The following is a 121,896-nucleotide window of genomic DNA, read 5'->3' as shown; positions in this document are numbered from 1 at the left end:
AAAATGACCCAACAAAGCACAAAAACTGGCTTGAGTTGTTCTGGTCTGAAGACAAGACAGAGATTCACAACAGAAAGGATGATCAGGGCAACATGGTAGTCTAGATTTTACCCTGCTGAGGAAAACTTGGGAACTTCAGAATTTCAACCTTGTCCTTGTCTGACCTCTGTAGAAAGATTTGTCAATAAACCAGCCTGTGGTCTGACTAAAGGATTGGTATTTGTCTGCATGACTCATCACCTGGGCTGTCAGCTGCCCATGGCTGGGCTTCTCATATGACCCATCTATTGGGTGTCCAGCTATCTACTAAAGAGGTGAACCCTTAATTGGAGAAGTTATTGTCACTCCCTGAAATTCTCTTATCTCTGCACAACCTGAAACAGCTCCAAGAAACTGCTTTTAAGCCATGGGCAGCCCTACACCAGCTGACTTGCTCGTGCCCAGCTCTGATGCAGACAACCCAGTTGCCTAATGAGTCGGGAAGCAGTCATCAGCGTACTCAGGCAAGCTGAAGAATAAGACAGACACAATTCTGAGGTATTTTTGTAACATTTCCCATCATTTTATGCATTTGAAATACTTTAACCTTTTGTTTTTATTGAAGAAAAAATGTGTTGATTTTTTTATTTTGATGGGAGAGAGGATAGGATGGGAGTTACTGGAAAAATAAATTCCACCTTCAAGGCAGACCTATCAAGTGACTTTAGAAGAACAGCCTGCCCACCTGTTGTGAGTGTTTTTCCAAATTTTATTTGGCATGCTCTGCTGTGCAATTTCTTTTTCTTTTATTTCTGAAAATCTTCTTTTAGTTTAATTTATTAGGAATAATACATGATAGGTCAGCATTATATAGCTTAGAACCTCAGATTCAGTATAGACTGCTTTATACATCAAGATCATTTGATCAGACATGCTATAACCTATTTAATAAGTCTTTGTGCTGTCTGAGCCATGATTATAACTGTGTTATTGCCAGAAGAGTCTCTGATGTTTCTGAATTAGGAGCAGATGAGTATCAACAAACATCCAAATAGATGAATATCCAGAATTCTGAAACAGCTCATGATATGAGATGCACACATAAGATAATAGCACATGCTACCACTTTACTCCATGTGCACAAGCAGGAATTGTTGTTTCAAGCAAGACTAATCAAAACACTGTTTCGTTTTTTTTTTTTTTATCATAGAGAACAGTCGGAGAATTTTAAAGATTATTCCCATGTATGTGAACTTCAACAAAAAGACAGTTGTCATAAGTTAACACTGAACATATTTTTAAAGATATATTCTAGTACCAGCAGCAGAGGTACTTGATAAAAATCACTGTGTAATATTTTAAAGCTCAAGAATCATTTAGCCTTAAATCAACTATTTTTCTTTATCATGAGGAACAGGGAATAATTTCTCTTTCCTGGGAAAACCACATAGTTTCTACTTCTATCTAGCATGCAAATCCCTAGTCCTTGAGGGAGATATTATTTTCTGTGTATTACTCCCTTAAATAAACTACAATGAGTTATAACTGCTGAGTACAATTAATGTGTTTGAATAAAATAAAAAGAGTAAAAAGCTTAGACACCAAAGGGGTGAAATACTTTTGGAAAGGTGGAAATTCACTTTTTCTTTTCTTCGAATGGATGAGTTACCTGGGCCTCTGGCAGGCAAAAAGCCTCTTATGCTAGTAAGCATGTTAGGAGATGGACACTGTCCCCTCCCCACCACCCAAAGGGATTCTACAACTACTGTCCCCTACCACTTCAGAGTGAGTGCTCACTTCTGGTCCAGGTGCCTCTGTGCTTGCCCTCTGCAGGTTTATTCCCCTTCCTTGCCTTTAAGCCAGTGCATCAATACTGCAAATTCAGGTCTGAGGGCAAAGAAACAGCCTTTCTTCTGCTGCCCTGAGTCACAAGCTGGCAGCCTCCTCCACCCAGGGCATCTCCATTCACCACTTACCCACAAATAGCCTCTCACTTCCCTTTGCTTGTTGCATGCTGCAGCTGATGCTTATACTGCTCCAAGGGCTCTGTAAAGACGCTGCCCATCACCTGCCTGTTATCCTTGAAATGCCACACTTCCTCTTACAGCCGCACAAATCCTCTCGCTACTCCCTTAACCCAGTGCCAAGTATCTCTGCCAAAGCACACCTCCCACCGTGAAACCAGCCCACAGAGAAGGACCAAGTGCTCCGCAACTCCCAAACCTGCATAAGGGCATCCTTCATTGCTCCAATTCTTTTGATACATTCCAGGTAATTTATCTGTAACATGTTCAGAACCAAACCTTACAATACTGTGCAATCCTACCTGGAGATGCTCTTAACATCTCAGCTGGCTCTTTAGTTGCCAAAATAATTACTAGCTGAAGTCTTACTGACCTAAATACATTCTTTTCTAATCAGCAGCTAGATAAAAACAGGCCTTTCTTAAAACGAACAGCATTCCTTTCAGAAGGTAACTGGATGAAGCTGTAGCTCCAGAAGGCCCTGGAAGATTACAGAAACAACTAAATGCTGAAATTTGAACTGAAGAAAAATTAAAACTAGAACAAAGTCTAATTAATAAATACAACAAAATACGCAAATAACTGTTAGAAGGAAAAAAAAAGAGATAGGACAAAAAAATACTTAAAGGAAAGCAAGCAAGTGAAAATTCATAGAAATCCTCAAGTTTCTGGACTGTATAAAATCTAGAGCAGTAATCTAGTTGGAAGTCCCAGCACGAGGTAGCATATGATGAGGTAACTAAAGACTACTGTAATCCATAAGAGCTGGACATGTCTGTTAAACTTGAAGATAAATGTTTTCAGTGTTTGAGTGCATTTCATTTTGCATGCCTGAAGTTCATTTCATGCTGCACACCTTTTAATACAGTATGAAAAGCAAGAATAACTCTAAAAAGTTATTTGATAAAACAAATAACTGAAATTAGTATGATCAATCAAATTACAAGTAATATATATGTAATCTTTTACCAAAGCAAGAGCTTTTCTTTCTATTTTTCTGCCCTCTTTTTTATATGATGAAAGTGAAAAACAATATGAAATTTCATTTATGCATGCACATTACTTTGAGGGAAAAAAAGACTATCCACTGCAAAATTCACTTAAGTGCCTACTTTTTCCTCCTTCTTTCTAGTTCCCCACATATTCATGAATGTTTCTAATCTCTTTTTATGTTCAGGGAACGAAATAGGCTTCAAATTTGTATGTCATAAGTATGGAATGTATTCCTTGATATTAAGTTGTGGGGAATCCTTCCAGTGTTACAGAGTAACTTACAAAGCAGCTGTGATCAAGATGTCTGTGAGGTTTTCTTTGCTGTGCTGTTTACCTGTTCTGAAACACTTACTGTTTTAATATCTGAGCCAAAGCCCAATCAGAATAGTAAGATTTGTGTGTGTAGTGTTTTGGGGAATGCTTAGGGGTTTGTGGTTCTTTTGTGGCAATTTTTCAAGATAATGGAAGACAAAATAGTGGAAAATAAGAAAAAGATTTGCAAGAATCCAGATGCAACTCTCAAGGTCAGTTTTGTCTACTTAGAGTAGGTTTGCAATGAATCAACTCCATAATTTTGACATGAACCATCTCTAGCTTTTAAGAGACAGATGAGCTACCTGGGGAATTTATGTTCATTGTTAAAAGACTATGAAATCTTTCACAACCTAAATATTCAAACTGAATCAATCAATTTTTAAAATACATTGTCTTGCATTTTTCAATTTTAAAAAATTTACATTGATCTCACAGATCTCTATAGTTACTTGTAAATTGTTGAAGATTTTAGACCATGGCTCTCAGTCAGTAAAATTGCTGTTGACATATTTAAACCATTTTTGCAACATTATTAGTCCTTTTCTTTGAACCATGGACAGGTATATCTTTGAATTTGGAATGCAGCGAGCAGAAGCAATAGGATTGGAAGTAGGGAAACCAAGAATTAACACCTCTATCAACTCTTCAGAATTCAGAAAAGAAAAATAATATTCACATCAGAATCATTTTGAAAGTTCCATTGAATATCTTTGGAGCCCAGGTGTTGTCAGAAAGCTAAAGGAATTTGAAACACATAGATCTATATCACCGATTTAGTCCCCAGTACTTTTTTTGCTTTTGTAATTTTTCAGCTTTTTTAAATCTAATGTAATGAGCAAAGAAAACTGTCTATATAAATGCTTCATAAAGAAATAAATCCTTTTTTTTCTGTGTGGTTTGTTTTCATTTTTTTCTCTGCTAGACCCTAGATGTATTGGTTACACACAGATCTGTATTTGCTCTAGCATAATAGTATAGCTGACACTGGGATTTGCAGTGAGACATTTAGTGTGTAACTGGGAACTGCCAGGTATATAGTGTGTAAACTACCAGGAAAATAGTGTGTAAAATGTTGATATCCATCACATCCAGTCATGCTGCTTCCAGTGAAGCTCATTCGTACATCAGCTTCCTCCACAGGCATCTTGTTGTACTGACACTCTCATATTAATAATGTCTTTGACCTTATGCCAACTGGCATTTCAGAAGCTGAGAGCTTTCATTTTATTTTTTTCAAATGAGAAGGGCAATGATCTCAACAGTATTTTTCTTGGCTATTTTGGGCAACTGAAATTCTCTCTATTGCTCACATAAGTACTTAATCTAATTTTTTTTTTCTGAATCACACCTATGCAGGATACCTTAGCCTCTGCAGTAGTGTGGAGATAGAGCAAAATTTTACCAATTTCTTATTTGAAACAAAATTAAATGTGCAAGTAGCATCATATCAATCTATTGAACATCGTATCAATCTATTGTAAATATTTTGTCAAGGGTCTGCTTAAGGCTGGAGAGAAAGTTAGATTACTTTCACCACTGATAACATTTTATATATATGTGTTCTCTACAAGTTTCAATTTTGCCTTGTAAATGTTTTATTCGTTGATGATTTTGTTACAATCAGGTTCACTTTGTAACTTGATTTGGGGTGAAAATTAATTGCAAATAAAAATTTTCCAGACAACAAGAATTACATTTTAAAAAAATTTCCCAGATTGAGTTCTTTATGAACACAGATATATTGTAAATATCATAAATAGAATCTATATAGAGTTCAAATCAATTAAATAAAATTCAGAGGTCTGGTTTCACTTAGTCTCAGATACATCAGTAAGTCTTCCCTGGATTTTGCATCTTACAAACACACACAAGAAAAATCTCTAATGTCCTTAAAAATAATATCTCTTTATTGCCTTGAGCATCACAGCATCACTTGTAGAACGCAGTTTCATTTTATGCCAGGCCAGGTTCAGACACACTTGTACTTGAATTGGAGATCAGTGTGGGAACTGAGCTGACAATTTTTTTTTCTATAAATTGTCATTCTTCTTTGCATTTTAGAAATACCATGCCCAGTCATGATTTTATTGATGATAGTCTGAGGAATTTGCCATTAGTCAGCTGATACGTGAGACATATCTGCCAATCCATAGTTACTAAAAATCACAAATTGTATTTTTAATAAAAATTTACTGCAATAATATTTGGCTTCCTCAATTCATGTGTTAAAAAAAGTAAAAGTAACAAAGATTCACACATTGTTTTCTTTCCAGATAGGAGAAATTAAAAAACACAGGAGTGAAACCAAGTGTCCCAGACAAAATCTAGTTTGTGTAATTGCAGTAAACAAAGCAGTTCTACTTAAGTAAACTGCAGTTGTGATTAGATGTATCATTATTCATGTTCACTTCTTCTGTTGCCATGCTCTGAATTGTTATACAGCTGTGAAATTTCATCTCAGAAAGACAGCTGCACAGCAGTGATAGGCAAAAATAGGGATAGTAGGTGCTTATGGTTTGCTTAAAGTTGCATATAACTTTCAGCACGATTCTTTACAAGCCAATTTAAATATCAGGATAATTTTTTCTGACAAAATTTCTAAGAAACCCCTATCTTCCTTGGTCCTCAGAGTCTTATCAGACTCATCTAAGTTGACACCATAAGCGTTCAGTGAAGAAGCCTTTTTTAAACCATTGTGATTTTATGCTATTTTGAGGCAGTGGAAGGTGTTTGCACATATTTGCAAATGTGTTAGAAGATTATAGTCTCCTGATAGAATGAAAATTAAGTTTCTGTACTGAACTGTCAAATGTTCTATTCAAAAAGTCATTTAAAATGCCATTGTAGGATGGACTTGATCACAAACTGATAGGCTTCGTCTTCATTTAATCCATAATGTGAGCAGGCATGGGAGAGGTTTTAGCCATTAGAGCAATACAAAAACAACTATGGTGCAGATTTCAGTTTTGTTTTCATTTTTTTCTAATCACAATGTGTTTATCCAAGCCTCTATTCTGCAAATTAATGAAATACCCACTCTACAAAGTAAATACTGGGATTTTGGTAGATATTCAACCTGGGCCAAAAAGGGGTTTAGGGTTTTGTGGTTTTGTTGTGTAATGAAGTTGCAATGGTGTATTTCATAAATGTATTCATACAAAGTCTGCTTTTAATTTCACAAGAGCCTAACTCCAGCTTCATCAGGCTTATCTTTGTGCCATTGCTGGATCTTTAATTCTTCTTTTGTTAGTCTCTAAAGAGTCCGTATAACTTTTAACAGGAATCTGGCTGAGCCAAAAAGGAAATCATCTCAATAATGCTGCATGCCAGTGCTTTGTGTACATCTCATTATCACAATATGCTAAGGCCGTTAGAGGCTACACATGATATTGAAAACACAAGAGGAAGTCCTTGTGAAAATAAAACTGTTCTTCGCAGTAGAAGACTGGTAGTTCAAAATCATCCAGATGTTTCAGGGTTGGTCAAAAATATTACAGCACTAGATAGTCAGTTACTTGCAGGACTGCTCTTTATCTCAACATCATATCAATCTATTGTAAATATTTTGTCAAGGGTCTGCTTCAGGCTGGAGAGAAATTTGGATTACTTTCACCACTGGTAAAGCAAACAATGAAAAGTCTTACTCTCAAAAGGAGTAAATGTGCCTGTGCTTTCCTCATCCTCATTTTTTTGAACCACTAACAATGTCAGTCATTCTCAAGACCAAGATTACAAAGACTAAAAGATTGTTTATGCAAAAAACCTCCTGGAAACAGCGTAGGAAATAGGAAGCCTTGCATTTATACTGGTAATCCCTCACCTCCTAACAACACTCATCTGTTAGGGAGAGAGAAGTGTTGTAACATCTGGCTCAGCGTGGTGAGTTTTCATCTTCTGTTGGGAGGGCTGATGTCATGTGAGGAACAGAGCAGCACTAACTGCTGTGAACGAGAGGCAGCAGCAGTGCTTGTCCTGGGAGCTGGGGCTCATGGATCAGCTGAATGGCTGCCTGCAGCCCTCATGTGTTGATTCTGGCCCATTAAACATCCTATTAATCTTCAAAAAGCTTTCAGGCATGAGTGGTTTGGAGAGTGAATATAGGTGAGAATTTGCAGGTGTCATTCACACAAAACAGCCATCTTCCACACTCTTTTCAACAAACACCTTTCCTGGTCTTTCAGAGCACAGAAGGAAATTCTTTCCACTACCTTTTACCCTGTCTGAAATTTCTGAGAGCACCAGGATCCTTAACATTTTGCAAGATGGCAGTGCAAACGTAAAGGAATGGAAAGTCAGTTTGTAAGAATCAGAAGGATATTTATTTTGGTAATTTTATACACTGTATTCAACCCACATCCTTTAACTTTCAGTTTTTGAGTGTCACCTCAATATATACTGCTGCATGAGTCATCTCAATCCTGTATCAACCAACATTTCAATTCTCTCTAATATTCTGTTCTATTCTTTTGGGAAAGAACAGCATAGAAGAACAGGGCAGTTTTAGTCAATTTGACATTTATGCCATGCTTGACACCTGACTTCACTTTAGTAACACCTGCCTGAAGAATAATTAGCAGGCCACTTTTAAAGAAAGAACTTCCATACACCACAGATGGCATTTTTCATACCAGACAGGCAACGATGTATGTTGGAAGTGAGCCAAACTGTCTGCAAAAACTGTGAGAAATTCAAGACAGGCATCTGAGTGGAAGGAAAGTTTTACCTTCCTTGACACCCCTACCCCCGCTGCAACATTCAGGAACATCTGTTCAAACCTACCTCTACATAATGCACTTTATTTTTCTTATCTACTAGTACCACAAATTGCAGAAAGAAAGCAGCATAGCAAGTTTCTTTTATATTGCTTACAAAACCTATTATTTAATAACATAATGTGATGATTTGCCAGCTATACAGATCCTATATTATAAGACTCCTGTTAGAACCAAGAAAACTTTCATAACATCATAATAGGGGGTTCTCAACTCACATTTCCATAAAGTGGTCATAATTTTCACTGCTTACTCAAAATTTTGTTGAAATCAGGATACCATGTGTCATAACAGAGGCACAAAGGCAACAGTCACTTTGGAAATTATTGGCTAATGTCTTAATCTTGGACTGTTCACTGATTTGTATGAACTTTTGTGTGTACTTTGGGCTAAATCCAAATCCTAGTGAAATCAATCATAATCTTTCCGTTGCTGTCTATAGGCTTCAGATGAGGTCCTTTGCTGCCTTAGAAGAATCTTTACTTCTTCCTTGCAAAAATCCAGAGATCTCTTCATAACATTGTCACCAGAATCAAATGTTTTACACAAGTATGCTAAAATTAGAGAAGTGACAGCTCTATGTTGTACTTAGTATCGCTTATGAAAGAAAAACTTGTGTATTTTATTTCCACAGTTCCAATTAATAGGTATATACATGAGAATTATAGAAATGTGTATACGAAATTATTTACAATGTGTTGTAATTCCAAAGTTTGGGGCTTTTATCCTCCTCTGGTAGTTTTTACTCTTCAAAAATGCATTTTTGTGGTAATTTCATAGAATTTTTCTAAGCACGCTTTTCAAGATACATTTTTAATTTGGGCAAATGTCCATTTCAGTATTTTCTCAGCTGTGCATGTGACTTTCATGGCAAATAATGTGGTAAGCATTCATAACAGGCATATTTCTAAAAACCCTAAAGTCCATAAGCAAACAAAAATTACATATATGCTGTCTATGTGTTCATGGTGACACTAAGGATGAGAATCTGTCTCCACTTTTATAGCTCTTTGCCATGTTCATTGCTTCATTTGGTTTTGGAGCATACTTTTGCAATACAAATCTCATATTATCGTGTGGTTATAAGACAAGAAAGTTCCTGCAGAAATCAATTATTGTGATGTTCACTTAAAAGACTAGTGAATCTGAAACTTGTTTGTCACAAATAAAAGATAACATTTTACAAGTTTTCTCGTAATGGATGTTAAATTTTCAAAATTTACAAAAAATTCCAAATGTTAGCAGAAAAGTACTTAGTCCAAATTTTGTCTCTCTCTCTCTCAGTCATTCTGTGAACTTGTAACCTTACTTTGTTAGACATCAGAATTGAATATTTAAAAAACGTAATACATAAAAATTTCTACACTTTTTGGTTCACAAATTGCAAACAAAAATACAAAATCATTTATGGAAAGGAGTGTGGCAATACACTTTGTTCCAGTCAACTAGTTCTATGAACAGAACTAGTGGCATTTAATTGTTATTTAATGTCCTGGATCACATTCTTAAAACTTATTTTGGAAAAAATTCTAAAAATTATATTTTTCAATTCTTCTTTGAAGAATCACGTATTTGCTCTTTTTTTGTAAATCCCAGTAGGAGAAGGAGGCAGGGTCATGAAGGTTGGAAGAAGTTGTTATATAAGACATTCAAGGGACAAATGATATAAAAAAAAGAACAGAACCAGGTTGTCACAGCACATTTAGTAGTGAACTAATCCCTAATAGCGAATCTAATCCCAAAAGGCTTACTCAGCCAATGATACAAGGTGGCCAGTACAAATTTATTTCATGCCCTATTTCAAAACTTTCCTTTCTTTTAAAATCTTCAGAGTTGGTCTACAGAAGAGCACTGCAAGAAAAGGGAGCTGTGATTATTTCCTACTACAGCTACTACTTGACAAACTCTTCATCTACAACACTCTTTGAGGTCTTCTCTGTTTATTGAACCTAACCAAGTCTACTGTCCAGGTGATAGTCTTCAACTGAATGAAAGCAAACTTTCACCAAACTCTGCAGATAGGAGTCATTACAGTTCAGGTGCCAGAAAAGGGAGAGTGGCTAGCAGAAAGGTCTGAGAAACTGCTGATATACTTGCAGTTTATACAGATGACTGTGATAACCTCTTATTATGCCATATGGAGGTTCTGACTAACAGCCAGGGGCCTTAAATTACATTGAAATTGATTCCTACATGGCAGCTTTCAGCTGTAAATTATGCCAAAAGCCTACGGGCTTAAAATTAAAATGGAAAGAAATATATAAAAGCAAATGAGCTCCATGGAGTCGTTATGAATCTGAGGTAACTGTGTCCATCACCACTGAAGCCCTGTGCCAGTTACTGCCAGTTATCTGCTACACTGCCTTTTTAAAACGAATATAGACATCAGGTTGTGTACAGAATTTTCCCTTTCAATCCATACATGTTACATAATAGTATTAAATTACAGTACATAATTGGTTAAAGATTACTCTCTAAAATTTCTTGAATCTTGTAGCTGATCTTAAATACTGCATGTACTCTATTAAATACAAGCTCACCCAAGAGACATCAACTGACTGAAACCAGGAAATTCTAAACGAAGGCTCAAGCTGACATTTTGTCCCTTACTTATATAACTATGTTTCCTCATAGCTACTAAGAGTGCATGTCCTAATAGTGCTTTTTTCTTTATTTGTACAAATAATATTATTGCAGCAGTCAGAGCCTTCACTTAAGAAAGCAGGATACATAAACTACCTTGAAATTTGGCCTGTGGTGGAAAGATAGAGGTATAGAGTCTCTTCTTGTGCTCCTTTTTATGACTACTTTTGGACCCAATGAAAAGTCAAGAGAAGATAAGCAGTTAATTAAATTCCCAAACTACTTCCAGTGTGTGGTTTAATAAATTCACTCAGCTAGCAATGGTATTATTTTAACCATACCTCTTGTATGTTATATGGTTACTGCTATTGTCAAAATAAATCTGAAAACAATATCTGAATCCATAGTAAACCAAAACATAAAAACCCAACAGTCACAAAAAATAAAGAAAGAAACCCTGAAATAATCTATGGCCTCGTACCCGAGACAGCAGAAAAAAGATTTCTTATCATCCATCGTGTTGAAAATCACACTCCTAAACATCACTCTTTTTACAGTCAATTATATTTTCTGTGTAGATTTCCTGAGTACATTTATGTGTCTGTCTCAGCGACCCACCAGCAACAGAATATCAGAGAGATTGACTCTGGACAGATACAATGTCAGAATTATGGTGGCTCAAAAAATACATTATTACTCATCAGAAGCAGGATTCATTGACAAGCCATGAAAAGTGATCACCCACTATTTCATAACAGGAATTAATAAAGAGAAATAAACTTTACTAGGTTTCATCACATTTCACTCTACCACCAAGTGCCTGCACAAGTTTGGGCAAATCATAATCTTAGGACTTGATTTTGTCTATCTGTTAAATGTCACAGCCCTAGCTATACCATATGATTTGATTGGTAGGAGACTTAGTCTGCAGATAAACAAAAGAAGATAAAACACAACCCCAAGTTGTAGTTCAAAAGCCTTTATCCATACCTGTTTTCAGCAACAAAATTGTGCTAAAACTCTGATGCAAAGCCATAATATCTTACCGCATGTGATTGATCCCAGGAGCTTCCATAAGACAGTTTTTGGATAATTGGGGTATTCAGAACAAGATGAGACATCATCTCTCTTTACGAGTCCTGAGCAGACCCGCTAACCCACAAAGTGGTGTTAAAGTGTGGGGCATTTGTTGCTGCTGTATGTGGCTTGAATATAAGCTAGCTGAAATCTGGAAGAAGCATGTCTGTATTTCTGCGAGGCTGTGCTTGCAAGGAAATTCAACATGGTAGGAGGTCCACTGTGCCTAGACTTCATAGCTTCAACTGCTGCCACTTTGAGTTCTCTGCACCATCTTGCACACGCCGATGGTGTACCCACAAACAGTTCTTCAAATCCACCAAAGGTCTTTAAGTAATCTGAAAAGTTATTACATAGAGTTAGCACCTTACAGCCAGTTTTAAAGTCTGAACTGCTTTTAAAACAAGGGAGATGATCAATTTTGTTAACCATCTTTTTTTTCCTTTTCTTTCTGTAATATAAAGTCACATAATTTGGTTCTTTGAAGGTTCATGCAATTATCTAAACAAAAAATCTCCTACCACTGTAAATTCTTTTTGCATGTTTCTCTTTCTTCAACCTGGTGCTTGAAGTCTCAGCAGATTCAGTTAAAACTAGGAAAATGGAAAATATTATCTTTCTCAATAGAATAAAGATCTTTTCGGTAATGAGATTATTATGGCTCACAAATTGCCATCATCACACACACTGGCTGCTTCCCCACTGTAAGTACCTCAGTCCAATCCCAGTTCTGCTAACAGAATAATACATCTTCCAAAATACCGTGGGCTAGAAACACATTGCTGGTACATTTCAGGTAATGTAAACTAAGCATTTCAATTTTTTTTTTTTAAATGTCAGCTCAAACTTAGTTGATTTTCAGATTCAGTCCTAATTTTTTATGAAAGACAGCAATAAACAATTCTGTAAACCTGAAAAGGGATTTTTGGCAGAGTACTTGAAGAAAATAATCTTCTCTCTCCTCATTACTAGAAAAACAAGTCACATCATATTTGACTAAATCTCTCTGTGGTTAAAAAGTGTTATTTGAAAATTAAAGGTAATTATTTTCAAATTTCCATTCTAATTGTTTATTTTGAAATGGAGTTATATTTCATTTAAGAGGGAGGAAAAAACAGCCAAGAATAAGCTTTAGTCTGAACCACTGTATTTTTTATTGTTTTGATAATCCCTAACAACACCCAAAAAACCTTTCCCATCCAGACATGAAATCAAAAATATCAAGTATTCACAAGTATTTGGCTTACTTCTCTATCCTATTCCCATTCTCAGCACTTTTGTATGACAAAGGTATTTGAAAAAGAACTGAGAAAAAGATCCAAAGCCCTTTAACTGCTGGAAGCAATTAATGCTCTGAAGTCTTTTAAGAAATTAATTACCCATTGCTTGATATTTTAAACTAAAACGGTCATGAAAACAATTAATATGCAAGAAAGATCAAACTTACGTTGGAAAGGATTTGGAAAATAGACACAGAGTTCTTGATCACATTTAACTTTTATGGTGTCCTACTGCTCCACATAGCAGAGCTTCAGTGAATGCTCACAAGTATTTACTAGGATATGCACATTTCTCGCTCCCTCTTTCATTCATCTCCTTCTATCGCACTACCCAGCCCAAATAATCTCTGATTTATTTTTTTTTTAGATACTTTGGGTTTTTTTCTTCTTCTGAACAGCTTTATTGAACAAAGGAATGATAATACAAGCATGCATCCCTTCCTGATATCTGTCCCTTTCATCCATTTCAACAAGCTTCAATGACATAGCCATTTGCTCTAAATCTGGAAAAAGGGTTGAACAGACTCTTGTTGGTTTTGGCTGAAGACATCATTAGCTGCCAGTTAAATTTTTCCTGCTAAAGGAAAAAGTTTCCCAAGTGTATCAAGGTAGCAGGTTTATCCAAGATTAAAAGCCTAAATTTGAAAACAGCTTTGTGTTGTCCCCAGACAGACTAAGTTCTGAAAGACCCAAAAAAGACAGAGCTGCTTAGTCAAAAATCACCTTTACAATCCTATGAAATCACCGCAGAAAGACCAGAATTATTTAAAAATGATTATTTATTAAACATATTTCTTTACAAAGTACAATCAATGTTTTGCATTAAATTTTGGGGTTTGGTATTCGCCTGTATGTACACAAAAGCTTATAACAGAAAATGTGTCTTGATTTTACACATGGGACACAATATAATTACCTTCATATTTTGATTTCTACCAACATAAGCAGTTGATAATAACTTTCAGTTTATCTGCTGGTTTTTTAAACTGAATATGAAGCAACAACATTTTACAAAATGTCAGTATTTATCAATGTACTCAATTATGAAAAAGTAGAAATTAATAATCCTTTGGAAAGTTTCCACTGAGCATGAGTGGAACATGACATTTTTGGCAGGTTACTGGACTATCCTTATGATCCTAAAAATCAGTTTTTGCAGTTATAAGATAGGAAGAATTGAAGAGCTAGGTAAGTTTAATAATACCCTATTAGCAGCAGTTGATAGTAAATGCAACATAAGGTTTGTTTTGTCTGTCATACAAGGATGTGTCATAGCAGACACTGTTGTATTGTTCTTTACTTGAACAAAAGTATCTGCATGTATTGTATGTCTTTGGAAAAACAAAACAAAGATTAAGAGACAAAAAGCCATTTATTGTCATGAGTGACTATTGCCATCAGCTAATATGAATGCATTGCTAAAAATTAGTGAAGACAGGAAAATGCTGTAAGGTAAATATATACAGAGTTAAAATACATTTCTTATCCACTAGATAGTGATTTTGTGGCACTGTGGTTTTCAGAATATAACATCTGTCGAGAGCAATGTAATTTTCAGTGCAAGCTAAAGCAAAAATACCTGCCCGCTGTCATAAACACGACAAACAAATCTGGAATGTTCAAAGTAAGTTTGTCTTCCACTTCTCCACTCTTGAGGCACCTTTAAGACATGGCACTTACTGTAAACCATCTAAAAATCGAGAAAAGCAGACACAATAAGCCTGAATTTTCCATAACAACTTTAAAAATCATCGCCAGAGTCACTTGCATAAGTAAACGATGCCTGTGTAAGGCTTGCCAGCAAAGCATCTTTCCTGAGAATGGAGCTGGGGCACTCTCTGTGTATCATAAGTGTGCGTGCTCAGAGCTGTGGTCGCTGTCGTGGCTGTCGTCGTTCGCTAGTGAGTCCCCTGTGTGCTGGAGACCAGCTGCGCCGATGCCAGAGAGCTCGGAGGGGAGCAGCGTGCCCTTTTTCACATTCACCAGTTCCTTCTCCCGGGCCGCTGCCCCTTGCTGACCCCCTTTTACCCGCTTCCACTTCATCCGTCTGTTCTGGAACCAAACTTTTACCTTCACAGAAAAAGGACACAACAGGAGAAAAAGAGAGATGGGGTCATTGAAGGTAATAATTAACTTTATAGCACAGTCTAGCACAGGACTTGGGGAATTTTTTTTGTTTTTTTAACATGCATTTCTGGCTGTGTGGTAAAAAGCTTAGCAAGCCTTCCTTGAAGATCAGGCAATCCAGTGTTGGATAGGACGTGAACACTGCGGATGTGACGATAATGACGGCAAAGGAGGAAAAGGGGTTACTGTAGGAACACAGTTGGGCTATCTGCTGCAGACAGCTCCATAGGAAGATCTCAGAGCCCTTTGCAAAACATCTGAAAGTTCACATAACTCTTGAAAAACATAAAAATGCCATTTCTCAGGGAGAGAAGCAAAGACAAAATGTTTCCCATCAAAGGATTGCACAAAAGTATGTGCATTTTAAGTAACAGCGTACTCTTCATAGGAGGGTAGTTACTTTGGAAAGAACTTGCACTGAAAAGTTAGCATTGTTTTCTGCTTTGTTTCTGTAAACTGGTGGTGAGTTTCAGGTGCAGCTGTTTAAAAGCACTTCTGAAAAAAAAAAAACAAACTTGCTGAAGTATCTGAAAGAGCATTTCTTAGGGTTGAAACTTAAGACTTCCCTGTCTATTTCACAGATGTGTTTGAATGATTCTAATCAACTCATCCTTGATTTTGAGGCATTTAACCACAGGCCCTGGTCAAATTTTTCAGAAAACAAATATCCTCAAAATCAGAGGGTACAACATTTATAAATTTGAATCAAAATTAGCTAATAATTTCAGATAAGAAAGGAAAAGACATTCATAGCATGGGAGATTAAAAATGTGTCTGTGTTTAAGTCACATTAAACCCCAAGATTTTACTCCAGCTGAAACTCATTTCCCCTCTTCCCCTTCTCTGTATGGAAATATATGAGGGAGAAATAAACCTAAATTATTTGCACTGCAAACCACAAGGACTTTTTTTTTTTTCAATAGTCAGAAGAAAAGTAAAGAAACAAAAGATGTGCATAGCATCTGTCAAGTATATTAGACTGGATTAAAGAATGATTTCAGATCAACTTTAAGTATTGTCACTGAAAACAGTATGAATAGAATACTATTCTGTTTGATTCATTTAGAGTTAATACTGCTGAAAAATCTCGTGCGTGTGTCTGTGCAGCTCTTCAGATGAAGGTTCCACAGAAAAATAAACAATGTCTGCAACATTTCACTTGGAAAGAAGGCAAGAAAGCTTGCAGTGTTGGTATATCCTCTGCTGCGTTTAGCAGAATGTGTTTCAGAGTTCTAAAAGAAACAGCAAGGAACAGGCACAGCAGGACATATTGTACAACATGAGTAATAGAGCCACAAAAATGCTGTTTTGCTGAATCTGTCTTACACATCCAGGAAACATCACAGTGTTTAACCTTTACTATCACTTTGAATTTTACATTAAAATTTTACTACAATTGAACTGATAGATTACGTCACTATCTTTGTGTATGTATGTGGGAAGGAAGGAAGAAAGGTATATTTATTTTTTTAATACTCTATATTCCTGCTAAAATCAAAGTAAGCTGTGAAAGCAAATCACTTGGGAACAGAGCAAAATGATTCCAGGTTAGTTAAGAGCCTTAAAGCACAGCACATCTTTTCCTCTAGTCAACTCATCACAGCCAAAGAATCTGCCTTGTAAAACGAAATGAGTGTAAATATTACTGGCTGCTGTGATGTTGGAAATTATCACACTCAGGACTGCTTTCAGAAGTGTCCACGAAAACAGTGTTTTCAAAAGGGTATAGCTTTGGCAGCCTTCTGGGGGAAGTTATGATGTTATTTTCTTTAGTTTTTGGTTGGGCTTTTTTGGACTTTGTTTGTTTGTTTGTTTATTTTACAGTGAAGTTTCCCTTGCAAAAGGCACTACTCTACTGGTGCGAGATAGTGCACTAGATGCAACTTCAGGCATAATCTAAACATCAAAAAACCCCACAACATTTTGGATTGAATCCGGTACCATGGGATATTATCACATTTCTTATGAAATAAGGGCCAAAAGAGTTTTATTTGTTAAGAAATTACAAGATTGGAGTAATTGTTAAAAGATGTAATAAATTCTCTGGATATTTTTATGTCCTTGAACATTCACAGAATAATTGACAGCAGTGAAATCCTAAAACAAAATAATAATGTATAGATGAGGATACATTTGAAGCAAAAATTTCAGTGCACAGCCTGATGCAACCTACTTTAACTTATTGGATCAAGAGACATCCAAGCAAACAGCCTTCCAGATGCAACCAGTTCATTTTTGGATATTTGAGAAATTGAAGCTAGTACTCCTGTAACCATTGTCAGAAACTGTCCTGGATGGAATAGGGATGAGCAGGATAATTACTGCCCGGTTTCTGATGCAGGTGCTCATTATTTTTCTCTCATAGACAGAGCTAAACTCTCACATCTGCTGAGCTGACCTTTTTTGACCATTTTCTATTCCAGTTTAATAAATAAATGTTGATGATGTTTTCTGGTTTTTATTACAATATATTTTGCTTCCACTTTTTATAATTCCAGTCACTTCACAATAGCAGAGCTGAGAGGAGTCTGTCCCCTTGAGCATTACACCCAAGAGAACTGATTGACACCAGCTTCCAGGTAATGAGTAGCCGAGGCCAGGGAGTACTACTTCACTCAGATCACCTGCCCTCAGATTAGTTCATAGGTTCATGCCTCGAAGTGCCTCCACCAGGGATGACATTGAGGTCAGTGTCTGCATATTAGTTGATATAAATGAATTAAAGGATGATGACTTCCCTTTTCAAGCATAAGATACATTTATATATTCCTTGGAGTATCCAGCATGCAATGCTATGTCTGCACATGACCCACGGTCTGGGAAACATGGCATTTGAGAAAAGTCAGGCTAAAAGGACTCCAGCTACCTTTGCATGCATTCTCTTGAGTGTAGAAGAAAAGCAGGAACACTGACAATCCCATAAGATAAAATGTACTACTGACTGGCATATAGCCTTCCCATAAAGAGAAAATGGTAAGAGTGTGAAAAAGAAAAAAAAGTTAAAAGAGGGTTTTTTTGTTAATGACTGTAAATAAACTGTATCTTGTTTATTTAGAGAATATAAAAAATGTCTTTATTTGGTACATCAAAGATTATTTTCAAAAGCTAGAGTTATAGCGATGTCTATTATTGAAAATATTATGAATTTATTTTTATATAATTTGCTGCATTAGTGTACAGCAGGACTCTTATATGAGGGAATGCGTTAGATATTTTTATATATATTTCTTTATGTTCTCCATTATAAAGTACTAAAGTCCAATTTTTACCTGATCCAAAGTGCATGAATGTCAATGTGAGTTTTTCCATACAGCTCAGTAGACTCTAGATGAAGACTGTAATGCTCATGTGCTAATAATATGAGACAGGTACTTCACTTGTTATTTCCTCTAGAGATTAAATTTAGATATTGGAATTCTGAACTTCCTTTGGAGCTGAAGAGTCAATTATGGAGGGTATAGTTGTTACTGATATGTGATCCATCTATATTTTAGTAATAGGAAGTGAAGCAAACTTTGTGTGAAGTACTTCAGAGCACCGATTTATCTGGATTCACGGAAAACCATGCTTTTTAAACACAGAACTCATTTAAAATTTACACCTTTTGTGTTGCACAAACAAAGAAAGAGGAGAGGGAATAAAAGAAATTAGAATACAATAGAATAGAATACAATAGAATAGAAAGATCAAGAGACAAAAAGGAGAACGACTGAGTGAAAGTAAAACAAAGAAATATTAAAATAAAAATAAAGGAGAGTGAAGTAAAACCCTGCTCAAGTGAACTTGAAAAACTCTTGAACTTTCTCCCAGTAAAATAACTAGCTGGTGCCATTTACAACTTCTGCAAAAAAATTATATCCTTTTAAAGTAGTTTAAAGATCTAGTCTGGTAAAAGCAATACTATAGGATTTATGAACGTTTATATGCTATTTTTCAAGTCTGTTAGCTCGGGATCTGAGAGTGGTCATCACCTGCCAGAATCAGGTCCTAATTGCTTACTATTTATTAAAATAACCTTCTTCTCCACCCTCTGACTAGCACAACTTGACTGTATAGAGCAAGCATATGTATGTACAGAAAACAAAGGAAGTGGAGGGAAATGAACTATATTAAAGATGATGGTAGCATTAACAGCTGTTTCTAAATCAGCACTTACAAGCCGGTCTATTGAGCACATCTGCTTACTGGCACGAAAGCCCTGTTTCTTTTCCCTTAGTCAACAAGTTGTTTAGCATCTGCATCTCCACATCTGATGATTAGACTGTTACTTAAGATACGAGTAAATTATTTATTAGATTTTTCCTGATGTACAAGATAAATGGTTTTGCTGTGTCAAATTTATTTTAGGACCTACTCTGTAGTAATCACAGGAGGAGAGTCAAAACAAGAAGGCTGACATTGTTAGTGTCTACATTGCCAAAATAATTATTATACACTTATGATAAAAGGTCCTTGGTAGTCTTTAGGGCCACCCGATGTGCTGTCTTGCATTTGTATCTTTAATACAACTTTCTGATGTGGGCATCAACATATCATTTTGGTTCAAAATGAGCGTGCTTCCTAAATTTCGATTTAATGCTTCTCCTTCAGCAGAGCTCTTCAGTCACATTAACTTAAAGAAAAACTGACTTAAAAATTAAAGCATGACTGAATTGAAACCTAGTTGTGCTGTCTGCTGTCCTTCTTCTTTTCAGAAAAAAAGAATTCTCTTTAAAAACCTCTTCTCAGAAATGAAAGAGTCTTTCCTAAAATTAGGTTTTCTAATCCAGGTTTTAGTGGCAGGAGTTCCAAACAAGATTAAAATTTGAGGCCTGATACCGTGAAACCCTTAAAAATTAGAAAGCAGAGTGTGTGCTAGTTGAAACTTATTTTGCTCTGAGAAATGCATATTTCTAAGAGTCTTTGAAGTCAGTATCCTAAATACCATGTTTTATTATAACTAAATAATATGTCATGAAGATCAAACCATCAAGCCTTTTAAGAGTTCTGCCTTGGTTATCCATTGTCCATTTTCTTTTTTTTTTTAATCATTATTTTTAAATCTGTCCATTTGGTTTCCTCTAATACAGACCAACATATGAATAGCAAAAAATAACCCCAAGTTTTCAAACTTTAAAAAAATCAGGGTTACTTCTAACCTGCTTTGGCTTTGAAAACATCTCTATTATTTTTAGATAATACACTTATGCTGCCAAGTTGTAAGGAAAATCAAACTCCTGAACTTTACAGAAATCACTGGTGTTTACAGCTGAAGCTTACCTTTTTTTGCATATATAGAGATAGTATTTTCATGGTAGTTTATTCAGCAAAGTTATAAAAGCAAACAGAAATGTACAACCAGAAGTTTCTTTTCCTAAGAATAAGTATTGGAAGAATTAAATCTCTTGATTTAAAATGTTTACAGAAATGGTAGGCATAATTATCAGTTAAATAAATAAAGATAACATGAAATTTTAAATAGTTTCTGTATTTCAGTCATACTGGATGCATGGGAGAAGTAAGTTAAGGTAGTTTTATTAAATTAAACTAAATTTTCTTCCCTATGTAATTTAAAAGAATTCCAGTTTCTATTCCAAAAAAAACTCTCTTAAAAATCTTAAATATATTTTTGATAATAAAACCATTTTAAATAAACCTGAGTATTAAATGTCTTCTTAGTTATTATAAAATATTATCAAAATCCATCGCTTCTCTTTGGAAATTAATGAGTGGTACCAGAACGTTCTGATTAAAATTACTTATGTCACCTGCTCACTGATTTAAAGAGATCTGCTCCGTGTTAAATTACAGGACTTTGCACTGAGTGTGTACAAGTACTTTGCAGCAGCTGTTGAGAAAAAGGGGAGGTTTTGGCAGGTGCACAAAGGACAGCTGGAGCTTTTGGCACCCAGGAAGGTGTAGGAGTGAGTTCTGGTTTATTATTACATAGAAGTCAGTTGAGGTTTGGGTACTGCTTAGGTGACACATTCTCCTTTCTACCTCCCACATTTAGACAGGGATGGAATAGACATTATATTTCAGAGGACAGCAGTGATGGGAGTACTTCATTCCAGTTTCAGAAGTCTTTGGGAGCACTCAGTTTACTCCTTCTACTCCATCCAAATAACTGCTACCTTCTCCACCAACGATCTTCAAAACTGATTTTGTGATCAAACAGCTAACCCTTCCTATTCAAAACCTCTCCAAAGTAGGTTTTACAGTTAACATATCTTAAGCAGAAAGGGGTATACCATTTCATGTTCCTTCCTCCTACTGACTTGTTTTACATAGTCTAAGGAAATATTTTTATAATAATTAGTCTTTCTCTTTTTGGTCAAAGGCAAAGAAAGGCAATCTGTGGGGCTGCTTCTAGAACTCCCTCTACCTTATTCTCCTGAAATATATCTTTTTAGAGTCTGCTTTCATCCAATTTTTTTACACATGTATAGTTCCTAAAGGGGGCTTACAAGAAGGATGGAGGGGGACTTTTGATAAGGGCATATAGTGATAGGACAAGGGGGAATGGTCTTAAGCTGAAGGAGGGTAAGTTTAGATTAGCTATTAGGGAGAAATTCTTTACTGTGAGGGTGCTGAGACACTGGAACAGGTTGCCCAGAGAGGTTGTGAACTCCCCAACCCTGGAGGTGTTCAAGGCCAGAATGGATGGAGATCTGAGCAACCTGGTCTAGTGAAAGTTTCCCTGCCCACGAAAGGGGGGTTGGAACTAGATGATTTTTAAGGTCCTTTCCAACCCAAAAAATTCCATGATTCTATGATTCTGTGATCCTAAATCTACAAAAGAAACAAATGGTGGAAAACTAATTCTTGGGGAAGATCATCTTTAGCTAAACTTTCCTCTTCTTTTTGTAGGCATTCACCTCCCTGAATTGCTCACATGTATTTTATTTCATGATTAGAAAAAAATTCTAATGTGCATCACTGTGGATCCATTTTGCACAGGTCAACTGACTGTGAAAGTCAAAAAATGACAGGTAATCAAGGCTGGCTTTTAGATGAGTATGCTGATGCTTCTTTCTGTTACTGCTTTAGTACAAAGAAAGGTAAATGACTTGAGGAGTAGAAACCAATGAAACTAGAAAGAGAATTTAAATTTTTCAATGGCTTACATGAAAAATATCTTCTTAATTCTACACGTTCATTATTAACCTCCAGTTGTTCCCAACAGATTTCTTCTATTTCCTAAAGTGATCACAAATGACAAACCTTAAAAGCTCCTCTCTCCTTAAACAGGTGACAGAAGAAGCTGCATCTTTCTCAACTTGAGTCTAAGAAAGGGCAGGGACCGGTAATGTCAGAGACTCACACACTTTGTAAAAGCAGCCATATGAGCTGCTTATATTTCTGTCTATATTATATTGGCTGCTTGGCACATACAGAGATTTCTCCCCATCCAGAACCTCACATGGTTTCTCTGCAGGTGTAGGGTACATTCACAACTAACAGCTTGACGCACTTGGATCTTTGCATATGGAAAGCTTGCTTGAATTTATCAGTACTGCAAAAGTAAATATGTTGACCGAAGTTTCACCATATACTTTTTAAAAAAGAATTATTGTACAAATCAAAATAATGCACAAGTTATAATTAAATTTTCTAGGTGAATTCTTTTCTAAGAAAGAACAGAGTTAGCACAGCAACTCTTTCTGCTGGTATTTATATTGCTCAGAACAAATACCAAAGTTTTATTTTATTAAGAGTTTCATGGTAAATAAACAAAAAATACAAAGGATTTCAAGCCACACAGGCTCATTATTATAGTGTATGTATAGAGAGTGATTAATACATAGAAGCATGGAATGAGCACTTGCCTTTCAGAGAAGATGTGACAAATCAGACAGATATAGTCAAACCTGTCCTGTCAATCCAGTCGTATTTTATTTGAAAGTATACAGGGGAATAATTTCACCACCTAACTTCAGAGAACTATCTTCCTAAAGTAGGAAACTAGTCATGCTGTGTGATGCATGAAGAGACATTTATACTTCCAGAGGCAGTGCAGAACAAACACATGATTGCAGAATATTGAACTCCCTGGTGTCTCACCTGGGTGACTAAAGGATGGTACTCTTACCTTACCAGTCAAATCTAAAAAATGCAGTGATTAGCTTCCCTGAAGCTCTGCAATGCTGAAAAGGATTTGAATGAAGTCACTTGTGATGAAACATTCAGATAACTGGGTTTGAAGAAAACTTCTCTAATGGTAAACTTCATTTAGTATTTGTATGGTCATAAAAATGCAGTGCTACAGTGTGGGTTATGGTACTATACAAAAGTATAGTTTAAATAGTAGTGCTGCTTGCTTCCATTTCTGGTAGAAAAAGGCATCACAAGGCTTCTTCCTTTGTCACTCATCCCAGGTTGGTACCACAGGCATGGAAGCCAAACACAAATGCAAAAGTACTCTTGATTTTGACAAAATTTTGTCCTTTGTCTATGTAAAATCAGTGGCTTTAGGCCTTTTATAAATGATTAGTGGCTTCTGGACAGATATCGAAAATTAAAGTTGAGAAGAAATAAACCTTCTCATTACCATCAGCAGAATTTAATCTGACTAGGTGGGATTTTCCATTTATGTTGGCAAACAGAGGCATATTTGGATTATTTATTCCGGTAACCTTAGCTAGCCTGCAGCACTGCAACATTACTCTTTTGATTAGCTCCATGCAAAAAGATCGTGCGAGGTGGAAAGATCTCCTACTCTTTCTATATTTGGCAGGATCAACTCCATAAAAATGTCCATTTTGCCACGCCTCTGATACCCCACTGCAGCTGCTTCCTCTCCTCATCCCAGAGTGAGATATTAAAAAGTCTGCCTGGAACTTTCTCCAAGTTTATCTGGAGGTACAAAAAAGCCAAGAATGCGCTTGTCAAGGTTACAAATATCTAGGGAGCTAAGATAGTTTTTAGTCTAACTAGCTCTTCAAAATATAGTAGAGGCCTGCCAGCTGAAAATTATTAACTGCTGGCTGAGCTGGGATTGTGAGTGCACTCTATAGGAGATGGAGCAGGAATTATATGTACCTATATTTATGGAATGCTTACAGTAACATAATAGAGCCATCCTACCACCAGATGTGCTTATAATGCTCTCAAAGTGCACTCTTAATATCTAGGCAATTGAGGCACTTATTTCATTTCATCCTCCTGTCTTGTAACTCGGGTTTCCTTTCAAGGGAGTGATAGGATTACTTCCTTCTCCTGATCCATATGTTGTGAGGGTTTTTTTTCATTACTATTTTGTGAAATGGCCTTCCATGAGCCATTTATGTTTGAACTGATCTTGTAAGTTATTTCAAAAGTCAAATGGAGCCTTACTTTGATGACTGTAGAAAACTTTAAAACCCTTATACAGCTTTTTAAATATGGTCAGATGTGGTTTTTTTCTACAGCTTGTTTAAATGCCAGAAAGGTAATTATGAAGTGTTAGTTGGTCAGTGGCTCTTTTAAGCTGCGATGTATGGTTGAAATTATCACTATAGTCAGGAGGAAGATAGAGCTTTCTTAAGATAATAGGCACTGAGATTTATGTCACATCTTGGGAAATAACTGAAAGTTGTAACTTTGGGATGACCCAACAGTATTTCTCCCAGATTATTTTTTGGTTTTCTGTCTCTGAATAATATGCTTGTAATTTTCTAATATCCTAGTGAAAACAATAATGCTAAACAAATAATTCCATCAGGGGTCAGGTCTGCTCTCAAACCTATTTTCTGAGCAGATACGTTAGATCACCCAATACCCACTGCTAGTTTTTTATCATTGTATTATCTGAAGCAAGTTTCAATTCTCTGTGTGCAAATTCAGTGTTCCATGAGAGATCAAGAAAGCTTCCAACACAAAGAGGTCTATAGCCTGTGATGAGATCAAGGCTTTCACTTGTGTGTTCATTTATTTCAAAGAAAAGAACTACTACTACTTTCAAAAAAAAGAACTATCAAGTACCATTTTCTGCAATGCAGCTTTGGGCGGAAAATAGTAAACAAAAACTGTTCCACAAATAGCAATTTCTAAAAATGCTACCTCACTGGAAAATCTGGGAGGGTGGGGAGGTGGGTGTGCAAGGCTTTAATTCTATCAACATATTTTAGTTCATTTTGTTGCACCTGTTTAAGGTGAGTATCAAATATGGTCAGTTGGGACAGCTAGTTAAAGTCGCAACAGTAGTAAGTATGTAAACAAGTGTTATCTCAATAATAATAATTCATTCTGCTAAAGATGGAAAGATGATTCCTGAATCTGAGTTCACTCTCTTAATTGGAAAGAAAAAAATATTAGCGTCACACCACACTAACCCTGAAGTACTTTTTAAGTCACTGAAGGAATACTGATGTAAAACAAGCATGCAAGAAGAGTCAATTATTTTGATTTATGGCATTCAGCTTCTGAAGTCTGCCATATACCATGGAAACCTACACCCAGATCCATGCCTATTTACACCATTTTTCCATCAAAGCAATATAATTGATTTAAAAGAGACACTTCTAGTTTACAATACTACTTGGCTTAGTATAAATCAGAAACTGAAAAATATGTCCAGAATTTCTTTTCCATTTTCTTTTTGCCTTTTTTTAGTTCTCCTTCTCTCAGACCATTTTACTGTGGCAAGATACAGAACTGGATTCTATCAAACTAAAAATCTTAATGCTTTCCTTTTCTTAAGCAAAGGTTGTGTTAAGCAGGAAGGCAGGCAGGAAGGCAGGAAAACAGGAAGGAAGGGAGTTATCTCTAGCAGCTCAGTTGTCACTGTGTGATAATCTGGGGAAGCTGAGAAGAATTAGATTACATAATTAGATAGACTAATGACAATTCTATAGAAATTATCCCAATTATCATCAGAATGCTTAAAACTGACATTTTGTGACAGCTAGAAAATAGCTAGTACTCTCATGAGTTAAATCAATTCTCTGCACTTATGTAGCCGGGCTTTCTTTTCTCCTCCACAGACAATATACAATATTTAATTTTTCCTTTTCGGTATGTTAAATCCTTTTAGAGTAACTATTCCTTTAGTTAGATCTCCTGATCTTTGAAGAAAAGATTATAGAATTTATTAGGCAGAACAGTTAAATTCCAGGCCAAATTCATCATTATAAAATATGGCAATATATTTTCTGAATTCAGCTCACTGGTTCCCATCAGTGGCCAGCAAATATTTTTTAAAATTTATTTCTTATTTTTCAGTTTCACACTGACTCTACCTTTGTTACTAGGACAAGAATTCACTCCTCCTCCCTTTAGCTGTCAAAACCAGGTGTGAAAATTAATCCATTTTTCTCAGATTACCTTAGGCAGTGCAATAAAAAATGCAAAATTTTATCCATTATTTAATACAAAATGGTGTGCTTCACAAACATAACAACCATATTTAAGGAACTGAAAATTACCCCAGTGGAACCTAGGAACACGGTCAAGTCTCCTTGACAAGACTGAAAGGACAGCCACTCCCTAGAAGCTTTTAAAGAAAAAAACTGTGGCATTTGCTTGTGTGAGTAAACATGTTTTCATGGCTGGATTTTTGCTGATATGTCTACTTATAGCAGGTGTTAATGAAACTCAAGAAAAAGGCAAAACTTCTTACATGTAGAGTTCACAAATCATCATGCTATTTTGATATACCTTCCTTTGAATATATCATCATCTTACTGATTGCATCTAAAGCAGTCCCTCAATCTAATATTGATTTCTGAAGAAAGAATGACTGTCCATCAGAGGGAAAAAAGCTTTCCATTTTAATAATAAAGCTGTAGGTAGTATTTCATCAGATTTGGTGTACTTGAAGCCAGTGTTCTAAACTTCTTTACTAAAACACATTTGTAAAATGTGTATGTTGATGTAATTATTATTTGAAATGTGACTTCACTACCTATTCAGTGTCTAGAGATCAGATCCTGAAACACTTCAGTACATGCGTAATGTGGATATTTCCATTAGAAATCAATGTGACAACATGCATGATGAAATGTAAGCACATGCAGAAGTGTTTCCTGGACCAGGGTTTGGTGAGCAGGAAACCAACAAGTGTGATAAGAAATTCCATCATCTCCTTTGCTTTTACAGAACAGTGTAAGATAAAGTGGTTTAAAATGCCTTTATTCCAGTTTTGCTGGTGTTCCCATTCTCGCTGTCATCTGGAAACAGGATGTTCAGAAACTCTGGCTAAATGGCAACTGCATCTATCTAATAGACTGAACCAAGATGCTCAAATTTGTTGCATGCAGGCAAATCAACTGTTTTTGTATGCAGTACTGTGGACCTGCCACCTCCTCAGCAACACCAGTGTGGACAGATTAGAAAAGATGTGCCCCAGTCTAACAGATATATTACTCATGCTTTTTCCTTCTATCTCTGCCTAATAGATGAGAATGATCTTGTCAGTGGTGCATATAAAAATAAAAATTACTCGCACAGCAGAGAGATAATAAATGTATATAATTTTCTGAAAACATTCAATCTGATATGTCAACATAACTATTAGTATTATAAACAAGAGCTCTGCTGTGAGGAGCTCCTAATGACTGGTACATACTGAGTGAGCATTTACAGTTCATTATTTTGCATCAATACCTGTCTTTCAGTGAGGTCAAGGTTTACTGCTATCTCATATCGTCTCAGCCTGGTCAAATAGTTATGATGAGCAAATTCTGCTTCTAGCTCTCTGATTTGCTCCTTGGTGAAAGCTGTCCTTTCCTTCCTGGGTTTACTGTTGACCTCTGTCTTGTAGTTTCCTTCTTGGGAATCTGAAAAAAAAAAGTGCAAAAATGGTTGTAATGACAAGTGTACAGCTAAATAGGAAACAAGCCTGAAGATAACAACAAGCTGAAGTTACATTCTTCAAACTTTCTTCTCTCAGAAACACACCCTTGCTTTCATTCCTGTGGATTCTTCACTGTAAATCAGGAAAGCAGCAGTAATTCTGGCAGACATGAGCTGCTGCTTCCATTCACGCATGTCAAACTTTAGCTTAAAACCTTGCAGTGTTTAATTTTCTAACAATTCTCTGTAGAATTTCTGCAAAGTTTCAATTCCTTCCCACTTCTGGCAACTCTCAGTGCATCCAACCAGTACAGGATGTGTATCATTTGATTAGTGTTTTAATGAGTAATACTTCAAGAATCTCTCTCCTATCATTTTGCTAATACCTTAAGCCAAAACTCTGTTTTAAAGCATACACTTTAGGGTTTAGTCCACTTAAACTTTCAGGGAAAGCTAACAGAAAAAGCATAGGAAATTGAACACACATCAAAAAGAAATTGGTGAGCATGTCCGTGGGATCTTCTCCTGCTCATGCTATGGTACAGACTAAGAACTTTTTGCCACTGCTCGTATCAGTATAGGAAATTTCTTACCGCTTAAGCTACCTAATCTGAGGAGCTGTGCTGAAAGTTTCATTATCACCCTCATGATTTCTTTTACTCTTGGAAACAGGTACATTTGGTCCTGGCCCAAAGTACTGAACTCACTAACTCAGTGACAGTCATTCTGTTGCTGTCAGTGAAGCCTGTTTAAATACATGAAAAGAGTTCAAACAGGGAGAAAAAAAAAAAAAAGAGAGAGAGTGAATGGAAGTAGAAAAAAAAAAGAAAGAAAAAATAAAAGGACTAGACATTTGTTAGTTTGGGTATGATACAATACCTATAAATCCAAAATTAGCAGGAGAGCAGTAGGAGTATCATTAGTCAAATTCTGGCCTCAGAAACCATCTTAAAAATGTCACAGATTAATTCACACTTCAGCTGCTGATTTAAATAGAAACGTGCATCAACATCCAAATGACCTGGCCTGCAAGAAATCCCTCCCTGGGACTCTGTGTCAGATGAATCATCGGCATGCCTGAGACTGTCCAACTGGCCAGTGAGCCTGGCTTCAAATCTCCATTTTATAAAGGTGTAAAAATGTTTTCACTTTTTGTCAGTCACTCCATTACTTGGAAGGAAACTTTGGTGTTGATTTTTTTTTTTTCAATGAGAACTATTGATGCTTGACTCAATGCTATAGTCCTTAATTTAAAATGTTTTAAAGCTAATGGCTTCAGGTTACCAAATCTTTTTACTTTTGGTGACATGGAACACAGAACTTTGCTTCAAATGTGCAGTGTACTGCTGGTTGTATGACTGAGGGTTTCCACCAAATTGTTGAGTGGATCTGGGAGCTGTTTGGCCCCAACTGGTGTAGGGGTTTCCTAGGATGGGACCCCATTAGATGGCAGACCCTCCAGTGTGGGGCCAAGGTCTACTATCCAAACTCTACTCAGAAAATTTGACAGATCAAACCCATCTTAAACCTAGAAAGTCACATTTATTCCTTTAAACTAGATGGCAGACTAGAATCACTGTAACTTCTCTCCACATTTTCCTGTTACGGGAACATGCACATTGCTTTTATTCCTTCAAATTTCCTTGTCTTGCAACCTCATTATAAGATCCAAACACTGTGTAGGTCACTTGAACTTAAACTCATATATCAGCATTCCAGTGAATCAGTGAAGAGAGATACCTAAATCATTATTCTTAGCATCTGGGGTTACCATTCTTATACCATCAGATGTGGTTTGTATATGTTTGAAAGCAGGTGGTGTGCATAGTCCTTATCTGCAGCATAACACAGAAGTGTATTTTATGCAAGCCATTGTTAAAGTCCTCTTATATAACTGTCTTGGTCACCCCATGCCTGTGTGAGGCCATGAGCCAAAAAGCCTTCCCATGTCAGTACTTGCTGTAAGAAAGATCCATGGCTCACTGGTTTCCAAACTAAAGGTTGTGATCTTAAATAAAAATGATGTACCTATAGATGACCCTGATACCGTATTGAAAATTAAATACTAGAAATGAAGACATAAGGCTGGATACAATACAGAAAGCGGGGTCAAGGGTGTAAAACCTTAGTAGCTACTGCTATTGTGGATATTCAAAGGGAAAACCTTCAGGAGTATCTATCCAAACATCTCCCAGGAGGCTATTGACCTCTGTAAATGACTGAGACTTGTAACATGAGCAATTTTTCTGCAAGAATGCTCCATGAGGAGAACAGATTTGCTGCACAGTCAGCAAAACCTTATGTTTTTTCATAACATTCAGAGCAAATGATTCCCAATTTACAAATATGATTATCATTTAAATTACAGGTTCTTGGGATACTGGAAAGGGAAGGAATACTAGGATAAGGAAAGGAAAATATAACTGCATGAGTAGTATATGTCCTTCATCTTTGCCAACATAGAGGATTCAGAACTGCTATCAATTAGCCCACACAGACCATGTGCAAATATAAGCATTCTTGGACAATTGGTTATTTAGCTATTTCTGCCATTGTTCAATACTACCTTCAAGTCAATGCTGAATTCTAAGTACCTGACAGCCACAGCCTTGTTAGCAGTAAGGTTCCAGACTGACACAGTGGCAAAGTTGCAGGTTTTTATTTATTTTTTGAGAATATAATTAAATAAATTTGTAATAGTTGAGATATTCTGAAAAAGCCCCCACAAGGTATATTAAAACAATGCTAAAAGCAGAAGTTAGAGAGGTAGGCAGAAACCTGGGACAGGTACACAGAAAGCTGACTCCCTCTCAATACTGAAGGTAATGCAACAGAGCAACTGGAATCCTAGGAAATCTGTTTCAAAGATATGGCCAGAAAGACAATGGTGGTGCGTTCAATGCATTTGAGATATTGAAAATATATCTAAAAGGAGATTTAGATGGAGACTAGTTGGGTGAACATGAGTTATGAACTCTTGTTGTCATCTGACTTTCTCTCTAGTGTGGCTATAGTTCACATACAGGTTGCCTTTTAATATCGTGTTGATGTCGTACTGCTTGGAAGAGTAATTTTAGAATTTTTGGTCATTTTAATTTCCAAAGCGATTAATCCAGGTTTACTGATTGTTTCTTTTTAACAGTCTGTATAGAACCAAGATTGGGAACTCCCATCTCTTTCTGACCTTCGGGACTCTGTTCGTATCACTGGACTAGCTTCTCTTTGGTGGAAAATGGGTGGGAGACTTGGAAGAGATCCTTGGCAGAACTCATGTCAGCCTACATCTGTTTTGCAGCTGTTGCAACTAAGACAAGGAAAAGGTCCCAAGAACCTTAGTTTTCTTCTACTGGCTACATCTTATGCCAAGTGGTAGGTGTAGAGGCAGAGAACAAAGCCTAGCGGGATCTAAGTTAGACTACTTTCCTCTCAAAAAGCACACATAAAATATACACAGATGGTACAAACCACTTGATGAAAAATACAGTAATCTATATTGTCTGTCTTCCGCCTTCTCCCAGACAAATTCTGGCACACGTTCAGAACATGTAGCCTACATGCAGGTATTTGTACCTTATCAGTCTCTCTTTTGGAAACCTTTGTTCTTTGGATGTCAATTAATGTAGGCAGTTAAGCACTGGTTTGAGGGATGCAGATCATAGCGCTTTCTTAGAACTCTTTTTATCACTTTTCAAAAAGTCAAGGGAGCATCTTTAACATCCCCTATTAAATGCTTGTTGGTAACTGATGTAGAGGGTACCATTTGGGAAGACATTCAAAGTTATAATTGGCTGTTCTACAAATATTTGAAGACTCAGATTTTCCTTGAGTTTAGTAATAGCTCAAAATTTATTACAAAAAAATAAATCACTACTAATCACACTATTCTGCAACCTCAAAAGTTTCCGCCGCTTTACTCTAAGGAAAAGATTGTTTTTAATCCCAACATTTGTATTGTCCCACCAGAGTTCCTATTTCCTTCTCTCTACATCAACGGATGAAGCCTGCCAAGCAAACACAGGATCTAACTCCTATGTGCAGAATATGAAAAGTGATAATTTTGGTATTTTTCCTTGTCATGTATGCCTAGGAAAAAAAAAAGACAGGTCACTAAACATGGAAAAGAGACTGGTTGGGATATCCATAGTATAAATAACTGATACTAACCAGGTATGGTCAGAATCAAAGGCAAAATGTGCAAGAAGCGCTTTCTATTTTTTCTTGGATCAGTTCAACATCTGACAAACCTTTATTTCTGAGACAGAAAATGAACATTCAGTTAATACCTGCAATCTAAAATCCCAGAAAAAAATTTTCATAAGTAAGGCAGAATGCTAGTGTTCAGTTGGCAGTTACAGATGGTTTTCAGATCCTGACATCCATATTGGGAGTGAGTAGTGACAGTAACCACTAATGATTTAGTGACAAAAAGGCCATCATAATTTCACCCCTAGAATTGTTGTTCAATATTAGGTTTTACACTTTCAGTAACAACTTCCAATGCTTATTCTCAAAAAGCCCCTACCATGAGCAAACTATTTCTAAACTTCTTTCCCTGTAAATTTATAGTAAAGTTAGATAAATTGAATGTTCTTAATTGCATACCTTCCTATAAATGGTGTTCAATTGTTTGCAGAGAACTACTACACAGGTATTATTGTATGTACTTCAAAATGAAACAATCTGTACATAGTAATCAATGCAAAAATCTTGTTACTTCTGAGTAGTTTGTGTGAAAGAATATTTCTTTCAAACTTAAATCCTCTACATTTGTTTGACTCACTAAAATGTAAACAAAAGCTTCTAAATACTGATAGGACACAACAATGATATAGAATTCAATGCAAATGCTTACTTGTCGATTTTTTTTCTTTTGAGATATTAACAATATGAACTTAGGGAAAAGTATGTTAGTATCAGGGCAATAATCCAGCAAAATATCACTAACCTGAAATACACATGTGAAGAAAATATGCAACTCCGTATTACTGCAATTGGAAAGGAATATTATGGAGAGGACTACTATATCTTTAATAGTCAGAAGTACAAACTGGTATACTGCTAAATTGCCTAATCTCATTGTTTCTGATGCTATATAGGTACATAATATATATGTATATGTATTTTCTGACACAATGAAATCCTTCACTGAGAGACAAGCAAGGAACTGGCATAAAGGCCCCCATATGGTTCCTATTTTTTTGCCAGAAACTACATGTGAGAGCAAGATTTACCCAGAAATAGTCACTTTCAGACATTTTTGACATTTAACACAGAATACAATGAAGTTTTTCTATTACTTTTTTTTTCTAAATTTTCAATTCAAAGTTGCTCAGCATTAAGATGTAAATTTACCCTGTTTCCAAAACAATGCCCTTTATTTTGCAGGATCCTAATCTGAATCCTTACTCCCTACTGTTGAGTATAATCTTTGTTTAAAAAAAAAAAAAAAAAGTCGACATAGCTATGTTTACTTTGATAAACCTACTCTTATTTGCACCAGTTGTGACCATGCAGCCAAATGCTGCATAATTAATTAATCTATTTTTATTTCATAATTTTCCTTCTATTTACAGTAATTTAAATAATGTTCTTACAAAATTTTGCCTAGTTAAAAAGTATATTTGCAAATTACTGAACACATTCAGTCTGAGTGCCTCTTTTGACAATGTCATTAAAAGTATTTCTGGAGCTGGAGCTGTAATTCACTAAATGTATTTGGAGTATCCTTTCCAAAAACTGGAACCAACTGCATCGTCACTTCCATAATTCCCAACTCTGCACATGCAAATGGGCAAAGCTGCACAGTAGCACAAGTACGATGTCAAAATTACACGAATCCTTCTTTTCAGTCTAATGAAAGCGAACTTTTGTTTGCTTATTGAGTTAATGCTTTCTAACAGTCTGTGACAATTAACAATTTAAAACAGCCTCATATCCGCACCCAAAAAAAACACTGAACTGGCACAGCAAAACCTGTGGGTATTCCAAAACACAGTATATACCGTTCTAAACCATTACCTACTAGTTGTTGCTGCCAACATTTTGTTATTACTGCCTCCTGAAAGTACAAGTCTAGGAATTATACTGCAGTATCGGAAACATTGATTCATAACACTGTAATAGCTAAGGCTGCAGGTTCTTGAAGATACCTCTGCTTAAAAAGATGTGTTTCTACTGTCTCACCTAATTGATCCAACTACATAGCATGTACATTTCTTCGTCCATTCATGCAGATATGGAAGACAACATAAGTATTCTCTCATATGAGTGATTACCATAGCAAGTAGATCTTCATGTGGTAGACACTACTCTTTGTCCCAAATGTGTGTATAATTACAGCTTATGATAGGAAAGGAGACACAGGATTTCCCTGAAAGAACCTTTACAGACTGCATTTTAATATGACTTTATCCACTGGGATTGCCAATTCCCGTTTGGACTTCAGTAGATACATCTCTTACATGCAGCATCAAATAACACGTGCTGGTCTTTTGCCTATTTACCAAATGATTTTTATAATTTGCTTTCATGTAGAAGAGCTTCATTAAATGAAGTTTAGACCTGCCGGACCATCTTTCCACAGACTAGAGGTGATTAGAGTCAACCTATAAAATTAAACCAAGAGATTTTCCATGCAGAAGTCTCTTAGAAAAAAAGACCTCTAAGTGAAGAAAAAAATAATTGAGATAGAAGTTTATATAATTTCTCTTTTTTGAATCTCATCTCCTAGACATCTCCCATGGAGGCTCTTTCTAACTCAAACGAAGCCAAATATAAATGAAGAGTGACCAAACCTACCACAAACACTGCATGCCTCAGTCATCATCATCAGTCTGATAAAAACTCTTCCCTGGAAAGTAGCTATTCCAGAACTCCAAGAAGGCATTAAAATACTCCTTTTGACCCTACTTTAGTGTATAAAAATTTTTGGGAAAATAGATCTTTTCTGCAAAGATGATACTTGAAAGATCTAAAACACTGAAACTATAGGGAAGAAATTGCTTGAGAAAAGAAAAAGTGTAAGACACAGAGAACTTAGTCAATCATCTCTCAGCAAGTCTTATCTCCCTAAAATGATAGGATTTTAGGTTTTCATTTTAGCTTTACAAATCAGGGAGATCCTTGTCCTCCTGAAAATACTAGGTAGTTTTCTGGAACTCGGGTTTAACAAAAGGCAATATTTAATTCATATCAAAAAAAGAAATCTAAAATATTTAAGTGATAAAGCATTCTGGACTATTTAATCCTTTGGCAAGTAAGCTTTTTGAGGACATACTTTCTCACAAGTATATGTAGATCTACCTCTTTGTCATAGTTAAAATATAGTTGTGGTTGCTCCACTTTAAATTACATAAAATGCTATACATTTAGCTTAAGACAAATGGAGATTTAGCCAGTAAAAATGGAGATGTGGCTAAGGAATGGAAAAAATACGTTGCAGTGACTTGCTGCTAAGAAAAGTCACCAGTAATATACCAAAATATAACAGTATGTTTCCTGCATGTGCTACTTAGAATTTAAATATTGTGAAAATAGTTGTGTTTTTTTTCTGTAAAACCAGGCTGGCATTGTTAATGTATTAGAATCGAAATCACAGTGGGGATTGGAATGTATGTCAAGCACTACATTTTACAAACCTTTTTTTTATATTCAATTCTTTCTATAAATGGCCATTAGTTTTATGTGCTTTTATAGTTACATTCAAAGTCCCTTGCATTTAAGCAGCAGTAAATTCCAAAGCAAGACTACCCATGCTTGCTTCCCAAATGGCAGTCAGCTCTTGCTTAGAAAGTGGAGACTTTGTGGATATTATTCTTTTAACCAGTGAGTACAACACTTTTAATGTAGTTACTTGGTTACTCCATGTAAAAATGTCAATTATTTAATTTTCAGATATCACTAAATCAAATCTTCATCATGAATTTCTAAATATCCTTCTAATAAACAATTGCTGTATTTTATCTATAGGCAAATAGACTTCAATTTGTTTACATAGTCACGTTATCCATAGTTTGCAGAAATCAAGGTATAATTTGATTACAAACTTCACCAAGTGTACAGCCTAAAGCTCTTTCTTCCATAGCTGATGTGCTACATGTAGAGAGTGCCATTGCCTCCACTCCTCAGACACAAGATGTTACATTAGACAAAAGTAAAAGCCAGAATCTATAGTAATTCTTGTAGATATTGTAACAGACCACAATGCTGTGCTAAAATAGGTACCTTCACTGGAGCAAATGACCCAGAAAAGAGAGTGCCATCTGGACCAAGTTCTTCCCCAAATTACAGTGAGCAAGCTGGACGAGCTCAAGAATTTCAGTGAAATCTCTTCTCAATCACAAGGGTGTTGGAGCTGATTTTGATCCCATCATAAGTACCAGCTTACTTTTTGTATGATCATGCGAAGCCTTGAGTTGAATAAAGAAAAGTATTTTCTTAGGCTCCCACATGCACGTTGTCTCAAAATGTACAGGAGAAACTTACAGTCAAAATCTTGCTGACTTTTAAGTTTGCTTTTTAAAAGAAATTTATTGCAATTGCATAAGCTCCTGTCTGAACAAAAAAAATAGTTTGCACATAAGCCAAAGAATCAAGGATTTTAGTTTTCCATACTAAGCAGTAAAAGTTGAAACACTTCACAGAAGTTTAATGCAGTTGGAGTTTCTTTAGGGCTCCATATTGCCTGATTCAACATCTTTCCAAAGCTTCAGGATATAGTTACACAAAGGAAAATATAAATGGGTACCAAGAATTCAACTTTAACTCTTTCTAAGAATTATTTTGCTGCTACAGGAAACAGGAAGCCATTTCACAGTGGTATTTTTCAGTGTAATTCTTCCACGTGTGTTACACTAGCTATTTTTTTTTTTCCAATTCATCATGGAACAGATTTCTTTGGAGCCTCTTAATGATGTAGTGAAAATTTTATATATGTTGAACATATGACAGAAAAAGCAGTGTCTGGAGGAAACCTAACATCCAATACTACTGTTTAATCCTATAATAGTGTGCCTTTCTCCCTTTTTTTTTTTTTTAATTCAGTATGCCTCAAGTATTTTTATTCTTTCTAAACCCTGTCCTCTTTAAACACCCATAACTGGCCTCTGAAGTGTATGTAGCACCTTGCAGAACTGCAGAACTACAAATCACGTTCCATTTCAGAGTCGTGATGAATGTCTCAGTCCCCACAAGCAATTCCATGTGGTCATTCCCTACCTTAGTGGCTGCCCCTGTTGGACATGGCTCAGCTAGTGTGGCACTACAGCTTTCAGTGTGAGGCACAAATGTAATCCCTGTCTGGATCTTTAAGGAATACAGATTTCTGTGCAAATGTATTGGCCTGCATATGTTTTAGTGACATATTTTGTAAATCTTATTATCCCTCAGAAAGCATTAAAATGAGCCCAGCTGTGCTCATAACGTACCTTAGTAGATATCCAGACCTTTTTTTAAGAACAGAAAAACACACACACGCGCACACTCTCCTACCCAACAGGGTTGCTGTTCTGAGTGTATTCTACTATTTCATTCACAGTTTACTTTACAACATTGTGCTGAAGTATAACACTAACTGTAAAACTGGAAAAACAGTGAAAAGTACTTTCCCACATACAATTAAATGGAAATACCTGTCTTTCAAGGGAAACCAAAAGTAAAAAAGGTTGTAAAATAAGATTTTTTCAGATGTTTAAACTATTTATGCCATTGGCTTTCAGATCAACCCTGAAAGTTTCATTTTTCACTTAAAACTATTACTATCTGTTAATACTAGATAGAAAACCTCCTAAGGACTGCTTTAGAAGTCCTGACTATCAGCTTTTGACTTACAGGTTCCCCTACTTAGCAGCATGACACATTTTCTTTTGCTAACAATCAAACTTATACAGTCAAAGATTGCGACTCATAATGGAATGCTTTGGCACAGTGCAATAAAAAAACTTTCAACTTTGACGTGAGCAAAAAGTTGTAACATAATTGTTTGGAGTACTTCCTATTATTTTAAGATTAGAGTGCAAGAAAATACTATGTATCTAAGAGGGGAGTTTACTTCAAGTATGGGTTCAAGTACAGCTTTTGAGATGGTAAACTCTCATGCCATACTTGTGCTGTGCTCTTTATATATATGATATAGAGGGATTATAAATAAAACCACACAAGCCCCCAGTATGTTACTCAAATTGAAAGGACATTTTGTCCTCAGCTTCATTTCCAACTCCTTTTCAGTAATGGGAAGTCTTTCTGTAATCACTAATCTCATTCAAAAGTAAAAACTTTTATTTTCCCCAATCAGAGAGCCCATTTGGCACACCAGTGTTAAATAATATGGCCTGACTCTTCCATCATTCATCTCACATAGCTTGCTGCCTACAAGCTGCAGAAGAAAGGCCTTCCCAGTAAAGTCATATGCTAGTGAAATAGTCTGACAGTGCATGTCAAAGCATAGTAAATCCTATATATGTTTTACAATCCCAGACAGTATTTGTTTTACTCTTTTAAACAAAGCTTATTTAAAATACCTACCTCTACTGGGATAAGAAAATTAAAAAACATTCATTACAATTTAAGACACAAGTTGGGGAGGTATAACTTCTTTCTCCATCCTAAAAGTTTGTAACACTAAAAACAAATTAATAGCTTATTTAATTGTACTGTTGAAACAACTCAAATCAGTGCCCACGTTCTTTAATGTGATCAGTTGTCACCTCCAGTAATGGTTGGCAGGCTGGAGGTAAAACATAAGCCCCCTTTTAACTAGAAAAAGTGTTGAATTCCAGCTTTCTAGGAAATTAAAATTGGTGTTTTATTTCTTTGCTCTTCTTCCCATCCTTATAATCTAGGATTGGATTCTACAGTAAGAGTAGAGACAATGCTTGAGATTATCAGGCCCCATAAATGGGAGACAAGGATCAATAAATTATTAGCGTACCTACTGGATGTAGAGTACACTCCAAAAAGCAGAGGCTCAGAGCAACAATGAAATCCCAGCATGTATACTGGTAACCAGCAATTCCAATGAACGCTGCATTTGCAAGGGAGGAAGGGAAGGGAAGGGAAGGAAGGGAGGTAGATAAATTCACCTCTAAACCTCAAAAAATACCTCCTGAACTCTGATCTGTCAGGTCTGAAAAAGAGTATGTAGCACCTTTCAAATTCAAGATGTATATAAAGAAGTGGAATAAAGTTCTACAACTTTCAAAAAAAAAAAAAAGAGTTAACAATTAGGCACGAACTCTAGGGCATTACTCTTTTCAATATAAAACTTTATTCCATCTACTCTTAAACTACTTAGTCACTGAGTTTCCACCCAATTAAATAAGATGATTGTACATTATACTATTTTTATCAAGGGTATTTTATTTTAAAATTGTACAGCTTTGAAAAACCTTTGCCAGTCCTTTTTATGCATTGACAACCACCCTGAATATGGGCCTCTCACTTTGCTGCTCAGGATCTGGATGCAAAGGGGATGCCTACAAACAAGGGACTGTTTGCTTGGCATAACCATCCCTGCAATACACTGGCTGATAGTTTCTATCGATGCAAAACAAAACCAGAGCCGTCCAATCTCAACTGTCTGTTGCATGACAAAGTGTCAAGAGGCAGATGTAAAGTGTTGAACAACTTCATTCTCTCTCTTACCCACTGTTCTTCTGAGAGCTCCTTAGTAGCACAGCACTTCTAGAACTCATCTGCTTGCTGTCCAGCTTTTTAATGTGTCCAAATAGCATGACTTGAATCTCCCTTCCTTTCTGCAGTCCCCAGTGATTCCAGTTATTAGAATAACTGTCACGAAGGCTTGGATTTATTGTAGAGGCTGGACTGAGCATGCTCTGGTACTGCACAGCCTTATAAAAATGGTTCTTGTTGGATAACTGCACTGGGTTGTTTTACATTGTTGTGATGTTTTCCAGGGTATTTTTGGCCTCTGGGGAACTGAAAACATGGAGCAATATCTTCTTTCACAGATGTAAATGTGGGTTTGAGTAAATAGTTAATTTATGATGGTGTTAGAGCATTTGGCAGATCTTCCTAGTCCTAAACAAGCTTTCTCCATCTCAAAACAAACAAAAAACCTGGATATTTACTTTCTCTATTATCCAAAAACCTGGCTTGCTTCTTAGGCAAAATTGGACCCAGTTCATTTCACAAATCTGAGACAAAAATCAAAAGGAAAGGAGGTTAAAATGTTGGTCTGTTATGGTTATAACTATGCTGAAGTCATATGAAAAATCAAAGACCTCAACATGCTGATACATTTGATGTTTTTATGTAAGACTGCCTTGTTTCCATTAAACAGCAAAAAGTCAGCTACTGTTTAACTGAAGAAACTGATGGAAAATCCTCATTACTATATAAACACTGGTTTAGGCATAAAAGTGTTTAGTTTATGCATCTGTGCATTTAGCTGAATATTAAGCTTTTTCTAAACATAATTTGGTGGCTTCCTACTCCCATATATTTTCACTTTCTTTTTGAAAGCAGGAAATCTGTGTCTTCTCATGCCTTGAAATGTAAACCAAAAAAAAATTAATGATTTTTGTACAAAATGCATCATTTTGTATCAGTGAACCCACCAGGAAACCCCCGCACTTTGCTTCTAGAATTGTGGTTTTACTTTAAAGTCTGTCTTTTGTTGTGTTTTTTTTTTCCTTTATTTCCAAGGGAGATTCTGGTCTACTGTCATTGTAAAAGACCTCATTGGTTACATCACCTACTTACTCTATTTTCGGGTTTAGACTGCTTGCTTATTTGGTGTTCTGTCATTCAAAAATGTATAAATAAACCCTTTTTTTCCATGATGGCTTCCATTCCTGGTTCCACAAATTTCACCTCTTTCAAGCTGATCTAGTCCCTGTTAAAAATCTCCATATCGACTCCTTTCTTTGTTCACTCATTTTCATGTCAGACCAACAAGCCCTTAATGTAATAAAAGTTCTCTTGTGTAACTGCCATTCAAGTTCATCTTCAGTTTTATGGACAAAATGAGAAGACATTTATAAGACAAGACCATAAAAAAATCATCAGGCATTCCATCTTGGATTGCATCAATATTGACCAGATAAGAAGTTCAAGTTAAACATCCTTCATTATGTGTTAATCATTACGTATTAATACATCATTATGTATTAATGAGCATTAATTCACCCACATATTATCATGCAAGTCAAATACAATTATTTGTGTGGGTGGTGTCCTGTTTGTAAACACGACCTGCCCCTCTAAAGCTACTGAATAGATCCACACTTTCTTTTGTGTATCTTAATGTGTCAAAAGTACCCCTCAATCATTTAAGCACCAATTCTGATTTGGTTTTATTGGATTTGCTTTAATTTGTACTGACAGGTAGTAGGAGCTCATTTCAGACAGTTCATTACTACTTGAAAATATTCATCATTAATTCTTAGAGAAGAGACACTATTACGACACTCATGCATGAACCTACTAAGACTTACAGGGAAGTAAATACATAAATACATTTTTATACTACTACTTGGAAAAGACTGCCATTCAAAGACTGAAGAATACCTGCTGCAGCTCACTCCCTATCTAGGAGGACATTTTTTCATTCAAAAACTGAAGAAAGTGCCCAGAAGCTCTTTCTCTGAATGACACATTTGCGCACAAATAGAATGAGACAAAAAAGTTCCAGATGTGTTATCCTTTCATATTAGTGTAGCAGTGTTGCTTAAATGGCCTCCTCATTATACTGGACGCTACATACTATCAAATGATAGTCCATGCTCCCAGGAGCTGACAATGCATTTGTTGTATGCTGCACCTCACTTCTTCATGGTGGTTAACAAACAAGTGAAAATACTGATCACTGCATCCCAGCTATCGTCGTCCTGGACATTATACCAGAGCAGGTTTTAAGGAAAGGCAGGAAAAATGTCACAGTTGTGACCTATCTTTGACAAGGCTTTGATCCTTGTTCAAGTAAGGTGTGGCAAGAACTGGCCAAATTTGTATAATTACAGATTGTTTTGCATATAAACACTAGCAGACAAAATTCACATTTTAAATAACAGGGGAAAAGAAGGGCAAGGGGGAATTCAGATTGTGTATGATCTAGTCAAAGGTGTACAGACATGGGATGATGTTCCTGTCACATTCCACTGAGGACAACTGCAGAAGCAATGGCAACACAGTCTGTTTCTCCAAGTTAAAATGGTTCATCTTAAGTGGTCCAATTCTGAAACTTCTTACAGTTCCTTATGACCAAAAGAAAGTATAGTTTTTCTCAAAGGTTGCGGGAAATTAAAGAATCATAGGAAAGAGGTCAGACTTAGGTTCAGCAAAAGGCTAAGTAAAAGAAACATTCTGGGGTGTATGAATGAAACCAAGAATGAAAGGACAAAAGCAATATGAAAATGATACTGAGTTCTTAGCAAACCTTTGTAGGCATCTCTTGAGACTAACCTTTTGTGAGAGCTGTGTCAATAGGTACTCAGATCTGCCGAGCTACATAGTAATTCAGATGCTTTTTTAACATCTGAAAGCCCCAGTTTTTGTGGATATAAATCAGACTGTCTTCTACATGACAAACTGGTAATATGCAATATGGGTCTGATCTATTCTTTTTATACATTAAGAATTCAGATTAAGAAACCCTAATAGATCAAAATCTGACTTATAATTTTAGAAATATATTTAGGAAGCAGAATTGCAAGCCAAAATTACCAAAAAATGGTTCCAGAGTGGAAGCAATTTCTGAGATTATATAGGTGTCATTGCAAATGCAAGATAACCATTTGTCAATAGATAAATACGAAAATCAGTCATTTATTTTTAGGCAACTCATATGACAGATTGCCCAGAAGTAAAATCACTTATCAGTTTTTAGACTTTCATTTTCCTAAGCATATTTAGCAGACAGATATTTTGGAACTCCCTTTGCACTCAGCAGATGTTTAGGGGAATCATAATCATTTTTAAAACTTGGTAAAAGAGCACACATAGTGTATGCAAGTCATTTGCTCAAATCCAGATCAGAAAACCTGTTTACAAATCATATTCCCACGGAGCACTCATACAGGATATGAACAATAAGTTGTTTCACAACTCCCAGAAATGAGTGTGAGAAAAGAAAGAAGTGGTAGAAAGTGCTCAGAAAAATACATTGCCTTTTTTACCCATTTTTCTAAGGAAAATGACGTTCAATGACCCACAATGTTGTTCCATTTTAGTAATTTATCTGCATTTTCTGCTCCTATTGATCATCTTATGTACCTATCCTGGTTTTTACTGGTTATTACACACAGACTTTTCTCTCAGATCCAGAACCTTGTGAATTATTACAAGTACAATGTCCTGGACTATCTGTACCATTCCTCTCTCAAGCCATTCAATATTACTAAAAAAGTAGTAAAGAACCAAGAAGGGCAATAATGTTTAAATGCCAAAAATTATGTTCAGCTCCTCGTTTACTCTAAATCAATACTAAGAAAAATGTAGGAAATGGCAACGTTATATCCGGTACAAATCATCACTTGGACAAAGCGTAGCTGACTCTAGACAGGACCAAAGTACTTGTCTGAAATGCATCCTTCTCTCCAAATGCCTTCCGCCTCACTACCCCCTCCTCCTGATGTTAAGATGTGCAGGCAGATGCCCTTGTCACTGCCTAGCCCCTGTGTATTTGCTTGGATTGATGCTCACCGTACTTAACTCTCACTCCAGATGATGAAGATTATGCCCTGTCCTACCCGAAACAAAGCAGGCACCAATGAGCAGAATTTGCTAACTGATGTAATGCATATGCGGGTATTAAGTCACGCGTCCTCAAAAAAAAGTTTGAGTGGCTACATAAACACTCAAGTAGTCTGCTTAGCGTGAAGATTCGCATGACCACTTTCCTTTCCTGCTCTGTGCACTGGCTCCCCTTTGAAGTAAGGAGTCTGCCTCAAGGTCTCTCTCCAGCTGTTAAAAGCCCCCACAGAAATATCTTGAGCAACCTGGCAACTCTTTCTCCCAAGACAAGGCTTTTCCAAGACAACTGTGCTTTACTGAAGCAATTCTTAAACTTAGGAGTGGGAGAGGCTCATAAACACAGACCCAGGTCTTTTTTCCCAACAAGATTGAATCACCATTCTCGTAAAACTGTACTTTCAGAATTCATGGTTTACAGGAGCAGATAAAAAGTTCTCTTAACTCTGATTTAATAAGTTATGCACATATACACAACACAACGAAAAGCTATGTAGTACATACAGGAAGAAGTTAATTATTTTCTGCCATATTAATAGAAATAATTTATGAACATGACACCTTTGAGTTCTCACAAAGTATCTTAAAAACTGTTTATTATTTCAGTTCATCTCATACTGAAAGCACCCAACCAGCATAAATGATAACAGTGAACCAGCCTTGAAAACATGATTGTAGTTTTTTCTCTGAACACCTGAAATTTTTTATATTTACATGGAGCTTGCCCAATCATTCCAAACTTAGGCTTGTGACTGGAGTAATTAATAGAAAAGAATCACGGAATCACAGAACAGTCCAATTTGGAAGGCACCCACAAGGATCATTGAGTCCAACTGACTGGATTTTTGATGTCTGCATGATACTTTTTTTGGGGTTAATTTTTTTGAAGACAAAGTAAACAGGAAATTCACAAGCATTTAACTGTTACAAAACTAGCTATCAAATTAAGGACAGAAATGCCGAAGCTTTTAGCTCAGGATTATTATTAGTATTATTATTATTAAAATAGCTTGAAGATTCCATTTTAGCACTATCTGATCCAACTATTTTTGATCTGGAAAAAAATCTGCTTCTTCACTGCATTGTTTAAAACTTCAGAGATATTAATGAATCAACAGGGAAAGTGATCTCTTATTTGCTCAGTAAAATGCAACAACATTCTTTACAGTTGTTATATAACTTGTAAGTGCATGTAATGTAGAGCTAGCTGGTTAGTGGCCCTCAAATTGTCTTTCTTTCTGCAACAAGGTGCTTTGGCAATTACACAAATAAATCATCTAAGGACAAAATAACCCAATAACCCTTATGGAATTTTTATTCACACATCCTTTAGGTATACTTGTGTTTATTTAATGGGGTTTATTTTATTTTTTCCCCTTTTTTATAATATCAGTTTTAAAGTGACAATACCAGGATTCCCATTCATGCAGAAGGCTGCATGCTACATGATTGATATAAAGATACAGGTGTGCAGATGTTTCTTCATGTGAACAACCATCAGCCTTTATTGTTAATAATGGGCCATAAACCTCTGGGAAACAAAAAGAAAAAGCTAGATTTGAAATACAGTATTTTCAGCAAATTCAACTTCTATAATCTCTCCTGTTTTCTTTATTTATTCCCACCATTTCATTATTTGCTCCTATTGATCACACATTTTTTCTGTGATACAATCAAGACCTAAACAATTGCGTAGCTTCAACAAATGTGCCTTTGCAAGACTTGAAGCTACCAAAAATACTTTTGAAAAATCATCTCCAAGCATATTTTCATTTCGCACATGGATTCATTTCAGGATATTTTGGCACATGTAAAGTGGAAACTAATCCCATTTTTTTGAACAAGTAGTGTGTTTTGTAGGAATTGAATTCCCTACGTATGGCAGACAGATACGTTCCTTTCTTTTCCTCACTTTTGTTCTGTTATTGACAAAGCTCCCACTTATATGGGGTTACACATTTGTCAGAAAATATATATTGTCAACTGGAGCCCCAAATTTTTTCCAGGAGTTTTCAAAATCAGGCCTAGCATCTTGCACCACAGCAAGTGCCATACTCTGTTTGGTTTAGTTTCACACCATTTTACTGTGGGTCTGTTTTACATCTCCACATCACTAGTGCAATCCATTATAAATACAGAGAAAGGCAAGAGGAAGGGAAGCCCCATTCCACCCTCACATGAGGTCTTGTGGTGGGGTAAGCTCCTGGGTCAGGACAGGGTGTGGTGACACACATCTCACTGGCTCCACACAGCACTTTCTCTCCAGTTCCTTTCAATACCCCTATATCTTCCCACCAGGGAAGGTAACAGACACTTCAGCACTGTGCTGGGAACATGAAAACACTCAGTTCATGCCAGGAAAGAGACAGATAGAGGAATGTCCCTTTAAGTCACTACTACTAAAAAAATGTAAATCTTTTTAGAAGTCCATATTAACTTACAAAAATCACTGTATACTCAAAGCATCAGAAAGCAATCCGAATAAAGGGCTTAGTACAGGGTTTAAAATACATGTTTGGACAGGATAGAACTGGAAGCCTTTGGTTATGCTTGCAATAATTACAAAAATAGTTTCTACCATATTGTGAGCTAAAAATGTGAAATATTGAATTTGCTAGCAATAAAAAGTAGAGTGGAATGTCAGCACGAGTCTGAAAATAAGTCACTTAAAAGGATCTGGATAAGAACAAATTAAATATTTTATTTATGGGATTAAAGGCAAAAAAATATTACTGGCTATGAATACAAATCCAAGATAGAACTTTTACTGAGCATACAATAACACTGTTTTCCAACAACAAAAAAAAGCCATTGAAAATACTGACATTAAAACTCTTAACAAGTATCTATTATTAAGAAACAAGCATAAAAATGGAATGGATAAAAAATATGAAAGGTTTTTCAACACTATTTATAAACTATGTTGTAAAGCTGTCCCATTTAAAAAATTCTCATTAGCTTCTGCTAGGCATGGGGTCCACCCCAAACAAAAATTCATTAGATTTTCCTAAAAGTGCTGTAGTTCTTCTATTATTGATGGTCCTGTCATAAGTTGACCTTCCATTTGCAGTTTCTTGTAGTTTTGGTATTCATAGACATTTGTACAGGTCAAAGTCAGCTTTTTATTGGGAAGAAAGCTTAAAGCTCCTGTGCTGAAATTGACTGCAAATTAGGAACATTTTCCTTCAATTTTGGAAAGAAGTAAACTGTGCTAGTTAACCTAAAAATGAGTTACAGAAGCTAAAACGAATATTTTTTTTTTCTCTCAGAATCATTATGCTTGCCTGTTAGAAGCTTAATTTCCACCGCCCTTTTTAGCAGCACAAGTAGATCAGCAGAGAACAACCAGAATGAATTAAGGACTTTACTAGCTTTCCCAAACTAGTTTTTCACATTGAAAAGAGCTAAAAGATAACACTTAAGTCATAGATTGTTTGTAAACAGAGACTGCAATGAAATAAATCCCAAGATTAAGGGATTTCTTTACTCAAGAATAAAGAAAAAGCAGATGCAAACTAACACAAGAACATTTGGTGCTAAAAGCAGTCGAGGCCCAGAGAAGTGACCTGTGGAATGAAACACGAAGTGCAGGAAGCAAAGGACCATCTTGTTAAAAAATGGAGTCTGAGAAGTGTGGAGGTCAGAAATATGGCGCCAGGCAAACCACAGCTGATGCAATGGATGTCACAGACCTAGAAGAGTTTCCTGGACTTTTTCAAATTTCTTCGGTCCCTGTGAAACTGGCTTGCTTTAAGTAGTTTCCAAGGGCCTGCCATTCATTTCTTGGCTAAGCAAGCTCACTTTCACTGAACACAGTGCTCTGAGGTTTGTTTAAATTCCTGCTCTGAGGAAATCTACTGTACTTTCCAGCAGGTGTGAGAACACTGAGGCTCCTTCAGTTGCAGCTCATTTCCACTTACTAACTACTTTATCTCTGTGGATGAAGCAAAAGTGACTTTTGTGTTTCCTGGCAGTCTGCTGCTTCAAAGAACTTAATAGTGATTTGTTTATTTCAGAGGAAATGGAGACCAGTCAGTGATGACAGATTTATTGGTTAAATGGACATCACAAAAAAAATTTTCATGAAGTACAGGCTGGCTCTAACCACACTATGAGAACTCATGGTAAGGGGTGATGTGCATTCCAGAAGTCCAGTCCTATTTAATCGACTCCACTCTACTCTGTACATTTATATAGCACCTTTCACACAATTTCCAAGAGCTCTGTACAGAAATGCAATAGTCACTGTACTGAAAAATATCCAGGTATATTAATGGCCTACATTTAGACTTGAAAATACAACAAAAGGAACCAGACTGTTGAATATCTCCTGGCAATGGGTCAGTCAGTGACAGGCAAGAAAAAAGGGGGTGTCCAATCTCTTCCAATTAAATCTCAGGATAGACAAGAATTTCTTAGTTCTGGAGAGACAATTCACAATATGGCAATTCGCAATAGCTCCTAGTGGATGAGAAACTTGGATTGGAGCAATAAAACACGAAAATTGATGTGAAACTTAGTAAGACTCAATATAAATTGTACAATATGGTCGATCAAACTCATTCCAACAAAAGTAAAAGTGTTTTCAGCAGTTGGTAGGTTTGCAATGCATGAAGATTTATTCTGAGATTTGCATAGTTTCAACGTGAAAAATAAATAAATGAAAACATTGTAGAGAAAGATACTACCAGATTTATGTTACTGTAGTCTTGCAGTGCTAACTGGATATGATAATTGCAATCGTCAAAGATGGTAAAATACATTTAGAGTAACATAGAGGAACCCATTTTGAAAATCTCAGATAACCAGAAACCTGCTTTCTCTGTAAGGGCGAAGAACATTGATCAAGGCAAGCCCTGAGATACAACCAGCAGGGCATTCCATTTGATCTGGATTCAATTTCAGAAAAATAGCTGGCTAAGGCTGTGCATCAACCAAACAAACACAGCATTTGGAAAGAAGCTGGAATCTTTGTTGAGGCAGAGGAATATATTTGTAAATCACCTCTATACATATGGTTGGCTAAAGCACATCTGCCAATAATTGGCTCCAAAAAATCATCAAAATGGTAAAAATTCCTCTATTTAAGATGATAAAATAGAGAGTGTTATTTATTCTTTAGAACCACATACCTGCACAAAAATACCTTGATTCACCCAGCATTTAGAACTGGAATTATCATTGCGTTTTGAGTCCTCCTACTCCCCAGTTTAGCTGGACATCCTGAACAGTGTATCTGTTTATACATAAGGAACTGTAAGCTAGTTTTGCTCTTTATACACTGAAGGTCTGAAGTATGGAATAACTGCAGACCTGTATAAAGGTTATAGAAGGAAATTAAACTAGCGGATCCACACGGGGATTGCTGTGGGGAGCATACTCATGGTGACTTGCCCAAAGTAATGTACTTGCTTCTCAGCAGGACCAGTTTGCCTGGCAAAATCATAATGCTGACCTGTTGGAAATTCAACTCTTCCTCCTTGATTTCTTTACAGTGTCTTATTTCAAAGCCACCCATCTCCTCTAATTTTTTTTTGAGTGCAGGGTATCATGGGGGCTCTCCTATTAAAATTTAGTCCTAATCTTTTAGACCTACTAATAGCCTTATCCTTTTAGTAATAATATATAGATTTTAAAAACTCATAACCGAAGAATGAAGTCCAAATGTTCTTTTGAATCATATGCAACATCTTAAACACCTCACAGCACAAAACCTTTCAACTGGTGTTTGTATTTGTGTGTGTGTGTGTGTGCATACAGAACTTAGGTGAAAAGAACAACTAATTTTTAATATATATATATATTTTTTTTTTTACTGTAAGAAGGCACACTAGATGCTCTGTTTGATCTTGATTTAACTCAATCCTGAAATTATGTATATTATGATCATCTATATATTATCAACCTTAAAATATAAGCACAGGGATATGCAATTATTCCTTGAGACATTTTCTAGGACTGGAAACGTACTTTACAGAAGAAAGTGCACAGCCCTGGTGTCTCTAAAATATTTTATATTTTACAGGATTGCCAACCTAAAGCAAACAAAAGCATGTGAACATACTGCATTTTATGAGTCCACACTCTGGAGTTGGTTGAACTCCTTACAAACAGGTTACCAACATATTAGATAAAGAAAATTATGTCCCCAGTATGAAAGCAACATGAAGACACATATTTTTAAAACTCAGGACATGCTGAAAGGGTTGCAGCCTTGCAATATTAACAATAGATCTCCTAACTATAAGCAAATGCTTGAAGGATATAGATGAGGGACAATTCTGGAATAGAATGTGTACAGTTAAGTTCTATAGCCAGGAAGAGATAGGCTAAAACCTAAAAGCTGCCTCAACACAAAAGGATCAGCTTTCAAGAAAACTGCACACCCGACTGTTACCATTTAGGCACCTAAATGAAGAACAATGGGGGCTGCTGGGTTCTGAGCTCTTTCAAGCATCTGGTCCAAATTCTTTCCTTCCATATGAATCAAAACAAATGTTTAGGCTACCAACTTTCCATTGCCCTTTAAGTTTAATGCCAGCTTTTCTAGCTTTTAAATTCCTTAGTATAACAAGATGAATAAAACACTAACTTTCCAAAATGCCCAGTTAAGCATTATTTGCAGTATTTTCTTTTTTATTGACATCAGACATAAATTTTGTATGAAATAATTGTAAAAATGTATCTTCCAAAACAATATCTTTGGGAACAAGATTTTTTGGTTTAACACATTTTAAAAAATATGAATTCATCTTACCTCACTATCCAAAAGTGGTCACAGATTAACTCACAGATTTGAAGACAGAACAGACTGAAAATCAGCATAAACATTAGCAGAAACAGTCAGAAAATTACCAAGTAAATTATACAAGAAAAAAAAAGGAGATCATACCATGATGTGCAGGTAGAACATAGGTTGATGTGTGCTTTACTACACCCTCCTAAGGAAAGTTTTAAGCCTACAAAATTGCTGCTACTCAAGACAATTACGTCCATCCTACAGTGACATGGGTCCTGATACAGGAGCTGCAATGCTCTGCAAGAGTGCAGAACACATCATGGTGCCTGGACACTCATACACCCTAGGATGGCTGAAATCTGTACTAAGTAGTCCCAAAACCATGTATTCAAATGTTAGAGGGCATCTACTGAGACAGAAAGGAATTATGGTAGTGCCATACCTTTACAACTAAAACACATCTGATACTAAACCTGGGGGAGTAATGGTCCATTCCCAGTCCTTTTCCCACTGTGGGAAACGAGTTCTGCAGAAATGTGTGAATTCAAACATCTGTTAAAAATCTCTGATTAGGAATGCAGAAATTTTGCAGGCTTATTACAGAGCATACTGAAATGTTCAACACTTTCAATAAAGTTCATGAGCAAGCAGACTCCACTGGACAAAAGCAAAGAATACCTGGATATTTTGCTTTATTTTTAAAGTACACACAGCAGTAAAAGGGCAGAGCAACTGATGAACACACAAAACCATGGGTGGAAATTCGGGGCTTTTTTCTGACTTGAATGAAAGAAAGCTGCTTCAAGAAGCACGTAAGCAGAGTTAGAAGGAAACATCTTTACTAATTTGCATGAGCTAATTTAATAAAACACGAGAGATGGAAAGAAACCTATGGTCCATTTTCAGCTTTTCCTATACTGAATGAGATTCCTTCTCCTCAGTTTTTCTTTTCCAAACTATATTCATATTTAAAGTTTTTACTGCTTTATGATTCTTAAAAAAATTATTTTCTATAAGTGATACTATGCTTAACAGCCACTATGCCAAAGTTAGCTCTGACCTTAAATTGTAGAAAGAGTTTTCATTAAGAAAATGAAATTAAAAAATTGGAATTAATTACTTGAAGATCAGAACAAGACTCTTCCTCAGACTAGTTACTCCTGTCTATAAGGATGTATGAGAATTGCCTTCTGAAACTGCATAAGAAAACGAAGGGATAGGTTACTTAGAGTTACTTAGGACTGTAGTAGAGCCTGAGACAAGGCTCAGAAAAATAAAGTTCAGAGAATTTTAAGATGAGTATCAGGCCAAAATTCCTGCAAGTGAGATTTATTACACCATGGAGTCAGTTTCCCAAGACTGCTAATGAAAGCAAGCTATTTTTTAAAATCCAAATAAGCATTTAATAAATGAGTACCACACTCAAAAACCATATATATAACCCATTTTGTCATACTGAATTGAAAGGAATCAACCCACACTCAAGCTTTTTAGTCATCACTACTTCACTCCATCTGTCACTCGTCTAATAAAAGAATATTAATATGGATTGCTGTTTGGCAGGGGGTACCTTTTCCCCTGTAAATAGGATTCTTCTAGATAAATTAGCTATACAACCTGTAATTAATTGTCTTTTAATTAACTCTCTCAGAGCAGTTGTTCCACTGTCCACTGTACCATCTGACCATAATCCATATTCATCACACTGGAAGTTATGGCATCCCTATTGGGCACTACAGAGTCAACAATTCCTTTTTTGAGCCAAAGAAAGCTTAGTCTGGCATAGATCAGTATGGAGAAGAGAGGAGAAGAGACAGAGAGACGGGCCTTTCCTCTTTGTGAAGATTGAAAGTGAGGTGAGGAGGCTAGTGATGAAAGTCAGTATGATTATGACCAAAAATCTTTCAGCTATGACAGTTTTGCAGCATTTCCTGAAGAGGGGCAGCCTCTTGATCCTTTTTAATATCCTTATTAGTCTCCAGTTCAAGAAGCGTGTGTGAGGACATATTTAACTCCCATTGAAGTCAATGGCTCTTAAGCATATGCTCAAATTTTTTCACAAATCAGGACTTTAATCTGTTCCTTATGTACATTTAGGATTACAGAGAAGTCTTCTGTTTTTGAAGTTGCTGGAAACATCAGCTTGCTGAGGGGAGGTGGGGGAAGGGAGCAGGACTCCATCACTTTCAGAAGTCTACAACTTTCTTATTTCTTTCTAAATTTTCATCAGAAAAGTATCCTGTTTACCATTGTTTTAAACCTTCTCAAATAGTGTCTATTAGATTCTAATAGATTCTAATGTGTGCTGCAGAAATGTGAGTTACTGACACAACACACTTCTAGGTTTTCCTTAGTGAGCATCTCCTCCCTTCCTCCTCCATAAAGTTGATAGGACTCTTACCAAAACTCAAAGAGATTTATTCCTAGCAAGGGGAAAGTAAAACTGAGGCAAAAGCAGTAAAACTGTGTCTGTCCAGCTCTGCAAATGCACTTCAATTCTGTCATCTACTGCTTTTGACTATTTCAGTCCTGGAATAAACCTCTCTTTACTGAGCCTGAAGGTTGTGCCAAACTGTATGATGATTTTTGTGATATGGAAAAAAGCCCATTGGAAACTACATGTTAAGCAGCCAATCTTGTCATCTGATCCTCATGTGAATTTATGTCTTCAAAGTTCAGATTTTATATATTCTGTAATTTTATCATGCACTCTATTTGCTGATAAACTCCATGCATTGAAAATAACTGCAAAATTGCCAAACCCAAGCATTCAAAAAGTATCAGCAAGACTCCCGTGTCTTTTCTTTCTGTCTAAAGTTCCCCATCCTTCCCAAACTGTTTTTAAAACACATTTAGAAATAAAATAGCCCAGTATAACCAAGTGCCAGTCCAGTCAAATCATATGAACTACCCAGATCCCTATCTGCTTTTATTTTAGATTTGATACTCATGCATATCCCACATCCCTAAATGCATGTTCATGTCTATTATATAAATGAAATGGAATCACATAAAAATATTTTACTGTTTTGAAAATTCCTCTTACAGAAAACTAGAGTGAAAGAACAAATTGCCAATGCTATTTAAAGAGTTTACAGGCCCCTTCAAAATGAGACTTTACTTGCTTTGAAGCACATTCCTTCTGGCACAAGTAATTATTACCTAAAATCTTGCAGTTAAAAGAGCGCATTTTAAGAAAGTTAGATTTTTTTTTCCCCCCTCCACATTTGGCTTAGTTTCAAATAGTTCCTTTTTACACACAACTCATCTCAGTAGTGGGTACATCACTGTTATGAGATAGTAAACATGCTTGATTTCTCTATAGCTGTTTACAGAATCTGCTCTGCGTTGCACACCTTAAAGGAGTTGAAATCTCAAGAGAAGAGAGACCACATGAGACACCTTTTATTTTATTCCTTTCCACCCCATCACCCTCCCTGTTCATTCCCAGTCTTGCACACTTTTTTTACACACCGCAAGTGCATAGAAGAGACGTGACAGACCTACAGTTGCCAAAAATAAGCTCACAGTAGAGGAGATGAGTGTCTGATGACAATGGGTAATGACAGAATATTGCTTTTAGGTGTTTCTTGCATGCACATGAGACATACCAAAGACAAAGAGTAGGAATGGAAAAAGGAAGAACACACTTAAGACAACACAGAGAAAATATTGAAGTAGATAAGAAACAGGATCCAAAACACTGGCTGAGGTGTTGGGCAACACCTTGCAGGGAAGTAAGTTTAATTCTAAGATGATAAGCTGGAACCAAAAGAAGGATTCTAGGAAGGGAATTTCTAAAGCATATGACTGAAAGGTAGGATCATTTCATCAGCTTTGGTTTTGGAAGGATTAAAATACAAGCCAAGAGAGGGTCAGAGAAGGAAAACAGGATTCGAGTTCTGCTAAGTGGTGTAAAAGTCATTTGCAAAAACATGTCTGAAAACATGCTGTGGAGAGAGAAAACAAAAAAGAAAGTTGTGAAGTCTCATGGCAAAATAAGATCTTGTAAACCATAGCTCTCAGCCTCTTCAGTGCACGCAGCAGCCCACAGACTTGTACTGGGGAAACCAAGGACAAAGTTGTTTTGCGCCTGTAAAAGATGCTTTGTGCTCACCCCAGGCCTCTTTTGTGAGCATTTTTTCCCTACATCTGTGCATTCTTGGCCTGGAAGGAAAGGAAATGCTGTCTGCTTTCACAAAGAAACCGACCTTAGCTGCATAAAGTTAAACGTCAGGGAGAGCAGAGATATTTGAGCCATCAAATCACATGGCAGGGAAGGTGCAAAGGCTGATTGGTGAGACCTTCTTTTTGTGCTTATTGTGCAACAGAATACACACATTCTCTGGACTTTTTTCAATTCCAAAACTTTCAGAAATACTCTTCCAGAGATATTTAGGGAACACATACTCCCATCCAAATAACTTCTGAACTATAAAGACTCCATATAGGTTCATATGAACACTTCAGATAGGACCAGTACTTCTTGCATTTCCTGCTCACTGTAGATTTCACCTCTGTCTTTTGTAGCAAGACACCACTGACACAAAGTTTTTTTAGTTAATAGACCAGTAATAATATGTAGCCAATCTCCACTATATGGAGACATCAAGCTTTCCACTTATCTACATAAGCAAGCCAACCATGTGTTTCGAGGTAAATGTGGATGCAGCTTTTAGTTTGTGTGTGTGTGAATTAAGACTATCAATTAGTTGTGGAAACATGCTTGAAAAACAAAAAAGCAAGCCAGAGCCTCCATAAATTATATTTTCGTGGGATCTACCCATATGTTGTGGAACTACCAACATTTCTTAGCCACACGTCATCAAACTGAAGGAATCAATGACAAAGTAGTAACTGGCATGCTTGTACTTAACTTTTTCAACATTATACTGTTAATTCCAAAAGAATTATACACAGTAACCTAAGCTTTGACAGAATTAGAGTATCATTACACAGACTGGTAAAGCACTGAGTAACTTTTGCAGGAGGAAAGGAAATGGCTTCCCCAAGAACTTTGAAGGACTGGGTCATTCTGTAATTATGTTTCACCAAATATACTTAAAAATGTCTGGACACATTTAGCCACTGTACTGGGAACACACAATCTCTATCCAAAAATATTGTTTGCTTGGGTGTCATGTCTGGCAAAGCTCTGCTGATATGTTTGCAAATACAAAAATATTAAATCTCTGATACTTCTTGTGCCAGCAGACTGCAAATTCAATTGGCGCCTTCTCTGCATGTCTACATTTCAGTTTGGAACCAGTGAAATAAAGATAGCTTTATACGGTTTGAATACTGTTATATTTCTGTATATACCCTCATCCTAAAGTAATAAAGATGTTTGGCTTATAAAGTTTGTAGCATCGAAGTGTAAAAAGCAAAGGGGTCAGAATGAGAGGTGTAAACAAATTAAAATGCAAAGCTAAGCCAAACTACAGGAATGTTTGGCAGAATATTTCTTCATAATGTAAACCAATCAAAATTAATTGCACCCTTGTCTCCAGGTTTTTCTCCTCTGTGTGTTCACATTTTTTTTTAATTTATAATTTAAGTTGTTGTATTTACTACTTTCAGTAACAACATATTATTTCACAAAAAACAAATAATACAGAAAGAATTGTCACTCTTTTTATTGACACAATAATTACGAACAAATCACGTAAATTAAAATGGTAATATAAGAAGAGATGAAGCTGCAGATTAAAGATACCTCGTGAACAACTGCTAGTGAAGACTTCTATTTTTATCTGACCCATAACTGTTTCATCTTGCACTGCCTAACAGATTAACATTATCTTATACCACTGTTGTATTTAGCAGATCCCTGCAGTTCTTAAGTTGCTGTAGGTTACATTTAGTGGAACTCTGATTAAGGTAGAGGGTGGTCTTTTTGTTTTGAAATGAAGGAAGTGCTCATTATGCAAGGATAAATGGAAATTGAAATGATATGCAGGCATGCACTCCTTCAGAAATGGACTTTTTTAAAAAAACAAAGAGGCAGGGAGGGAGAGAGAGGGAGCCAGGAGTGAGACCATTAGTGTGTATTGTTCTAATGTCCTCAGGATCACATAGACTTAACACACAGCTGCAGCTTGAGGTCATTGTGGTCCTCCCAAAAGAAGAATATAGAAACAGAAAAAAAAAAAAAAAAAAGAACTTAATATTACTGTGTCAGTTCTGAGTCAATCAAACCGGTAATTCCAAACTGCAAAGGAATTGCAATGTTCATAGTTCTTCCTAAGGTCTGTGTTAGGCAAGTATGACTTGAAGACTTTTACTAGGTTTTAATGTCTAGTTCATAAAATGTCAATTTGAAAGGGGTGTACATGTCTCAGCCCCCATTAGACTGCTGTTTTCTTCTGATAGAAGATATAGAAAATAGTATTTGGCATTCTAAGCATAGTTTTACATGACATCTTCAAGTGGTCAAAATTGCTGTAGCTGCCCAGGCTTTCATTCACACTGTTTTTAGAAGCTCAGTGTACCAAAGCCTCACAAAATACGCCATCCTATAGTTTATCAACACATCTTCTTCACTAAACCAACTGATACTTCACAAACTTTTTAGACACCTAGTCACAGTTCCTACCGTTCTTTTTACAGTAAAAAGCACATTTTAATAAGTAGTTTTTGCTTGTCCACATATTCTATGAAGTCTACGGCATTCTGGTATTCTCCACTAGATGGAAAAAAATAAAAGGTTTGCAAAACTACCAAGATCCATGTGCCTGAGGAGCCTCACTCACCACGTCAAAACACCCCTTCCAAAGAAGCCCCTATACACACCCAGGATACATTGCGTGCTTCTAGAATATGCCATTTTTTGCTTGGCAGGTAGAAAACCCCACAGTTCATTCAACTCTCTTCACGGCTACATTGTAAGACCACATATGTCCAACAGATTTTTTTTGTATCTATTTTTAGAAGGACCAAAGTGGGAAACATTTTTTTTCTGCTTGGTAAATTTAAGTGACTAATGCCCTCAGTTCACCAGAATGTGTAAACATACACCTAACTTCAGGGGTGTTTGTATCAAAGTACTATGACTACTTCAGCTGTGAAGTCCTGGCTTCACTCAATAGTTAGTTTTCACTTCAGCTTCCCAAGATTTCATTCATCTCCCAACATACAAAATTAAAAGCATACTACAATCATCATAGGATCATAGTCTAAGAATTACAACTCACAATAGTGACAGAGGATACTGAAGTGCATCTAACGTAGTTTATATAAAGCAGCATTTGTTCAGACTTACTTGCTAAAAATAATAGCTTTTAGAGATCTGAGGGAATGCAGAAGGACTTTTAAAAGCTTGAAGTAATCTGTTTCAGTTTTAGTTTTTCATATCCTATTTGCTATAAAATAATGTTCAATCAACCAATTTTTCTTTAGTCCAAGAAGCAGCAAAAGAAAGGAATGGAAGAAGAAAGAGAGGAAGAGACAGAGAGAGAAAGAGCGAGAACAAGAGGTAAAGAGAGAGAGAGAGAAAGAGAGAAAGAAAGAAGGAAAGGAAGGAAGGAAGGAAGAAAAAGAAAGAAAGAAAAGAAAAGAAAGAAAAGAAAAAAGAAAAAGAAGAAAAGAAAAGAAAAGAAAAGAAAAGAAAAGAAAAGAAAAGAAAAGAAAAGAAAAGAAAAGAAAAGAAAAGAAAAGAAAAAAAGAAAAGAAAAGAAAAGAAAAGAAAAGAAAAGAAAAGAAAAGAAAAAAGAAAAGAAAAGAAAGAAAAGAAAAGAAAAGAAAAGAAAAGAAAAGAGAGAAAAAAGAGAAAAAAGAGAAAAAAGAGAAAAAAGGGAAAAGAGAAAAGAAAAAAGAAAAGAAAAGGAATCACTTGGTTTCCAGTCAGGGTTTCATAATCCACTGTGTTTTATTGGTTTAGTAAAACTATGCTCTTCCATCATAAATAAAAGATTTGACTCATCCCTTTGAGATTGTTTCTTCTGTTGTTCGGTCAATTATTTCTTTTCATTTATTAAAGAAGTATAGAAGAACACATAGGTTCAAGTACAAGATAACTTTTCTTTCACATAACCATTAACTTTTCATGGATGTTTTCTTCTGTTCATGTGTTTTAAAGGCCCCTTTTCTTACCACTGCAGGGTTTATTCAGCACAGGTAATTTTCAATACAAAGTTCAGACTGCTTTCTTACACTGAGCAAGAAGCTCCAGGGACTTCAGACTGCTCAGCATTCAGTGATTATATTCATCATTGAACAATAAAATATTGAATAGCAAATTTCCAAATATTATTCCAGATTTCACCTTTAACATATGATTACATGCCTGTTTACTAATATGCACAACTCTCAGTCAAGTAACTCTCCCCCAAACTGTTTCTAAAAATTCACACTTCCATGTACAAAACAAGCTCACGTGAATAGGAGGTGTGTTACTGTCTTCTATAGGCCTAAGATCTCAAAATAAAGGACATCCTCCCTAATCTACAGTGAACATTATATCTTTAATATCACTGATGTTAACAAGTAGAACTTTGACAACCTAAGTAGTCTATTTATAATGTTTAATAGAAGACTTAAGAAGAAAATTTTCATATATTACAGTGAACTGTCTACTACTATATCCCATTATATTAATGGGGGTTTTTCCCACTTTGCATGATTCATTGAACTCTAGGATACAGTGATGCAACTCTGCACTAGTGATATTACAGATATATCTATAAAATTTTCAGACTAAAATGAATAACAACACTGTAATTTAGATTATTGTCTACTAAAAATATTATTTTAAATGGATATAGTTTAGGTAAACTTATCAAAGTACTTAGATTTTGCAATATGTGTTAATAAATAACAAGGACAACACACACTAGAAAACTAAGACTGATGGCAGCAGTGTTTTTTAAACAATCGTTCTTTTGCCATATTTTCCAGTGGAAGAATTCAAGACAGCATATCACAAAAAAGCATAAGCACTAGTGTGGCTAACTGGTCTACCTCCTTCTCCCAAGCTACACTAGGCTTATAATAAGAACTCACAACTTAAAATCTGGTCCTACCGAAAATCAGTATGAGTTTTGTCATCACTATCTTCCTGGTAAAATTTCCTGTAGCATGTTTGTTTATAAATCATTTATTTCAATAGTTGGGTTTTTTTTTTTTAGTGATTCAAATACTTAAAATACAAGACTAGGCTGCGTGCATCCAGCACAATTACATCAGGTTTATTTTTGAATTCAGACTTTCATTAAATACAACAGAAAAGCAGCTGCCCAGACACTCAGCGCAGAAGTCAAGAGACTTCTTGCTGTGCACACCTCAGTGGCCACACAAGCTCATGCTGATAAAGGTGATGCGACCGCCCTGCTGAGTAGCGGGAGGAAGGCCCTTTCTACGTGGTGGTTGTGCACTGTCTCGCTCCTACTCTGCCACTAGCAGGGCTTGAGAAAATGGTGATGCAGATCTGCAAGTCTTTAAAGCCTACTAAAAAAAAAACCCAAAAAACAAAAGCGGCATGTAGGCACACAAAGCTTTTCATTTAATAGAACTTACAGCGCTTTGCAAACGGAAGGAAAGAACTGGTATGGCCATTGTATAGGTTGGGGAAACAGTCATAAAAGGACAGGGCGCAGGCTCGAGACAAATCATAAGGCTGGGTTCAGTGCCCAGCTGTGCGCAGATGTAATGAAGTAGCCTCAAGCACTGTTTATCAAAATTCTCTAACACCACACTATTTCACTTAGAAATCATATTAGCGACATATGCAAGTATTTATATTTAAAAAATATGACTTTCCTTTCGCATCCTTTCAAGTTGCATTCTTAAGTATATTAGAACAAGGAGACAGGGTAACATAGTAAAACTAAGGATGGGACCCAACCCCACCATTACTACATTTTACTGATGGATTTAAACTTTGCTCAGTCTAGCAGATGAAACCAGATTTATTTCCCTTCCTTTCTGGAGACTATCAAAATTGTTTGGTAGAATACATTTTGCTACAGCAACCATTCATACTGCCAAGTAATAGTGTCTTTGCTGAAAGCAATAATCCAGTGAGCAATATTAGGGTATTACAGACAGAAGCAAAGATAATGTCACCTTCCCTTGAATTTCAAGACAGAGAGCTCAATCCTTCTCTTGAGGAATTCAGAAATACAGCATATCAAGTTATCACATCACTGAAGAAGGAGTATTTCCAAATGGTAAGCTATATGAAGATTAACAGGCTCAATTGAAAAGCATCTATTAAATAATTAGCATGTCTAAAAATGGCAACAAGTCTAACAACGACAAAAAATCAGAATCCTATTACTTACTTTACAAAATACTAGAGAAGTGTCACACTAAATATGTTAGGACAAATTTTATCCTAGGTTGTTAAAACCAATGTAATTAAAATTCAATGTATATACATAACACTCAATTGGTATTTTTCAAACAATCAGGCAATCCTAATATTTCATCAATAAACATCTGCAAGAATTTTAAAGCATTTGTCTTTCTCTACCATGTAATTGAAGTTTAAAAATGCTAAAAGGTAACTACAACTATGCTTTTTAAAATTTTTTTAAGGAAATTTTATCCAGATATTGCCTGAATGTTTGAATCTTTCATCCCCATGTGTCCATATCTCCATATCTAGTCCCACTCATCCAGACCCTTCGGTGACTTTGCTTTGAAGAGTCAAAAGGATCCTTGATAGTGCTTATTACAAATAAAAAAAGAGTAACATGGAGTTATATTTCTGTGTCAAAAATTTTAAACAGAATAGCAGAATTAAGCTCCAATGGCTTTAAAAACCTTGAGCACTTCAGTACTTGCATTAGAGTCAATGGACTCTCTCACAAAAACATTTGTGCTCCAGTGAATGTCTGGATTGGGCCCCCGATGTTTCTAAAAGGGCGGATTGGCGGGGAGAAGAGGAAGGGGGAAAGTATAAATCCTACTGAATCATATATACAAACAGACAGAAATGCATAATTAGAAGTTATACTTTTTTTTTTTTTTGCTTCTTTGACTAGAGGCAAAGAATTCTGAGATTGTATCAATAGTCTTTTGAAATTTTAGTCTTAGAAAAATTCCCAATTATATTTCCCAAGAACGAAAGTGAACTTCTTGCAATTCATCAAGTAGCTTACTAGTAAGCACATCAGTCTTGAAAGTTTTCTCCTAAACATGTGATTATTATTCATCAGGTTTTGAAATTGTTTCATTTATGAAATCTATAGAAGTCCTTTTTTGTTGGTTTGTTTGGGGTTTTTTATTTATTTATGGATAATTGATGCTTTTATACTGGATACTAGACAAATTAACTCTTTCCAGAAAACTAAGTTTTATTATGTATTTTTTCTCACTTCCGTTTTTAGCCATGCTGAAAAGCACAGACATATTGATGAATCAGTTACACAGTGCTTTTTGACTACAAGTGTGCAGCTCATTTTTCTTACTGACGTGTTTCAGAAACCAATCAGAAGTCCTCAAAACTCAGGATTTCACAGTATTTATAATCATTTATCAAAATGACCTGCTTTTTGGAGACCATTTCAAACAAAAACGTATGATTTATGATATTTAGATGTGTTTAAAATAAATTCCTAGGAGATATAACTTTTTACTGCTTGCATGCTGGGAATAGGTAGGTTATAAAATGTTAAAACTCTAGGAAAAAAAAGAATATTATTTTCTTTTCATGTGATTTGTCAATGAACAAAACCCAGCAGAACAGCTATTGAAACACAGGATTGAACTACTGAAACAGTGGACTCCTGAAATGCTTTTCTAGAAGTGTTTCTAGATTATATTATTGTAAATACAGTCTGCTAGCCTTTCCTTGGAAATCTGTGCCAAATAAAAACATTTTTCCATGTCAAAGTTGGTTGTGGTTTTTTTTTTTATAAAAAGGATTCCCATACCTTTCTCACTGGGGGCATGTGTTTAAATACAATAAACTTTAATTGGAATGAAATTTACTTATAGTATATATTTATCTGTATATATTTATATGCTTAAGAACTCCTTCGACAGTACTCAACCTCCCCCTGGTCTTTTAGCATAGCACAGATACTTTTTCATCGTAGCATTTTAGGCTTCTTTAAGGCTACCAGATTCACTCTCTTTTCGTATTTTTCAGTAAACCTAGATTACACTTCCTGTATAGGCATTAATATGCTTTTCTCCTGACTGAAGTTTTAAGAAACCTTGGACCCCAGGAACGCAACTTAGAAAATCACAGTAGTAACTTTGCATTCAATGTGTTCAGCATCATCTGAGAATCAAAACCTACTCTATAACAAACAGAAATAAAATGGCCCCAAAAGTCACAGGCAAGTAATGAGAAGGGAAGACATTAAAAAAATCCAAAATATTCCATATAGAACAACTTGTACCACAAGGCAACAAAGCACTCCAGGAATATGTTTTGTGTACACTCAGCATGGTTTTCATCCGCACCTCATTAGCACACAGATAATTCTGATCATTAGTGCACTTTAAAATAAGTTATTTTATTTGTAACCTATCCTCAAATTTAGTATCATCTTTTTACTCCTACACCCTTGACATACGCAGAGCTAAGTTACAAAGACGAGGATGCAGATGCCATTATTCACTGCAAAATGTTAACATACAAAGATTTGTGTATATCACTCCTCAACTTGCAGAGTTTACTGGCCCACTTCTGGTCAGTAAACTGGTCTAGTTTACTGACCCACTTCTGGGCCTACGCAGGTTGAAAGGAATGTTCTGCAGATAATGGGAGAGCAACTACAAAACCTGGATACACTGACAGCTGTAGCATGCAGGGGTCGATGACTAAGTAGGCAGTATTTCCCAGTCCTTTATGAGAACAGTTGAAAATTTCACCCTGTTCTGTGGCAGCCTATTCAATATCTTCAAAGGGAACTTCCCAAACTGCTTAAAACCTGGGTTATGGCTAAAGAAAACTGTAAGTCAGTTTATAAACTATCACAAAAGTACATTTCACCTCACTTTCTCACTCCCCAAAAAAAGTACAACAGAGCATAAAGGAAAATATTTCTGTATCGTCCCATTCTCCTCCAATATGTGAAGTCCAGGAGAAAACACACAGTCCATCATTTGAAATTTTGCTTGCCCTCTGGATTTTTGTTTGTAATTAAAAAAATTATACTCCCACCATCATAACAAGTAAGTAAAATGGGATATCCCCGCTGGTGAATTTTCAGAGTAGCTACATGGCTGAGCAGCAGTTACTTATTTAAAAGATAAATTAAAGAAGGAAAGATCACGTTTTACTTTATTTAAACTATCTGCAAACTCAGCTTTATGATTCAATGTTTCTGATCTTAAAACATAGAGAAACAAAAGCAGAGTAGTGCAAGAAAGGGGTAGCCTAAGGTTAATTCAGCCCTGAAATGCGGAACAGATTCAGTGCTCAAGAAAACACTGAACATTCTGTGGCTTTAAGTGAAATGCTTCAGAAGAGGAAATATATGTGTAAATAATCAAGAACATTAATAATTGTCTCAGAATGCTGGCACTGAAACTTAAACAGTCTCTCTCTTTAGTTACCTCTCAGTTATTTACTATTAGGATTTTTTACAAATGTCTATTGAAGTAGTTCCAAGTATGATGAAGGCATAGACGAAATTCTTTAAAGCACAGTAATTTATTTAAAAAAACAGATTAATGACAAATAAAGGAGATGATTTTTAATCAACTGAGGGGCAATTATGGACCACAAATATAGAAACACAGTGACTTAAAAACAGCTCTTGCTGCCATACATTAGAAGGGCACTAAATATCCAGGACCAGAGTTCAACATTCATAAAGGGGTGGGCTTAAATGTTCAGTCTAAAACTCGGGCTTTTCCTGAAGAAAAAACAAAGATACAGCAGCTACCCAGCTGTTGTCAAAAGACAACTATTTCCAGTTTGAGAGATACACAGTTGTGTGAATGGCCATAATATTTTTTTCTTAGTGGAAGGGAAAAGGAAATATTTACCTGCCTTGATCTTCAGAAAGTCTTAGAAAGTGAGAATCTGAGTACAGCACAAGATAAATGTAACCATGGCTAAAACTCGAACCCTTGTCCACTAATCCAGTGGAAGGTTCCAGTCACTTCAGGGTAAGGTTTAGGACATTCCCCACTGGTGTTTTTTTGGCTTGTATTGCAAAATGAAATAAACAGAAAGTGATTCAGATACTTCCCTAACAGTGAAAGGGACTGATTTCCCTTTTTCCTTTAGCTTTAAATAGACTGACAAATACAATAAATCCTTCCACCGGCAGGCATCCAGTTATTTTCCCAGTAGTAACAGGGACTACTGATACACATCACAAAATCACATAATTCATTTTATCTCATTGAATGTAAAGAAGACAAAACAATAGATTTTACCAACACTGTTTTAACTATATACAGCTTTTAATCTAGGGAAGAGTTTTCTGTGTGTATACCAGCTACATAAGATGAAATTCGGTTAAACACGCTCTAAACTGCAAAACTTTTTAACGTAATGGACAATTAAGGAAATTATGGTATTCTTGAGGGTCATTTTTAAAAATGGTTTCTGTTGCTTACCACTTCACCAAGCTTACAACTTTTTGAATGAAAGAGGTGACGGTTTCAGTTGTGAACTTCATAAATATTTGGAAAAGCCTTTCACTTTCTCTTCCGCGATAACAAACAATTTGCTACGCCAGCTCTCGAATTTTCAGTCTGTTGAGCCCTCTCATTTTCAAGTGTCTCCTGCCTGTCTCAGTATACTTCTAGTGACCCCCAGTTTATGTGTGCCCTAACGGAAGTCCCATCAGTCGCACTGCCTTCGCCGAGTGGCTTTTGTCAGAGCAGGACATTGACAGGCTTTGCTGCTTTAGAAAGCAGAGATAATGTCAAGTTTTCTTGCATGTTCTATGACGGCAAATCATCGCCCTGTACTGGCGATGGATGTAGACTGGATCTACATGTTTTTATGTTCACCTTTAAGTAAGAATTACAGTGATTTTAAAATCAGATGGCTCCTTTCTTCCCTCCACCCCCTCCACCAGCAAACTGAAATTAAATGAAATAAAGCAGTTTTCCTAAGCTCCCAATCACTCGTTTGCTTTACAGACTCCAAATTTTGCCCCTTACAAGCTGAGGATTTGATTCAGGATCACACAAATCCTACAGCGTAGCAAGGCATTAGCTCCTCTCCCAGATCCCTGCTTCCAAGGCAGCGCTTCCAAGCGTTGTGCAATCGCCTCGGAGCCGCAGTTAGCTCCGTGGCGAAGGGGCGGAGGGGAATGAGCGCGCTGGATTCTGAATTTTGAAGCAGAGGTGTCGTATCGGTCGGGGGGAGGGGGCAGCGGGACCAGATGCTTGAATCCACACGAAAACTACAAACGTTTCTCTCCTTGGCTGTAGGGAACTCTCCCCCACCACCACCTTGATTTCATACTCTATCACGTGCTGGATTTTTTCTTTTTATTTCCCCCCCTCGTAGCCCCAGTAAAGCTTGCGGTAGTGATGGAGATTCCGAGAGTGCGCTGGAGGGAAGGAGAGACCCGGCAGCCCGGTGTCAGCCGGCGGCGAGACCACGGCGGCGGCCGTCGCTGGGCCGGACGGCCGAGCCAAGCTGGCCCGAGCCGGGCCGAGCCGAGCCAAGCCAAGCCGGGCCGGGCCGAACCGAGCCGAGCGGCGGCGGGTACGAGGGACCCATCCACGTCCTACCCCCGGCACCCGCAGCCCGGGGATCCCGCCCCGCTGGGGAACGCGCGAGTCTTTACCTGAGCTGTCGCTTTTCCTTTTGCCGGACCTCTTCTCTGTTTCCACCGGGGACAGAGCCTGCCTGCCATAGTCCCCTGGCGCACACGCTGCCCCCGTGGGGGTGTTGGTGCCCAGGCTGGAAGAGTTCGAACACAGGACGGGGGGGCTGCTGCCCAGCTCCGGGGGTCCTCCTGAGTCCGGCTGAAGGCAGAGGCTGTGCCTGGCCGCGGCGGGAGGAGACGACATCTGAGGAATGTGCCAGTTCGTCTGCAAAGCCTGGTGCTGCTGTTGCTGGTGGTGATGGTGGTGGTGATGGTGATGGTGGTGGTGCCCCCTATGATGCTGGCTGGCAAACATGCCCTCCTCATTGGGGTATCCCGCTATTATGCAAGAGGAAGAAGAAGAAGACAGATCAGGGTAGGACATGTGGTCAGATCTTCCATGCAGGGCAAGAGAAGACTGGGAGAAAGGGTGCAAGCTCTGCGCAGTGGCATGGGGGCTGCGCAGGCAGCCAAAAAGTGTGTGATCCATGGCATGCAAGTCTCAGGTTCCAGGCAGGAGAGTTTAGGAAAGATCCAACTTCACCACCCTTTGTCAACTTTCACTGTAAACAGATCGGGGCTGGGATTTTTTTTCCAAAACGGCACCGACAGACTCTGCAGCAGGCAGCTGAGCTCAGATAATCCAGGTCTTTAGCCCTAGTGGCCAGTCTCCGCTGCATAAACACTCGGACCTAGATGAGCCGTTCTCAGAGCTGCTCAGATGTCAAGAAGTGGGAGAGGTTGAAGCCAATAGAAGGTGGTCCCAGAGAACTGCTTGAAGGGGGAAACAGCTTCGAGAGGTTATAAATACAGTAGTGTGTAATGTGAGCTGGGGGCTGGCTCAGCAGCACAGCACTGACCACATGCAAACTCCCTCCAAAACGCCAGCGCCGTCCCCGCGCCGAGTCGCTCCGTCAGCGGGCGGCAGCGCTGCGCGCCCGCGCCCCGGGCGCCCGTGGCCGTGCGGGGGGGCGGCTCCGCGGGGGCGCAGCCCGCCCGCCTCTCCCTGCCCCCGGGCGGGCCGGGGAGCGCCTCCCGCCGCGGTGCCCGCCGGGGTTGCCCCGGAGCCGGCGGGGCCGCCCGCGCACCCCGCCCCGGGCGGGGGGCGACCGTGCCCCCCAGTCGTGCGGCCCCCGCAGGGCCATCACCGCCCCGTCGGGTCTGACCGGACTGCTCGGGGCGCTGCCGCCCCTCGGGGGCAGCGGGCGTGGGAGCGCAATAAAGACGTGAGGCGAAACGCGGGGGTGACTCCGGGGCGGGCGTGCGGGGACCACCACGGACTTGTTTCCCCGGGGGCTCGAGGGCGGTCGGCAGCGCCTCACCTGAGCGCCCAGGTGCGAGAGCAGCGTGAGGCGCTGAGCGGGCCGGAGGCCGGGACCGAACGCCGCGGTTCCTCGCGCCCAGGGTCCCGGTGTGGGTCCGGGGCATCCCCCCCCCGCTTCGCCCGTGCCCACGGCCCCGCACCTGGGGTGAGCGCGGCGCTGCCCCGGCTGCCCGCACGCACTTCACACTATTCCCCACCATCGGGGGCTGGTTCTGCAACGAACCCACCGGCGCCCACCGTGCCTGTAAATCTAGTTGCAGAAAAAGAAGTTTCCCTTCTTGCCCCCTGCCCTTTCAAAACTAGAAGTCACGTAATTTTTATTTCCTGTATCTTCATTTGCTTCGTTGCAGTCTGTAGTAGATCAGGAAAGACAACCTGGACAGCCCGGGCCTGTCTTTTTTTTTGTCTTTGTTGTCCTTTTTTTTCTTTTTTTTTTTTTTTTGTCGTGCGTGTAGCAGAATGAACTGTATCCATGAACGCGGCTCATAACTGGTTTAAATCAGGATAGAACATTGATTATTCACTGACCAAAGACGTGCCCACTGTGGAAAGGTTTTGTTCTCACCCCTCGATGTACCTTCCTCCTCCTCCCCTCAAATCAACATTAAAAAAAAAAAATTAAGAGGAAGAAAAGGAAAACCATTGCGTTTCTGCAATTTCAGTCTAAATTCTTGGGTCCATGTGCGAAAGATAAAATGAGTTTCAATTGCTAGTGGAAAAAAATCAGCAATTGTATGAGATTTGCAAGAGCTAGTTTCTTAAACGGAAATTGAGTCCTATTTTGTGGGAAATTAGTTTTGCAGACTTTCTAAAAAAAAAATCTAAAACTTTTGTTCAGCAGCTGCTCCGGTTTTCTCTGCAGTTTCAGACTGAGCTGGAACCTGCAGCAGTCTTTCGACGGTAAGATTTCCCCCCTTTTCTGACATCTAACGCTTTTTAAAACCTGTATTTAGATTTAACTGTAACAACGCGGTCTTTACAAAGAGAGCAGAGTCCAAAGCAGAAGTTGCTGCCTCTGTGCACCGTTCAAAACTTGATATTTCTTCAGAATAAAGGAAATATACAGTTACAACACTGATGAAATATTTCGTGCTTTTCATTGTGTTTATCGTTTCAATATGTGCTCTAATATTAGAAGAGGGGAGTACAAAGAAATCTCAATGGTTTAACCCCTCTTGGGTTTGGGAGCTCGCCGGGCTGCCAGCACAGGGGTGCTGCTGCCCATCACAAACCAGGCGCTGCCATGAAGCAGTAACTGGGAGACAGCGACCGGCGCGGTGCGTCGCGCCCGCAGCGGCCCCGCCGGCGGCCCGAGGGCTGCGGGGGCGGGCGGGCGGTGAGGCCGGGCCGGGCGGCCCCAGGTGGGAGTTCGGGGAGCGGCGGCGCGGCCCCCTCGCACCGCACCGCACCGCACCGCACCGCACCGCACCGCACCGCACCGCACCGCACCGCACCGCTGCCCTCCGGGGCTCTCCAACCTGCTGCTGTCCGTCCGTCCGCCCCGGCCACTAGGGCGAGACCCCGTCGGGGGGGCCGGGGACGGAGGGGCAGGAATGCCAGGACCCCTCCTTCAAGGGCCGCTGCCGCTGCAGCCCTGACACTGCCACTGCTGCGAAGGGGTCGGGGAAGTCCCGAACCCCAGCCAGTGTAAAAATGCTTTTTCTTAATTCTAGGGCATGGCCATGCAGGATTTCTCGCACATGATAAAAAAATTTAAATAAGTGAATCACAATGAAGAAAGTGAGAGGGTGCGAGGGGGAGGAAGAAAGATTGGGTTTCCAAGAGAAATAAGGAATGGAGCCAAATAGAACTTTTTCGAGAGAGGTAGGAGAGGCTCCAAAAGGTGAAGAAGAAGAAAAAGAAGACTGCAATAGCAAAGCTATAATGGCACAGCTTAGTGTTTGCCATTAGATTAATAATCAAATGTGAATATTCGGGACTGTGCTTCCCAGGATTTCTGAGTCCCCTAATAAGTTCACAAATCCTACATCAAGTGTTCTTATTACTTCTTTAATAAGAGGTTTTAAGCACGCAAGAACTAGAAATGCAATTCTGTACAGAGTTTTATGCTTTCATTTTAAACTATAAAAGGAGAATGCAAATATAGGCAACTGATGTTAAGGCAAATAAGCAGCTTCAAATGTTTACTGAAATGATTCAAAAAGTTTCTGTGCGGAGTTATCAAATACCTATGGCTATATCATACCATCCTTTGTAAAACAAACAAACAAACAAACAACTTTTTAGTTAAAGCTTCAGTGCAAAGTTTCTCAGTGAAACAATTACTGAAGAAAGTGTAAGCAGTTATTACCTCTCGATATTAATGATTGAATTCTTGTTTGTATTGTATTTTTTCTGAATGTGTGTTTGACCTACATGTGGTACAAAAGCATAACTTAAATCAATGCCAGCAAGTTTGCCCAAAGCTTATAAACATCAAGTGAAAAAATAGAATGTTTTAAATATGTGAAAACAGTAAACTGTTTAACTCATAAAAACATCTGGAGCCAACACAGTTTGGAACATCATTTATATTTTCATGTATGGGCTACTATTTGCATTCACTTTGTGTATTTTACTTTTGGTGGTGGGTTGTTTTGGGGTTTTTTAACTTACAATTTACGGAGAAAGAGATCATACAAAATTGACCTGAAAGAACCAATATACAATTCCTCCTCTTCAGGACTTTCGTAGTCTTGTTCACTTTTTATGTTGGAGACTGAAAGGACTGTCTTCCTGAATATTTATCAGAATGTAAGTAGGATTCTTGATTAGTTCTTTCTAGTGCGTGGTTTGCGTATTTGCAGTATGCGTATTACAGTAAAATCAGATAGTCATACTTGGGGACCACCATTTGAGTGGTACAAATTGTCGTAACTTACCTGAAGTCAGTAAAAGGATGGCATTTTACACCATTTAAGAATATTCTTCTTATTTAAGAGAAAGTTTACAAATATGAATTCAGTTTATTTTAGCCAAAGTTTTTATTGTACCCAAGAGTCTACCAAAGCAAGAGGACGAGGTTTCATTCTACTGTAATTATGATCAGTTCATATTTTTCCATGGCAATTTGGTGAAGGCAGGCATAATTTAACCTTAGAGTCAATGCAGATTCACAACAGATGCACGGTTATTTTCAGCCTTTTCTTTTTTTCCATTATTTTTGCCTGTTTAAGTCCCTTAGAAGCAATATAATTCGTTTCTCATGATACCTATGCTACAATGGAAACCCACAGATATAGGCAATAATAAAGCCTGGGGATTATACATCATTACAGAGATGCTTGAATGCCTTAACTGAAAATCACTGCAAAGAAAATTAATAATATGTTGACTGAGTAGTCAGAATTATTGAATCCCTGACTACTTAAAATTGACGATAATCACATTTACCATTCATAAACCTATGGTATACCAGTATCTTTACAATATTTCTTCATAAAACCATCATTTTCTGAGAAATTATACTACCACAATGCTTACCACATAATTTTAACATTGCATTTCTGTGGTATACTTCCATTTCACTCTCTATAGCACTTACATGTGCCATGGTTTAACACTTATCAGACACAATTTTTTCTACAACAGATCTATAAAAGCTTTAAACCTGAATCCATATTTTAGCTACTTCTCCCATATACATATGGTTTTTCTTCTAATTTACAAGATCCTCAAGTATCACAAATTTAAAAGTTATGCCAGCAATTTAGTATATTATAGAAAATTGTGACTAGCTATGAGGCCCTCACTAAAAATGATGTACAAGTCTGCACTGCATCATTAAAAGTTATTTGAATTGCCAGCCCACTGTAACCAGTAAAATGTCTTATGCCTCCTATTTAATGTAATAAACTCATGAAATATCAAAATTGTGAAAGTACATGAGGCTTCACACCTGAACTATGATATTTCAGGAATGTTTCTAGAATTTGAACTAGGGGAAACTTGCATTAGATACTCAAAAGTCCCAGTACAAATGATATTCAAAACTTTAGGGTGTGTTTGTTTTTAATAGATAATTTATTTGCAAACTTGTACAATCTTGAACCATCTTGCACAATACTATTTGTTTCCCAATCTGCATGTTATATTACAGTTTAACAATTGTTTTATTCTTTCTAGTATTATCTCCACTTAAGAGTACTTGAACTAGAAAACAGTTATGACAAGTTTTGTAGGGCACTTTAATAATACGTATCTTTAATTTGTATTTAGAAATGCATTCAAAATGCACATTCAGGCAAGTCAATGGTGCCTGAAAAGTATGTTTTCCATTTTGTTGTCTCCAGATCTTGACAATTACACACTACCACTACCCTCAGTCCATTCTCCTATTAAAATTACTAATCACAGAGGAAAAAAAGGCTTGTATTTTTACATAATAATCGGTTTTTATTTGATACAATTCACATTGAGGATTTTGATCTGTATATGAGTTGAAAAGACATTTTACCAGAGTACCCATCAAAAATGCAGACACCGTTGTGCATGGAAGAAAGGCGGAGTGTTCTCATCACTTCATATTTCTAACGATGCTTGCTTCTTACTGTGCTGCAAAGTTAATATTTTGCTGATTATACTTCAAGTCTGAGTGACGCAGAATAAAAAATACAGATGATTGAAATCTTTGTGCATCAAAAGATTTACACTATGACTTACACCCATTTACTGCGTAAATACACAGTATGCTTACATTACGGAGACTGAAATGGAGAAAAAACCTACCACCACCTGAAATATTTATTGTCCCCTGGCTGACATTTCCAAGTCCTTGCAGAATCAGCAGCAGGGGGCATATTTCATAATTTTGCCTCCATCAGGGGACATTAGGAGAGTGATAAGTCACTAATTTTCGTCATCTCTTTTACAGGTTAATGAGTAAAATACTACCCTTACAGTGTGCATTCATAGTAATTCCTTATTTTCTCTGCTCTGGAGGGAGAAAAAGACACATATGCATATATCTATGCATCAAGAATAAATAATTATAAAATATCTAGGTTTTTATAGCTGTTGGGATTATGTTATTTACTTTGCAGGTGTGTATGCTATGATTTATAGTGTGATGAGCTTTAGACTTGGAGCAGAAACCCCTAACTAGCTAGTATTCAGAACAGAAAGATATTCACTGCCCTGCAGAGCTCAGGCTCTGTTCATTTCACCAGTTTCACATGGGAGTAATCCTGTGTTTTTACAGAGTCCTTTTTGCATTCATGGTGATTTTCTTGACTAGAAACATTTTCAGGATTGCAATCTGCAATAATAGCTGTAGGAAAGAAAGACCTAAAAATTGGATGTACTTTTTAATGCATAACTGCATCATGAACCCCAAAACCTAATATCAGATAATGCTAACAACAGGTAGGAGAAATTAAACGCAAACTAACAATTATTTGAAATCATAATTTTACACTAAACTGAGAGGTGTTTTAGATGCAGATATTTTGGTTTGTGAAAGAATGAAAAAAAAAAAAAAAAAAAAAAAGCTAGATTTCCCTAAAAAGATACATGTCAAGAAGTGCTTAATTTGCAGATAAAGTCTCAAAGGTTCTGATTAAGGAAACTATTTTTAGTTTGCAGGCATCAATGACACTGAAAAAAAAATAATAGGAAAGTTCTTAACTGTCATGAAGAAACACTTGAGTGACATACTTTGAGACTGACAACTTCCAAACGCATGTTTGCATAAACTCATTTTATATTTTATTTCACCAAAACAGAATGCAGCTTTACTGGTGAGCTGGGAATATATTGTACTACTTCTTGAAAGAAACCTTTCCAATCTATTTTTAGTTGTCATGCTTTATTAAGCATCACACTTGCATGTCCTTTGATAAAATGTGATAGTTCTCAGGTTGGGTTCAATAAACTATTCCAGCAAGGGACTATCTTTGAGGCACTTTCACATCGTCTAAGTTAATATATGGATTTTGGAGCACTGAATCACTGTAGACACCGTCCTCTCTTGTTTAATGCATTTCTCATATATTTCATTTAAATTAGATGCCCACAATAAAAGTGTGAAGCCCATTTATTCCTATGCCTTCTCTTTAAAATGAAAAGTGCCTAGCACTGTGGGTTTGGTGAAGCTCAGCTGTAAGAAGAGGTGTATTATTTGGAATACTTTTCAGCTGACTGAGACACAAATGCAAAGTGCAGCAATGTGGGGACACTGTCTGGATTTGTGTTATTCCCTCATAGGTAATTTATCCATGAACTTTATGCATTTGTGCATTTGAGCTGTAGAATGTATCACTCAGGGATTTAGATTTTACTTCATAATCCAAGTATATTTTAATACAAGATGGTAAACTAAAAATATTTTCCATTTAACTGTTTCAAAAACGCCATGTGTAAGAGAACACAACAAAATGGAATTAACTCGTAACATATGCAACTCTTATTTGTGCAAGAGCAGTATATGCCCCTAAACCCAGACTGCAGCATCTGGAGGCATAGCATGTCTCTAATGGAAGAGAAAGGCACGAGACATGTCAGCTCCTTGGCTATGTTACGCTGAAAGCTGTGTTTTTTCCTTCACGGTACCCAAAACAACTCTGATTAAAACTAATAAAATAGACACTGTCCAGGTAAACTGACTTCATAGCATTTTGCATTTTTCAGCTCACTAGTTGTAGGCAATGGGTCTAAGTTGAAATAGATTTTTACGATGTAAAAGAAAAAAACTCTTAAATACTGCTCTTTTGTTTGAAACAATGAAATTCAAATCAAAACTAACATCCCACGGTATGAATCATGTGTTCATAGTGCATCCAAAACTACACATTCCCATTTTTGGAACCCCTTTTTGCTGTTACCAAGATAACTCATAGCACCACTTTTTCCTCTTAGTAGCATTACAAATAATGTATTTTTCATATACTTCTACTATTGTGGTCATCTTGCTAGAGAAAAACATTTTAGAGAAACAACCTGCACTTTAACTGCTTTACAACAAGAACTGTCTTCATATTTGACCTTGAGAAGTGCTGAGTCTTTTCTTTTCCCCAATGACCTTACAGGATCAACTTCATTGTTAGACTGTAATAGCAATTTTAAAAAGTGCGGCAAAACGTAAATACTGTTCCCTGTGATTACCAAAAAAACAAAAAAAAACCAAACAAAAAAAACCCACCACAAAAACCCAACAAAACCAACACCAACACACTGAAAATTGCATTTTGAACAAACCTGGTGGATAAAATATTTTACTAATACATTTTCAATTTTTTTGTTGCACTAAAATTGTTAAATGATCTGCTGTAGAAGTTGAGATGTCTGCTTTTAAATTCTGTTTCATTCTTTCTTTTATCAGCTAATCTCCTCTGTTATATTCATAGGAAGCAAGAGACAAAGTATGCCTGTCTACTGTATTTATTCTTATTTGCAGAAAATACAAGTGGAAACTGAGAAACTGCGTTGTTACTAAAATACTAAACTTGAAAATCCCATCATAAACAGCATACTGGATGTATAAATACACATATGTGTACACTAAAAGAGGGTGTTCAGTCGTGCAGAAATACCAGCTTACCTCCGGGCTCAAACCCTTAATGTACAATTAAAACAAAATGGGTTAGTACTCGCTTTTAATAACAGGGGTAGTTCTTAGACGCATTATACTGAAATAGAAGTCTCACATTAAATCAGATGAAGGAGAAGAAAAAGCTCTTTGCACAGATTACCAGACAAAGTTCGGACTTTGCTTCCTAGCAGAGTAAAATGTTTGGGAATGTATCTAATCTAACACACCCTATAAAACTGTACAGTAGTCCCTGGTACAACAGTGAGCTGTATGGAAGACAGAGTCACATCCCAGAGCAAAATGCCAAGATTTCAGCCTGCGATCCAAAACCGCCTCTTTAAGTTCTAAATTATGAAGCTGTGTATCCATTTCGGAAAGTTGGTAGGTAGTCTTCTCATATACGTGTACAGTAATTTCATTATGTATGACCCCCTGCAGTGGTAATGGGCTTTTTAAAAAACGTAGCTCGACTTGATGATGAGAATATTTTGCTTTAAAAATAAGTCATATATTTAATTTTTAATATGGCAGGCATGGCGTGTATCCAGGGGTGCAGGCAGTAAGTTTACCCTGCACAATTTGTAGTCAATCAGACTTTCCCAAATGAAGTCCCATAAATATGAACATACATTGCTTGTTTGTTTTCTTGTCTTTTTTTTTGTTTTGTTTTGTTTTTCTAAGTTTCCTTTATTGGTATCATAATAGTATGACCAAAATATAAGGAAATAACCATACCATATTAAACACAGGAATACGCTTTCACAGTCGTTTATTGTGCATAGCTAGTAAACATTTCCTGGCAAACAATTTAGAGAGTCCATAAATTCCATCCTAACGCTACTTCCGTAGCTAGATGCAGTGCACCGTACACGAGGGTATTAGCTCAGTCTCTCTCATCCGGAATGGGTGGATTGGAATTGAAAAATCCCCACCCCCCCATTATAGCACCATATGTCTCGAAAGTCTATCCTCTCTCAGGGCAAACGGCTCCTCTCAGATCCGCCTGATGGATCACGACTGAAACACTGCTGTCCCTCGCTATTTAATCCAACAGCATTTCTGAAGTAGCTATCGGGAGAGCACAACGAGCCAAGCATCCCTTTGGCATTAGTGGCAGTTCCCCACGCAGAGAATATCAAGGATATGGAATAGCAGAGGGAAAATCAACCACACCATGCCAATTTGTATGGAAAATTTGATTGTCAAGCAAGGGGCAGGGAAAAGAAGAAAGCCTCTCGTTCCAGCAAATTGAGCAGTGCTTATGAATCCTGGGTTCCTGATGTAACTAGCTAATCAGTGTTGGTAGGCCAGCTTTGCTGCATTTTCAGAGGTACTGAGTCTATAAGAATTTCAAACAATTTTCTCTAGATGTCTTATTGAGGTGTTTATAGGTTGAGGGATTACTAGGGGAACAGTTCATCCATAAAGATTTTGGGTGGATTAGATTTCTGCTCAATATTTTTCAGATCTCTTTCTGTGTGCACATCAGTTTATAACAGAAAAAAATTTTCTTTAAAAAACACTCTAGCCATTTGATGTTTGAAAGAGTTTGTGTGAGACGATCCCGTTAAGGTAAAGTTCATATTGCTATTTGAGGAGACTAAGCAGACATATTTCCACCAGTTTATGTCCTTATTACAGGTATACATTAATGTCATTCATGTTTCAGGTATTATTTCCAGATTATTTTGGATTGGAAACAAAGAGTTAGCAAAAATCTGGACTCCTTCCAAATTTCCAAAGACCAGCTCAAAAGCTCAAAGGGGTTCAGTCACCATGTCAAAGTTCTGTTTTAAGATTTTTAGTTTTACAGGATATTAAAACCTCTCCTGTGTACTCCTTGAATCATAATCTGAGGAAAGGTTATATGATAACAAAGGGCAGAAAGACTGTATTTCGCTGGTCATGAAAGTCTGCTTGGTTTTTAACTCCCTGGTTTTAAAATCCTCTTTCATTTATTTCTGTTGAATGGAACCACTATTAAACAAATAGTCTTCTTAGTTACCAGCTTCATTATATATATTTGATAATCCGTGTATATTACTGTAATCATTTATCAAATGTGCTCTCCTTTGAAATATTATTATGTGAACAACCAAAATTTTAGAATAAAAAGTATGATGGATTATTGCACCTCTTGAAAATAATTAAAATTACCAGGTCTTCAAGCTCTAGAATTTTAGATTTTTTTGCATGTGTTCTTTGCCCAGTGCTCAACAGCAGACCTTGCACAAGCATCCCTCATTGCCTGGCTACTCGTCTTTACAACCTCCCTGTACTTCCTCCTATTACCTTTAAGGCACTGAACCCTTCAGGGCTACTCTGAAGAGAAGCAGTTTGTGGTCTCCAATTTGCTCAACTTATTGTCAGATGATAAAGCCCTTAATTCTTTTCCTGGATGAGGACCTCTGCCAGCTTCCTTTCATTGTGCACATGGGCAAACAGAGCAAGAAGAAAGCTAATGCTCCGCTTGTTCAGCACAACTCCAGCAATAATTTTCTCTTTTATGTTTCCAGTGAATCTGATTGCTGGCAAAAGCTGCCAGAAAAAGACAAGTTTGATCAGAAAGAGCATGAGCAGAGAAAGTCCAGTTTCTCAGATACGTAGCCTCAAGGACTATTCCGTACTGGTGATAGGCTATATCAGCCACTGGGCCTGGTCAGCCTTGGCCTCTCTCAAATCACCCAAATGTTCCTGCACATGTGAACATCTCCTAATAACTCTTTTGGTGTGAATTCTTGTCTAGTTGGTACAGTAGGCTATTTTCTCATATTTAACATTACACTAATGCATGGTTATATGGATTTTTTCCTTGACTCTCCTCATGGTACAAAACAGCAAAACAAATTAAATTCACGTGTTTTATGTACATTGCATAGTAGGAAATAAATCTGTGTAGAAAATGTAGCTAGTTCCTGTGCTTGCAGAGTCACTCTGAATTTATTGCATTGAAGCCAAATTGATTGTTAATCCATTTTAATACTTATTTTATTCTTCATATATGTTTGGTGTTTCCTTTCCCAGTGCCATTTAAGTCAGTATTGTGCGTTCATAAGGTACTGGCAACAAAATAGCTGAAAACAGGTAATATATTTTGGTTTTGCTGATAAAATGTTTAAAATTCTACCAGGTAATTTTGAATGGTGACCACTTGAATTATCAGTAATATTTTAATAGGATTTCTGTAGAGATCTTTGCTGTTTTGTGTCAGGTGCTGTGCACTGAACGGGAGAGCTTTGCATCTAAATAGGCAAGAGAAAGGGCAAAAGAAATTAAACTGGATCATTATAAGGCAACTATACCTAAAATTAGAAACGTATACTGTAGACATTCAGTTCAGGTCTGTTGTTAAGAATAGTCTGCTCGCGACACAAATAGAAATACAGTATTCCCCTTTAAAAATGTTTCCAGGAAAACATGTAGCAAGAATTAGGAGATGCATTCCCTGAAAACGTTCTTATTTAATACCATTTTTAATAGGTTTCACCCTCTTAAAGAATGGGATTAAATCAGGATGAGGTAATTGGGTGTTTTGGTCCAGTTAGTGAACTTTACCATGAGGCAAGTTAAATTATTATAATATGGAACAGCGTTTTGTGAAGAAAACTACTGGAAGTCTAACAGTTTGAGTGCTACTGACTTCAAAGAGCCTGGAACTTCAGACACGATTTCCAGAATTTTATAATTTATTATAATTGTAGCTGCATTTTCGATATGTTTTGTATTTCTGCTTAAAGCATTGAAGTGAGCAATCTGCTTGTAATACTGTAAATAAACAGAGGCTACGAGAGAACACTGTGACTACAGGTTCACACTTTACTCCTACAAAAAACTGAAATGGCTTCTGTGCGTTAAGTCTTTCACACCTCTGTCAATATTTTTTAAACTACACTTTATTATGAAGCAATGATCCAAATTGTAGTTGAATCAAGCTGGCATTTTATGTCTTATTCTTAATGCCTCATTTGAAAGATTCTCATTGCTGTCACATTTAAATAATAATTTTAAAAGTCTATATTTCTTCCATACAGGTCACAAAATAGCTTAACATGGTAAAAATATCTGCGAGGTATGGAATAGTACTAAACTGGAAACCTCAGAGTGTCCATAATAAATTAAAAATGACACTTTCCCTAACTGCATCCAACACGGAGGAATTCTCTACAAGACTTCAGTCTAGTGACAGAGGAATCACAGTATTAAAAATAAATTGCTTATGTGCACATAGCTAAAACTTGATTGTATTTGTTATGAGCAAGCGCATTTAAATCCAATGCTTGTATTTGTTGATATAAGACAATCAGCTTTTACAAAGTTGACAGCAACTGTGAAACAATTATATGGAGAAAGTATTAAAGGAAAAACTTGATTGGCATCTTCAGTCCGTTAAATGCACTGTAAAGGATGTGCCAAAAAAGTCACGATCGAGGAAAACCTTCTACTCTTTTGTTGAAAATAATAAAATGACTTTGTATGTGAAAGCAATACGAAAAAAACCAACAAGCAAACAAAAGGGAGGAGAAGGGGGAAAAATAGCAATTAATGGAAATTAGAAGCTGGGAATTATAGAGTATTTTTAAAGAAAGTCAAATATCACAAAGAGAAAACAGAGAAAGGGATGATAGGGGGACATTTTGAAATGATATTACGAACAAAAAAATCCTAAAAATTGCCTTGTTCCATTACTAAATGGAAATAACTAGGTTATTTCCATTTAAAAATAAAGCATACCCAAATACTTTTCTTCTGCATTTTGGGAAAAATTCAAATGATGTATTCGTATCAGATGAATATGATGGTCTATTTCAGTAGTTACACAGGAGTACGTTAAATAGCAGCTAATAAAACTAGACATTTTTAAAATCAGTAGACCTGAATAATTTGCATGGAGGTATTTTAATACATTTGGCGGAGAACCTGTCTGCATGGTTGGTGAGGATTTTTAGTATATCTTGGAGAACTAGGGAGGTTCAAGGGAACTATGCAAAAATTTTTGTGAATAGTTAAAAAGAATAAATGTGATGACCTAAAATGTCAGTAAGTGTTTCAACTACACATTGATCTCAAGCAAAATAAGGAATGGCTTCTAGGAATATTAGTTCATTTTAATCAAAGCACTGAGAACAGATTTTTCTGGAAAATCATCTTGCCAAAGCTAACTAGATATCACTTAATAAGGGTATAAATTGGTAGGATAAAGGTAATTTTAGTATTATTAAATATGTAGAGGAATATTGGAAAGTCTTGTAGTTGTTAATCATAATATTTTGATGAAGAAAAAATTTATTAAAATCAATGTTGTACCTATTAAATAGAGTCAAATCTCAGTCTCAATCATGTATTAAGTGGAGAGAAATAGTCAGTGGTGTTTATTTTAACAGTGATCCACAAACGCAAGACCCTGTAATTTTTTTTCTATTTGTGGCTCTTCTATCAATTATAAAAAAAAAAGTATTTAGAAAGTTTGCATTTGAAATTATTGGAAGATTAATAAATAAAGAGCAAACCAAGTCACTGTGAATCCAAATTGCTCAGGAAACTGGCCACAGTCAACAAATGGTAGATTTTGATCCAGAGAAAGATAAGACACTGCTCTTATAACAAAGACTATACCACTGCTACAAGGTAGGGACCCTGCCCACAGACTGAGTCAGCCTGAAAAAGGTTGTGGAGCAGATAATCAATGCAAAGAACTGTGAGTACAAGAGGGTAGACACGATCTGAAACAACCCGTGGGCACATCACCAGAGAAACACACAATATGGTTGTGTTACCTCTGTCCTTGGCGCAGACGCAACCAGTTCTGGAAATTCTGTGACCACAATTCAAGAGAGGTTGTTGAAAAATTGGAAAAGGTTCAGAGGAAAGCAACAAGAATGATGAAAGGAGTGGAAAACATTCCTTGTAATGAAAGACTCAAGGAGCTCGATCTATTTAGGTTATCAGAGAGACGTTTAAAAGGCTACTTGATCACAGCTTATAAATAACTATGTGAGAAACAGAAATTTGATAACACTACAGTTTTCAGTCTGGTGACAAAGGTGTAACAGAAGCCAGTGGCAAAAAGATGTAGTTGGAGAAACACACCGGAAGGTTTAAATCAAGATGGAAGATTGCTTTTTTTCTATTACAATCACACACACAGAGAAAAAAAGGCAATTCAGAAAAGTTTTGGTACCCCTTACGGGGGCGGGGGGGCAGATTGAGTAGATGACCATTATAGCCTTTCAGTTTTATAGGCCATGAATCTACGGCTTCAATTGCAGGCTTCTCTGCTCCGTATTTTCTTACACCATCACTGGGCAGATCCAACCAGTGGAAAGTTAATCGGAACCAGGTGGAGCCTGCTTTTTGCTGCACAAGGGAGATTCCCCTGAAGCTACATTGGATAAAGCCAGGATTTGACCGGACCAAAGGAATTAATACAGTATGAAGACTGTGTGTCTATTATATTGATGCCTATCCTTTCTAGTTATTGAAAAACTTATTGACATTTGACTGAGTATAAAACACAGTCTTCAGGGGTGAAATATGGTAAATTTTATGACAAGTGATTTTAACCCCCACACACACCTTATCGGGTCCAGAGAAGTAAAAGGAAATAGGAAATTACACACAAGCACCCAGGGCACTGTTTCGGTGAGGCGGAGTACGGGAGAGAGAGCTAACTTATTTTGCCTGATTTTTTGTGCTTTTGAGAGTAGCATAGGTCCAAAAACTTTCTTTCAACCACAGAAGTTTTTGAATTAACATTGTTGTTAGGAGAGACTGCAGGAGGAGGTGGAGCAACAAAGGAAAGAGAAATGCTAACGGAAAAAAACACATATAAACAACATACCATATGTAGGACACTCACCATATGCCAGCCTCACTTTTTTCCTCTCTCTCTAATGTGGTCCAATAATTCCAGTCATCTAGAGGGTTATTCACACTGTCTACTTCAGGCATCTGATTTAGGTCCTTTGAATTGCAGCGGCACCCCCTTGTCTACAGCCCCCCGGCACCTCTGTCTTTTTGCCAGCTATGCAGGGAAGTACAAACACCTAGGTTTAGTTCTTAAAACTGTGCCTAAGTCAGATATCTAAGTTAGCCTAAAGCTATCGTATAAATACCACTCTTTCCTATTAAATTAAAAAAAAATAAAAGGAAAAAATCATTGCTATGGAAAAAATTACTTGTTTAAACTACAGGGATATAAAAGTGCAGGAAAGTTTACAAATTCAAGGCCAGCTCCTTAGCCAGCTCCTACACCAGCACTCAAATAAACAGGCTGACTCCCATTTGCCCTGGCAAAAATGCAGCCTTCAAGTTGGTTTTACAAATCAAGTCAGCCACCTGATTCTGTTGAGAAAAAATTGTATATTTTTATAAAATACAGAAAAGAACATATTACAATGTAAGCCAATTAAAAAACCAACAACAAAAACCCCATCAAAACAAAACAACAACAACAAAAAAGACACCTCAGAGGGAAAAAAAAAACCTAAAAAGAGAAAGTTTTGTAGGAAGTGGCAGCTACTGCAGTCTGCAGAAAACACTTCTTTTATGAAAGCAGAGAAAAAGTAGCAAGAGATCAGCAACAGGCTCAACAGGGATTGAAAATAATGTACTTTTCTGATGAAGTCTCTTACTTCCCTTCCTAGAAAAATTGCAATTTTATTTACAAAACACATTCTAAATGCTTTGCTGCCCCATATTAGTTAATAGTTTTACTATTACTTCATTTTTATCGTGTAGTACTGCAGCAAGCCGAAGTAAGCACAGCATGTGGATCTAAGCTCAGCACAAAGCTAGACGTTGCACAACAGCACACAGGCAACTTTGCATAAATGTTGTTGAAAGACAGTGAAGAGAGAAGAGGAAATTCTGCATGTTTAGTGCTATGTCTTTAATACTTATATATATCAAAATAACTCTGTATACTCCTGGAACCTTTCTGTTAAAATGTCTCTAACTCTCGGGACACATTCTATGAGGCAGTTATGCACCATTTAAATGTGAAAAATGCTCACTGTACTTGGAAAAAGATGTGTGATGTGAAGTGTTTTTAAGAATAATTGAATGATTTTGTGATTCATTAAATGCTTTTTTCCTCAGCAAGCAGGTAATGGCTTTTCCACTAAGCACCGAAAGGGTGAAAAGTCAAACAGTTGGGAGTAAAGTGTCCTCAGGAAGAGGATCATTTACAGTGTTTTTTGTTTTATTTCTTATCTCGTTTTTATTGCAGGATAAAGAACAAAGAAGGAGGGAAAAAAGTGAGTAAGTGTATGTAGGAAATTAAAAAGATGGAATACTTGGGACAAAAGTATATGTTGCAATTGTCTACTCTTTGGTTTAAAAGGAAATAGAGAAAAACTGTGGCACCTAAGTTTTATTGAATATGGCTTCATATACATATTCCTGCTGAGACCATGGGATCAGTTCTTTTATGGGAGAGAAAAAAAAGAGCTGTTTTCATATACCCTATATATCTTTAAGCCCAAGTGTAAATCTTCAGTTTCTTCCTTTTTTTTTTTTTTTTTTTCCCCTTTAAAAAAAAATCTAGGGAAACAATACACACCTTGACTTCTGCAAAAAAGATCTCTGGCACAATCACAAGACGCCTGCTTAAGTAATACCCAAAAGGTAACTCCATGCATTCCACTGGCCAGAAATAATTCACAGCACGATGAATCCACACGAAAGTCAATAGCATATTATAACGCTCTTAGGGGAGCTGTAGCTATAAGAGCAATATGAGGCAATGCCTTAGCATGAGCTATCACTTTATATATGAGCTGTATACATGAGCATGAATTATATTACAACATTTGACACACTATGGCTTTTGATCTGCTGTGACTTATGACCTCTGTCCTATTGTGACATTTATGCCTAAACCTGTAGAGAATAGTTCAAACAATAGAACATACATGATAGATAACCCTCAGATAGGATAAAAGTGTATAACGAATATAAACACTCATGCTCAGGGCAATAGCTAGCCAAAAACTGCCAAAGATTAGGAAGATACTTCCTCTGGGATATGATATTATGAATTTTCTTGCACCTTCCTTTGAGGCATCTGGAGCCAAGGATACTAGCCTAGATGGCTCACTGGTCTGATTAGGTATGGCAGTTCTAATACTTCTGTGAACATATAACAGTGTGGAAAAATTCAGCTTTTATGGTTAATAGAAAATTCTGCATAAGACAGGAAGGAATCTTTGACCAGTGATAAAATCCTTGTGAGCTTTCAGCTGAAAAGCCAGTTGAACTTTGTGTAGATTCTGTTTCCACCCAGATCAACTGTGATTTCCTGCTGATTTCAGTAGGAGCAAAAGAAAAACTACAAAGAAGCCCCATGTACCGTCTTGTATGGGGAAGCACTCAGAACCCACAAGAAACTACATTTTATTTTTAATAAAAAAAATAATAATTCCTTTCGATCTGGGATCTCATGAGGTTTTCCAGATAGCAAGGGTTGCACTTACTTCCCTCTACAGGAGGGAGAATTTGAAGACAATCTTTTACAGCTCATGTGCTACTCTATTTTTTTAACAGCTCTGATTTGTTTAGCCTGTTCCAGCAGCTTCCAGCTGCAGTCTTGGACTCCAACGACTGGCTTCCTGATCATCAGCTACCTGGCTCCACAGAACAGTCCAGGGACCAGGCATTCAAATGCAATTAAATTGCTCTCCAAAAGAAAGCTGGAGAGCAAGAAATAGTGCTGGCATGCTGCAGAAAAGCAGGAAGACAAAGAATCAGCTGACAGTCTATATAGCATAAGACTGGAGTCTTTGGCTAAAATGTGGAATTATACTGCATCTTGGAAAAAAAAATATGAACAATAAAAGCAGACATGGAATGAAGGTATCCTTAAGGCTTTGGCATAAAAAGTTTTCAGCATTTTTCAACAGTTGGATATAGACACATTGGTAAAGTTTTATCATAAATCATATTTTTAATATTACTGTCATAACTTTAAGACCTGAATTTAGTGTATTTTCATAAAATATAGTAGCTGTAGCTTGTCTGTACCAGCTGTAAATGTGATTTTGTTTAATTAACCTGATTTTAAACCAAATAAACACAAAAGAGGGGTTTGGATAAATTTTCAGTTTTGCTAAACCACATTTATTTTAATACAGCCCTCATTGATTAGTTTAAGCAAAATAAGTCACTGAAATTGTATCTGGACCTCATAGACCAGGATTTATATTAGTTTGAAAGATGTTAATTTAAAAATCAGGGACATTCACACTGGTACAGCAAGGTCTTGTCACCTCAGTTAGACTGAACCTCAGCCCTGTGGGAACTCTGCTCTTGCATCACTCAGTACAAAGGACTGAAACAGGGATCACTCTTCAACAAGTCAAGTCTGCAGCTGCCACCTGCATCTCTGCTTGCTTGTCTGGCTGTAGATTGGGAAGCGCTTCTGGAACAGGACGAGGAATTTACAGTGAGGAAAAACCATTGTATGACAGAAAGATAATGTATTAAGCAAGGCCTACAGATTGGCAAATCACCCTTTCTGGTGGAAAATTTACACATGCACAAGCTATTAGTACAATCTCCTTCATATAGTGAAATATGTGACACCCAGCACAAATAAGCCTCAGATAATACCTGTTATCTACACATGGATATTCCTCATTCATGGATATTCCTGATGTGTCATTCTTGATACGTTGCGGGAATGATGTCCAGTGGTGTTTGTCTGAAAGTGTAACGCTGCAAACAACAAGTTGGATGGACCAGCTTTTGCTGTTGTACCCCCCTGGAAAACGGTTGTTACGGGAGACAGATACAAAACAAAGCTTTCCAACTTCCTCTGTCTTAAAACTAATTAAAACTATATGACAGAAGCAAGACAAACTGCAAATAAAACTTTATTAATTTTTCCCTGAAATATTTCTTTTTTCAGAAGCAGAACTGAGAATTGTTGTGCTGTCTCAGAATCACATTCTGAATTGGAAGGGACCCACAACAATCATCAAGTCCAACTCTTAAGTGAATGACCCGTACAGGGATCATACCCATGACCTTGATCTTAGAACGTGTAGCACCATGCTCTAACCAACTGAGCTAATCTCAGAGTGCTAAGTAATACAGCGGCATTAGTGGTAAAAAGATTCAGCATCCTGAACTGTTTCACCTGTGTAACTTAAACTATTTTTGCTTAAAGACAAAATAAAAACTTACAGTTGGAAGAAGCAGATATTTCCAACCACAGCTCATCTGATTATTTGCAGATATCTACTTTGTACAAGGTTGAGCCATTCTCTAGACTCCTGTGACCCAATCTCCAAGTGGCTCTTGGCCAGAGGCCAATTAAGACACAGTTCTCTCTACTCCATTAGAGGAGTCACCAGAGTCAGTCCCCAGAAAAGAGAATGCTTCTCTCACTGTTGCGCTATCATATACCAAATCTATAAATATGTGGATTGTCAATATGTCCTATTGATAATCTAGCTAAGGGACTGAAGGGTACTATTATCTATATATATTTAAAAACCACATGGATTGTAAAATAATAGGCAGTCAGCAGTGCTTGCCAATCTATTTAGCATGAATTGAGACAGAGATGCATTACAGAGAGAAAACCGACACCGGTAGAGTTTCTATTTCCCTAATGACACTGAGCACGAACCTTGCCTCCAGACCCTTTGTCTTCACACTTCTCTGACACTGTTCCTTTCCCCATGTTCCTTTTGTCTCTCCACTTGTCAAACTGTTGCTCAGACACCTGGGGTTTTTTATAGATTTCCTACACAGTGCTTTGGAACTCTGCATTTTTGATCTCACAGATATATGAACTGAGACATTATATTAAGTTTACAGGAAAAAAAAAAAGTTAAAACTTAGTACACATTCAGAGCAAAATCAAATATCATAACCTGTTTCCTGGAAAGTATATAGTCTGTGCAAATAGAAATTTTATTTTTTCAAAACAAAGCAGAAAAAACAAACTGAAGAACACAATTCATTCTAGTCAAATCAAAAATACGTTTTTAAAAAAACATTGCTCTTGCCCAAACAAAGCAATGTACACAGCATTCTATTGAAGCAAAAAGGTAAATTTTCATGGATATGTAAAAGAAGAAATAAGGGGTATGATTCACAGAACTGAAGGAGGACTCACACTCTTACTTTCACATGGAATCAGTGCTGCCAGGTGAGAATTGTGTTCGATTCTCTTTTCTTCATGTTAACAGGACTTAAACCTGTATTTGCCCTGTTCAGTGTCTTCCCTTAAAAATGCTTTTGAATTGATGGTCAAGAAGGCAGCTAAAGTGATACAATACCTACAAATACCTAAATATGAGAGATCTGTAGAAGTGCAGGTTAATAAGTTAATTCTGCAGAAAATGAGTAAAAGTCATAATAAACAGTAAATTAATGGATAAATAAACTAAAATTACAGAGGGAATTCATTAAATAAATTACAGAAAAAAGTAGAGTTTTTCTGTTTCTTTACAAAATCTTTCACTAAAACCTCTTAAAAAAACTAAACAGTTTGAGATAAGAAACAAGGCCTTCAGAAATTAATTGCTCAGAGAAACAAAATAATTAAATGGTTAATTTTTAAATTAGAAGGTGGTCTCATAACAGATGCCTATGGAATCATGAGTGGTATGAAAAGGGTAAATAAGGAATGATATTTTCTTCTCCAGTTTAGAAACTAGTGGGAATCAAACAACCAGAGTAGGTGCCAGCTCCGAAAGGATCTGAGGGACATAGGTCTTCATACAAATTGAACAGAAGAAATGGATGCTAGAAGTTTGCCATCATCACCAGCTAAATTCATGCCTATAATCACCAACTATTAAACGTGAAACAACACCCTGGATGAAAATGTTCATGAGCCACAAACTGTCAGAGTCTGAGCAGTTTTTTGAAATATCAAATATGTGCTTGTTCATTTGTGTTTTTTCCTTCCCTTTTCTTTTAATTTCTTGTCTGTTGTTGTCTATTTTCAGCAGTGTATTATTTACCTGCAGACTTGCTGATAGAATCCACTACTGTTTCTCTCAGAAATGGTACTGGATCTCTCTTAGGCAGAGTTAAGATGGGTTTCATTTTCTTCTTTATATATGCCAAAAGTGTCCATAATAGTACACCACTATATGCAGGCAATTAGTGTCTCTGCTATAGACACAGGTGAATACAGATGTGTCAGAGTGGCACTCAGCTCAGTTGGGTAGAGCATGGTGCTACTAACGTCAAGGCTGTGTTTTGATCCCTCTATGGGCTATCCACTTGAGAGTTGGACTTGATGATCCATGTGGGTCCCTTCCAACTCAGAATATTCTGTGACCTATATTACTTGTATGGTTACTTCAAATCCAGAAGCAGTTTGAGCTCATTTCCATACTGCTGCACTGCCAGGGCTGCTCTGACCTAACTCAGATGGCTCAGAGGTGATACATATGATTCTGTTGATTCTGTTCTGGGTGATACTCATACACTATAACCAAAAGTGTTTATGTACTGAGTCTAGTCCGCACTGAGTATAGCTGCCACTGCAGTGAGGATAACAGTGCTATAAGACAGAAAGCTTTGAAAGGTACACCTTCCAAATACTCTAACACTGCACACAGCACCCCGGGGCTGGTACTGCACCCAGGGTAAGGAAACCCAAAGCGGTGCAGAGCACAGGAGAGCATGAGCCACCCAGGAGGTATCTCAGTCTCAGACTTTATTACCGTGACTCAGAGCTGATCAAGCTGGGTTTGGGCTGTTTTCACAGCTATCCACTCAGTCTTGATCACGACATGATTCCCAATACCCATTTATGTATTAGTGAATAATTTTGAATATTCCATCCCTTGTAATCACAGACTATAGGACGTTGTTGATTTAGGCTTCTCATTTTGCCTGGTATCAGTTAACTTTGAAGGCTGATAATCCAAAAGTTGTTACAACACTTCTGAAGTAATTTTATATGTGGGAGAAAGGGACAAACTCTTTTCATATAGGTATTTCTAAAAGTGGTTGAGACAGGATTTTATTTTTTAAAATTTTCAAAAACACAGTTCCTCCTGTCTGACCAGCATAGCTGATTCTAAGCTCACATGTGGGCAAAGAGCAGAGTACCACAAGCAGCACATTTTATGCTATATAAATGCTCCCAAAATGGAGGAAGTGGAAGTGATGAATTAAGTGAGAAGCTTTTGTTATGATTCTTTTAGGTTTTAAGGTAAAAAAATTGAGAATGGATTTCCTTGGAGAGGAAGGGGAGAGAATGGCACATCTAAAGGATGCAATCTATCATCCTAAACATTGGTAAGTGACATTTCCTTAGGCAGCTAATGGCTAAATATGTCTGGGTTTTTCAACTTGTGCTGGTACAAGAAAGAAGGAGTCTTATGCCCTCATTTTTTAAAATAATATCCACAATTCAGTGAGCATAATTTTGTCCACAAGCCACTGGTACAGTTGTATTAGCACAGTTAGATACATAGCATTTTCCTGTGTAGATATTTTGAGATAAAGGTTTTTTGTTTGTTTGTTTGATGTATGTTTTTTATGGATTTTATTTAAGATGCCTGTGATGTGTTAGAAAGCATCATGTGCATTAAAGGAACTGCAGCCCTTCCTGTAAATTCAACAAACTGGTATATGCTGAAAGGCACCTCTGAATGATTTACCTTTTTCACAAAGAGAGGTGAAGAGTAGGAGACGGGTGGGAGAACAACAGATTTTTTAAATTATATTAACACTCACTACCTGCAAAAGCATTTGTAGAGAGTTACCCAAATCTCCTGTGGGCATTTCAGCACAAGTCCAATGCAGAAATACACCAGAAAGGAATGACTAGTTGATTGGGCTACAGGCCAATCTCAGCTACAACTGTACGGTATCATAAAACACCTTGGCCCCTTCCACAAGAAGAAATAATCAAGTCTCCATGATACTGTATTCCTGAGGAATGTGGTTTCTCTAGATAATTTTCATTTTCTGAGTCACTGTTAATTTTCTTCAGGCCTATGTACAGTTCACATTCCTGTTACAAAGGGCAACACCTTGAGAAGGTATTGAGATGGTCAGAAAGCAATAGGAAAAGAATGCTAAAAGAAATTGCTTCCTCCGAAAGACACCCGCAGTTGCCTGGGTGTTTTAAAAATATGACAGGTTCAATTCAGCCAGGAGGCTCAGAGACCCAACCAACACTCTCCTCGGTTTCCTCTCTACAGTAGAGCCAGGAGATCCCCAAACAAGTCCCGCCAGCAGCTCGCATCATTGCCCCACTCTGTCCTCTTCAAGACTCTGTCCAACTGGGAATGAATATAGTGTCTTATTACTAAAGTTATTGCTTTGAGACTCACCACCATTGACAAGGCAGTAAAAATCCCTCCCCATGACTTATTCTAACAATACAAATTATTAAAAATAAAACCCCCACAACTATATATTGCTATATAAAGTTGTTCCAGCAATTATTTTAATTAAGTGATTAAGAATGGGCACAGTATTATCTTCCATATGCTATTAGAATGCACAGCAGTAGTCCAATGCTTACAAAGATTTACATTTGTGTTGGAATAATATTCATGAATTGGGAATTAAAAATCTCACTCAAACGTGCCTTCACACAGTTGGCCAAATAAAGCAAAGTTTTTCAACAAGGGACTTCTGTGTTAGAGACCTTGAAAATAATGACTTAACAGCATGCTAACTTGTTGAAAAGAATCTCATCAGAGGCCTGTCCAGCTATGACATGTTATGAATTTACTTTGGACTGAACCAATGGGCTGAGGTATGCCATCAAGATGAAGGAATGCAACTTGAAAGATATATATGTCTGTTTTAAGTAGGAATTTTCATTCATTAGCTCACTGCTTCATTCACTAAGCCGTGTGCAAAGTGCTGCACAAATGAATGATTCAATACAGATACTTTTAATACACCACATAGCAGTAAGAAGCAAGGTACTTGCCATCGTGACTCTCTTGGTGAGAGGAGGAAGCAATTTCTTCATGGCTGCACTGGGAGCCTTGAAATGGAAGCATACAGGCTGTACTGGGAAAAGTAATCTTTAACCAAAAGTAATCGATACATTAATATGCTCACAATCCTCCCTCACGTCTTCAATGTTATGAGTTTGTTTTGGGGGAGCAAGGGATAGAAGAGATGAGTTGTTTTGAGGTCCAGGCTGAATAAAACTGTGCAGAATAGCAGCTCCAGGGGCCACTGAAATAATATACAAGCTTTCACAGTGCAAAGTATGCTAAAGTGGGTCATACAGTTTATTTCCAGATGTTCCCACCTTCTGAGTATTTTCTAATGATACAGATGAAATCTGTAAAGACTTTCTCTATGAGGCTAAAACTGTGCAGAAATGAGCAAAACATGGGCAGAATAACTTATTAGGATGTAAAAACAGAGCAAGTAAACAAACAAACAAATCATATAGTCCCTGTATTTAGAACAGAAATTAGCAAATTTGCGCTATTAATAAAATCATTTATCAAAGTTCACAGACAGTCTTTTTTTTCCACTTGGAAAGTTTCCAAGCTCAAAAAATATTCTAAGTAGAAGAGAAACTTTAGCTAATACAAAGCACTGGCAGAAGAAGCGTAAGAGGAGGCAGAGAAAAGACCAGTCAATGTAAATGATAAAAGCTCTCAGGTAAAGTATTGTGAAGTAGCTGTCTACTTGAAGAAGCTTTCAATTTAAACACTGTCTTCTTGTTGAAGTTGTAGTGTCTGTAATGAACATTGTTAAGCAATCACAAAATCATAAAACATGCTGAGTTGGAAGGGACCCACAAGGATCACCAAGTCCCACTCTTAGCCTTGCACAGGAGACCATTCCCAAAAGTCACACACTGCCTGAGAGTATCATTCAAACGCTTCCTGAACTCTGTCAGGCTTGGTGCTGTGACCACTTCCCTGGGGAGCCTGTTCCAATGCCCAACCACCCCTAGGGTGAAGAAACTTTTTCTAATATCCAACCGGAACCTCCCCTGACACAACTTCAGGACATTCCCTCAGGTTCTGTCATTGGTCCCCACAAAGAAGAGATCCACGTCTGCCCGTGCTCTTCCCCTCACAAGGAAGTTGTAACTGCAGTGAGATCTCCCCTCAGTCTCCTCTTTTCCAGGCTGAACAGACATAGTGACCCCACCCACTCCTCATACAGCTTCCCCTCAAGGCTCTTCACCATCTTCATTGCCTCTTTGGATGCTCTCTAAGATATATTGCAGTGACCAAAACCACACACAATATTCAAGGTGAGGCCACACCAGTGCAGAGTAGACAAAGACAATCACCTCCCTCAGACTGGCTGACAATGTTTTGCCTGATGTCCCCCACCCCCCAGCCATTTCTGTGAAGTCATTTTATGAATGAGTCCAAGAAGGATATATGTGTTTTAATAAGAGGGCTTGAAATATGAACAGGGGCAGTTTCTCAAAATGAAGAAGAGCATAAAACCACATAGAGTTTTGGTCACTATACAGTAGAAGTCACTGCCTGTTACAGTAGAAATGAAGACACTGCATCAGATAACATTATACACAGATTTGAGCCAACAGAGTTGCATTTTCGCCCATATATTTAGAACATAAAATATAATGCACATTTGAATCTATGAGTCTTTCCAAAAATTGCTAGATGACACTAGAGGATTTATGTTTCATAAATGAATACACGTGCCATTGCTGCTATAAAGCACTTTCTCATCACAGACCTTAATGCTTTCTCATTGGGAAAAACAAACAAAACAAAAGAAGAAAACAAAAACACGACTACAAAGAGACGCAAAACCAAACAACAAGAAAACCCCCAAAAACTCCACAACCAAGCAAAAACAAACAAACAAACAAACAAACCGACAGTCTTAATACCTGTAGTCTTTCCTTGCAAAATATCGTAACTTTTAATATATCCATTTAACAGTGGAATAGAATGAAGTGTCTGATTTAAGAAGAACAGAAGACCATAAATACACATGGTATATTTGTATACTTTTTTTTTTTTTTTTTCAAAGACCCATCTGCACTCCAGCTCCTTTTAGAATAGCTGAAGAAAAACTCTCTGTGCCTCCCTGGTGCATACAAAAACCATATATAAAATTCGGTATTTTTTGAAGTGGTCACTGTGTTTGATTTACACGCTTTAAACTTAATTCAAACTCATCAGTAGAAATTACAAAGCAAATTAGACAGAGCTGTACCTAGTAAAAATTACTCGAATTAGACAAACTAAGAAAGTTAGAGGATGTCTTAGTATAAGAAATATGGTCTTTTGCTTGTCAGCAATGCATTAGAAATAGTGATGCTTTCTTCTGTTATTTAGTATAATTTTCCCTTTCCACTGTATTTTTATTATGATAGGAGTATTTGTAGTACATATGTATTGTCTTTTTCACCACAGTGTACCCTGGTTACTTTTTCCTGGCTGATTTTATAGCCATGAGATACCTTTTGGTCTTCTAACTTGACCTGCTATATAAATTATAGACCAGGACACAGCAATTTCTGCATCAGGTGTCTTTTGTGAGAGATATGTTACAGCTCAATTTAAGAACTGCAACAGATGGAAAATCCAGCACATTGCTATGTCAGAATTTGTTCCAAACATTAATACTATCACTTGATATTTGTGCTCTGTTTCCAGATCAGAATTGTCAAAATTAACTTTCCCATAGTTCCATCTTTATCTTTAATTGGATAATGATCAAGTAACAATAATAATTTTTAAAAACCAATTAATTTAAATACTTAATTAGACTTTATTTGCAACAGAACTGGCTGATGAAATCTTTTCCAAGAATGGTCTTACAGACTGTGACTAAGTCTCCTTCTAACCTAGAGTGAACTGGGCTTCTTTAGTGTCTCAATACAAAGCACATTTCCCAGACCTCATACCTTTCTTGGAGACTTCTTCTGAGCCCATTCCAGTTTGTAAAGGTTCTTCACAAGGCACTAATGCTAGAACTGGACAGAGCACTCCAGGAATGTCCTCACTAAAGACATACACAGAGGGAATATCACCGCCTTTATTCTGTTGCTTAGACGTGAAAGGATTGCATCTTTCATTTTAATCATAACATTATTCTTGTAGCTTATTCATATTTAAGTCTTTTCTAGAGGATTCACTTTCCCAGTAATAAGTGTTATGTAAATTCTTTTTCCTTTGGCTTCAGTTTTGGCCACACAAAAATATCTTGTTTTAATGAATTTATTGTTATGAGTACTCCAGGTTAACTCATTCTTCTTTCATCATCATTAATTGTTCATCAAATGTTTTTGTCCCTTGTGAGTTTTGCTGTTGATAATTGAACATTTTCCAGACTTTCATAGAGATATTGCCTGGCATTGAAAAAGAGATCCTCACAGTACACACCAGAAATATTTTCCCCTGCGTGACTATAAGTCATCTATACTTATTTCTCATTATTTATTATTTCTTATTATACCTCAATTTCAATCAGTCTTTTGTATGCTTTTTAACAGATTTTTCATTTAAAATCTCAGCATTCATTTTCTGAAATTTCCCCAGAATTCTGTAATTACAAAATTACTAGTACACTGAAATAAATTACCTTAGCTTTAATATAAGTCTATTGCCTGATACTGCCCATTTGGAAAAAAAATAAAAATTACATTAGCTTTAAGGTAGAAATAGATCTTCCTGTCTTTTCTGGAAAATCAGATATGTACAAGCACACCTGCCTTTTGCACACAGTGATCCATGTTTTTACTATACTTGCTGAGTACAGGATTTGAACCATTAATAAGATCTCACTTTTTTGTATATACTTAATGTATTGTTTCTTGTTTTCCTCCATCCTTTACAGAGTTTTTTAAAGATATTTTCAGCTTCCTGTATCTATTGTCTATATTTCCCAAGAGTCAGTTTTAAACTCACTGCTATTGCTCTTGTTTTTAGTTATGTGAATTTTTATTGCTGCCTTCATTTTCTTCTCAACCAATAGGATATTTTTGGGCTAAAGATGTCTTTAAAGAATTGCTAAGTAGTGTGTCTTTTGACACTAAATTTATCAAATCTGAATTATATTTCATATTTTCATGTTTAAATGTTTCCTGCCACATAATTTTGCTCACAGTTTTTCTCAGCCTTGGGAAACCAGTTTTCTAAAAGACAAAATATACACATTTCTACAAAAGTATTGCCAAGGCAGATATTGGCAAACTACACTACTATTTTTTTCTGATGGGAAAAAAATAACAATCTTGCTCTTCCTTTCCATAAAACACACACAAAATAAAGTTAACTCTAGAAATAGTCTGGGTTGTTGGAGGATTTTTACACACCAAATTAAATTAATAATGTTTAATTTGGTTTTCAAATAAACATTGAGCAGTTTAATTAATTGCTTGCACTGATCTGTCCTAAGAAAAGCTATACAGTGGTTTAGAAGTTAATCATAGATTCAAGATCTTTTAGCCTGCTTTAACTCATATCGTTAAAGTTCCTCAGTCTCTCTGTACCTCAATTTCCCCATCAGGAGAACTGAAATAACAGTTTTCTAATATAGATAGATATTATGTATATATGCACAACAGTATGTGATATCTAGGAAAGTATTCTAAGAAAAGCATATAAATATCTCTGATTAATGGATCTGTATTCACTATAAGACTAAGTGCAGAAACACCATAAAATTGTAACCAGTGTTCCTTTGCTATTTGTGTTTTGAAAAGTACAATTTGGAACAGTTTTGTCTCTGTTTCACTTCAGAAGTTCTGAACTTCTTAATTTTGAAATTAAATATTGCATACACATGCATAAAGCCAATAGTACTAAGGATTTATTTCCTTTCCTTCTGTATTAAAATCTCAAAACGTTATGAAAAAAATGGATGAATACCTTCTTTGGGCTTTTTTTAAGTTGTATTTGTAGCACTGTAATTCATTTAAACATCTGTGGTTTTTTTTGACTTTTCAGTGAAAGTCACAAAAAGCAAACTTAGTGTTTGTTGTTCTGATCTTTTATTTAAATGAAGTATGTGTTAAAGAGTCTATACAGCTAGATAATGTGACAACCTTGCTAAATAGGCTGAAGAGCATAACTTATTCCCTCCAAAATCAGCAGTGAACTGGGATTAGATTCACTTGGAATTAACAGCCCAGTGATAATTTACGTGCTTAGAAAAAAAAAAAAAAAGACTAATTACTTGGGACCAAACTGATATTGTGTCTTGGAGATTCATCAGTGGAACTGGACAGAAAACAGAGACATGATCTTTACAGAATGACAGAAAAATAGTGAATGTGTATGTGAAATACTGGCTGCTATGAGCCTTCAGATTCTCAATTTTGTAGCTGATCTTACAAGCAAATTTGTCTTTACACATTTAAGTGTACATACTGAGGACAATGACTAATTGTTTTCCTCAGGCCACCAAAGATGTTTCCTCCACTGTTGCTTCAGAAGTGACTTGCTCAGATTTAGATCCTCACATCATGATCCCTAAATATTTTTTTTCCTCTACAAAGAGAAAACATTTATGGGTGCATCAGACACACAAAACATTTCAGTTTCTAAAGGAAAGATTTTGTCTTATTTCCTACCAATTACCACATATTTTAATTCAGACCAGAATACATATCACATACCTCTAAAGTACACAAAGTTCAAATGCAAACATCTTAGACCTTAGCAGCTGATCCAGATTTTGAATGCTGAAGTGGTAGTGTTTCTGTCCCAGCTTGAAGTTATGGGCAACAAAGTACTGAGAACTTCAGTGTTTACAGGTGGTTTGCACACATGTATGTGTGCAGACAACTAATTTTCATTGGGTTAAATAAAAATTAACTTATAGAATCAGGAACTTGGCTACAAATATCTACATTTATGAATTTTTCTGTTTGGCTAAAAATACCTTATTAATTTTAGTTCAGTAAAACACAATCCAGCTGTAACTTGATCCATTTTGAGTAGCTATACTTAAAACCGGTGTTATATTTTCGGTACTAAAGACTGATAACTTGATAGCTCCCCAGGGTTTGTTGGTTACAGTTTAAGTACAGAGTTGACATTACATGCTATTTTTCTGAAAATCCCAGCAGTAATACTACAACTGAGATACTGGTATTTGAAGATATAGTCAACAATTGTTAGAGTGTGGATATCTTCAAACATGCAGCATCATTCACTAACCTACAATTTTATTAATTTTCAGGTCCCTTTAATTGTATGAAAATGGAACTGTAAAACTGAATAAAAACAGCAATTCAGAAGTATTCTTTGGGCCAATTCAAAACCAGCCTGGATTCTGTCATCCTTACTCACGGTGGGCTACTCTGTAAATAGTCCTCATTATTTCAATATGAATAAAGGTCACCCAACTTGGCGCTTAGGGATTACATAATTTTTCATCTGCATTTCCCAACACTTTTAGAAAACATGCATAACTCATTCATTCTTGTTTCACATTTGAGAAGCTGGTGTAAAGCTAGATCAAATGACTTATCCTATATTGTTCAACAAGGCAAAGGAAGCCAAGAACAGAATCTCATTTATTTTTCTGAACAGATTTCAATAGAACAGGGTAGCATTCCATGAGCCTTTCTTTTGGCTTCTGTGCCATTTCCAAAGAGTTATATTTTGAAGAAAAGATGCCTGCTGTATCTGTTATTACTGTAATTTCTTAGCCCATCAATGAGTGGAAGCAAAAATGCTGCCTGATCCCAACAAACTCTTCTTCCAAATGCAGAAGAAAAAAATTACCAGAGGTAGCAAATCTACAAATCTGAATGATTTAAGGCTTTCATGCAGATTAATGAAATGTTTTATTCTATTTCCCAGAATTTATGTGTTTGTTTTCTCATAATAAAGGAAGTTTCTAGCTTCTGGTTGTGAAGATAGCCTTGACAATGTAAACCAACATACTTTCATCTTGTTGAGTCCTCATCCTTACCAGCTAAAACAATAGCATCAAGCAAAGTTAACTTCCCCCATTCATCTTGCTAGAGTGTCCGCCTTGAAGCAAAACATGTACACTTAAGTACCAACACTGTTAACCAATTCACTGCTTATTGTAAGGTTAGAAATAACTAGTCAGCACAGTTAGACAGTGTGTGGATGTTTGTGATGTTCTTGACATGCTGTCACTTGAGAACGTTGAATACATTATTGGTATGAAAATAGAGAACAATCTACTAAGTTTAAAATATATTTTTCTAAACTAAGTATCTGTTTAATGCTGCCCCCTTAAGCTTTGGAATGCACCTCCGTCTCCTGCATATCTAAAACTCTCCCAAACTTAAGTGACTCTTAAGATTTCTTACCTACTCCCTACCTCTAATTTTGGTGGTCTATGACCGATTGCTTCCTGCCATGCCAGAATCCTCTGCCATGGCAGGGACTTCACTTCATATATATCTTCAAGTTCTTTGAGAGAATATTAAGAAAGAAGTACTCAAAATTGGCCCAAAAGCACATGGATATTCATTTATTCTGAACTGATTGAAACAACCATGCAAAAATTTAAAAACATCTTACACTAACACCATCCTTATAATATTGGAAGGATGAGAGAGGAGCAAATAGGACCACACAAAACCTGCCCTATTTTCTAAAACAGAGATAAAAACAAATAATGTGCAGTTATTATACATCACATATACATCTGTCTAGAAAGAAAAACGCATTAGTGATTTCTTCTGGGGTGCTGACTGCATCCATTTTACAGAAGAAACCGAGGCATTGGGCTAAAAGGGTGATTCAGCAGGAAAGCAATGGCAAAGATGGGAAAGAATGCAAAGTTCCAAGACAGATCTCAGTTTACTTAATCAATCTGCCTCGGCTCAGGTGACATCTCAAGCACACACTGCAAACTCTGTTAATAGCTACTTGGAAAAGAACTTGTCTGCCTTCTGGCCCCCTTACCCTGAATGACTGAATTATAGCATGAACCCAGAGCTGCAGCATCAAACAGAGAGGCTGCTACAAGAACATAAGCAGTGCTGCTATCTATGTGTCACCATGCTGCCAGCCTGCCAAAGGATAAGGCTGGCAAAGGAAACCAGCCCCTGCAACAAAAACCCTTCATAAAGTCCCAGAACAATGCAAATGGACCAACACAGGCACCAAAAACTCATCACTGATGCCTCTCTCTGTATTGTGCAGTGTACTTTGCTTTAGACGAGGAGCAAGTTAATCTAATTAGTGCACACAGCAAGTACCTGATTCCTTGAAATCTATCTGTGTTTCCCATTTCCCTTTTCTTCTTACCTGCATTCATTTTCTGGACATAAATTTATTGGCAGCTTTTCTCAAACCTTTTTTCTACCTGTGTCTTCCTACCTCTGACTCTTTCTTGAAGTCTCTTTCAGATCAATATTTTTTACACCGGAAATGCAGATAAACACTTAATAATTTCTAAAAAAAATTCTACAGTATGAGGACAGGGGATGTATTCTTTGCATAATGAAAGTGAAAACACTTGGAGTGGATTTTTTTTCAGAATAAAAATGTATTTTCTGACATGGTTCTGAGAGAACACCTGTGCTGTTTTTTTTATTGAGCAATACTTGACATAGATTTGATGAACAGCCATCACGATAACAATTAATTAAATTCCACGTGGCTTTAAATGATGGGAAGCTTTTTAAAAAACCCTAAAATTTAAAATTGTATTTACTTTCCCTGGCAAGTGTTTAGCTATTGTGCAGAGATTCTTTTTAACTGTTTGTCTTCAGAAGGCACTTTTCACTTTCAAAGCAGTTAACAAAGATCCTGCTAAGTATTATATGAGCTGCACAATTATTCTGTGCATGCATTTACATTTTCATGCCTAGGGAAGCACGCAGAAGCTGCAGTTGGAATGAAGAGCAAAGGCAGAAGATACCAGACTGGCAGTGATCCCAAGCCGCTCACACGCTGGTGTTCAGGACAGCACATGTGGGTGCCACATGAGCAGGTGAAACTGTGATTCTACATGTGTGAAGGCAGATAATAATTAAGCAATCAGATGTGCTAAGTGCATCATGCTGGGACGCTCCGTTTCAGATGGGTTGAGAGGTTTGAAACCGAAGGCGGCAAGTGAGGAAGCGGCCAAGTTACAGCTGTAATCCTAAGGTTTTCCGCGTGGTCCCTGGGGCGCCACAGTGCCAGTCTTGTCCTGACACACTCTCCGGGAGCGTGCCAAGCGCTTTTCAGCCTAAGGAGAGCATTCGACATCTTTCAGCTGCTAAGACGCAAGGATTTGGTCTCTGGATATATTCCAAGGCTCCTCTCCTACATGCCTGTACACACTGCAGCCCTCCCTAACCACCATCCTCTGTGAGATTCCCCGCTACCGTCAAATCCTGGGGACGGTGCCTCGTCCCTGGCAGCGCGGGGAGCCTGATGGGCCGGGCCGGGATCGGGATCGGGGTCGGGACCGGGACCGAGCGCTGCCCTCTGCCGACTCCCGCCGTTCTGGAGCAGCGCCCGCCGCAGGCACAGCCCCTTGGCATCAGCGGCGCGGGGAGCCTGGGCAAGGCAACTCTTCACTCCGGTTTTAATAATAGCTGCTGCAATAGCTCCCTCCCAATGCCATCTATTTCACGTCAGTATGGGCTTCTGTATCCTTGTTTGTCCTTTCCTCACTGTTTCAGCCAACAATCTTTGCCTGGATGTAAAAAATAAATACATTATTTTAAAATAATGTAACAAGTTGAAGAAGTACTATTGTTATTGTTACAGTTATCATTATTGTTATTTCTCTTGAGGTAGAGTTTATTATATGATTTGGAGAACGTGGATTTAGTCTTCACACTGTAACTGAACTATTAACCTGAACTGCACGGAAATGTTACACCAAATAGCCATACATTTGTTCAGCTGGTTCTGGCCCTTTTTAAAACCAAACCGAGGTAGTTTCTCAAGAAGAGAATAGAGCAGGGGGTCACAGAGGGTCACCCACCTCTCTGCTCCCAGGCTCTGACCTGAGGAGCACTGTGGGGCCCTCTTGTTTCTCCTGTCTGACACACACACACAGAGCTGCTGGAGGGACCTGTAAGGCTGCATGGTTGCATCAGTGTGTGGCTCTGTGTTTCCATACAGTCATTCCACGCACAAAAGTTTGAGGGTAAATAAACAAACCCACCCTCCCATGGACTGAAATTCACAGTTTGCACCATGGGGCTCAGCCTCCAGGAATGCTTCTCCTTTCACTGCTGCCACTGGTAGTTTTGTGGTTTGCATAAGTTGCTTCTCTTAAACGTCTGCTTCCCTTTAAACCAGGTCTGAGACATCTGTATTTTAAAGTATAAGCTCTTCTGGGTAAGGTTGATGAGGGTGTCTGTCTACACCCTTGCAGAGTGTTTAGCACAGCAACCTTGATGTCTTGCATCACTTCTAAACACCTACATACATCGCTAGCAGTAAATGCACATCGGTGAATATTTTACTCCACTGTCTGCAGCTGAATATGAACTAACTCAGAGCTTTGCTTCTCATCATAGAAACCTTGCATAGCATGAGCTCAAGCTATTTCACAGACCACCTGCCTTTTCTTAACCATGTATACAACTGACTACTAGGAATCCAAACGTGGTTTATATGTTATTAATAAAGTTAATATTTCTATTAAATACTATTTCTGGGATTCTCACCCCATCTTGAGCACAATGATCAAGAAAAACACTTTTTGTCACATTATTAAATGTTCAGTTGCAACAGTATAGAAGACTCTGGTAGCAAAATGCCATGTTGACATCTTTGCAGTATGGGAAATTTTTTCCATAGATTTTTTTTCAAGTCACTTTATTGCAAAACAGTTGCTTTCTGTAATATCACAGATTTATGCAGAGTTTACAATGCAATCATTGCTCCTTGCTATTGAAAAAGATTTATTTAGCTAGTTTTGGCCTTCATTCCAAAAGGCTGAATGCCAAATCATTACAGTGTATCTGGTGTTTTGCTGTCAGAAAATATGATCTAGCATTAAGATACTATTCAGAGACTCTAAAAGCCAGAGAAAATAATTGTGGTAAATCAAAACCTCATAAATACTTTATAAAGTTGTTTTTAATCTCTGTCCTCATGTGTGACAAAAAAGTACCAGTTTACATGCAGCCAGAATACATGAGTTTTGAGGCTTCATTTCCTATACTGTCTAACTTTTAAACCAATATTAAAATCTATTCCATATAGATGCAAAAGTCAGGCAGTAGTTGTCACATTATATTTTCTAGTACTACTGCAGTTTAATAAGCCAAAAGACAGCAAACTGCTTTTCTAGACTTAACTCCAAATGACGTATTTTTTATTTTTTTTCTTTCAAAGACACTGAGAGCCTAAGAAACATATATATATATATATATATATGGCTCTGAAACTGAGGTCATAACGGTGCAAGCAGATACAGACAGGCAATGCTCTATATGGTTAAAGAAAAGCACATGCCAAAGACTTAGGAGCAGCTGGCCCCAAATTTTGGCCTCAGCACACCATGAAAAATTGAACATATGTGTGGACTGGGTTTGACTCCCTTCAGATGCTTCTGAAACACAATAATATCTCACTGGGTAAGAAAGCTGTTCTGGCTTCCAAACTACCTATGCCAATAACTTTTTATTTCTCCACCAAAAAATGCAGAACAATTTTCCTGTGCAGCACATCAATGTGACAGATAACAGTGACTGCCAGAAGCTTGGAGATGGCAGTATATCTGGGATGGATATTAAACTGAGTCTGTCTAGAGGCATGGGAAATGTGGAGGAACAACAAGCAGGATCATAAACTCAAGCAAAGATTGTGTCCAGATCTTCCTTTGTAAATATTCCCCTTACTTATTTTTGGAGCACCAGAAATCTCTCAGTAATTTACCTTTTAAGGTTGTAAAATTACATAACCTGTGGACCAAGGAGTCTGCTACCTCACACTGTATTGCATACAAATTCAGAAGCAGTTAACCAATGCAATATGGAGGGGTGCTTTTTGCAAAGAGGAAACCACAAAGGCCAGGAGGGAACACTGTTTGAGAAAAGGGGATTAACTTGGAGGCAGTACTCAGCCTGATCTGACTCACTTGCCTCTGAAGAGTTTAAACTGTGGTCATATTCCAAAGGAGGACAGAACTTATTTAATCACTGTTATGAATTGCTGGTGGGAGAAACTAAAGGTAGTGAAATCCTACTGAGGTCTGATACTCGTGGTAAGCTGTAGAAACAATCCCAGTTTTGCCCAGCTGAGGTTTTGTTGCTAGTGGGGAAGGAGACTGACCTATATGTTCTGAGGTGCCCAATAATTTTATAGGCCTGGCTCATAGAAAACAGACTTTCATAAAAGCAGTGCTGAGCACTTTCTGAATAGTAGGGGACTTAAACAATGTTTAATGTTGAACACTCAGAACTTGACAATATTCAACTTTGATTATTCTTTAATCAACTTTGATTATTCTTTAATCAACTTTGAATATTCTGGCCATCATACAGACCTGTTTCTAGTAAGAACAGAGAGGGCATCTCACCAAGATACCAAACAGGGAGCTGGGGAGCACCATATAAAGTCTGACTACTTATACCCTCCCATCAGAGCTTTTAATCCATCCTAGTTCCTATTACATCAATGTGTTTTTTGAGTAAGTCAGCCCCTCTGCTGACCAAAATGACAATCTTGTTTTTTTAAAACCTCCCAGAGGTAGTAAGATTTAAGAAATCTGGAATCAAAATTCAAAGTTCTGAAAGAGCTTAGTTTTGCACTGGATATTCCAGTTTAGCAGACTGCAAGTGTGATTACAACTGGGTTACTCCCAAACGGGTTACTATTAGCATAGTGGAATAAGAACTCTTCATTTGGACACTATCTTCAACAGTCCTTAAATGCCCTCATAGTTTGATAATAAAGCTGAAGTATAAAAGGAAACTCATCCGCGAAAAAGGGAAAATATGTAGAATAGAAGAAACAAAGTTTATTCCAATTAGATTTAGCTTCTAAGAAATATAAATAAAGCTTGGTACCAACCACAATTATTTTTAATGAAACATCTTAGTCAGACTGCACTTAAAATGCTTACAGTGAATGTGCATTGAAGTTTCATAGCAAAACAGTAAAAATATACAACTTCTAATATTACAGCCTGGACATTGTTAATTCATTTGCCTTATATATACATATTTAAAAATTACAATTACTGTCTTGTACTTGGTGTTCTCATACTGTACTTCCTTTTGTTTCATTGGGGATATTCTTAGTAAGCATATATTGAATATTCAATTTTTTTTCTATTCAGGTCAAGGTGTGAAGTCATATCACATTTTGGTACAAAGGTCCATCTGACTCTGAAGAAAGAAAAAATGTTGATTCTCTCAGATTTCACGATGATATTAAGTTGTATAGTGCTGCAATCAGCTACAAATTACGGTAATACCCCTAGATATACAAGGGAAATCGCCATCCATGTTCTTACTCTGAACTAACAGAAGTACAGGCATAGCTAGAGCTGACAGACCAATTTCACACATGTAGGAATGATTTTTTTTTCTTTAAGTCCATCCCAGTAAGTGTTCTATAGCATTTAAAATCACGGTTCCCCATTCAGTTTAGCTGCTATTGTGAGTATTGAGTAGTTCTGTGGCTGGGTCCTCCACAGCATCTGCCATCAGACACCCAGAAAGCAATAGCACGCAGTTTCTGGATGCCTTTGAGAAGATAGTTTTAATAGTCACTCGGAACTACCTCCCAGGAAGCAGAGGTAGGAAGAGAACCCAGATCATCAGGACACCATGGAGATGCTGTACATGCAAGATGGTCTTTTACCTTTGGCAGTTCCTGACTGATGCAGCACAACTCACAGCCTCTGCAACAAGCAAGAACGACTCCTGTCACTACAAAATCTGATTTACCCTTTAATGAACTCACCTCATATGCTGAAGTTTTCTCCTGCTAAAGTAGTAGATAAACATGTAATCAAAGCTTTTTATAATTAGAAATGCCAAAAGAATTCAGATTATCTCTTTGTGTTCTGTAAGAAATTCTGCAGTTAAGAAATGTTGAACATGTCCCCCAGATCTGTAAAAAAGCCGTCTCTGAAAGTCTCTGAAAGGTCTGCTTGTCTCTATTTAAACTTTTTTTAAAAATCTACTTGTTTGTAGTTTTAAATAATGTATTTAATTCAAAATAAGAAACAAGAAGACAAGAAATATCAAATAACTTAATTCTGGAAATGGGGAAGCAAAATCATGCAACAGTGTCAAAGCCCCTTTCCTTCTCCTACCACCAAAGGAAATCTTTGTAAACAGCAGAGATTGCTATAAATTATCTGCAGCCATGGTTCTGGTATAAACAAAATTTTCAAAATTTCAGAACCCCAAAACAGCTCGTCTATCCTGATTGTGTACATGATATTTTCTCTTAAAATGCAAACCAGAAAATCAGAAAAAATCAGTTGGTATCATATTATCAACATCGTGGTTAACAGGATGGGAACACCAGATCCTTTGAAGGCTTCAGCCACTTGGAGTTAATGGAGGAGCTTACAGACACAGAAGTGTTTGTGCTACAGTTTCATTTGCTATCAGAGAAGAAATTGTGACACCCAGGAACTCAAGATTCATTTAAGACCATGAAAGAAAGAGTTCTCTTACAAAAGCAATCAATCAAACAAATCAAAACCAAAACCAAAACAAAACCAAAACCAAAACAAACAAACCCCACAAAAGACCAAACACAAGCCTTTCGTGCCCTTAAAGCTTCATTCCTTCATCTTACTGCTTCGTCATGCTGCTCCCTTCCTTCATCTGACTTATCTCCCTGACCCCGAGTACCTCTAGTATCCAACAAAGTTACAGTGAAAGATAGACAGTAACCTGACCACAATGGCTGTGACACTGTGCTTCTGGGTGAGCAGAAATCCAGTATTATTCCTGAACACACCCCCTCTCTTGTCTCCACAAAAAGCAGACCTTGGGTAAAGTCTGGATCTGTATTTACATCGATGTATTTTCAGAGGCCATGTAGTGAAAATAGATAGTTAAATCATTCAAGTTTAGTGTTGTTAATAGTGTTTACACTAAGAATATTATTATCATCCCCATCACAACAGTTACTAAAAACGAAGCATTAGCAAAAGAAATGAGAATTTTCATTCTACTTTCCAGGAGCCTGGGTTAGTTTTGACCAACAAGAATTCTTTGAACCTAAAGATGATACCATCCTGCAAGACAATTTCCAAGTAGAAAAGTTTTCATAACACCTGCAAAGGGTCAAAATAGATTTTCACCACCTCTATCTCTAACTTTTAGAAAGTATGAGCAAAACATAAATTATTCTCTTTTTCCTTCTCTTTCATCTCCTTCAGTCAATGAGAAACTTTAGGATGAGTAGAGACTTTCACATTATTAGAGTCTACAACTATTCCCTACTTGGTTGTGATTTCTTGCTGGTGTTTTCAGAACATGTAATTTCCTTGTGGCTTTCCTATTTGACTTGAGAACTACTTTGTGTTTATGAATAATCAACATCAAGTTCAGTGAATCCCCTATGGACTGAGTATTTGCAAATGTATGTGAAGTTTTACTCCACTGTACATTCTCTGACATAGCACCCTGACAGCAGCTGGGCTCCACTAGAAGGCAAACGTGTCTTTCACATCCTCTGTGAAAAAAGACTCATTATTTATAGCTATGAATATATTAGCCAATTGTCACTTCCAAAGATTTTTTTTTTTCTTATGCTGTCAAATCTTCTAGGTTCTGAAAAATCTTTTTCCATGCTAAAACTCTAGTTGTTAAACCTTAGAAAACAATTATAATCTTGTCAATCTGCATAAAAAAATCACAACAGTATTATTCATATTTTAACTGTGAAGAAGCCTATATATATATATATATATACACCCCACCAGCAATTACATCAATTTGTTTCTACCATAACCCCTTCTCCTCACATTTTTGGGTTTAAGACTCTTCGGCATGACAAATGTCTGTGTTTCATGAATCATTTTATTTTTTAAAAGGCATATTAGAAGAAATGACAAAAAACCACAACTGAAAATCACTCCTAAAGAAGATCTGCTGTGATATATTGTAATAGTGATTTAGCACTTGGGGAGGCAATAAGAAGAACATACATGCTACTGAAACAATGAATAGCAAACAGTGCTTCACTTGCCCCAGTGCCCCTGGCCCATGGTTTTCAGGCAGCACCATTTATTGCCTGCATCTCTACCCACTCCCCCAAAAACCTATGGTGTAACCAAGTATTCTAGCCCACAGAGGGTAACAGATACACAGGACATGATGAAATTTGTCACTGAAATAATGCAGAACAGATTATATTTTAACATTTTATTTGTTCTGTGCCACAGAAGGAAATAATAAGGTTTAGAAAAACCCCTGTAAATTCCCATCTGAGGGAATTCCCAGTTTCTGTTGCAGTCATGCTTTTTGAGATTTGAATGTTTTACAAAAGCTTACAGGAAATGCTGATGAAGATAAAAATTGCTTTTAGTTGTTAGTTATCAGTGAATATTTCGCAGAGGGAGTGGACAGATGCCGAATGAAGACAGAATGAAAACAAAAGAGGAAAAATATACTTCCAATAAATTTTAATTTTTTTCTGATTTCAGCTGGCAATATTTGAACCACTCCTGTGCTTTTACGCTTCATAATGTAGGATTATTATTATGATTCCTTGGAATACTTAATTTTGGTCAGGTTCTTAATTTTCAACCTCTGAAAAAAACCCAGCAACATCCTTCCAAACACAATGCTCTCAATCCAGAAGAAAAATGAGTACTAACACAGTAGGTGGTCTTCCCACTGAATTGCTATCAATGCCTGCACCATCTGGGTTTTCCTTGGAGGCCTTCTATCCAAGAACTGACAAGACCCAACCTTACTTAATTTATGAGACAAGATCATAGCCAGTGATGATGTGAGTGCAAGCACGTATAGTAACATTTGTGAGGTTTACAGATTTTGTATGAAACAACTGGTGTATAAGTAGGTTTTTAGGGTCATTATAACACCTTTATGGAATTCTATGTCACTGAACTTTCATGGCCTATTCAGTTTACATACTGTGTGCCTGGGAAAAGTGCCCAGTAAAGAAAACAAGATTTCATTTTTTGTTGGAAATAACACAAAACCTTTAATACACATGTATTATGCTTTGAAACTCTAGAATGTGCCCAATTTTTTTTCTCTCCTCCAGAATATCCAAAAGCAGTAGTCAAGTGCTAGCATAGTTGCCTACCAAAAATTGAGATAAAGAATAAAAGACAGTTTATGCAGAGTGAAAAAAATAGTTTTGTGTAAAAAAAATTTAGCTTTTCTTTCTCTTTAGAATTTAACAGAGAAAAAATACATGTTCGCATATAAAGGACTCTAAACAAGAAAATTCTATTTTTTAAACCCTGAAACTATACATATAGAAGAATTACAAACAGAAGCATATATGTATAAAGAACTATAAATGATTAGTGAGAGCAGCAAGCTGTTCAAATCTCTGAGCAGTACAGACGAGTCATCAATATCCTATATAACTCAGAAAGAAAGTGATATATATTTCATGATTAACAATTTCTTAACCAATATCCCAAACTAGAAAGGTTGTGGAAAACCAAGTTCAGAAGTTCATATCCAAGTTTAAGGCAAGCTGAATAAAAGTCACTATAGTTCTGACCTCCTATTCACTCATTAATTTTTCATGGGACCAAAATGTTTTGTTTCTACTGTTTTATAGTTAGTAAGTTGGCTACTTTCTCAAAGAAGCATTTTTCTACTAACCTAAATATTACTCACCAGTTTCTTTTTTTCTCCTTTGCTGTTGTCTCATTTTAATTATTTTGATTTCTTTTTCCCTTTTTTTTTTTTTTAATAACAAGATCCATTATGCAGGCTTTCACAGTTTCCTAGAATTTGCAATAAAGAGACAAGACATGAAACTTTGCAGACAATATCCAGCAACATTGGGCAAGTTTTCACTTAATTTCCTCCTAAAATCAGAAATGCATCTGGCCTGTCTAGACAAAGACACAGGCTTAAGACTTTAGGCACCCAACTTAGAAGCACTGTCTCTCATAAGGAGAGGATAGAGGGCAGGTTCTGTATTATCTACAGCTTCCTGATTAGAAGACTTCTCTGCAATTGCACCAGGCTTCAAGCTGTGAGAAACACCTACTTATTCACTGGTGCTAGAGACGATGTTGAAGATTTAACACACGAGCTGGGAATCTGCATGAAAAGCACTGCCACCTGCTCCTGGGCAGCTAATCTCAAGAATGTCTTTTCGAGGGCAGCTGCCCAGACACCATGGATTTAAGGAAGGGCAGGTCCTGCTTTACTAACCTCATTTCCCTCTGTGGTAACACGATCCGCTCAGTGGATGAGGGAAAGGCTGTGGATTTGTCTACTTGGACTTTAGTAAAGCCCTTATCACTGTCTCCCACAGCATTCCCCTGGAGAAATTGACTGCTCATGTCTTAGATGGGTGTACTCTTTACCGGGATCAAGTACAGCCTCAATCAGTCTGAAGAATACACCCAGCTGGGTGGGGGTTTTGATCTGCTTGAGGGTGGGAAGGCTCTGCAGAGGGATCTGGACAGGCTGGATCGGTGGGCTGAGGCCAACTGTATGAAGTTCAACAGAACCAAGTGCAGTGTTGGGTCGCAACAACCCCAGGCAGTGCTCCAGGCTGGGGGCAGAGTGCTTGGAAAACTGGCCGGTGAAAAAGGACTTGAGGTGCTGGTCGACCTGAACTATTTAAAAGTCACTGAGATAGAAAGCAAAGCTCTGCTTCTGTCAGATATTTTCTTTACCTAAGAATTAATAATCAAATGTAAGTTGTTTAATCATTTTGAATTCAATGAGACTTGTAAGCCCACAGCCGAAGACCATACTAATTTAATCAGACATTTTCAGGGAGAGATCTGAGCAGAAAGGCTGTTCTGTCATTCTGAGAGGAAATCAGTACATAAACCCAGTGTTCACTTTTTTTGTGTGCAGGTACACAACAGGGTGAGGAAAGAGCATTTTTAAAAATACAGGGTTGTTTTAATATGAAAGTCAAATGCAGTTTCCATTACTAATAATACATCTGTGCATTATGGTTATCCTATCTATGTTGCAGAGAGAGTTGCATTATGTAAATTCATAGTCCTTCCTTTTGCTTCAGTCTCAGACTGATTCAGACATATGGTTTGCAGAATACTTGCAACTGTCTCATTTTTGGCACTTCAAATACAGGAAGCAATATGTTATTTGTATATTCTGTTAGGGACTAATACAATACAAAGCACACTGAAAGAGCTCAACTTTGGATCATACCCTTCAATTCTCTCCTGACTAGTCTACATTGTTTCCTGAAAAGGCATCACAGAATTTTTTGCAAAGGTAGTTTGACAGCTGCTCTACTGGTTATTACTAGTCTTAAGTCTTTTCCTGCATTGTTCTGTGCTTACCCTGCATTTTTTTTCCGTCGCCTCCGTGTTAGGCTCCAGACCTGATCTCAGTGAAGACAACAGGAATCTTTCCATTACTTCATGACAAACGGTTAAGATTGGAAACCAAGTCTGCCTTCCAGGGTGAGAAGTGAATTGCGTGACTTCCAACTAGAGAGGCTCCACTCTCCATCAGGACACTTGGCTCTCCCACCACACCCTAGTTTCTGAGTACTTGTAGGAAAGCTATGGATTTGCTGTGTCAGCATGTTAGGCAGCAGTGCTTGTAAAGACAAGACATAAAATATGTTTCTCTGATTCAGTGTCAACAATGCTTATATGTCATTTCCAGTTACGTTTTGTTCTAATATGGCTTAAATTAAAGTCATTTAATCAGTTTTATTTTTTCTTTCCTTGTGTTTCAGTCCCAGTAAAGTTGACTTTCTAAAAACCTGACTGATCACAGAGAGTATAATGATACTAAATATTATAATTTAATCTTTTTAAGCAGTGCACATGGTAATTAATTTACCCTTTGTGAAAGGACACTTCTTCATTTCTGTCGTCCAAGATCTACATTAAGGTCTTTTCTTCTAGGAAGAAAACAGGTTAATAAATAATCCAAAGTCTGAGGTTTATTGGCCTTTTTTGTCATTCACCTCCAGTGGGAATTATAGCAAGGAACAGTTGCCCTTGTTAACCTGCAAACATTTTTCACTCAGTTAGGTCATTGCCTCTGGCTCAAGGGTCCAATTTTCCTTTCATTCATTAAGCACATTGGGAAGCGGAGTTCCTAACCCTTTCCAGTCTAAATGTGGAACAATCACATCCCCTCACAATCAAGTGCCAATGTGCTGGGACCTTTACGTTTCACTGTGATCTCTCAATGACGCAAGTTTTTAACAATTGAAGGATATTAAGTCAAAAAGTTGTTTTCTAATTGGAGGAGCTCAGGGGATTTCAAATAATGAACTCTTATAAACTGGAAGCTGGTATATGTGCCTTTCCAATTATTTTTGTTTCAAATCAGGTGAGAGGGCACTGCTAATCTCAGAAAGCAGATTTCAGAAGTTCTACCTAGGAATTAAGGCCATGAAACATTACAGTTGAGCAGGCATAAACCATTATTGCTTTAGGGAGATGAAATTGTACAGTTTCATATGTCATTTTAACTGGATGGTATAATAGCTAAAGAACAATGTAATTCCAGATTTAAAAAGTGCATTTGATATAGCTAATTCACTCCTATAAAGACAGGCTGAGAGGGCTGAGGTTGTTCATCCTGGAGAGGAGATGGCTCTGGTGGGACTTAAAAGAGAGCTGGAGAGGGACTTTTCACAAGGCTACAAACAGGACAAGGGGTAATAGCTTTAAACTGAAAGAGAGAAGGTTTAGATAATAGGAAAAATGTCTTTACTGTGAGGCTAGTGAGACACTGGCACATGTTGCCCAAAGATGTGGTGGATGTCCCATCCCTGGAAGTGTTCAAGGCCAGGTCTAATGGAAGGTGTTCCTACCCATATGAGTGGAATTAGACGACCATTCGCATCCCTTCCAACCCAAACCATTCTATGATTCTATGATGATTTTATGATTCCCTTTGAAGCTTTCATAAAAAAAGGAAGAATGAGCGTTTCCTATTGATAAAAGACTTTGCTACAGATAGTCCCTGGATGGATGAATGGTAGATGCAGTCTAATAATTAAGAGCCAAACATTTGAGTTCTACATATATATATGCCTCTCTATACACATCATTGGCTGTGCCAAAATGTAATAAAAATCTCTTTTTAATAAGTTAGCAACAGTGTTTAAAAAGGGCCAGGTCTAAAAGATAAGCAGAAAAATCTCTAATCCTTTACAAAAGTATAATTGAAGATTTAAGTAGGATACTTTAAAATGAGAATTAAATAACTAAATGGGGAACCACTGTAAACTTGCTCAGAAGAGGCTTTGGGACATGGCAAAGGAGAAAACAACTGAGTGAGAGATGTAGAATATTTTTTTAATTTCACATCTTCATCTGATTTCTACTCCTGAGTGGCTGGGAAAAGGTACAGGAAGGATTTCTCACAATCTATGCGTAATGATTTCATGGCATATTTGGAAAGGATAAACTGGAAAAGAAGTGCAGTTAGGACATGAGATGAGCACGGTATGAACTATAATCTTGGAAATGGAGGATGAAGGGAAAGGGATGCGGCTGAAGACTGAATAGAGGGAAATAATACACAAAGGATGCATGCAAGTAACAACTCAGCTGCAGATGAAGAGAAAGGCTGACATTAACATTGGCATTAAACAGAAAACAAGAAATGAACTAATGAACTGATGGTCAGAGGCTGGCAAAAGAAAAGCTGCTGTGGATTTTCATCTTGAAAATATTGAGTTTATTGTGGTCTGGATAAAGATTCCCAGAAAAGTTAGCAGGCATGTCAGGGGAAGTAGAATATTGTTCAGTGGGGAGAGATGGAAAGGGAAATTTGGGAATTATGTCTTGGCCAATTGTTGAAGAAACTGGAACTAAGTCAAAGTTTCAGGGAGGTTCCCAAAGAGAGGGAAAAGAAAAACTAGTGCTTTTCAAAAACACACACATCCAGTTTCCTTGTTATTTGTACAACTGATGTGTCAAATGTCAACATTTTGTTATTTCTGAAAAGAAGGGAAGAACCCTGTTTTGTTTGAATCATGTAACGGCCTACATGCAGACAACAGAAGTAGAGACTTCAGATGGAAGAGTGCAGGGTAATTAGACACACTCATTTAGGAGCCTTTCCTGAATAACTTACCCATGCAGGCAGGCTGTTAAGCACTTTTTGCACTCTCAGAGGCTCAGGGCTGAGTTAGGCAGGAAACTGGTCAGCAAGAAAGTAGGTCACAAAAATTTAGAAGCAATTTTTATTTCAATTGGTATTTGTGAGAATTAAATTCTCAAAGTTTATATGCATTAACACCTTAAGTATATATACAGAGAGAGAGATTGAGGGAAATCTTTATCAGTACAGTTATAGAGATAAAATTACCATCTGTCAACATTGTGTCAGATACCAGGTAGAGCAGGCCCAGGTCTCCTATTCAACTGTGTTTGCACCTGGTCCAGCAGAAGTTCCCTCAGGTGAATCAGCAGCCAGAAGGAGTAGATGGAGGATCCTCCCTACCTCAGTCCTTGTCCCATAGGGTCCACAGCAGGCAGATTTCCCTACAAACTGGAGCGTCCTAAGGCCTTCAGAGTACTACTGACTCCAGAACAACTTTGTATCTTTTTTCTTTTTATTTTTTTCTCTTTTTCTTCTTTTTTTTTTCTTTTTTAAATTTTTCTTCTTCTTGTTTTTCTTTTTCTGTTTTTATTTTTCTTTTTCTCTTTTTCTTTTCCTTTTTATTTTTCTTTTTTATTTCCTTTTTCCATTTCTTTTTCCTTTTTATTTTTATCAAACATGAAAGTCTTCCATACTGTAACAAAAACAGTTCTCCAGTTTGTACATGTGTGGCAGATTTACACTGGAAGAATTAAACTGTCTCTCACATGACGGTTCTTAAAAAATCTTGAGACATCAAAGATGCAAATTCTGGAAAGAATAGCTTTTCATCCATCCAACAACAAAAAAAGCTGAGTGGGGCCTACCCCTTTTTTTCCAACCTGGACCACAAACATTTTTCACTTATGTGTTGCCTCCCCAAAGCAACCAAAATAACCTGATTTACTTCTAAAAGTTTCCATTTTACAGAATACTGTATTCTTTGGAAACTCCAGTGCAGTGAAGCTTTTGTTACGACTGTTCTCAAAATTCTTTAGAGTGCTTTAAGGATGCCATGAGATCAATGCTATTTTCCAAAGATCTTCCTCAGAGTATGGACTTCAAATAAAGCTGTCTGCAGAATATCTAAATTTTGTTTTGCCTGAGAGAAACTAAATTTAGATATATCCAAATACCCTGTGAAATGAGATTACTGCTTTCTGCCCAGTTCTCTTCATGCACACAGATGTTACTAGAAGATCAAGGGGATTGCCTAGGGGATAAAATGAATGATAGAGAAAGAATAATGTTACTATCAGGTTTCATCCCAAAACCTGTAATGATCAATTGGTTCAGATTAAACACTTGCAATGTCAGCATTGTTTTACTAGAGTAAAACAAAAAGCATACTATAGTTTCACTACAAGTCTATTGTTATTTGGTGGCCTTCCTAAAGGCCCAGCTTCTGGAATCTTGCAAAGACATGAGAAATTAAGTGCAACTTCCCCCTTTAGAAGGGATTCAGGTTTGTACTGACTGCAGAGAAAAGTTTCAAATTATGAGTCAAAATGGTCAACCGTCACAAAGCAGGTGGAAAGACTCTTTTCTTCAATATTTTTTCTTTAAGTTCACTAATTTTAGGAAGTTTTCTGAATTTCTGGAGCCCAACTCATAACGTTTGAGTGCTCAGGTTTGGCAATACTTGATTTTTTTCTTTGCTCCCACACAAGCTGATGCAAGGAAGTCAAGAAAAAGTGCTGAATATGTCTAGTTACAAGGGCTCTGCCAAACCTTTGTTTACTGACAAGAGAAACATTTTTGAAAGTCATGAGAAGCACTGAAAATCTTTTTGTCAGCTTTAAAAAAAATCCAAGTTGCACTGTATTCCAGGCCACACAGGTTGAAATAATTTCTGAAATCGAGATTACATGGGTAATAATGTCCTTATATACATTTGTTAAAGCACTGAAATCCAAATGCAGTACTGATTCTTTACATTATAAGTCAATGTTACAAGACAAACTTAAATTCTGTGAGTGTATCTGGTAATAACAGACTGTACTAGTCTGTTCAGGAAGAAACACTTGTAGGTTAACTTCTTGATCGCATTGAGAAATTATTTAAGAAACACTGTAAAAGCTGTTTACTTTTCATGTATTATACATAAATATTTGCTTATGGAGCAACTGTGTGGTGCTTTGCCTTTGTCAGCAACTGGAAATTGTTACTAATAACAACATTTAGGGTTATAAATTCCATAACCCCTGTCTGACTCCATGCTGTACTTTCCAAGAAATTGCAAAGTGAGAACTCTGGCCTGGGCTTCAAGGAAGAGTTATGCTGAAATACACAGAAGTGTTCTGTGAGAAATTTGTTAATTGCTTTCTGTACTCTATATTACCCCCATCTCCACAGCCACGTAGAGAACACTGAAATCTTACACAAAGGTGTGTTTGGCAATGTCAGTCAGCCAAAAGTTTGATCCCGTTCTTAAAATCAGACCTAACCCTTACCATGCACTACAGTATCACAGAATCACAGAATCATTAGGGTGGCAGAAGACCTCTAAGGTCATTAAGTCCAACCTTTGACTGATCACCATCTTGTCAACTAGACCATGGCACTAAGTGCCACATTCAGTCACTTGAACACCTCTGGGGATGGTGACCCCACCGTCTCCCTAGGCAGTCAATTCCAACGTTTAACAACCCTTTCCATGAAGAAATTCTTCCTCATGTCCAAAAATTCCTCCTAACACCCAAGATTATTCCTGATGTCCAAATGAAGATATCTAATCATTGTTCTCTTCTCTATTGTCCAGCTCGTACTTCTTCCTTTGCTAAGGACACAAGCCCATGAGCTAATGAGCTCTGTAGGCTCTACTGTCACATAAATACTCTTACTAGACACAAACTTTATCTTCTTCTCACATTTCCACATTCACTCCTTGGGAAAGCTTCATTTCAATTAATATGTGTCCCACAACAAAGAGTATAAAGTCAGAAGAGTGTTTGAGACATGTTAGCAATCAGTTTAAAGATTTAAGGGCGAGTCAAAATGGTGCACAATCAGAAAAATTCCTTCCTCATATTCCAGATAACAATATCAGACTTTGGCCTGATACTTGGGTGCTAACAGAAAGACCTAGAGAATTAAAATTTTGTAATTATTTTAAGACATCGGATCTTACTACATTACCTTGCCAGCTGAAAAACCAGTGGTACATGGAAACTTTACACAGGAGGAAAGACAAATGAGCTCAGGACTCCCAGTATTCTGGGTGTTCTGCTGTCCTCCTTCAATGAGCACAATCCTCAGGTTCCAAAAGTTATCAGTACAATATTTGGCCCATTAGCATACTATGCTTAGCAATCTCTAGCACACAATAATACCCAGTGGATTTTGAGGATTCAGCTTTCTTCAAAACTATTTCTTTCCTTCATTAAAAAAAAGGACAAAAAAGAAGAAAGTACACAGGCATGGGAAAGTAAGTTAGGCAGGAAATAAGTCTGTATTCACATTTGTTATCCAGAAGAAAAGTAGATCTGAAAAAGAAAAAAAAAGAAACATTAAAAAAGTTGAACATTTTAGCTTCATTATAATTAGTATTTATTCAGAGTCCTGAGGGAAAAGAATGAATGCCATATAACATATCTGATGCTGGAAAGGCCTGAATATCCTCAAATTGATGTTGATTAAAGTAGGAAACATGGGAACTGAAGATCCTATTCTATATTTTTTTATTTATAAATGTAATCTAGGCCCCAGTTTGATAATAGCTAAGTAAAGCGTTAGGGAATTTTTATCATGTAAGAATTCCTTGGAGAAAAATCCTGTGCAGATTTATGTTTAAGGTTCTGGAAATGATGAACCTCATCTGTTTAACTGATTGTGTGTGTGGTCAGTATGCTTAGAATTAAATAGTGTTATGCTTTTATAACAATTTTGTTGTGAGTAAGATTTTTCTAGTTGACATCTACAGAACCAATAAATGCAAATGCAGGGACTATACTAGATGTGTCTCACTTAATCTTACCTGTCATTGGAAAAGCAGTGTTAGAGGAGTCTGTCTTCAATTATATCACTTACAAAATTCAAGAAACAAAAGACAGTTCAAAGAGTTTGAGTGCAAAGTAACTCAATCCATTGATGTTCATATTTTACTTCATGGGAACCAAGAATAGCCAGAGGAAATTCTCATAAATCAGTAAAAAAGCAAATGACATATCAACTAACCATATATGAGGAAAAAAGTAAAAAATCACTACTGTTAGACTCATCCATATTTCTTTCTACTTTCCTATTAGTAGGTACATCAAGTCCTAGAACTTTAGAAAGTGTTCCAATGACAAATCATTCAGACTTTTCCTCACCATTGTGTAATTCCCCAAAAGATTTCTAACTGTAGTATCAGAAATCCCATCTGCTGGCCACTCTCATCAAAGAAAAGGTGAATAAATTCTTCATAGTCGCTACCTTCCTAAGGTTTCCTTTCAGAAGAGAGCTTATATCAACAGAAAGCATCATCCCTATCGGCAAAACCTTTCTATTATTAAAATCTTACATGGAACACCACATGTAACACTTCTGTTAAAAATGATCACTGTCATCCCTCCAAATCCTTTTCTTCTTTACATTGCAACACAAGGGAGGGCATTGCCCAGTGCTGGCTGTGGTTTGGAGAATCACAACCAGACACTGAAGCTCTGGCTTGAACTTCCAGAATTCAGTGTGGTCTATGAAGTCAGGTGCTGACAATGAACAAACCAGTCTCTGTTCTTTTTGCACAATCCAAAGTGTGCAAAGAGATTAAGTACTATGACTTGATCTAATAAAGTGAAGGAAGAGTGCTATGTACACACACTTCAAACACATAATTATATTTCTCAGATGTCTACACATTAGATTCTGTCTGGGAGAGGTTACAGCACAGATCCTACTACACTGGTCATGAAAAGACTGCAACTAAATAAAATAACTTTCTATGCATATATATGCATATATATATGTATATATGTATATATGAATATATCAGTATTTATCTGAAAAGAAAGAAAGAGCATTTCCAGTGAAGTTCTGCTTTATGAAACCATGGCAGTGCTGACAAAATATTACTAAAACAGTATGTTTGGTTATATGAGCATGGGCAATCGCTGACACTTAGTTGGAAATATTCTTTTTTTTGAGTAGGGGTTTGTCAGCAGGAGGGTGGAACTATAAAACTTAAAATACTTCTTGAAACATTCTGAAGTTTTTAAAATTAAAGGCATTTTTAGTGAGAAGGACATTATTTGATACATATTTCCATTAAAACATACTTAGCTTTGAAATCAACATAGTTATTGGCCTACAGGCCCATTCTCTAAACCTTTACAAGAGTGAAAGGGTGAAGGAGTGAAGGATGGTGAGGTTTTGTCGGATTTTTGCTGCTCAAAATTAAGTTCTTCTCCTAATTCTGGACAAGTAGGAGAGAAGAATTTTGCAAATCCAATTTCCTTTAAATAGGAAAACAAGTAGCCAACATTTCCAAACCTCATTTTATATATGACCCATCAAACTCAGTATCCTGGCTCTCAGATATGTTCTCTTTTTCAGAAAGAAGACAAATTCTTCATTTAAATATGCCTAACTGGCTAGCAGTGAGCTTGCTGTGTGAATAGCAAAATCATCTTCATGCACAGGATATTTAATTAATTCCTAGGTTTCAAATATTTGCTGAACCCACCTAGAATGGTTTCAAATATTTGCTGAACCTACCTAGAATGCACACTGAAGACAAGCCCCCAAATGCCTGTATTACCTTGAAAGGTAATTAGGTTTTAAATTAACACAAACTGTATACTTACCAGGTTTTCCAATATCAGCTGCTTCAGGATTCATCTCAAGACCTCTTTTTTATTGCACTGATTCATATAATTCCAAAGGTCTGAATGTTTCCTTATCCTATTTTCCTTTCCAGCAGCTGTTAGCTACCTTTGATCTGGGAACATAACTTGATAGGCTAGGTTGCTGTGTTCTGGCTCCCCTCTCCCACTACTAGAGGGGTCAGCCATCCACATGTGCTTAGTTTTAATACGCCCAGAGGTAAATAACCATAATTTTGACAGTCTCTCCTTGTGTTATCTCTCAACTTTTCAATCTTTGGTAAAGCTTTTAGATAATATTCTTAAAGTCAAGGAACATTTTCCCATTGATATAACAATGCCCAGAATTTTCTAAATTGCTGTCACTGTGTCTGTTCCACACTAAGTGTCCAGACCTCCTTGAACAAAGAAGAGAGGACTCTAATTTGTGAGCATAGTTTTGTACTGACTGTCAACTGTGACCAGAAAAGTGGAGATGTGGGAAAAGAGCACGTGTCAAACCTCACTGTGACAATCTTATAATACTTGATCTTTGGGAATCAATCAATTAATTAATCAATCCCAAATGTGAAATGTCAGAAGAACAGGTGCCTAATTTCTGCTCTTTGGAGCCCTCCTATCATGATCACATCTTCCCTTTTCTTTCTTTGTTAGGCTAAAACTGAAGTTACTGTTTCTCATTCCTATCCAGTTGCATTTTGTGCAATATATTTATTTCTTGTCTTTTGTGTTTGCATAAGAATCTTGTAGCACTCAAGTACACCCACTGAAAAATAAAGATTAATCACACAAACTAGGAAGAAAAGAATCAACCGAACTGAAAGTGTTTAAAGTCCTGCAAGGGTTTAAAAGGTTACAAACTGAAAGGACAAGGGTTTCTGGAAGCAGACTTAGGAGTAAACAACCTCACCATGACCTCATGCTCATATAAGGAGTGAAGAGGAGGAGATGGATCTATTAGGCAGGAAGTTACAAGAAATCTGCTGAGCTGAAAAACAGCAGAGAAAATAATATGTGAAGGTCTACAGTTGAATCTGAAGAGGAGGAATCTCCAAGGACTAACTGGAGAGAAGAAACTACATTACAACATTTTCCTGGCCTATAAGCCTAAGTTAGGAATCAAGCTAAGCCCAGACCCAGTGCCAGATTACTGGGATTCACTGAAGCTTACTGTGTGCCAGAACATCCTCCAAATTGAACAAGAGGGAACAGAGACAACAATGACCCTTTTTTTTTTCATAATATTTCTTAACTAGGAGCTGTAAAGAAGCAAAACCTAGGGACTGACCTGGAGGTGGTCCACATGGATCTGCTGAGCTGTCCACAGGAAGAAAACTCCCAGAACAATGCACAAGAGGGCTGAGACAAAACGAATTTGGATAACTATCTAAATGTAGAGAAAGAGGTTCATCTCTACTACCAGATAGGATGGTCAGTAAAGTTTTATAGGAATTTCTGCAAACTGACCTTATTATTTTTCTAGTATGAAAAAACATGCCAGGTTACCTATCAAGTGAAGAGACAATACCAGTTCAAAGAGCATCTGACCTTACTACAGCATGACACCAGAAGCAATGACCATAGAGAGAAATTACTGGAATGGCAATCTGTACCTATTTATATTCAGCTTAACTGGAAAGAGGGCCAAGGAAATGCTGAGGAAATGTCTTTAACTGAGAAAGCACTATGCTACAGTCAAAAGGAAGTATGACATCCAGGTTGGGAAAGAAAAGGAGCTAGAAGTGAATAAAAGGCCTACATGGGAAAAAAATGTGGTTGCAAGAAACCAAAAGATGTCTATTTTAGAGAAAAAGAAAGGAGCCAAGGAATGGAGATCCAGTAACAGATCCAGTCACTGTTTTATCATACGAAGAGTCAGATGACATATAACTTGTAAATAATTAATATAATTAAATAAAATTAGCATCCTCAGAGTAATGGATTGTTTTCATGCAGTGATCTAGACACAAAAATGGCACTGTACGAGTTTCTTCCTGGAGTAACGAATGTGTTAAGGCATCCATTCCTTCACACTTTCAGACAATTGAACAGCAGGTATTATACTAGAGAATGCTCATCCAGCATACATTTGATGCCATACACGTCTGTTCTTTCCAAGATGAAAAAAAAAAAAAACACTCCATTTTCATATAATTTAAACTTGTTGAGAAGAAAAAAAAAAAAAAAAGGAAGGAACTGACATGCCTCATAGAGGCATTTCACAGCACATACCTTAGCCTAGTGACTTAGGATTCTGTCTGCCTCCCTGATATTTCTACAGTGAGTAGAGAGGGACAGGCATTTGTCAGGCAGTTTTCAGAAGTGGTCTCTAGATGCGTCTGTACTCTCCATTGAGTACATGTAAGAAGTTTGGAAAGGCTAGTCTTCCAGGTGGGGTGCTTCATTTAAGTGCCTGAAGTCAGACAGTAGATAACCCCAATCAGTTCCTTATCCCAAGGTAAGATAAGGCTTTAGGAACCAACCCTCTATATAAAATAATTCCTTAAGTCTGCTCTGTACTTTGTAGTATAAGTCTGAGGAAGGTTCCTATACATGGAGACTACATAAGGTCAGCATTTATGTCCTGCAAATGAGTCCCTTAAAAATTCTCCTGTGCTCTTGAATTGGTTTGTAGAAATATTTGTTCCACATGAACATTTGCCTCACCACACTTGTCCCAGCTTGTTATATATTTCTTTGTTCAAAGACTTGGCTTCTCGTTCCACAGAAATTGTTAATATAAAATATAAATTTAAAGGCTACAGGGTGTATGATGCATAATTGCTTCCCATTCCTGAACTGCCAGGTTTCTCCCCCCACACATAGTCATGGCACTCATTTAAGAAAGAGATAAAGTGAGAAATCATCTTCCAGGAACACTGTAAATGTCACTGAAGCCAGTCAGAGAGCCAGAAGGACCAGTATGAGATAAGAGTGGAAATGATAACCTCCCAGAGGTGAAGCGCGTAGAAGCTGAGTGATGGACTTGCACAGGAGCAAGTTTGGTAAAGCTATTCAGGGTGTGAGTGGGTGA

General features: G+C 37.1%; 1 protein-coding gene across 1 annotated transcript; it reads right to left on the bottom strand.

Annotated features, from left to right (window-relative positions):
* Nucleotides 1-13,784: 13,784 nt before the first annotated feature.
* Nucleotides 13,785-66,885, bottom strand: MEOX2 (mesenchyme homeobox 2). Its single transcript, XM_050332813.1, has 3 exons — nucleotides 66,064-66,885; nucleotides 27,715-27,887; nucleotides 13,785-15,093 (listed from the first exon to the last, which is right to left on the bottom strand). Exons 1-3 carry the CDS (start codon nucleotides 66,572-66,574, stop codon nucleotides 14,869-14,871), a joined length of 909 nt encoding a protein of 302 aa, XP_050188770.1. The 5' UTR covers nucleotides 66,575-66,885; the 3' UTR covers nucleotides 13,785-14,868.
* Between the last annotated feature and the right edge of the window lie 55,011 nt (nucleotides 66,886-121,896).

This window comes from Myiozetetes cayanensis, unplaced genomic scaffold (genome assembly GCF_022539395.1).
Source record: "Myiozetetes cayanensis isolate MyiCay16 unplaced genomic scaffold, myiCay2020 scf1, whole genome shotgun sequence".
Taxonomy (NCBI): Eukaryota; Metazoa; Chordata; class Aves; order Passeriformes; family Tyrannidae; genus Myiozetetes; species Myiozetetes cayanensis.
Note: the sequence above shows the minus strand (reverse complement) of the source record. Positions and strands in the feature narration are given on the sequence as shown.

Excerpts from the sequence above, each read along its gene's own strand:
- MEOX2 (XM_050332813.1), bottom strand. The coding sequence starts at position 66,574 with ATGGATCACACACTTTTTGGCTGCCTGCGCAGCCCCCATGCCACTGCG. Across the intron at positions 27,888-66,063 it reads AAGGAAAAGCGACAGCTCAG|ATTCCCAAGAAGGAAACTAC; the intron begins GTAAAGACTCGC and ends TTTTTTTTTCAG. Across the intron at positions 15,094-27,714 it reads TTGACCTCACTGAAAGACAG|GTAAAAGTTTGGTTCCAGAA; the intron begins GTATTGATGCAA and ends TTTTCTGTGAAG.